This window comes from Astatotilapia calliptera, chromosome 10, assembly GCF_964374335.1.
Source record: "Astatotilapia calliptera chromosome 10, fAstCal68.1, whole genome shotgun sequence".
NCBI classification, from domain to species: Eukaryota; Metazoa; Chordata; class Actinopteri; order Cichliformes; family Cichlidae; genus Astatotilapia; species Astatotilapia calliptera.
This window is the reverse complement of record NC_137431.1, coordinates 9,951,403-10,095,581: the sequence shown is the minus strand read 5'-3', so window position 1 is coordinate 10,095,581 and position 144,179 is coordinate 9,951,403. Positions and strand designations below refer to the sequence as shown.

Sequence of the window (144,179 nt, the reverse complement as noted above, 5' to 3'; positions counted from 1 at the left end):
TGGTCTAATACCAGTGGCCATTTTATTCAGGTGTGTTTCAGCAATGACACATTTAAAAGTTTCAGGACAACAGCCCTCGAGGACTGGAGTTTGACATCCCAGAGTCACAGATTGTGAATTACCATGGGCCAGTTTTGCCACACTCCCATCTTTTACAGCAAACAAATACAAAATGATTGTCACCTGTTAGCTTGTGGTCAGAAACAGTTGCCTAACCTCAGTGGCGTGTCCAGCGGGGTGGCCTGGGGGGGCACAGGCCACCCCCCCCAACCAGACTGGCCACCCCAGGTGCCACCCCAAAGGCAAAACAATAAAATTCAATCAAATATCAAATGTCCGATTATGTTTTCACGGTGAAGCTCAGATATCCGAGTGTAAGTGAATGCAGCATTGGCTTCTGCGCTATGCGCATCACGTTAGCAAAGGTAGGAGAGCCAAGCACAAAAGACACACTGCAGGAAACAATTTTTCGGTGAAAGAAAATGAGAACAGAATAAATGTCCCGGTAAGTAATATTAAGTTTGTTGAGTTTAGTAAACTTCGGTGAAATTAGAATACCAAGGAAAAAAATAACACTTAAAGAATTATTGCAGCTGTGGAATATTTCAGACAGTATGCTACTGAGGGCAGCTAACATAAGAGTTATGAGTTATAAGCTATAATCTAAGTCGTAACATTGCTGTATGGAGCTGCAGATTTGGTTGCAGGTTAACATAGCTGGACTGGCCATCGGGCATACCGGGCACATGCCCCGTGACTTATTTTTTATTTTTTTTGTAATGGCATGAACAATGAGAGGTGGTGGATTGGCCAGATGCAGGTCGATGTGTAAAAATAACTCAGTTGTTTGGTGGTGGCTATGGCGGGGCTTCCACAGAGGCCAGCAGGTGGATGAGGGAAGGGGAGGCAGGAGGAGAGCCCCGAAGCGGCCACCAGTCCGAGTGTCAGGTGAACTGAACTTCAGGTAAGAAGTTATGACCTGCAGTCTATCTGGGTCAGATATAAACCAAGTTTAGGTGGAGTTTATTTTTGTTGTGCTGACTTTTTACTGTCAGTTACAATAACTCGTACTGCGTTCTAGCCAGCTTGACGGAGTTTTTATACAGCTGGGTGGTGCTATGATGTTACTGATAGTGAACTTCTCTCATTCTCCCCCCTCCCTCTCCTGTTGCTACTTCAATCATGAAACTGATCAATGATCAGCTGATCGGCTTTTCTCTCTTGTTTGTTTATCGCCCACTTTGCGCCAGAAAGGAAACCAGCAGATGTCGCGCTAAACAACAGCAGCACGTTTAAGCTTGATCAGCTGTTGTTAGAATTTATTTAATATTAATTTCTAGTATCAGCTGATGTTTGCTGGAGCCACAGCTGTAAAGCTGCTGGTCATGATGTCGGTTTGGATATGTGGTGAGAGGGAAACATGAAGATGAAACCAGGAGATGTCCTTACTGAATCATCAGAGCTGAACAGGTGATGGAGAAACAGGTTTACCTTTTAGGTGACATGGATGAGTTGAAGGGAAGTTATGAACTGTTTCTGAGAGACAAATAACACCAGGATCCTTTTTTATGTAGCTGACAGCTGGTAACTGTGCAGGGGCGGGTCTAGGAAAGTTTTGCCAGGGGGGCAGGTAGGGCATTAACAGGGAGAGGGGGGCACAAAGAAATACCTTTCTTTCTTATTCTCATTTAAAATGTCTAGCTTTTATTAAATAATTATCTAAATCTTACAACCAAAGTTTTTATCTGATGTAAAATGTATAGAAATCATACATATACCAACAAGACGGTGTACATATGGAAAAGATATATATAAATTTTATAAAGTTTGTATCTGTCTTGTGTGAAACTTGTATGAAAAGCATACAAGAGTAAAAACAGATATAAGATCCCTTGAAAGATTATATAATGAATCTTGTATGTTTTGGATACTAAAACAACATATGAAAGTAATAAGAAAGTGGCCACTTTCATGAGTAAATCATGTAAGTTTTTACTATTTCTTTTCCATATGGGACTGTCACAACAGCATTTGTTTTCATTCAAAGGCTTTATGGCTTTAATACCTGGTGGGCCGGTCTGTAGTCAAAATGCCCGATTTTCTGTCCCAGTCCAGCCCTGCAGGTTAATACTGGCAGTGTCACCATGCCAGCTGACTGTATTTCATCATCAGCCAGTGTTGTTCTTGATCAATATTACCAAAGTTTACCATAAGGCAGCATAGAAAGTATTTACTTGCTTTCAGGTTTCATTCAAATGTTAGTCTTTTCAGTTGTTTCCCCACTTTTTTCCTGTTTCAAAATCACCAGTTTGTGAGAAGATTATCTTCTTTTTTTAACAGGCAGATAAAGTTTTACATTGGAATTGGCTAATTTGTCAATTGTTTGTTACAAATGTTCGTATTTTAATATTCAAAAATGTTTTTGCCCAAAACATATGTGCACTATATGTCAGTAAAAATACTATGCAAATATTGCTGTCCTTGAATACTGAGTAAACACTGACAAAGCACTGATTGTATCTCTTGTACTTTATCAACACAGTATCTAAAAACTTTGCACCATAGTGGTTAAAATCTCATTTGAATAAGAGTTAAAAGCGCATTCGGTTATTAGGTTTATAGGGTTATTGAATTATGGTTAACGGTTGGTAGGTCTGTGAAGGTTCTCAGTCATCCAGGTCATCGTAGTCAAAGGAGCTTGCAAGCTCCTTTGATTAACGGTTGGTAGAATTTTTTAAACTTTATCTGCCAATTACATCTGCCACCCTTCTCCAAATCTGTGCCCCTACCTGGCCCCCCCAACCAAAATTTTCTAGACACGCCACTGCCTAACCTTACAGCTGAAAGATGGGCAGCCATCTAATCTAAATGAAGACAGAGTACCCAACCCTAGTAAGTTCTATTCTTGCTTTGGTACAAACTTATCACAAACCTTAGTTTTTGAACTAAGTTTTGAAGTTTTGAACTTTCGAGTCTGGCTGCAGACTGCTATCTTTATTTATACACACTGATTGCCTTTTGCATCCATTTGAACACAACTTGTCATTTAGCTCGTCCTCTAAACGTAACATTAAGACTGCATTCTTTCATCTCTGCAACACCTGTGTCAGAGTGATGCTGAAAAATAATCTGCGCTTCTCCCTTCTAGGCTGGAATATTGTAATTCCTTAATACTAAAGCTCCATGAGAAAAAACAAAGGTAAAAGCTTTCTTCATTTGATGGGTCTGGATCAGGTGACTGATCAGGTTACTCTGACCCATCTCCTTGTGTAAAAAACAGGGATACTCTGACCCAACTTTTTCCACCTACAGTGGCAATACTTTTGAGTCGGATATAAATCAAATTATCCCCCCTCCCCCATTTAAATTATATATCATATTAACAGTACACAAGAGGGGTGACGAGGAAAGTGCATGCAAGGTGAAGTGGAAGGAGACAAATGTCAGAAGTGATTTGTGACAAAAGGATAGCAGCAAGTGAAAGGGAAGGTTTACAAGATGGCAGTAATACCGGCTATGATGCATTCGTTTAGAGATGGTGGTACTAAAAAAAACACCGGATGCAGAGCTCGATGCTAAGAAGATGCTGGGATTTTCATTGGGCGAGACCAAAATGGACAGGATTAGAAATGTACATGGCCCCCTGCCCGTTCAGTGATGGAAATGTTGCATACAAATGAATTGAGTCAACTTTCTAGGAATCTTTTCACTTGCTTTATTGAGCATGCATTGACATTTTTGGATACACTGTACATGAAAAGAGCTAGTTGTTTGCCAGTGTATCAATACTTATTTCATACTCAGAAGGTCAGAAGAACCTTTAGACAAACTAATCTCAGTTATTTCACAAGAGAAAAAGAAAATAGACAAAGAACAAAGTGATACAGATCACGCAAATACTTAATGCAAGATACAAACACAACTCACTTAAGGTTTGCAGAATATTGAAATGTAAGTCAGACAAGAGTGTGAATGGTAGCAAGTGTAACCTTGCATTAAAAACAAATAAAGCCGCAATTTATGTGTCAAATTTCCATTTAATTTATTAAAGCAAAAATATACTATAGTAACTGCTGACTGCAGATAACTGTAGTGTGACGATAAACTTGCTAAAAAGCAAAAAAGAATTTGCATTGATGTAAAAAATGGTAGAATAATCTGTCTGAGAATTGCAACACCAAATTAATACTTTGCATATAGTATTTTTCACTGTGCTTCACTTGTTCCATTTCTCTTGTCTGATGAAACTAATACTTAACTCTTACCAAAGAGAAAACCATACACCACTCATCACTTGTTCAGTATCATCCCTACAGTGAAGCATGGGTACTACTGCTGGTGTACCTGGAGAGAACCTATACAAACAGGGGTAGAACAGATTTACACAGACCACAGTGCTAACCACCATGCCTTTCCATGCTGGCCTTTCCACTGTACAGCCATAGGGACTTTATACCATTTTGGAAAAAGGCTGCAACATGACAAAATGTGGAACAAGTGAAGTGCTGCGAATACTTTCCGGATGCACTGTAGTGGTAAATTGATTTATTGTCCACATATTCTGTACTGTGTTCAAGTTGTATTTTGAAGTTTTGATTTTAGATTGATTATAGGTATTGAATGTCGGTATTTACTGAGGTATAACTAACTGCCCAACCTAACCATGAATTACGATGTGAAATAATTATTTATATAGCCTTGACACACTGAAACACAACTCATTTCATAAATTCATCTATAAATGCACATCTCAGTAAATGGTGTTTTTAAGTCCTCATTGAGATCAACAGCAAATCCAAAACATGAGGTTTTGTGTCATGTTGAATAATGTATTTTTATTTTTTTTTTGCAAAATCTGGGCTCTCAACCCAAACAACAATGTTATGGTCCTCATGCATAAGAGTACTAGTACTAGGTATTCTGCCAGATAGTTACATAACAGAAAAGAACAGACACTAATTCATCCATGTGGGAGCAACTCATTCATCTTCTGTTGGGGTTCCATAAAATGACACACAAAAAAGTCAAATGAAACAAAGTAGTGCTAAGATATTGAAAGAATTCTTAAACGGACCAGACTAACTCTTTAATCTTAGATGGAAGGCACACACAACAGAAGGCAAATAGTAAAATTTTATTAATCATATTATTAGAAGTCTTCATGAAGTGTCATTATATAATAATAATAATAATAATAATAATAATAATAATTATAATAACAACAACAATAACCAGTTACATCACCAGTAACTTTTCCAGTAACTTTTCCACTTACCAAAGATGGTAAGTGGAAAAGTTTTGATTTAACACATTCACACATTCCAGGTCATTGCAGAAATGAAGATTAAATGAATGTGTAAAGGTGCAGGCTTAACAACACAGATATGGTCTTAAGATAATTAAGCTGAAAACCAGTTAATAATGCTGGGCCATTAGAAACTGTATTACTATGGCTACAAGTGCACTGGAATACTGGAATAAATACCAGTTATTTTAACAGCACGCTGAGTCATACTGTGTTACACACAGAATTTTGTTGACCGCGATGACCTCTTGAAGAGTTAATTGAAAAACAGAAAACGAAAAACAAGAAAGTATAAATCTGGTTGACTGCAGAAGTCAAAAAGTCAGCCTGAAAAGACCCAAAGCATGCACTGAAGCTCCACATTTAATAACTACACCTATCCCCCATGGCTTGACTTTGCTCAAGAAACACTTTTTGTTTTTCTTTTCTTTTGTTTTTTCCATTTTACTTGAGGTCTGTCAGAGTTCCCCAACAAGTTTCACTTTTTTTCTTTCTTTTTTTTAATGCATAACTTACACATTGTGTAGATATTACTTAAACATGTACAGCTATTCTCATAGTTATTTCAAGTGGTGTGCACATTCACCTAACAAGTGAGACATCCCTGGTTCATTCCTGGGAGGAGACACAAGTCCCTTTGGGGTTGTGCCAGGAAGTGTGTCCAGTGCAAAAGTCTACCAAATCAAACATGCACAGCTACTCACTGTGCTAACCCCTTGTGAATAAAGAAGCAGCCAAAAGGAGCTTCAAGTTCCTTTCATTTTCAATGTTGCAGTCTGTGTCCAAGGCAATTGATCCATAATCGGCCTAAGAATCATTTGGCAAGATCACTCAGTGATCAGTGGCTTGCTTCAACATTTATGCTTTACCCAAGTGGTTTAATAGCCCCTTAAATATGAGGAGCTTGTGGAGAGCCCTCTTTGTTATTGTACAATTGTAAAACGCACGAGTTCATCTGATATCTGCTGACTCAACTGGCATATACTGTAGATTCCTGTGAATAGTATTATGGGAGTCTACGTGCCTGAGCCATACTGTGCAATACAAGTCTCTTATTATATCTTACAGACTTTCTTACCTGACACTGTGCCCAGACACTTGCTTCTAACCAAGGCTGCAGTCTATGATATATCATATCAATGCAATTTTTTTTTTTTCAGTAAAGGGTAGCTCCCTTGGTGATAAGATTGGTGAATAGGGTCGTCAAGCCATGGCTTCAGTGAATCACACCAGCCCCCTAAGGACAGCATTAATATGATGAAAAGTTGAAATCGCAAAGGTATAAAGTTGTTAAATGTCAAACCATAATGTTTACCAATAAGGCATGTTCACCTGAGCTTATTCCCCAAATGGCTGCATACAGGAACCTTGACTCTATATGCCTATATGTCTAATATATCTATGTACTTAAGTTTTTGCCTCAAATGTATTTGAGTTTCTCCACTTTAGATACCAAGAGTATACCGAGTAAGACTGACATATTATTTGGAGCTCTCAGAACAAATGATTTGTAACCCAAATTGCCGTTTGAGTTTCTATTATAATTCACTTCATTTTTTACTGGAAAAATTAGCAGTTTTTTTGTTTACCTGATATTTATCAAGTTGAGTTTCACCCCAACCTAGGCCCTACAATCATCATAAAACCAGCAGCACTGAGGCTTTCTTCTCCATTTGCCTCTATTCGCTCCTCAAGTGTTTATACACCACCACTGCATGTCAGGTTCTTCCTTCCTAGTGTCGCCAAGTGCCTGCTCAAAGAAAACCATCTGTTGTTGGAGTTTTCTCTCTAATATCGTAGGTTCAGTAACCTTACAATACAAAGAACCTTGAGGTGACATTTACTGTGTATCAATATCAGGGTCTTGCTTTAATTGTTACTATCAGTAACACGCTCTTAAAATACACGGAAACCTAGGCTCGTGTAAGACTTTGTAAGTTGCTTTACTCAGCTTCAAACTTTCAAATATCTCAACCATATTAAATTATAAAGATCTGATAAAAAATGCTCACTGCATGTTTTAGTCACTTAGACCTCATGAAAAATTTCCCAGAGTGCAATGAAGCGAACAAATGAGGCGAGTGGATGACTTCTTCCAGGCCTGGCCACAGTTCTCACATTAGACAGCCCATCAACAGGCACATTTGCACGGAGGGAAACACTAATGGTGTGATTAGACTGGAGGTGAATCTCAAGGCCTTAGACAGCAGTTTACATCTTGGCATCCAAAGGCCATAGAAAATGTGTGTCCAACTTGCTATTATATTGGCTTTTATAATAAACATACTGGCGGCAAGTAATTATCTCATTTTGAAATAAATAAATAAATACGCGGTTACAGTACATTATACTCACAGCAACACTGGAATCTTAGGAATACTTAAAACAGAAGGATTAAATCTTAAAAGCTGAAAGAAGGGCATGTGGCAAATCTGTTAATACTTCACCAGCTGGGCTCCACCATAAACCAGGAACTAAAGCATGACTCGTACGGTGTCAGTCCATCTGGATTTGAAGATCTAGTACAGCTGGACATAGTAAATGAACTATTTCTGACTGATACTATTAGAGTAGAATGAGATTATGAAAATGATTATTCTTACCAGAAATTGCCTTAATTATTAGTATTAAACAACAAATTACTGTGATATAAATGTTTAATAAACCTATTCAGCTATTTCAGAACCATACTATAGCACCTTTTTTTTGCTGAGTATGCCAACATTACTAAATCTATATAACTCATACTGTTTCTAAGTAAACTCTTATGCTCTCTATCTGTTAAAATCACAGATATGCTTTAAATATGAATGTGCAAATGTGTTAAGGCAGGGGTGTCAAACTCTCTTTGGACAAAACACATATTAAGTGACAGAGCAAACAGAAATCTAATTGCATTCTGCATTGCAACAGTCTGAGCCTGTAGTATTACTAAAGAATGGCTCAGCGTCACCTGATCCAACCTTAAACTATTAGTTTTATCAGAGTGAAAAGTTTTATGTCTGTCTTTTCAATTTAAACTGGGAATTGGTTCCACAAAAATCATTGGTAACCTTCACTAAGTCTGTTTCTGTGCTATGGTGAACTCTAAATCTTGACTGAAATGCTTCAAATAAATCAATCTTCTGCAGTTGTTCACCCAAGCTGTTTCACAACTACTCACCTCCACCACCTTAAAAACATTTGGTGCGTAAATAATTAATTTTATAAAAGGGCCTGGTCCAGTTGAATTCCATGCAGTGCTTTGTGAACACGATTGAAGGGTTCTTCTTAGTGGAGTGAAGTCTACTTTTTATCTGAATTTGTTGGCCGCTGGTTGTTCTGGGACCATGGGATGGAATTAGAACACTTTTTCCAGTGCTTGCTTTTTCAGACTGTGGTCCAGGGCTCTGTTAGTAGAACCTTTAGTTTGGCACCCATGTGATCCATGGATCTGAAGCATGGGGCTGGGCCTGGTACAGTGGAATCAAGGTTTTCACTGGTTTAGTGGGGCCAGAAGTTACCAGAGAGCCCAGGAGTTTTTCCCCATCTTTAATCTAGTTGAGGGTAGAGCTCCTTTGCTTCAGTTCAAAACTGTTGTTAAAATCAAATTGCCCATTTTTATTTGAATGTCATTTGAAACACAATAAATTAAAACAAACGCTAAATGCATCATCTACCTATGTTAATTAAATTAATTTCTCATATGTCTAATCTGAAAAGTCTGCTGGAGTCTACACATGTTCAACTTGCCTGTTTAATAAAACCCATGGTAAGAGTTGATGTTGCCATCATCACTGTCAGGACTTTCCTAAAGTGCTAAAATAATTATTAAATGCTAGTCCACACCAGTGGTGTCAGCAGGACCCATTCACATAATGCACCTATCCTCCCCTCTCAAAGTTGACCTAATTTGCTAATATGGAGAATTTCTGCATGTAACAGAAACACTATTATTAAAACTGGACACGGAAACAATATCAACTATGTGCAGCACTCACATAAAGCAAAATGTCAGATGACAAGATAAAATGAAGTAGTTTTTCTAACCATTTGAAGTGCATTCTGTGTCTCTCCATCAAACTGCAGCAAAATGGCTTCAGCATCAATTCCAATATTTTGATAGTTGTTCATCGATGTGAGTCCACTCTTTTGCCAGTCATCCTAGAACAGGAGTACTCAGCACTGGATGAGCAGATGTCGATAACTTAAATCTCCATCATCACCTCCATCAAAATGCTAGTATCATTGCAACAGTTGGAGACTCAGCAGTGTGCTTTGTGCCTTAAAAAAAAGCCTAAAAGAAAAGTGGTTTTTGTTATTGTTTTTGTTTTGCTCATTTCTAAGCTACTTTTTTGTTCCCACATAAAATTAAGTCCAAACCTAAGTGAAGCTTAAGTACCAACAAAAGTTGACCAGGCAATTAGTTGTTTCCAGTGACATTAACAGAAATGATGAGCTTCACATCATCACTTCAGTGAGAGAATGCACTCAAAAGTGAATGTCAAATATGATATATAAATAGTATTTGTGGTTGTCGAAATTGTATTTTCAAAATTTCAAAAAAAACACAAAAAACAAACCCAAAACATTTTACAGAGATCACATTTGAAATAATGGTTGCCAGTGACAACCATTATCACACCCAAGTAAGCCATGGTCATTCTGAATCTGTATCACAATTTGTGTACAGATCCATATGTGCTTATTTAGATGAGTTCATGATTTGAACTACATTAGCACATAATCCAGTCTGAATGCGCATACTGTATTCTTTATTCACAATAATCCTAAATATGCATGCATGGATTGGAATATAAGCACAAAAAATGTGAAAAGAATAGACCCATAACATCTGCATGTGCATAGTTTCTCAAAGCTTTATCCACAATGCGCATGCACAACAGCCAAAACAGTCAGCTCCCTTCTCAGCTTATGAGGCTTCTAGCCTTTCTTAAAAAGATATAAATGCTCATGAAAATGACAGAAACAACCGTTTAAATGTCTGGTAGTCAAGCTACAATCCAGCAACCAAGCGCAGCTGCAAAATGACAGTAATTTAGAGGATGGATGCCAAGTAGTAATGGATGGATGAGTAATATTACATTGAAATTTATTTAACTGGGTAATGACAGGCCAGAAAATGAAGGCAAAAATGTAATAATATTTGCCTATAACAAACTATTCTGCAATCAATTAATAATAGTATAGCAACATATTGTTAACAATATAATAACCTGCAAGCAATAGCATTGTATTGACTGTGGACTAGAACTTTTATAACCTTATGTGGTAGTAACCTCCTAATGAGGTAATATTGGTTGATATTTTGACATATACTATTATCATATGGTATTAGTATATACTTTATGTTTCCATATTATTACCCCCCTGTTTCTACCTTATTACACCAGTACCATATTATTAACAGGCTGTATTAGCAAGTGCTACCCGGTAAGCGCTGCGAGATTATTCATAGGACGAAGCATATTCCTATAAGGAGCAAGATTGTTTTCACCTTGGTTATGTTTATTTTAAAATTTCTCTGCGTAAGAGAAATTTGCCTTGGTTGTACTGTACTGTACATTTTACATTATTATTATTTTTTCCTGGACCAATTTATTTAGTTATTAGACTTTATTTATTATTGCGTGCTAATTTTAACTGACATGCAGCAATACTTGTCTGTAGTGATGAGGAAGTAAAATCATGAGCAATCATCAGACCCAACTTTGGCACATTTTAGTGCTGTTGTAAAAGCATTTTTTTTTCATAATCCTAAATTCTTGAGTGGCGAAAGTAAATTTCAAGATACAGGGGCATCTTTATTGCACGTGATCAAGATCTTTTCTTTAGGTTTGCAGGCATCACTATTTCCATGTAGAAAAGGAAGGTAAGTTTCCCATTGTTTGAGAAGTCATGGTGCAGTGCAAAAGCTGTCGACAGCACTTTCATACAATAATAGCTGCAAGGTAGAGAAAAAATGGATGTAAGGTGCCACACATGCCTTTGTCCATTGTACTCACTTTTCACTCCCCCACGGGTCCTCAACAGTCTCTGGCATGTGGCACACAAAATCCTGGCTGGAGACAGAGACTGAGTGGAGAAGAAAACTTTGATGAGATTCCAAGTATTCCTAGAGAGGAATCACTTCTTCAATATTGTTTTCTAAGCAATTTTCATGCTGAAGTTTAATAATACTGCCGTATAGAAAAGTACAGAAACAAACTCATACATCTATGGTGCAACACTGGTCACAGTTAAAAACAAGCGTGTGCTGCAAATAAAGCTTGTACCATAGCAGCAAATATGGTCAAGAATCTGATACAGTGACCTCACTGCTGTCATCCACCATAGCGGAAATGCCCCTGAGCAGGACACTGAAGAAGACATGGAGAAACTGCAGTAGTACGTCTGCTCTGAGGGCAACAAGACAAGGCTCTTTTGTTTGTACACGGTAGCTCCCAGCTGTGAGTGCTGGTTCACATAACCTCTAACTTCTTTCCACAGCTATTGCTTTAAAAAGTCAAACATTTTTAGTAAACACTGTTAAATCAGGACTAAGAGGACTAAGAACTCTGGTTTATGATGGTACAGTCACTAAAGTTCTACAATACCTTAAAGGTGGATGCACTCCAGGCATTATATTTTTCTGTGTATGTAAGCCATAAGCACAAGTTTAGTCAGCAGTCTTGTAAATTTGCAGAATAGAGAGTGTCACCATCTCAACATCTTGTGCTCAGCAGGAAGTAACTTGGCTCCCGGGTGATGGCCTTGTTTAGTTTCCATGCTGGCATGCAAAAATAATGAATGATATGCTTGTAGTTTTCCTTATGAGCTAGTATAAATGGCAAGCATATATTTGTGCAATGAAATACTTCTTCTGAGACTATGTGGGAAGAAGAGTAAGGGGAGAAGGAGTAATTGTTTGAGAGCTTATTATATCATCACCTAGTAATAATTGCTGTAATTAGTGAGAATGTACATCTATCTTCTTCAGATCGACTCATGAAAAAGGGGATAAATTTCACAATAGGGCAAACAGATTGTTTTGTTGCAATGATTATTTAGTTTAAAATCATATCAGATGTGGGGCAATTCTCCTCTGTGTTCAAACAGCCAGTGATAAGACTCTCCGGTCTCCATAATGTTTGTCTCCAGTAATTAACTCGAGGTGAAGATTATGGGAGATTTCTTCTCTAGTGTGTACACATCATGCAGAATTCATATTCTGACCTAAGCCCAAAACAATGAGCCTCATTTACAGCTTCTACTCCAACTGACAGCGAATGGGTGTGACGGCAGTCAAAACTGCATATTAATCTCCCCAGCTGGCATTTGTTATCGATACATATTTATGGCAACTGTACTGTGCATGGCAATGCACTTTTATACCATAAGCAAGAGAACAAAGCGAGGGATTTGTATTGTCCCTGTAAGAACCACATCTACAGAAGAAGCCTATGATTGTGACTGCCAATGTTCAGGTAGTCATGGTGAGGCTGTTGTTTTGTCAGACATGTTTGGTATGCTGGCTCATCTGTAGACTTGCATGTGTTTATGAAGAATGTAGTTCACAGGTTAGTAAAATATATGTGCATTTTTAAATAGAAAAAAAAACAACATTTTATCGTCATTTGTGGAAAGGGTAATTTTGAAAAGTATATAAACAGTAATGTGTTAGCTTAATCTTTTACCTTTTTCCATAATTAAGCTGTCCATGCAGACAGTGAGGGCTGAAATTGCTAATTTTTATTTTATCACATCAGATATCACTGATCATATCATACCAGGCATTATAAATCAATTCATAAATATAATTAAATTAGTATAGAGAGTTGTAGATCATTTACAGCTCTGATTGCCACCTACATATACAGTTAGTTTTCTTTTCTTTTTCTTCTTTTGTTAAAGTTGCCACTTTATATTTAAATTATGATCAAAGCACATATTTTCAGCATGAATTTAAGGGATTAAATAGAAGCACTGCTCTGATGCTCTGAAGTAATCGAAGTATTGAGTGACAACTGATTTTAATGGCCAGGTGAGAGCTGTTCCCTTGTTATTCCATGACAAATTAAACAGATAAAAGAGAGAAGAGTGGATCCCATGTGTAATGGATTTAAAAATCCCATGAAGGTATAATATGTAATTTTGTATTCCACAAATAGCCTTATCTTGTCAAAAAGAGACTCCTGATGTTAACAGTGGTGGGCTCAGAAAGATGCACTGAATACAGGAATGCTGTAATGCATTCAGCATTGAGTGAATATGGAATATTTAAACACAGAGTGCCAAGTCCTTTTTATGATTACACATTAGCAGCTTTGAGAACAATTGCAAGTTGCATGTGCCACTTTCCAGTTAATCCATTATACATCCATCACCAATGTTACAGAAGCCACCTCTTGTGCTCTCTGAACGCTGCCCGAGCCAGCGAAAGGGTTTGACTGTGGAAGCTCCTGCTATTAACAGAATTAACTCCAGCCAGGAGCACAGCTCAGGGAGAACACACCAATTCCATTATCTCAGCTGGACGGAGGCCATTCTCCCTCTGCCACACTGCAGCCAAAGTGCTCTAAGCATGAGCCATGAGCCAAACCCATTGTAGAGAGACACAACATGCACCGACTCTCAAATGCACTCTATCAAAGCTTTTCTGCTTGAAATATTCATCTAGCTGGAAAACTACATTTGAATCTTTTTTTTTTTTTTAAAGGTACAAATATTTAATTCGTTTTCCCTTTTTACCGTGTGAGTAAAGTGAACTACAGTGAACCCAGTAATATTTGGTTTACTTTAGTTTACATCAATACCCTTTTCAAGGACATGTTTCCCATTCTTCTTGCTGTTGAATAAATTGGAAAAACACCCTAAACAGGCAATTGTTTAAGTCAGATTATACGAAACAAGAAATATTCTGGTAAATAAGTCATAGTGGGTAACCTTTTAACACAGTGATGATGTGGTAATAATGTGAGTATGATGATAAGAATAAATTGATACCTGAACGATTAATTTCTTTAATGGTCAATAATATAGTAAAATAGTTTAAAAGTAATAACAGAGAAAGCTAATTAGAGTGGAAAACACTATGTGCGGTGTTAGAATGAGTAGCAATATTGTAATGATAAAATAATAACGTCAGATTAGAATCATGTTTCCACAATATGCATTAGATTATTTCAGGATAATACCTTGAGAAAGATATTTGGCTGCCTGCCTAACACATACTGGTAACGAAAAGCTAATTTACACTTTACCTCTCCACTGCTCTGTGCCCAACCCAGTGAGCAGCTCATACTGCTAATGTGTTTCCTGTTGTTCTGCAAGAGTAAACAGGGAATCTGACTGGAGATGTGCATAGTGCATTAAAGTAGATCCATATACGTGATTTGTACTACATTGAAGATATATTACATTCTTCAAGGAGCAATAACAGAGTTTCCCAATCTCCTTTTTATATTTCAGTTTGTCAAGTTATATTAAATTAACTTTATACAATCAAAGAAACCCTTTTTTTTTTATCTTGAACCAGAGGGCAGAGCACAGATTGTTTGTACTTCACAGTCACTTAATACTGAAGACAGTGAAGAGTGCAATTATCCTGATTACTACTTTAGTATTCAAAGTAAAATGTATATCTAAGAGAGGACATCCATAATTGACTGTGTGCAGATATTCTAGTGGCTTCCTCTTTGTTGGAGGTGGTTGGGCTCATATAATTATACAAAGTAATTCTAAGCAAGACTGTGAAAATGCTTTAGTTCAGAAGAAAAAAAAAGTGAAATTTTCAAACATGTAGTTTTATAGCTAATTCAAGCTCTGAGTAAAGACAAAATATCTAGCCCTCCGTTTGTGAAGGCAGAGGCTCTTCCATTAAAAATCGAGAATTATTGGAATTAATGGATTTTGCCTTCACGGTGTGTGTGTTCTTAAAGGCCTGAGACACTTTGCCAAAAATATTTCTCAAGACTGTCAAGACTGTGTGAGTCAATTCAGTACACTAAGTTTACGTTGACTTAAATGCCTCATTTTTATGCATTTTGGTCTGTTTCTCTAAGCTGTTAGTTATACAGTTACCAGCCATTATATTAGGTACACCTTGCGAGTAGCTGGTTCAACCTAATGTTGGTCTCAGGACCGTCTTAATTCTTTGTGGCATAGATTCAAAAGAGTCCAGGAAACATTCCTCCAAGATTTTGGACTTTGTTGACACGGCAGCATCACCCCAGTTGCTGCAGATTTATTGGTTGGAGATTCATGATGTAAATCTACACCTCAACCGCATCCAAAAGGTGCTATATTGGGTTAAACTCTGTTGATTGTAGACCAGAGATGGGCAGTAAGCATGTGCAACGTTCGTGGTAACCTAACAGACAACAATGGATAATATATAGAGTGTGGGATAGAGTATGATCCTGCAGTGTTTAGAGTGAAAGCACTGATATTACTTTAACAAGTGAATAAAGTGATAATATTAATATTAAAGTGATAATATTAGCGTCTGCTGTACACTCTGCAAGGGAAGTAAACTTCTTTCTACAGCAAACCCCCCCAAACTTCTGAGCAAGTAATGTGAAATTCACAGAGAAACCCCTGGATTCACCCACTGACCTGACCACTGTGGCACCGGGCAAACCTCCGCCTGCTCCACTTCTGCTAAACTGATGAAAATAGATTTAAGCACAACAAGACTCGGTGCTGCTGATTTTATTTATTTTCTGCTGTGTTTTACTTGCATCTATTTGAAAGAGTGAGTGTAAACAGAAAAAAATATTTTATTTTTTATGCTGGAATATGCAGAAAATAGGTTTAAATGTTAAACACATTTCTTCAAGTCAAAGACAGTTGCATATAATTTTATTTTTGCTTGATGCAATGTGCATACAGTTAAAAGATTAAAACTAAGAAAACAAGTTTTAGAAAGAGACACATTCATTTGATTGCCTTTTATATGATGAATAATGGAGAAAAATAGAATTGGGCTAAAGGTCTATTACTTTATTACCTATTCAGGTTGTGTATCATGTTTTTTTTAAAGTAACTAAGCAACTAAGTAACTAATTACTTTTGAAAAAGTAATCAGTAAAATAACAGGATTACTTTTTGGAGAAGTAATCAGTAATTAGTTGCTAATTATTTTTTTCAAGTAACCAACAACAATGACCAGTCACCAACAATGCTGTGGAAACTAGAGTACAGTAAACTCATTGCCATCTTAAAGAAAACAGTTTAAGATGATTGGAGCATTCAATTGATGCTCACTTGGTACCAAAGTCCAAAGTGCGCAAATGGTGCTGGATTAGCTCAGTGGCTGAGCAGGCAACCACATGCCGCAAGGCCAAATAGAATGGCCCGGGGTCTATTCTGACCTATGGCCATTTGCTGCGTCTTTCTCTCTGTTTTCCTATCTCATCTTCAACAAAATTTGCAGGTGAGAAAAAAACCCAGAAGAATAATTTAAAGAAAATATCGCCTATATCCATGCAAGGCAAGATGGCTCCAGGCTTTCATGTTTTATGCCACATTCTGACCCTACCATCTGAATATTGCAATGCACATCATCACCCATCATTCCAGGCAACATTTTTCCAGCCTTCTATTGTTCAATTTGGGGAGCTCGTGTGAATTGTAGTCTTAGTTTTCTGTTCTTACAAGAAAGGACTGGCAACTTGTGTGGTCCTTTCTTACATGCTGTCTTTTTCGGGTCATTCTATCTGAACTCATTCTTCCTCATGCCAAGACTTGGTTTGAACTTCAGCAGGTCATCTTGAGCATGTCTGCATGCCTGAATGCACAGAGTTGATCCCATGTGATTGGGTAATTAGATAGTTGGATTACGAACGACTTAAACTGGTGCACTTAATAAAGAACCAGGTTAGTGTTATTTTATCAGTAAAAATAATGAGGAAAAAAAGCAGTCATTGTCCACAGCCATGAGGTTACATTTTTATATATTTTTTGATAAATCACCTGTTTTATCCCAGGCACGCACACAAATGTCCACTTCAAGCAAAGACAAAAAAATTATGAATTACTGAAGGCTGTATTTGTTCTCAACCTTTAAAGGGGATTTTTCTATTTGTTTTGAAACATTAATGTTTTAAAGCAACATTACTGAACATTGTCTAAACAAGAACATTTCCGTTACATGCCTCTGGCTATTTCTGTTGGGGATGCTTGAATATTTTTTTTTCCTGCATTTTATGAATATCCTTGAGTGGAAATATCACATTTATTAGTAGACTGAAACCGAATAATAAGAAAGTTTATGGACTAAGTTGTAATGTTTTACCTGTTTTTGTAATTGCTAATGGAACCCATCGCCCACCTACCTGTAAAGACAAGCTATTTATCAGCCAAATAGCTTACTTTGGCACTACATATAAACAGCCTATTGTGTCCTTGTATCTGTGCAGCAGACTATTAGCATTGTTTAATAAGTAATGTTTATGTTCAATTTTAATGTTTTACTTCATACCAAGTATGGTGTTGTTCTTGGCTGCTGTTAAAACAGAATCAGATAAAATTTGAAAGAGTTTGAAAGAATGATAGCGCCTGCAGGTAAAGCAGACAAAACATCAGAAAAGACCAGGTGAGGAATATGAATCTGAGTTATAATAATGTATTATCTCATACAGCATGGCATTGCATCTAAGGGTTGTTTTACACAAATTTGCCTCCTGGCTACACAGGCTCTGGAAAGAATATTTGTTTAGTTTTCTTCCTGAACATTAGGCATTTATTGGGGGGGGGGGGTAGAGATGCAGAAACACTGGAAAAATCTCAGTATTACTGTTGTGCTGTGACTTGTTTACAATATCCTGCAATAAGACAAAAATTTATTACCATTTGTGTTTGACATGTAGCAACTGTTGTTCTTTCCGACAGGAAGAGTCGAGTAACCATTCAGGAGCATTCTGTGAAACCCTCCCCAATCTTTCCACGCACAAAAACAGAACAAATTCAAGCCCTGGTGTCTTTCAATGCAGACATCAAAGAGAGATGCAGACATGAGAGCCAGGCAACAAGAGGAAAGAACAGCTAAGACTGCACACTGTGAACTGCATTGTTATTTCATACAGCGCACACTCCTGTGACATTTTCTGCAACATACATGGGTAATTCATAGCAAGTGAAAGATCAAAACAATACAATAAATTGCCCGGGAGTTTTATTGAGGTTGTCAATACAGAAACCCCAGGAGAACAGAAGGAAGATACAGAGAGTAAAAAAAGGAGACCAACACACAAAAATAAGTGACCAGCTCACTCATATTGTTAAATAGAACATGGCATTGGTTTTTAAACTCCCTTTTCTCTGAGTACGCCTCCAGAAAATCCATGGTGAATTACTGAAAATGTAAGACCTCTGCTGTAAGGACAAAGATTCTTACATTTCTTACAAGTCACCGAGTGTACAGATACACTGCTAATACAAACTCTAACCTTGTACAGTATATCTTATAACTTATTTCTTACTAGTGTGCGTGTTAACAATAAAGGTCTAAAGAAACTGAACACCAGTCTGCTGAATGCACTTCATTTGCTTTGTGCATTGACTGACTGGTGATGCAGACTTTTTGTTTTTGTTTTTTTGAAACACCAGTGAGTGGAATTAGAGTGGGGAGAATATTCTTTAATTCTCGTAAGCTGTCCAACTGCAGTGAATACACTCAGGGACGGTTCATTTGATTCGCGATTAATTCCTGTGAATGTGGCTGTTCAGCCACATGTTTTGGAGAGCAGCCAGCCAGAGTTGAAGTTATTCCCAAAGGTAGATAGAAAATAATTGTGTTTGCCCCGAACACTCGTTTTATGTTAGCAAACTTGTCAACACACTTTGATCAGGATAGTGTAGGCTATAGTACAACCACAGGACATTGATCTATCTGTACTTTCAGCAAAATTGAGCTGAGTCATTCATGATATTGATACTTAAAGTTGGAGCAAGTCTCATATATACTACACAACTTTTAATCAGCTGAGCTGAGTCATTCATGAGATTGATGATTGGAAATGAAATAAGAACTCTCATATATACCACATAGAATATATATATTATAGAATCTATAATTTATATCACATAGAACATAAACTTAAAAAATACGACAACATGACAAAAGTAAATGTATCCTAAGCTTCCAAACTCATATACTCCTCTTGTGACCTCAATCAAAGCAGATTTGTATTTATTTATTGGCACTGTCCAGTATTCAGGCACATACACTTATGTGTTTGTGCCTGAATACATATTATGTCCCCATCAGACACATAAGTGTATGTGCCTGATGGGGACATAATATGTCAAGGTCAAAATTTAGAACCTTGTAAATATTGTAACTTACAATCCACCAGGTTCACTTTGATGAAACCAGGACAGATGGGTCACTGAATTATTGAAATCTTTCTTTTTAAATTTCATTCTCTATCTCCTTTGTGACTATTTAGTCGCATTCTGCAACATTTTCATAACAAACATATTTCTTTCCTCACATAAAAATGTGCATTTATCTCTGAGCAATTTCTAGTTCTGTGCCCATCTTGTAATGCCCTTCATATATTTATCCTAATGTCATGTTTCTGCTCTGTATAATTTCACTAAATCAGCCTGCAAAGTCCGTATTTTGAGTCAACAGTTCTATTTCACTAAGGTTTAAAAGGATATTAATATTTTTTTCAGATTAAAAAAAGTGTTTTGTACAATATGCAATGTGGACCATGGGTTAGCGCATGGTCTTTCTTGAGGTAGTGGTTAATTTCACCATTTATGTGTTAAATATTGAGTGAGTCGTCCCTGTCACTTAAACCTGTTAGAACCGTTATTTGAACGCTGCTAAATTGGTCAGAGCTGAATATCTTTTAATTTAAAGCAAAACAAAAACGCCTGCAAATGTAAGATTGTTTATTAAAACAATGAGAAAAAGTATCACATGATTTATTACCTTACCTCTCCAGTCTACCGTGTATGTTTGTATATTTTGTTTTGTTTTGTTTTGTTTTTTTGTATTAAATTGTGTCCGTTTGTAAATTAAAATCCCATTTACCTTAAAGTGTGCAATAAAGTTGGTTATAAGGTTTATAAGGGTGTAGATAACTTTCTGTTTAACAGAAACACAGATCTGTGCCAGTAAGAGAAATTTTGAGTCTACAAACTAATCACTGGCATCTGTTATTTATACAGTAAACAGCGTATGATTCAGAGAACTGTATATTTATGATAAAATAGTTAAGCCATAATTACCTCATTTTCATTCCTCTTAAGACGTTTGTTTTAATTATTCTTAGTTTTTTAAAATTCTGGTGAAGAGAACCTAAAGTGTAATGTAAAATTGTGTAAACTCATATTCATCAAGCTCGTTAAGTCTGCTAATTAGTAATTTTGCCTTATACGGCATCTGAGTTAGTCATTTGCGAGAGCTCATGGTACACTTCAGCAAGAACAAGTTTACATCATTTTTTACACATCGCCTCTTCCTTTGTATTCAATATTTAAGAGCTATTCCCTCTGCACTGACACATGACCACATTCCTATTCTCTTAATCTGTGCCTCTGAGATGGGAAGCTGCTGTGCACAGTTTTTAGGGTGTATCTTCAGTGTATACAAGCTTTATAAATGAGCCCTCAGAGATATATGTCTGTGATCTGTGATGTCACATTGATGTACAGCCTGGAGCTGTTCTTCTACTTCAATGGATGGGAAACTGGGTGGATTTTTTAACCATTATTTATCCAGTGAAACCTGGATATGTGAACATGTCTTGGCAGTGGTTGGCTGTCTAGTATAACTGTTGCCTGACTCTATTGATCAGCCATCCTTTGTTTCTTGCTGCTTTATTATTTTGAAGGTGGAATTTGTGAATCAAATGCTTGCAAAAGAACAGATTGACTACTAAATGTCAAAAACCACAGAATTCAATCTCTTTTCAAATGACTTTAATAACGAGGAAAAACAAGTGTAGTCAAATGATTAGTTTAAATGCATACAGAGTTGATGGCCACAAAACTATAGGGGATTAAAATATTTCCAATTTTTGTGCAAACTTCTCACTTCTTATCAGTCCTTTTCTTTGCGAAATCTGTTCAAACCAGTAAGCATACCCTAGATTAGAACACTATTCTGGTTATGTCACCGTTTCCTTTTCTGTCCTTTTCCAAATCAATTATGCATCAGTGTGGCATCCTAGACTGGGGCTAAAACAAACTCCTTTCTATCTTTTTTTTTTTTTTTTGGCTACACAGGAGGAAACAGAGATGACCGTTAAGTAATGCTGAATAAATTGTCCAAGGGCGAAGGGATTGCACCTTGAAATTCACAAGTGTTCCCTTGGAATTTCCAAATTCAAATTCAGTAGCACTGAAACAGAATTTTTAATAGACTGCTGGAGTCCAATAAAGCTCTGTCGATTTACCTATAAAGCCAGAAATTATCTATCCAGAAAAAAAGGACAAATATGCAAGTTAAATGTCACAGAATGATTTTTGCTCTTATGTAGACCAAAAGGTTAAAGGCTTTTCATCCATGAGGAAAAATGCTCTTCCCATGCATTTATTTATACTCTGGCTGTTATGGCTTTTTCAAGTGTCCCTACAGGGCTGTCTGCACTTCCAGCACCTCTCCACTCTGACGCACTTCCCCTAGTGGGGCTTGACTGCACTGGTGAGCATGTAAAGCTCGTCTCAGAGCACTCTTCCTTCTGCCTGGGGAACGACACCCTCAGAAAACACCTACATGAAAATGCAATTAAAAGCCTCCTTCTCTGAAAAGTACACCCTTTTTTTGAGGGACGGTGGCAGGAAATGTAGTGTGAGAGCAACATGGTGTGGGATGGACAGAGATGGGGGAGAGTATGCCATCTGCATTCTCCATGTAACTCATCATACATTCATCATTTCAGCACTCAGCTTTAAATTAAATGTTTTTGCCTGATGAAATACATCTAAAACCACACACACATTTTATAGCAAAACACCCAATATTATAGTGAGTTGAGAAATATGATATATAACAGGACTTTCAGATTATTGTTTCTATTACTTAGACCCAGAATCTGCATTTTTAGTCATCTAAAAGCTGCACATACACTTTTTTTGTAAGTCGTACCCTTGAGAGAATCCAGTGAGTGCAGAGTGGCAAAGGAAAGATGATTATGTGAGCCAAATATTTAATTGTGCAAACATTTCTGTTAAGGATTAGTCTCTCTCTTAAGAATTCTTGGAAGAATGCTTCAACCATGTGCATTTCAAACTGTGCTGTATTTATGGATTTCAAGCAAGATCGACATTTCCTCCAGAGTGTTGGACTATAATAAAGCAGAAAAATACTGTGTATTTGTCTTGATTTTCAGTATCTGACAATCTGCTATTTTACCTCAGATTGCAAAAAAGGCAATGATTATTCTTGTTTCCCGTTGTTTCTTATATCTGTTTTGACTCTTTCATAATCTGGCTTCAACATTGTGATAGATGAAGGGAGCCCATGTAAAGGTTAACTGAAAGCAAATGCAATTTATTAAAACTAAAACTCACAGAAGCAAAGACTGCGACGTGGAGAACAGAAGTACTAAAAGATGGCAGGAGTGGATATGCATTCTGTGTGTGCTGTGGAGGTGTTGAAGGGGCAAAAGCAAAAAAGGTGATGCGGAGAGAGCACATGTGCCAGCTTTTAAAGCGTGTAAAGCCCAAGTAAACAAGACCAACTACTCTTCCATGGTAGCCAGGTTTCTGCTGAGGTCGGCCAGGACAGCATCCAATACAAAAGAGGAGGGCATCACATAAGCCCTTTGGCCATAAGAAACCAAGCAGCAATATTCTTTAGTAGTGTTTATGACTCACTAGTGTTGATAGATAGAACACCAGCAGACGCAGTATAGTGTTTAAGAAAATGTCACAGGTGAATTGATCTCTTCAGATAAGTCTTTGTGTAAAGTGGAGCTGGGTCCTTTATGTAAGCCCATTCAGAGATTTTTTTTTTTAATTGACATTGAATAAGGCACATTGGTTTGAGCCAGTGACGCTGCAGCAAATATTAAAAAGAGTTAAATATCTTAATGTGCCTCTCCATGGCTCTCAAGAGTTTGACTTCAACCTTGAGGCAATGTTGTGCAGATGAAATTTGTAGTTTCGGCGACTGCTGATTTTAGATGGCAAATGACTTCAAGCTCAGGACTCACCTAAGGTGCTGTACCAGCATTTTAACAAGGACTCAGAAGCCAGTTAAGAGAACACAGTGTTGTTGTAGCAACAGCTAGGTCATTTATCAAGTGTTATCTACTCTGTTAAAGGTAAGAGCTGGGGCTCATATATACCCATCAGTGTTATTATTATTTTTTTAAATCTGTGTTTCTATCATGTTTTGCTTGTTCTATATCAATTTTGTTTTCTTTGCTATATACTATTTGTGTCCTGCTTGATATCTAATTATAAAGAAGCAACATTAATTTAGTTTTTTGATTGTCGTCAGAGAAGCCAGGAAGAACATTATAACTATTACTGTAATCCATTATATATGTTTCTATAAGGAAACCATCAGCTTTCTGGGACCCTGATTTTAAGTCTTGCAATCATCATCACTATATAATTGTTCTATTGCAGATATGGGTAACCTTGTTACATTGTGTCCCATTTTTAGCTTCAACATTTTTCAGCATGGTGTTGCAACATAAATAGTGACATGGTGAGATTTAATTGTTGCATTTGAACGTCTGAAAGTTGGTTGCTTTTGCCTTTTCAGCTGCCTGATTGTGAGTGCGCATTACACACAGCACGCACAATTTAATATAGTCTTATTTGTAGTCTGTGTTTTGAGTGAAGGCTCGGCGCACTTTAAATCTCATTATGCTTCCAAAGCAATGTCAAAGAAAATGACTGAGTTGTTAATACACAATGAGCAATGAAATTGACTGAAAATACAAGGTTTCTTCACAACACTGTATACCATTTGCTGCATCTGCCATAGCTGGCTTTAACAGGACACCCAGGGTACAATATTGTAAAAGGCATTTGCATAAATATTATTTTTCTGTAGTGCTATTCTCCAGCACAAATTAGATTTCTGTGTTTTTTGGTTGCATATTTGCTCTCTTGTTGCAAGTATTCCACTGCACAGTATGCTTTAACCCAAGGTTCAAATACCCTGCACTGAAAATTACCATGGGCTTCTTCTCTACTATAATTGCTTGAGATGCTAATTGGGCTGTGGAAATGGCCTCCTGAGTTCATTTAGGAATCCCACAACCTGAATTCAAAAATAAGAAGCAAAAAGGTTTTCCAATTGCCACAAGACATCTGGATGGCCTTGCCCTGAAAGCATATTCATAATTAATACACGAAGTCTGGTGGAAGGTGGCTTTTTTTTTTTTTTTGATTGAAAGGTCTTTCAGTCTTACCCAAGCTAAATATGAAAAGAAGATGCAAGAATGTGACATTTGAATTAGAGCATGCAGCATTCCTCATTAAAATTGAAAAATATAGAGACCAAATGTAATTTCTCTGTGCACAGCCTTGTCAGTAGTTTTACATACGTGGTCATGAAACCTCATTACAAAAAATCTAAATGCCTGAAATCTTTGCTCAAGTATTGTGCATCTCAAGTTGCAGCTAAATCTAAACATAAAAACTGTTTAAACTGGAAGTAACCAGGCTGTTGTAGCATTTTTTTAATCTTCATCTTTTATCATACCTAAATAATAAGGGATTGCAAATAAGATCGTGCTCTCGATTTCATTATATTATGTGGAAAAAAAATGTGAAGACACTGCCTTTGTATGACAGTCATGCAGCCTCAGACATAAAGGTCATATAGTGTTTTGCTGACATTGTTACGCTTTGAAAAGTGTAGCAATCTGAAAGCAATGGCTGCCTTGGATGACTATGTTACAGAAAGGGAAAGCTGCTAATGGAGACAAGCTCATTCCATTACAACACCATCTGTTCCACTGAAACATTCTGCTGGCAGCTACACAGATGTTGGAGCTGTACCTTGAAACCAGACAGAAAGGTCCGAGTGCCCTGTGAAAACCTGACAGTTATTTTATGGCGAAGATTTTAATTAGCTCAACCTAAGAGTGAAACTCCTTTGATTCCGCTGCTTGATGCGTTTTGTGACACCACACCATGAGCTCACCTTTTCAGAAGCTCTGATGTTAATTTGATTGAATAAGGTGAAGTATCTAAGGCAGCAAACAATTACAGAATATTAATGTTTCTGTGATCATAACAATGTGTTTAACCAAAGTAAATGAATGATTTTATCTAAACTAAAGGAAGACTTGACTGAGCAAATCCAACATTTAAAAAAAAGTAAAGTAATATAAAAAATAATATAAGTAATAAGGTACATTCCACACAGTACATTTTTGTCATTGCTGCTCTATAAAATAAATGAAAGCAATAAACTGCGGCTGTTGATTTGGTCAGAGGGATTCACTGTGGAGCTATCCTTCCACATGAAACATTTATTTCTCCTAATTCTCCTTGCAGAACCTTTGAGTGGTAATAACATGTTTCTTTCCGCTTGGTCGTGCCAGACGAGCGACAGGAAGACTGTAGGCCATAATTATCCTGTTTGTTCAGAGGCCCAGTGCTTTTTATTATTTAAATCTCCTAGGGCTGTGAAAGTGCTGGGAGGCAATTCTTTCTCCCATTTTTCGCCATGCTGTGTTAGTCAGTGTTAATGCTGCTCTGTAATTTTTTGATGTTCTGTTTGCACAGTGTTCATCAAGAATGTGAAAGATGCCTTAAACAAGAAAAAGAAGTGGCATGACAGTGTAAACAAATAACTTGAACAAATTGCTTTATGCAGGCATAAGTACTGATGATAAAGGACATCAAATACCCCTATTATTATGAGGAATTAACATTGGCGCTGAATGTACAATAAACTGATTCCTTTCAGCAGTGCAAACATTTCTGCCTTACAAAGACGGCACCATTTTTCTCCCGTCCCCCAGACAGTTGTCACTCTATGCGATTGTTGCAGTACAACATTTATGAATTCTTATGACAAATACATCGGTCTTCACATGTGTGAGTATTAAAGTTTTATATGATGGCAACATGTCATCATGGCTGACTTTCCCTTTTACCAGTACTATAAGGGCTCAGGGCATTATACACCGTTTCCCCAAGAATTCCTAATGTTATGGTAAAACTTTTATCAGATTTTAGGCAAAAAATATGAAATGATAAAAAACAAAATTGTTTAATAAATAAAAGATCAAAATTGGTAAAGGTTAGAAATTTGTTAACTTTGTTACCAAGTTAAAAATACCCCAAGTGCTATAAAACAGCTTTCTGATGAGACTGTGTGTTCGAGTTTAAAGTCTCTGGCTTTTTTTTTTTTATATCTACCCTTTTTTCAGTGTTGCCCTGTATAGCATAACAATGGATATTAAATCAAACAAAAATCAAGTTGTAATTGAAGTGAGGGCATTCAGATTTAAATCAAGTGGCTTTAATATATAAGCTGTTGTCACATCATGACATTTAAGTATGATATCTATTTTATGTCATGCAACAGAAAAAATTCAATAAATTCAGTTTAAGGTTTTGCAGAGAATGCACATCACAGGTAATAACATTTACATAATAGGATTTAGTAACAGCAATACTTGTTCATCTATCTTTGTTACTGTTTATCTTTAACAATGAAAAAAGGGGGGAATTGACTTTAGTCATCACAGCCATTTTTATATACAGTGCTTAAATAACTTAGTGGTTGTGTACACAGTGCTGCGGAAGAGGAGGAGATCTGGCTGTACTCATTAATATCCTGGTTATAGGGGCAAATTAGCACAATTCCTTATATTAGCATGGTTATATACAAATATGATATAAGGAGTTTAAAAGGTTGGCACCAAGGATCATTGTCTCCAATTAAGTATCTAGCTAAATGTAATACTTTGTAACAATTCTCCTTCTTGTTCCTAAATCATGGCATTGAGTAACTGCAAGACTTCAACATCTTATCCTACTATATTTTGAGTCTTAATTAGCAAATGAATTCTTGACTTATGACGAAAAGCATTTCTCATTCAACCACCAGATTCTAATGAATAATCTAATTAGAAAATTGTCACCATAATCTAATTTACAAGTTATTCCTTGTGTACGAGGGAATGCTTGTATCAGAATCAATGAAATTTCCTGAATGTCTTCGTATGCACACGAGTGGAACGGGCATGAGGTAACATGACTTTGACCTTTAAGTCACAAATCCAATCATTTCAACATTTAATCCAAAGGGACATGTGCCAGACTTGGAAAGAATTCCCTGGATGTGAGGTCACTGTCACCATGACCTTTGACTACTGACCGCTAAAATCTAATTGGTTCCTTGTGTCTACATTAACATTTGCGCTAAATTTGAAGTGATTTCCTCCAGGCACTCAATCACGAGAACAGGTAAGCAGGCAGACAGACTCGTTTGCTTGTATTTATTTAACTCAAAGTTATCTTCGGCTCATGGATTTCAAAATGATGGATCATAAAAGAAAAGAAAAAAGAAACGGCTACTATAAAATGTTCAGCAGTGACACTGCTACCTTATGTATATTGCTATCATTTGTATTACCGACAATAACTACATAACTTGAGTAGAATGTCATGTGAGTTTTCATCCATTGGCAGTCTTATGTCCGCAGACCACATCTGTTGAGACACAAACTTTCAAGACAGTTGTTGTTCCTCTTCACATGACCTTGTTGTTGTCAATTATTAGTGACACTTAAGTGAAAATATATGTTGTCAGTGATTCTTGCAGAACGCATCGATCCTATCATCTTTCTAAGCAGTTAGTAGGAGAGTTTTTAAATATAACTCATTCCTAAATAATGCACTTATCTTTTATCCGCTAGTCTTGTACATTTTTGGAATAATACATGAAAAAAAAAAACAACTCATATTATATGCAGTAGCTGCTGCTTTGATCTCCACCCCTTTAATCATTCCATGTCATGCTACCTAAGTATTTCACTTTTTATGTCTCTATAAATTGCCATGCGTTTCTGATTAAGATTTTGCAGTGAGTAAAATATGATATGAGCTTGTAAAACACTTAAGGTCTTTTAAGATAAAACAAGTGCTTTTCACCCTTTTAGTATCACTTAATTGGAGTCATTGATTTTAAATGTTTACAATTTTTTGAACTTCTATGGGGGCTCTACTCTTAGAATGGAAATCAGGGGATGCCCATAAGCATTCAGTAAAATTATCTCCTCATCAACTATTTCTGTGCTTATGTGCTTGTGCTGTCCTGCATTTATATTAACAACATATCTTGATTATAATGTTGTTTGCAGTTATTTTGGTAATAATCAGTCAGTACCCTTACAGAGATCTATTTTTTTTCCTGTACTTGAAGAACAGAAAGCCATAATTCAATCCTACGTAAGATAAGATAAGAACATGTCACGTTTCTAATTTTAGCATTTAATTATCTCCTTGGCAAATCAGCAAATGTCCTTCTTCTTCCGCTGTGAATAAACACTTCTGTACTGACACTTCCAAGAAATGCTATCAGACACTTTTGATTTTTGAAATCTTCCCATTGTTTTAACACAACATTTAATATACACTGTTAAAATATTTCTTTTCACCATGCCAAATCCCCCACAGACTTTCTATGAGCATTTGTTTAGAGCTGATTGTGGGCAGTCGTGCTTAGCACACAAGCTCATGCCAGACAATTGTATGCAAGACAGCCGAAAGAGAAAGAACCCAGAGCATTAGAGAGCAGGGATATTTGAGCAAACCTAGAGTCTTGGTGCAGCTTATGGTGCTTGGAATGAGAACCCAGCACAGTGGTACTGTATTCTCTGTTAACTCAAGTGTGTACCAGAAAGGGAAAATGACATAAAAGGTGAACTGGTTAAGCTGTTCCCATCATTTCTAGTCATGTGTGTCTTCCTATCCCACTGAGTGCTGTTTTATTCCTCTCCAGACAACACTTTGCAAGTTTTCAACAAACTGATTTCAACACTTGTTCTGCCGTGAAAGAAATTCATGCTTTGTTGCCCCTCATTAAGGGTTATTCTTCTGTCTCTTGTCTGTATCAGAGTCAAACCAGCATCAGCATTTTAGTGCACATCAGTAAATTAGAAATGCCGAGGTACAGTCGCACAACAATAATAAAACCTGCTCATAGATACGTATTTACTGGTTCGCGTATGTGGGATAAAATGCACGCTATTTCGAGGTTGTCTGCAACACATTTTATCAACACCTTTGTTGAACAAACTGTTTTTTGTTTGTTTTTCTGTATTTAATTTTTGGTAAACTGTATTTGGTTTATTTCATTTAAATATGTAGGTGTTATGAAAAAAAAATGCTATTTTTACTTTTTTACATAAAAGCAAAACTGTTCACAAAATGGCCATCTAGTGGCTTTATACTACACGTACTGACCTTAAACTATGATTCAACATTAGGGTCTAGCTAAATATTGTGAAGTGGCTGATTATTTTTGTCTTGCATTGCTATATATTAGCACAGGATGTTTCAACTGAACTAAGATACTGATGTTAAAGGAGGTATATATATATATATATATATATATATATATATATATATATATATATATTAGTCGTAAGTAAATAAATAAAATTGTTTCTGGAATGCAAAGAAGCAGCAGTTTTAAAATCATTCCAAACATGTGGCTTGGCTCATTATGGGACATGTTGTATCCCAAGAGCCGAAATGTAGTTTTTGTACTGGCCAGCCTGTCCACAGTCCAATATAAGAGGAGGAAGAGGTAGCATTGCTAGTAATCACATACCCCCCCCCAAAATATAAATAAATAAATTCTGACTTTCTCCATTGTCCATACATCAATTGATCAGAGGGCAGATTTCATAAATCCTTGAATAAGGCCAAATTGAACAGTACTGTGCTTCAGGCTCCTCTATATGTATGCAAGATTAATGGCATTATATCAGACACATTTATGCATTGTGTTTCAGAAATATCTACTAAAGCCAGCATGCTAACCAGCATGTCCTACCCTTGCTCCTCACAACTCACACTTATACTACTCATGTCAGTTTAATTTCCAAGGTAAGAAGAATTCTAGAATCTGTGTTTGTGATTCTTTTCAATCATGTTGAAAGAAATTCTGAGAAAAAAAAACAGTAGACAGTGGTTGAATACCTTGGCAAGTAAACATTAAGGAGTAGGATTAACAGGAGAACTGAGATCTGCACTCCCACTGAAATCAGCTGAAAATGGTGATGCAGTCTACATCATGGACATGGACATTTATTACAAAAAAGGATAAGGGCACAATGGTAAAGGGGAGAACTGCATCCAGGAAAGAAACAGCTCGATTAACTGTTGCTAACACAACTTTGGTTCTTTGCAAACATCGGCACACACCACTATGCTAATGCTAAGCTAGCCAAGAACCCAGACTGAAAGCTGAACAAATGTCAACCCCAGCAGCCAGACATTTTCTAAAGCAGAATCACTTTTTGTGCTGGTTTTCATCTTTGCTTTGTGGTCAGCTTTGTATTCTACTAAGAGAAACATCTTAGTGTGTCATTATGGATTTATGGTGGTGTGGGGGGTTGCAGCCTCAGGTTTATATTGTTAAATGGTGATTATGAGGCAGTTTATTTCAGCTATTTTACAGAATAACATGAAAATAATGTAACTAGTATTATAACAAATTACGTTTTCCTGGGAGTCTGCCAATGATTGCAACAAGGAGGAGAAATATTTCAAGACACATGAAAAAAAAATTTCACCTGCAGCATGCACTTAATTTGCTTAAATCTAATTTCTTTATTGCTGCTTAGCAATGAAGGTTATTATCAAAATAGAGCCAATGAGAACCAATTGAGAATTGATTAGTGGTATCAGAAATGGAATCGGAATAGCTAAATTTTTATCAATTCCCATCCCTAGTCCCTATATTGCCACAGCCAGTACATAAGAATGCTTAATAAGTAGCAGAGCTTTGCCTACTGTTGTAACGGTGGTCTAAGGAGCTTGGAAAGAAAAGGTCTGGACTTCTTTAAGTTGCTTGAAGACGTTTCACCTCTTATCCGAGAAGCTTCTTCAGTTCTAGGGTCATATGGTGGAGAGTCCCAGATTTAAGCTCTGTGGGAGTAACCCACCGAGAGGGACAATGGACCCCCTAATGATCTTGTACTCCTCTTTCAAACCATCTGTCCTCTCTGTCCAAAATGTGAACATTGGCATCCTTGAAAGAGTGACCTTTGTCCTTTAGATGCAGATGGACCACCGAGTCTTGTCCCGCAGAGGTGGCTCTTCTATGTTGTGCCATAAATTTGTGAAGTGGCTGTTTGGTCTCTCCAATGTAGAGGTCTGGGCATTCCTCGCTGTACTGTACAGCATACATCACAATGGTGTATGCTGTTGTCGTCATCTGTTGCTGATCTACAAGAGCATCATGCTGAAAATGATAAATAAACCCTCAATGGTGTCTCTAAATATTTGACATTTTTCTTATTTCAAACCTAACAAAAGAGCAAACTTGTATCTAATTTATATGTGGTAAGTTCTGGCAAATCCTAGAAGCTACTAAGAAGTTGCTAAGGAAACATCCGAATTTTCCGCATTATTCTATCTGCCTCTTAAGTCTGACATCATTAGCTGTTTCCGGGTCCAAACTTCTCTTCACTTCCCAAAGTCAAACAAACACTATGGCATCTCTGAAAGTTTAATACTGTCTAAATTATTACAATTTTAATATAATGATCAGTGTGGCAGCTCTGCCAGGTGTAACAATAAAGTTTAGCTTTCAGGCATCTATGAAAAACTGGATATAACAAGTTTAATAGAGTTAGAAGTTAGCAGGGAGTTAGCTCGCTTAAGATGATCTACCATGTTCCGACTGAGGGATTTCTAAAAAATTAATTACTTTTTTTTTTTTTTTTTTTTTTTTTTTGCTGCCTGTCCCGTTTGGCTCTTTTGCCATCAGAATTGTTGTCTAAAGGCAAAGAAAGATGCCCAACGGATTTACTTTACCAAATTGACCATCCCAGCCTTGCTGTAATGGTCCATTTGATTCACCTTTTATTGTTCATTTTATTTTCACTTACTGAATACGGGACAGACTTGACTGGGGGAAAGAAGGGGAGAAAGAAAGAGGGAAAGAGAAACAGCTGAGAAGAGGGACGGGGGAGAAGGGCAAAAGACAAAAACCAACAGAATGAGCAGAAAAAAAAAGAAGAAAAAAAATGCATATATCAATCACCTGGATCACCTGCTGAGAAAGAAAAAAGAAAACAAGCAGAAGAGAACAAGAGTAATAGAATAAACAACATCACAATGATATATGGGAATATGACAGTAAATACTAAATATTAAACATTATTGTGCAGCACATAAGATCAACAGAACACAGTGTGCTTTGAGGTAGGAGCCAAAAAGGGTGTAGTTTGTGGGTGTGATCACCCGTGTGTACACCTGTGAGCATGGACGTGCTTGATTTTTTTTTTTTTAAAAGGTTCCTTCATGTAATGATCTGCTAGAGGGTGTGGGGGGGCCACAGCCCCGTCCTCCAGGGCATGAAGCAGGTATGGAGGAGATCAAAACTCCAGACATCCAGAGGCCCCCAGAACACAAGAGACCAAGGAAGACCAACAGAGGGGCAGCCGCACCACTGTCCCAGAAAGAGCTGAGGAGAGTCCCAGATGAGGGCTCACTCAGCAGCCGCGGAGCAGAAGCCAGGGGGAGTTGCAGTGACGCGCCCGTGAGCTCCGCCGGCAGCCAGCCGCGCCTAAATGACCGAGCCCCAGGCCGAGAGGGGGTGAGAGAAGACTCCAAACCTCCCTCCACCCGCTCATTGTAGTGTTGATGCATGTGTGTTCTAAGGTGCATTTAAAACCCAGGAGGGCATGGAGCTACCTGCCATATATATTACATTAAAATATATAGCTCTGCTATCACTTCAGACATACACAAAGACAGAAAACTAAAGAGCAGTGACTGTTTGTAGGGTTACTGAAGTTGGACTAGCTGGCATATAATTGTGGCTACGTGGTGACTAGCTACAGAGCTATGGTTAGGATAATATAAACACATAAGCACAGTGAAGCTAAAGGACAAACTGTAACCTTTTTTTTCCCTTCAATAAAAGTTAACGTGAGAGTCCTGGATGAGCAGAGACAAATGCAATCATAGGGCAGGAAAAATATGCTGAAAACCAACCTTCAGTCAAAGGAACGTGTGAGCTGATTTATCCTCAGCACTAGGTTAGTCATTAATGCATGGTTTGGATTACTCACTATGAAAACTGTCCGATCCTCATCTTGATGTACCCATTAAAGTCTTCCTTAGCCCCAAAGTGATTCTTTTCTAATCGTTAAAATATGTGGTGTCTGGCAAACCATGAGCCAGTGGGCTGTAGTTACATCATAAGGTTTAAAAAACTAAAACGTACTGCAGATGAATAGTGATATTAAAAACCCAGACAGGCTGATAGTGACCACTGACTATTTTTAGGGCCTTGTTCAGATTAAATAGAACAAGATACAAAGCATTAGAACACATTATAAGGACGATAGCCTTAATGAGCACAGTAAAACTTGGACTTGGAGTTTATATATCATCACTTAACAACCAGATTAGGCTTGTGCCCTCTTACTTCTCAAAATAAATAAACATGTGTAAGTAATTATAGCACAAAAAATATTAACAGATTTATAAAATTAATTATGTAAGGTATAAGATGGCGCCGGTGAGGTCGGCTGCCGTCACGACTGCTCCGACCACTTTTTCTTTGTCTTTGTTTTTTAAGTTAGTTTTCAGCGTTTCTAAATCGGCAAAATCATCACCATTGGGTACATTAGGTATGACAGTGACACTCTTGTTTCTATTGGTATACAATGTACTCACAATTCGAAGTTTTTAACTCTGGATCCGAGCTGTCCGAGTGAGATCTCGAGGGAGAACAAAGGGAAGCGGCGGCGGCCTAGAGGGAAGCGAGCCGGAGTCAGGAACAGGCTGAGAGCTCGTGCACACCGCACACCTCTGCCTAGCATCCTGCTCGCCAACGTCCAGTCACTGGAGAACAAGCTTGACGACCTCAGGGCCAGGATAAAGTTCCAGAGAGACATTCGGGACTGCAATCTCCTCTGCTTCACCGAGACATGGCTGAACCCAGCGGTGCCGGACCACGCCATCCAGCCGGCCGAGTTCTTCTCGGTTCACCGCATGGACAGGACACGGGACTCGGGGAAGTCAAGGGGAGGCGGCATGTGTTTAATGGTGAACAACAACTGGTGCAACAGTGCGAACGTTGTTCCTCTCACACGCTCCTGCACACCAAATCTGGAACTACTGTCCATCATGTGTCGTCCTTTTTATCTACCTCGGGAATTTACATCGGTCATTGTAAGTGCCGTTTATATTCCACCACAAGCGGACACGGTCAACGCCTTATGCGAGCTGCATGAGGCACTCACACAGCACCAGACACAACACCGGGACGCTGCGCTTATTGTGACGGGGGACTTTAACAGCGCCAACCTCAAACGCGCAGCGCCGAACTTTTATCAACACATCACCTGCCCCACCAGGGGTGAAAGGACACTGGACCACTGCTACACTACGGTCAAGGACGGCTACAAGGCACAATCCCGCCCCCCGTTTGGCAAATCTGATCACGCCGCCATCTTCCTCATGCCAAAATACAAACAAAGGCTGAAACAGGAAGTTCCGGTTCAGAGGAAGGTCGCGCGCTGGACGGATCAATCGGTGGCCGCGTTACAGGACGCACTCGATGACGCAGACTGGGGCATGTTCAGAAACAGCTCCGACGATGACGTCAACGTGTTTACGGAAGCGGTTGTGGGATTCATCGGGAAACTAGCGGATGATACCGTGGAGACAATGACTATCACAACGTTTCCCAACCAGAAGCCGTGGGTGGATAAAACCATCCGCGACGCTCTGAGATCCCGCACCGCTGCCTACAACACGGGACTCATGACGGGGGACATGGACCCGTACAAAGCCGCGTCATATAACGTGCGGAGGGCGGTGAAAGAGGCGAAGCAGCGCTACGGGAGGAAACTAGAGTCACAACTCCAACAGAGTGACTCTAGGAGCCTGTGGCGGGGACTAAGGACAATAACGGACTATAAAGCACCAACAACCGGTATGACGAACGCGGCCGTGACTCTGGCAGACGAGCTGAACACTTTCTATGCTCGCTTCGAGGCTGCAGCTAAGGTCTCCAACAATGCTAGTGTTAGCGGCGCTAACGGCTGCAGACAGGAAGATACTGCCAGCACCGGAAACGTGCTCGTCATCTCCGAGCATGAAGTAAGGAGAGCCTTCAAGAGAGTGAACACCAGGAAAGCAGCAGGACCAGACGGCATCCCAGGTCGTATCCTCAGAGACTGCGCATACCAGCTAGCTCCTGTGTTCACTGAGATATTCAACATCTCTTTATCTCAGTCGGTGATCCCCACATGCTTCAAAGAGTCCATCATTGTTCCTGTCCCGAAGAAACCCCACCCTGCTTCTCTCAATGACTATCGCCCTGTAGCCCTCACCTCAGTAGTGATGAAGTGCTTTGAACGCCTGGTCAGAGACTTCATCATTTCTTCACTACCAGACACACTGGACCCACTACAGTTCGCTTACCGTCCAAATCGTTCCACAGACGATGCCATCTCTCATCTCCTCCACACATCACTCACTCACTTGGACACTAGAAGGGGGAATTATGTTAAAATGCTCTTCATAGACTACAGCTCTGCATTTAACACCATAATTCCCTCCACACTCACCACCAAGCTGGAGCATCTGGGACTCAGCTCATCTATGTGTCAGTGGATCTCCAACTTCCTAACTGGCAGACCACAGGCAGTAAGGATGGGCGGACATGTCTCAGCCTCCACCACTCTCAGCACTGGAGCCCCCCAGGGGTGTGTTCTGAGCCCCCTGCTGTACTCTTTGTACACATATGACTGTGTGGCCACTACCAGCTCCACCACCATCATCAAGTTTGCTGACGACACCGTCGTGGTGGGCCTGATCTCTGATAACAACGAGACGGCCTACCTGAAGGAGATTAGGAATCTGGAGAACTGGTGCCAGAGGAACAACCTCCTTCTAAACGTCAGTAAGACAAAGGAGCTGATAGTGGACTTCAGCACTAAGCAGGAGAGGAACTACCAGACCCCCGTCATCAACGAGTTCCCAGTGGAGAGAGTGGACAGCTTCAAATACCTCGGAGTTCACATCACGCAGGACCTGTCATGGTCCTGTCACATCAACACCGTGGGCAAAAAGGCCCGACAGCGTCTCTACCACCTCAGACGCTTGAGAGACTTCCAACTGCCCTCCAAGGTGCTCAGGAACTTTTACTCGTGCACCATAGAGAGCATCCTGGCGGGAAACATCTTAACCTGGTTCGGGAACAGCACCATGCAGGACAGACGAGCTCTAGAGAGGGTTGTGCGGTCAGCTGAGCGCACCATCCGCTCCGAGCTCCCTGACCTGCACTCAATCTACAGCAGGCGGTGCTGGACCAAGGCCAGGAAGATCGTGAAGGACCTCAGCCATCCCAACAACAGACTGTTCTCTCTGCTGAGGTCAGGAAAGCGATTCCGCTCCCTGAAGACCAACACAGAGAGACTGAGGAGGAGCTTCTTCCCGCAGGCGATACGGTCTCTCAATCACACCACCACACAGTACTGACCCACACATATAGTTCTTACACACACACTGGACTTTCTGGACTTTGGTTTTGCACAACACTGGTCACTATATTCTTCATTTCCGGTTAATACTTGTACAGCTGCTGTTATTGTGTATATATTTATTTATATTTAGATTTCTTCATACATTCTTATATAGTTCTATATTGTGTATTTTGTTGTACAGTTATTTTATTTTCAACTTGAATTTATATATTTTATCTTATTCCTTCCCAGTTAAATTTACCCTTCATTCTAATTTGTGTTGTACAGTTATTTCATTTTTAACCTTAATTTATATTTTATTCCTTCCTAGTTAAATTTACCCTTTTTAATTTTTCATATTTATTTCCTATCTTATTCATAGCCTTTTCCTTTTTTGTTTTCTTTAGGTCACGAGCAGTTGTCCAAGCATTTCACTACATATTGTACTGTGTATGACTGTGTACGTGACAAATAAAAATTTGAATTTGAATTTGAATTTGTATGATTTATTTTTTTGTATCAGTTTAAATGTACCATCTGCTAACATAATACCTACAGCATTTTTCTGAAAAATATGACATTACAAGACGTTATTTGTTCTTGATTTTATTTTCAGACTTCAGAACCACAAGTGTTTTACACATTGCACCTTTAAAACATAAGACATTGTGTTTTTTACAGACATACCTTCGCACTAAACAGGCTAAACTGGAAATTACCTTCTAAAGAAATCCTGTCCTCCTGTCTTCTTGACCCTTTTCCTCACCCACTCTGTGTAGCTGTCTCCAAAATGTTGCAGTCTGATATTTATAACCCTTAAAAGCCATTTGACAGTTCACCATAAATTAATAAGACATATTTATCAGCAGTACCAGGCCACTCATGGCATATTAAGTAAATAATCCTAGAAAGATGGAGCCATATTTGTTCTATGTATGTGACTGAGCTTTGATGATAATAATTCCGAAAATAGTGTACCATTCATTTAAACTTATGGGGGGGGGGATAATCATTCCCATTTGAATTATGACACTGATGCAAATATCACAATAAAATAAACCTAACCTTCACAATATGAAAGCTACTGTTTGTCATAGATACACACTCCATATTTGTTTTTAGTCTTAAGACTCTAAATTACAGTATGACATTAAAGTACAAGTACCTGAGGGTAGCACTGTCCTTTGGTAAATGCTGAGGAAGCACAATAGCATCTCTTTCCCTCCGATTCTGGTTGTTTACAGTGGGCTCAGTAACAGAGTTTGGGATTTATAGGCAGTTGTGATATGGACCAGCACAAAGACATGAAAATGTCACAGTTTGTCAAATGGCTTGCGACCTGGAAAAAGGAGCACTGTTTATAAAACAGAATAAACCAATACAATGTACAATACAGCATGCATAACAGTGTCTAATTTTCAAATAATCTTCTGTAATATCCTAACATACATTATAACAAATGTTCATAAATGCAAACTTCAGTTAGTGGACCTTTTGGGTATTGTTTAAACTTGTTATAGTTTGCAATGTGCAACAAGATAAAAGAATCATCAACCATCTGCACAGGACCTTTGTTTTCAAAGCCTTTTATCCTAATAACAAATAAATATTACTTTAACTTCTACCATCAACGTTTCTTTGATGGTAGATGTAAATGTAACAGGGTGAGAGGCCATTTTTTTAACTGGTCAGGAGAAAAGCAGAGGAAGTAAAGTCTGCATAGATACAGTATATCAACAAAGATGTGGCATAAATTGTTACATGAAAATCAGTGCTGAAAATTAAAGTAAAGTAAAGATTATATAATCTAACTACTGTTATTCAGCTGAAGAACACATTCGATAACACTAATACTGCCTATTGCTGTGGACATTAAAAGTGTTTAGAGCATAAGATGACACACCAGCTTTTTGTAGTAAACACTTGAGGCCAAGATGCCACAGCCAAATGTTACATTGTCATGGTTATGTTAAGTTTGTGATCTTAAAAAGAAAAAAAAAATCAACTACATGCGGTAATCATGTGTTCAGCAGCTCACTGTAAGTCAATAACTTGATGCATGTCACCTTGATCGGGTTTGTGTTGACAGTCTGATTATGCACAGGACATTAAAAGTACCCTGTCAGGTTAATTTCCAGCTCCATATTTTATTTCTGGGGCTATGTGCAGCCCTTCAGCTCATGCACTGTCTGCAAAAAGATGTTATAGTTCCAGTTCCCATTCCTTTCAGCCAACTTTTTTTTTTCTGATTTGCTGCTTCCCATAAAAAGATGTTTTGAACTGGGTAGTTGTAGATCTGGTATGTTCAGATCTACAGTGCCTGAGGTGACCAGATCAAACATGTGACCTAAATTCTCTCACAAACACACACACACACACACACACACACACACACACACACACACACACACACACACACACACACACACACAGTGTGACAACGTGACAATGCATACATCCGTTGATATTTTCCCGGATAGTACAAGTACTCGTTATGGAAGATGCTTTGGTAATTTGTTACATAAATTGAGTGTATTTTCTATACTGCAACTTGTGTATAAATACATATATATATAATTAATATATCATGACTGCTATCTTAATATGAACACATAGTGCTTTAAGAACCTATTACCAAGAAAACTTTCATTTAACTGATACTCTCACACTGGTGTCATAAATGCTCTGGCACATTTCTTAATTTCCTTGTGGTGATCCAATATGGTTAATGAATCTTGCTGAGTGGATTGTAGAACTTAATGGGAGCTAGCTGTGCAAATCTTCAGTTTTAATAGCTGATTGTTCAGATGGTTGTTTGCCTACTTTAAAATAAACCATAATCATTTTTATCATTATTATTCTGTGATGTAAATATTCACTTAAGCCATTTCCTAAATTAGATTTAATTGAATAACAAAAAACGAACTTGGAATAAGGAATCACATCATGTTAAACTCTGGATGAACTATAACGGTGGCACGCCGCGCTAACACCTCAAGGACGAGGAATTTCACTGAAAAGAAACTATTGCACTGGAGCAGAGGTGGACCTTATTAAGTTGGATGCCAATTACCAAGATTTGTCAACAATACAGAGGCACTGCCAGATAGCACTTCAATATACGTTTTCAAAGCTAGACTAGCCAGTGGCTAAAGAAGCAAAGAGGCTAAATCATCTGTGGTCAGCCTGAAGGCAAGCTGGTCCACCTGTACGGCTTTCATGAAATATTTATGTTATTTACCTCTGTATATTACTGGTCTAACATATTTAATAGGGTAGTATTTTCAGTTGTCAGTTCCAATTGCTTTCTCCCCCTATCCCCTCGTCCTTACATCTAAACCAAATACCTTCTGCGTCCCACTTGAGTTAAAAGGCAATTAAACGTCAAAACAACAATCAACCTCCTAGTTATGAACGCTGCCCTCAAGGGAACCCCCTCCTGCATGTTTGGCTGGATTTGTGCATGGTTGTCAACAGCCCTTACCAAACTTGTCTGCTGCAGTGATGCAGCATGAAAAGATCTGAGGTAAAAGGTCAAGGCTATATAACTGAGTCTAATAAAATATATTGAAGTAGTGCACGCAGCCTGTAGGAACGGGCTTGTTTTGCACCAATGAAATAATAAAGTTTTTGATCATTTATTAGCTATTTCGTGTTCTATGTACATGTGTGAATATGCGTATATGATTGAAACTGAGTAATATGGTGTAATAAAATGAAATTATTTACCTGAACTATGTATCATACTTGCACCAAACACAGTCTTAATCCTTTTTCACATGTCATTCTTGGTCAACTGCAGCACAGTCCCACAGCATGTGTTTTGCGAGGTCAAACCAAAGGAATCCAAAATGGAAGTTCCAAATTTCAGATACGCGGGCAGCAGAAGTACAAAATCCAACTTGTATGTCGAATCTCACTGCTTCAAGGTTTGGCACAACTCTCTCTTTAAACAATGGCTCAAGCCCAGCATGTAAACACTGAAACTGTTATACGCTGCCTTCGAGCCTTATCGTTAATAGGACTTGGAATTGAGTTTTAAGTTGTGGTGTGGCGAGGGGCTTACTCTTAATTCGGATGTTCAAACACTAAACAAATCAAGTCCGTCACTGCTGCAACTACTGTTTCTCTGGTAACTAGTTTCAGCCTTTTGCACATTGTATCATTCCAGTGAATTGAGACCAATAGCAAAGTGCACCATTTTTCAAAAGTAGAGCAAATAAGTATGGATTTGGCTGCTCAATGTTGCTTAACAGAGCACATTTATGAAAGCAAAGTCAATATTGTATTAAGTGGGGCATATGTGTTATATTACCTGCAATAAGGTGATGTTACCAGGAGATGGCAGCAAAACTCATTCATGCACCAGATCAAAAATAATTTCCTATTGCTTGTTTTGACTGGTGTGTGATGAGAGAGGCGGCTCTCCATGTGTTGTTCATTTGTTGTTTTTATTGTTTTATCACAACCTAGTGTTTCATAGTTGAACACACTGCACAGTAGCGACAGTGTAAGGCTCAAATGCATGCCAAACTCTATATCTGAACATTTTCTTTCATCTGCCATATTCCAATTTAGTTCATTCCTATTCAAATACACCTCAGTAGTATGTTTTTCCTCCTTTCCTCTGCCTTCAGTGCAAGAATAATGATTTAGTCACGTGGAATGACTCCCAAAAAAATAAAAAAAAATGTTGCTTTTCACCACTTGATGGCAGTGTAACTGTGGACATTTGATTTTCTTCATTTGATTAAAACAATATATTAGATCAGATAAGGGGGAAATATGCACCCTGTTTAATTCACAGTTTAATTAAAAGACAAAACCAAAAAAAAAAACCAAAACATCGACACATGGAATAGGAATGCTGTGTCCTAGAGATGTGAAAGAGTACCTCAAGAGATCTGGATCTACTGCCTATTGGTCAATAGGCAGTAGATCCAGATCTCAAAACAGAAGAAGAACTTTTGATTTTTGAGGAGATCTCTATTTGCCTGTACTTTGCCACTTAATCTGTGTGCCACAAACATTTTAAAAGCTGCATATATACTGATATACTCTTTGTTCTTTAGTGGAATCTGTCTTGTTTAGTTGAGCAGGAAAAAGTCTGAAATGGTTAACAGCCTGTTGTGAAGCAGTCTCTGTCAGTGTTAGGAGAACTAGAGGCAGCCTGCTGGCAAAGTTTTAATGCTTTAAACAAACCACTGTGTATTGTGCTAAGATGAATATTTCATTATGAATGTCACAGCATGTAATGATGTGACCCCAGCTTTGTATATAACCATCACCATTCTGCTGCTATCCGTGCAGTGCTTCAGCAGAGATAATTAGATGGTTCTATGCCCTGAAGTTGTTGGGCTGTTCTGGGGGCAAAGTGGAGTCCACTCCACTCCCAGATGAATGTAAAGTAATTACCTTGTATGCAACCTAGCAAATGTTTTTGGCTCTTAATGCTCTTATGTAGACAACCCGTGGGCATTTTAAGGTCACCGACTTTTCATCTGTGTACTTTAGACTAAACCAGCATTTTTGGTTCTTGTCAACAATAAGTAGACTGCCTGCATCAAACAAATACAAAATTGTTTTTTTCTTGCACCTTGATGCATTGAGACCCCATATTCTGTTTTGTCAAAATTGTCAACCAATGAACTTTTCTTAAACTCCCCACGTCACCTCAAGTTAGGCGCTGCGGCTGTCATTCAGCCAGGAACACGGGGACGTTATACAAGGTGTGTCAGGGAGATACAGCACAGATTCAAAAGCCCGGGGCACAATGTGTATTAAGGTTAATTTGAACTGATTAGATTAAGAAGAGAGGGGGGGATGTTGCTGTTGGGAACAAATGCATTGTGGTGTGTCCTGCTGTGGAAGCTGCACAGAGTGCTTTTTCCTTTGCTTCGTAGTGAGTGACACTTAATGCTGAGGGAGAGCCTCAGCACAAAGTTCAGCTCTTAAAATACCCAGCACCTGGTCATGCTTGAAGAGAGAGTCAAATTGGCAGCATCTGCAACAAGGAAGGCACTCTGAATGAGGCGGGTTTTTAATAGTATAGCTCTCCTCACTACTTTCCTATTATTGTCGTCCTTGATGTCCATTAAATTGAGTTGTGTTTACTTTTCTCTGTATAGTGTCTTCATATTATGTGGTCTGCCCCAGGAGAGTTCAACTGATTTCCCCTGTTTTCTTCCATTTCTTATTTGTTGGTCCCTGTCCTGCCACCTGAGACCGAGACTGAAGTTACCACTTTTTTATCTACGTGTATGTTACATCCACCATCTGTTTGTCTTTTCCTCTCTGTTATTGCTCCTCATTGTAAGCCTCAAAATATATATATTTTTTCCCAGTCCTTGCTGTGTTGTTGTGCTGGGTTCTTTGGAAGCCTAATTTACTCACTGTATATAGCTTTTGCACTTTTAAAACACTTTGCATGATGAGCACTATAAACCCGAAACACACCACAAAAACTGGTCATTTGGGCTTAACAGCTTGCAAAAACTGATAATTAAGTGTCCAGAGCAATGCTAGGAACTCTATGAAGCTGTATTTGTCCATAACATTGCTTAAAATTCACAATACGACAGTAGTGACACACTTGCTTAGCAGCTAAAGTCATTACTAATTCATCTTGTAGGTAACTCAAGATTAAAAGGACTAATCATGAAACTGGGAAAGGAATGAATATTTTTGTTTGTTTGATTGATTTGGTTTTTTTAAGTTAAAATTGCAAAAAAAAAAAAAAAAACAATTCAGAAAATAAAATTTGCAGGAAATTAAGGAGAGTATTGTGTGAGCATAAAGAAAATTATATGTGATTTTTACTAAGATATGCTAAGAGAAAAATGGTGAGTGAGTCAGTTAAATGTTCCGAACCTGCATGGGGCTTAGGCATGCAGAGTTATTGCTTAGTAGGATATGAGAATGTGACTTTGTCCATTTTAGTGGGTTCATTTGATTAAAAGATGCCCTATATTGTTACATTTCCTATATAACCACTATGCAGAAATATAACACCCCAATGACTCATTAACCACAGAGCTTGCAAATGAAGGCAACGTCACTGAAATATTCATGCCCTCTGCAAGCCAAACTTTACCACTTGAAAAAAAATAAAACTATGTAAGAACTGCGTCTATCACATAACTTCATATCCTCCTTTAAGCATTGCATTTCTGCTGGTAGATCGCTCATCATAATGCATACGAAAAATGCACATTGCTCTGTGCCAACTTCTGTCAAATATATATCACTTGAGGAAAATTAAATCACAAGGAGACACGGCTGGATATGGATGGTTCACTTGCATCAGTGTTACTATTGTGTAAAATTACATCAGCCAGGAATGAAAGTGTCTGCATCTCCTTTCCAATTAAGCTCCCTTTACGACATATTAAGAGCTCAACTTAAGCTGTGGGCAGCAGAGGATGCATTTCAGCAGATCTGGATTTCCCTTCATTCCGTCTGGCATAGTGTATATGTGAAGAAATTACTAAGCCCCACAAGATTTTAGTTTTTGGAATAGAAAAAATACTGCAGCCAATTTGAGACTCTTCATCTGTAAGCTGTTTTAAGCCTCACTAAGAGCTTAGCTTTTCCTTATTAGTGCTTGCTGCTATATTCAACAGATATTCCTTTTACCTCTCTTTGCCACCCATCTATTTACCTCAGATGCAGTATTATGTGCTGATGACTTGAAGCAGACACCTTAAGCTCACTCCTGTCACAGAGCTGCATGTTAAATTCAGGGCATAGTGGTGATAACACTACAGGAGGTAGAGCTTACTGACTGTTGGTTCAGCATGCAATGTACTGTATGTTCTTCAGCTACAGCTTTCAGTCTCAGAGTTTGCCTGAGAGTCCAATGAAGGAGAATGTGCTTTATTTTAAGGAGTCCGTTCAAGGATGGATATTTTTTGTTTTGTTTTTAACATTTAAGGTGACATTACTCCGCATGAATATTACTTGCTCCTGAAGACAGCACCATATTTTATGTATATGAAAGGAACTTTTTTTCCCTCCCTCTAAGAATCTAAGAATAGGCTGATTTTCAAACTAGATGTGCAGTGCGCAGCACCTCTCCAGGGAATGAATGCAAATCTGTTGGATATATTCCTTTGTAACTCTGCTGTCTTGAGAGTGCCATCTATAGTATATTATGTATACGCTTTTCTTCCATTTATTCTGTCTGTTTGACACTCAAAACAATAGCACTGAATAACAAGTGTCTAGAGGCTGCTAGAGACACTGACGGTCTCTCTCATTTTTACTTTTGTACATTTTTTAGAATAGAATAGACTTCTTTTTTCTGAACATGGGAAGTTATTTGAATATTTTAAAAAGTGCAAACAAAAATGCATAAACATTTTTTCAACTTAGTGAGCAGTGGGTGTTGGAGTGGCAGCAAATGTGCAGTTTTGTAGAAACAGATGTCTTTGCAACATAGTGTATTAAAAAAAGAGCGCATTGAATACCTCCTAGAAGGTTTATTTACCACAGCCCATAAGTAGGGGGCAGTAGTGCAATACAAACAATTGGTAATTGCAGCAAAGGCAATAATCAAAACAACTGCAGAGGCAGACAAAGCTGTGGTAGAGGTTGGATAAACATAGTGTGTGCTTCTGTGCAGCTCAAAATTGTAAATACCTGTAAATACCTCTTAAATGTGCAGGCAAACAAGACTGACTGTGATAGTGTGATATTCAGAGCTGGCCTATGGAGGAAATGTTGTGCTTTGATTATAAATATACACCGGCAGCAAAGCAGGAAATATGATTTGTCTGAAGGAAAAGGAAAAAAGAACACTAAGCTGACGGTTGCCACAAATATTTCAATATTTTTTAGTACTTCAACAGCTGCTTAGCACTCTGCCACAATCTCTTTGATTGCTTCCACTGTACTCAGTGTGTTACATAAACATACTAAAAATAAAAAATTTAAAAACATAAGATGTTAAAAAATTCTTTCCAGACATAAGTCTAAGCAACTCGGTAGGCTCAGTTCAGGATCCCGTCCAGCTCACTGGGTGGTTTTGTGAGATGGTTTATTATAAAGGGATTACAACATACAGGTATATATTAATTGTTCATTGTTGTTCCACATTATGTGGCATTTCTGATCTAGTGGTCTTCATCCATCCATTCATCCAACTTCAGACTTCCAAGGACAGTTCCACAGTTTCATGATGTCCCGGATCTTCCAGTGCAGAAGCAAAATTAAGGAGAACGCTAACAAGAGCGTGTTAAATAGTCACAAACAGCAAAGTTATGCAGTAAAATAGCTATAAAATAGAATTAAACTTGTCACAACAATTAATACCTTTAACATACAGTGTCACTCCCTCTTTGTTCACGTCTGCATAGCCTTGGGCGGTTCAAAATCATCTTAATCCACGCTGTCAGCTCTCCACTGACACCAAGGGAAACTTTCCCCCATTATTCAAGCTGACATGACTGATATCTTTGCAAACTTTTGGATCTCCACTTGAATTTAAAATAAAGTTGCATGGGTTTTAGAAACAGAACACACTGTGTTTGTGGCAGAGGTCTTGTCTAACATAAAGAGAAAGCCACTATATTTTCTTATGTCATTCAAACATATGGAACTGAACAAAGTCTCAGACCAGCTTGTAGGATGAAAAACTGTTTGGAACAAAAGAAGCTACAGAAGCTCGTCTACTCAACCTGCTACAAAGTCATCAAAAAGGCTCCTTATGCTCAGCAGCAGAGAATGGCCTCTTACTCTGACTGCCATGGTGACTGCAGCAAGTCACAATACTGGTGTCAGAGAGAGTGGTTTTAAATTTCTTGTCTTGCTTTTTGAAAAACATAAATTACAACTCGATCATTTGGGGGAAAATGTGAGGCAATCTCCAGTGACAGATATATGACACACAAGCAACAGAGGTCACAAAACAATTTTCACAACAGTTCAAGAGCGATCTCTACAGTTGGTTATGTTTTTTCTAGACCTAAAAAAATGGCACATAGATCTGTGTGTGTAGCTTTTAGGTCTTAAGAGTACCAGCTGTCACCATAAATCTGCATAAGGCCTATTTCCAATGCATGCAAATGTTCTTCAAAACACTGGAATTTAGCCCAGAATCCCAGCACCTGGAAAGTGGTATGATTGCAGCTGGGATGCATACTTTCTTCCCTTCTATTCACACTGTTGATATGAGTATTCAGTGCAGGGTTACAGTGACCAAAGGGTATTTAGGGCCACAGGAATGAACATTCTTGGGTACAATTTTGGTATGAGCTGTCTTTACACTAAAACATGTCATTATGCCATATTCTTATTATTAATTGGTTCCTTTGTAGACATGAATATCAGAGAAATATCATAATCCATACCATCTATATGAATAAAATGAGTTTGTAGTATTTAGATATAAACCATAATGTATTGTAAACTGCCTAAAGATTTAAATCAGAAGTGTAGAATAAAAAGCTATGCAGTCCTATCTGTCTTTCAGTAATGGAGATATTGCTACTCGCTATTTCCCATCATTGTTTCTTGCTAAAACAATATTGAAAAATACAATTTTCCAACATAAATGTCCAATTTCATTTCATTTTTTCAAATATTTACACAAAGTAAACTAATTTCTCTCAAGCCTTTAGGTCATTGCTTTGTTTTCAGGTTGCTGTGGATTACCAGAATTTAACACAGCAATAGCGCATTAGGCCTTATTACAGCTACAGAAATAATCCACCTGCCTGCTCATATTAGCGTCATCTCTCACAGGAATATTCGAACAAAAATATCTCTCGTCCGACAAATCAGCAAAGTTGTATTACAAGAAATGCACAGAAGCGCATACTTATTACAAGAATTCACCCAGCCAGTATGAAGATTTGTGTACAGTGTTAGAGACTGCAGCATGTAATATTAACAATACTTGACAGTGATCTCTAAACACGTAGCCAACAGTTACCGCCGCCGTTCACTGTAGGAATATCACTATAGCTAGGTCTTCAGGTAGAGTTGACAAATGAAGCTATAACAAGTTCAAGAGCAACGACTACTTTGGCAAATTAAAATTCCTTTACCAGCATCTCCTCATCAAATGTCTCACTTCTGTTTTCAGGCAGACAGCTTCTCAAGCCTGTGTTCTTCTATACCTAATCACTCTCCATTCAATCTGAGTGTATTACCTGATTTAGCCACAAATAATGAGCTTCTCCTTGGACATTGATCCATTTAATGAAGATCTACCAAGACCAGTCTAATCCCTGCTGGCTGTTCACAATCCGCAGTCTGTACTACTTTAGCGATCAGACTTGTCTATATCCCCCTAACCAAAAAAGGGGGACATGATTGAAAGACATAGCCCAATTTGATGCCTTTGTTTCTCCAATAAAAACCCAACTATTTTACAAAATATGCCCTATATGCAGTGTACAGTGGCACTGCTGTAGAAGCTACATATCTGAGAATTCCTCTTCCTGATTTCCAAGAAATCAAAGGCCATTCTCTAACATATACTGAAATTTAAAAAAAGAGAAATATATATAACACAGAAAGGTAATTCTAAGTAGCTTGCTTGGCCAATCATTACCAGCTTCATATTACTGAGAAGCTAATACACAGTATAGCTGTTTTCATTTGAGTATAAATCTGATATTTCTCTCATATACAACAGCCTTGACCCTCTCAGCTGTGTATTGCATATTTCTTAAGGATTAGAAGTATTTTAATACTATGTGAGTAATATAAGACTATAATATGTATGCAGCAAAATTCGAGCAAGCTGCTGTATCCCATTTCCTTCAAGGTTCAATGTGGTGTGTGTTCAGAAAAACTGCATACCTTGATTGTAACAAGTGGTTATTTGAGTTACCGTTGCTTTCATATCAGCTTCAAGCACTCTGACCATTCTCCTCTGGCCTCTAGAATCAACAAGGCATTTTCACCCAAAGATCTGTCACTCGCACAATATTTTCTTTTCTTTTTCGGACCATTCTCGGTAAACCCCAGACGTGATCGTGCTGGAAAATCCTTGTAGATCTGCAGTTTCTAAAATACTCAGACCAGCTTATCCGGCAGCATTAAACACATTTAAACCACCTTTCTTCCCCATTCTGATGCTCAGTTTAAAATTCAGCAGTTTGTCTTGACCATGTCCACATTCCTAAATGCAATTTAGGGATGTAGACATGAGTCAATATTTCATCCAATTTATATTCATATAACACTATAACAATTTCTTATAGAATTCTTCTTATTGGACCTGTTGAATGACTTGCAGTACCATCACAGCTAAAATGTAAAAACAGCAGTTTTTGTCTCGTTTATGTTATTTTAAAGTTGTTATTTTAAAAGCTGTATTTTTTAAATTATTTAGTAGTGGGTGGGGGGCAAGGACCATATAACATGGCAGTTTTAAGGTTATGGTTTCCTATTTTTTTCAAAGGCATAAGAGTGGCATCAATTTTGTCAGCTAATGCTTCGTAAGAAGGCATAAAATATTTCATAAGATTTTGAACCTTTTCTGTAACAAAATAGGTTTCATAATAACAAACTTCACGAAGAGGTTTTTTTTTTTTACATTCATGAATAAATGCTTTTAGTACATTTTCTATTAAACTTGGCAAAGGCTCCAGAGAGAAGCCTGAACAACCTCCTGCCAATGTGAGGGAGCAACAACAATATCAAAGTCTTTTTGGATCACTAAATCCCTTACCCAGTCACGCAAAGTCAAGCCTTAAACCCTCAGTCACTTATATCCACTGGCTCATTCTTTCGGTCACTGCCCAGAAGCCTTATGACCACAGGTCAGTGGCAAAGAGAAGACTGATCAGAAAACAGAGTTTCATTTGATGCACAAAACCAGCAAACTCACTGTTCCTCTTACTCCTGCTTCCTGACAAACCCGCACTGCTGTGCATGGATCATATCACCCCATTAATCGAGCGGCCTGCCATTTATCTAGGAGAGAACTTTTCCCTCAGAAGTAGAGGAGCTGTGTAAACTCGATAGAGTAAAATGAATGCATTATTTTACTCAAAGAAATGCAAATTTATGCAGGAAAGTCATCCAAAATCTAATAAGATCATCTAGTATGGAGGAGTGCATGACAGATTTCAAGAGGAGACCTGTGGCGTAAGTACAATTTAGGTATTAGCTTTCTGGCATGCATTGTTCTTGGGTTATTATGTTTCTCAAGACTGTGCCTACACACAAGCATGTCACAATGATGCATAATGTCCCACACCTATTGCACTGTAACAAGACACAGTACGCAGCAGTCCTCACATTATTAATACACATCTATCATCTGTACTTCTTATGAATTGGAATCCTTGGGCTACATTTGTTAATAAAACTTTGCGCTGTTAGGATCTCAGTGCAAACACAAACTTTAAATGGTTTAATGTACTAATAACAATTTACAAACTGTCATCACTCACTTCAGTTAATATCACATAAACTTTTCCACATGTGAAAATATATAACCATGAATTGTTTAAAAAAAACTGCTATGTTCACAACATAATTGTTCATAAACAATAATGATGGGAATGATATGAATCCAGTCACAGGAAGAGATGGTGCAGATTCATTTTGTCATTGGAAGCATGTGTAAACCTAACATGAAATTTCTTGTTTAATCTCCTATATTAAATTGGTTTCATACAGGAAGTTACAAGAAACAACAGAAAACATGTTTGGGAGGTGGGGGGAGTATTTCAGCTGTGACATATGGCCAATAACCTGTCACGTCCATCAGCAAAACATATATTAAAAGAAATTATATCTTTGTCATTAACAGAAACATAATTTTTAAATCAGATTTCAAATTACAAATACTGACACAAGCTTTCTGTCTCTCAATGTTTAAAAAACAAACAAAACAAAAAAAAAACACAGAACCAGTGCTATTTTTAAAAACATCTAACAAGATTAAGAGGTGAGTGCCACATAACTCTCTCACCCATGACTAGCCGTTTGAAACACAGAAAGAGGCCATTTCTATGGAAATCCAATGTTTACACGCATGGGAGAAGTCTATTATCTGCCATTTTGAAAATGTGCACAGTGCTTCCTGGGGTTTCTACCTCATATTGCTCTCAGCATTTTCTTCCTTGTTTTCTTCTTTCTCCCCTGTGCTCATCCAGAGGAAAAACAAATGGTTTAAATGTCCTTTTGCCTGATTAAGCAAAAACCCTTTCTGCTTCTTCTACATCTATATATTGCCAGAGAAGTTTCCCACTAGTGTCCCCAAAGTACCTCTTTCAGAAGCTGAATGGGGTCTTTTTCACCTTGAAAGCATTTAAATGGAGTTGCTAGGATTGGACTCTTCTCTCCCCACTCTTGCAAGGTATGTCAGGAGTTCAATGGTGTCTTGTGAAGCGTGAAGTTATACAGGGGAAGCAATGTGACTACGGCAAGAGAATAAAGTGACAGTAATGCATTGACAACACCACTCATCTCCCAGAAAGTAAAATACATCTCTTGAAAAGAGACATCTTGCGATGTTTAGCTTTGATTTTTTAAGAGTCCTACAAAAGTATCCCAAGAGGTATGGTACACTTTGAAATTTAAAGAACAGGTTTGATCCAGAAAAGCACAGCAACACGGGAACTCAAAGGAACCTCAGTGGAGACAGTTATTCCCATGGTTTTTGATTTGCATTGCATACTTACTTTATTCACAGCCTGCTGGGTCTGGAGGATAAAATCTGCCTTCTCAAACTCAAGGAGACAAAGGGCAACGTTTCAGAGTGAGGAGCCAATACTCTTTGCCCTTAAACAGGTGGGATGGCATACAGTGATGTCCCTGCGCATGTGTTAGATGACGGCCTTTTCTAAGCAGCATCTACTCTACTTTATGTACTGTAGTTGTTCTACAGCCTAATTCGGTGTAATTATCCCCACTTTGTTGTGTAAACTCAAATTTACAACTGGTAAATTCAGTAATCATGATGCCAATACCAATCGCGTTGCCCTAGCCTTAAAGAATCCAGGTCAGAAAGGAACACAGAGGTTTCCCCCAGCAGAACCTCATTCTTTTTCCTGTGAAGCTGTTTTTCTCAGACTTCAGACTCTTACTGTAATAGACCCAAGTACAGTAGTCCACCAGTTAACAGACATTCCTTGTGACTGTGCCTGCTGTGTTGTTGTGTTGTTACAAAAGAGATCCCAAAGAGTGATTTGATCCCTCATAAGTCAGTCAGACCTTCACAATTTTAGATTTCCATTCTAGTTTTTTTTTATAAGCTTCCAACTACATCGTGTTGTATTTGGAAGGAAGGTCATTTTTCTATGACATGTATAAAAAAAACCACACCCACACATGATCCTTATAATTCATGATGTTCAACCACATTTGAAAATAGGGGGAGGAGATGAAGGAAGAAACTTACTACCACAACAAAATACTTTTTTCATTGCAACTGAAGCATTGCACTGTTTTGGAATACATTGATCCTTGAGATAGCAATGCAATGGACTTGGAACCTGTCCAGGGTATATTCTGCCTTTTGACCACCCCCCCTCTGGGATATGCTACGGCACTATCCCAGAGGGTGCCCACTACCACCCTGTATCCTAGCTGAATGAGCAGTTAACAGAATGGAAGGATGGATGAATCAATACAGCTTCATGTATCTTGTGGAATAAACAAAGAAACAAAATGATTCAGTGATCTCCATTAACTAGTCTGGTTTGTTAACCTAGTATTATCAGTCCTAGAACTAATTGCTTTTAATGTTTAAGTGATCTGTATTACTTAATTAAGTAAGACCATGTGGATATTATTCTATTGACTTGTAATTGACATTTTTGTTTGTTTGTTATCTGGAAAGTATTTGGCTTTTATATTGTAGAAAAAAACAGTAAGTATAATATAATACTTACTTTTAATAGTATAAAAGCAAGAAAAGTTAAAAAAAATGCTCTTTAGAAATTGAAAATGGAAAATACACACACACACACACACACACACACACATATATATACAGTGGGGCAAAAAAGTATTTAGTCAGCCACCGATTGTGCAAGTTCCCCCACCTAAAATGATGACAGAGGTCAGTAATTTGCACCAGAGGTACACTTCAACTGTGAGAGACAGAATGTGAAAAAAAAATCCATGAATTCACATGGTAGGATTTGTAAAGAATTTATTCGTAAATCAGGGTGGAAAATAAGTATTTGGTCAATAACAAAAATACAACTCAATACTTTGTAACATAACCTTTGTTGGCAATAACAGAGGTCAAACGTTTACTATAGGTCTTTACCAGGTTTGCACACACAGTAGCTGGTATTTTGGCCCATTCCTCCATGCAGATCTTCTCGAGAGCAGTGATGTTTTGGGGCTGTCGCCGAGTAACACGGACTTTCAACTCCCGCCACAGATTTTCTATGGGGTTGAGGTCTGGAGACTGGCTAGGCCACTCCAGGACTTTCAAATGCTTCTTACGGAGCCACTCCTTTGTTGCCCGGGCGGTGTGTTTTGGATCATTGTCATGTTGGAAGACCCAGCCTCGTTTCATCTTCAAAGTTCTCACTGATGGAAGGAGGTTTTGGCTCAAAATCTCACGATACATGGCCCCATTCATTCTGTCCTTAACACGGATCAGTCGTCCTGTCCCCTTGGCAGAAAAACAGCCCCATAGCATGATGTTTCCACCCCCATGCTTCACAGTAGGTATGGTGTTCTTGGGATGTAACTCAGTATTCTTCTTCCTCCAAACACGACGAGTTGAGTTTATACCAAAAAGTTCTACTTTGGTTTCATCTGACCACATGACATTCTCCCAATCCTCTGCTGTATCATCCATGTGCTCTCTGGCAAACTTCAGACGGGCCTGGACATGCACTGGCTTCAGCAGCGGAACACGTCTGGCACTGCGGGATTTGATTCCCTGCCGTTGTAGTGTGTTACTGATGGTGACCTTTGTTACTTTGGTCCCAGCTCTCTGCAGGTCATTCACCAGGTCCCCCCGTGTGGTTCTGGGATCTTTGCTCACCGTTCTCATGATCATTTTGACCCCACGGGATGAGATCTTGCGTGGAGCCCCAGATCGAGGGAGATTATCAGTGGTCTTGTATGTCTTCCATTTTCTGCTGATTGCTCCCACAGTTGATTTTTTCACACCAAGCTGCTTGCCTATTGTAGATTCACTCTTCCCAGTCTGGTGCAGGTCTACAATACTTTTCCTGGTGTCCTTCGAAAGCTCTTTGGTCTTGGCCATGGCAGAGTTTGGAGTCTGACTGTTTGAGGCTGTGGACAGGTGTCTTTTATACAGATGATGAGTTCAAACAGGTGCCATTCATACAGGTAACGAGTGGGGGACAGAAAAGCTTCTTACAGAAGACGTTACAGGTCTGTGAGAGCCAGAGATTTTCCTTGTTTGAGGTGACCAAATACTTATTTTCCACCCTAATTTACGAATAAATTCTTTACAAATCCTACCATGTGGATTCATGGATTTTTTTTTCACATTCTGTCTCTCACAGTTGAAGTGTACCTCTGGTGCAAATTACTGACCTCTGTCATCATTTTAGGTGGGGGAACTTGCACAATCGGTGGCTGACTAAATACTTTTTTGCCCCACTGTATATATATATATATATATATATAACACCCAGCACGCCCCTGCAGGCGGTTTATCCTTCAAGCTCGGGTCCTCTACCAGAGGCCTGGGAGCTTGAGGGTCCTGCGCAGTATCTTAACTGTTCCCAGGACTGCGCTCTTCTGGACAGAGATCTCCGATGTTATTCCCGGGATCTGCTGGAGCCACTCGCCTAGCTTGGGAGTCACCGCACTTAGTGCTCCGATACTATATATATATATATATATATATATATATATATATATATATATATATAGATTATTAAGGTGCTGAGTGCAGTGGCAATGCCTTGAAAATCCAAAAAAGTCACTGATCTGAGCAATTTTTATAATAGTTTTATTATATCAATTACTCGGATCACTAGTTTGATTTTCAAGGCATTGCCACTGCACTCAGCACCCTGAGCGGTTAGACAGAGGTTTGACACTTGTATGCAGGTTTGGACTTTGTGGTCAGGACACATGTCTACTCTGTCTACTCTCAGTAAGGCTGAGCGTGAGCGTGTTGAACACACTGTCACACACACCATCTGTTACCTCCAACACTTCTGGCTTGGACAAACACAGCTATGAGCAGGTAATGGTGCAGACAAAACTTCTGACCTTGACACTGTCTCCTATGTGTGATCAGCGCGGGGAGAGAGGTAGATTGATGAGAGTCTTTTTGATTTTGGTTTGTGTGAGAAAGGCAGCAGAATCCCACGTTGCCTGGAAACCTGTCTATCTTGTAGTGTGTGATGAAAGATGGGGTCTTTCTCTGCCTTCCTTATCTTATTCAACTTCAAGATAAACATCAAATCACCACACTCAATAAATGTATTTCTTTTTTTTTAACCTTATGCAAGATCTCACATGCCAGTACACAAATACTTATGCAACATAACCTTTTTCAGGTGCATTCATTAATCTATTTTAATTGAGGGATACTTAAAAATACTTTTACTTAATAAGTAACTTAATTAATAACATTTGGGATTTTAAAATAAAGCACAGAAAAAGCACCATAGAATATGTGTTAGCATGTGCTATTCATCAGTGTTAATGATGAATAGCAGCATTATGTATCAAGTTATTTGCCACAATTACACTCACCGTGTTCTTGAAGATTCCTCTACTTGTCATTAAAGTTCACCTTGATGGATTTTGTGAGGTTTTTAATTTCTTGAAAAGCCTATTTATTATCTCCTCTTTGTACTTCTGAGAGGCAGGGCTCGCTGTGGGCTAAGGTCACTTTGAACATCAAATTTTGAAAAACTTGGTGCCAGGTCACTTAAAGCGACCATTCCTTTGTGGTTTGGCAGGAATGGTAATGCAGTACTTTATTCCTCCCAGATGACACTTAATGACAGTAATCTAGTTTTGGTAAAGGCTTGCCCTTTTAAGGCAAAGAGTTATAGACATAAAAGATGTCTCCACAACACCAAGAACAAGGCTGCTGCCATAGGAAAAAAAATATTTTGAAAACACAATTGTGTGATAAATGAGATCTATCCAGTGTAAATAATTCTGTTCACTTTACACCCCTTTCATACAGACTAATTTTAGTCATTGTCCACAATTATTATTCGATCTACTGCTGTGAACACAGCACTAAAAAAATGCTTTAATTTCACTCGCCAGATCAATAGCACCTGATACAGCCTCATCTCATTCTCATCTAACAGTGAGGCACTGCGTTTATAATGCTATTGACAATATTGAGCAGTATTGACGAAAAAACTGGATAAGAGCCTCAGGCAGCGGGCAGGAATGAAGTGCCATTTCTTCACAGCTGTACACCTTTGTAATAGCTCTCTCAACCATGAACATGAATATAAAATGCCAGCTACTAAAAATCAGACAGCTTTGTTTCAATCGTTTTACTCAACCGTTCGTGTCTTTTGGCGGGGTGACGCTGGGTCGAGTTCAGGAGGAGACAAATGATAACAGAAATGATGCATCAGCTCTGCGAGAGCACATCTGCAAGATAAAGGAGGAATGTTTGTGTGCTGGATAAACAAAATGGCTCTAGTATATCTAGTTGCAGGTGCAATGTTGGGAATGGGAATAATGTGTTGGGGGATCTAACACCGAGTCTCTAAAAGTATAAACCGAGCAAGTGTATGTTACGCATTCTGATGTTTTAATTCATTCAAACGGAGATGAACTAGCTAAATATATATTTATACATGTATAATAACATTTTGAAATAACAGTTAGGTATAATAAGGCGTGCTTTAAGATCTTATCAGTCCAAGTACATACAAATTGAATGAAAGGAAATAAAATCTAATAGAAGCCAGCCAAAACAGCGCGCTTTCATTTACGCGACACTCATCATGTTGCTGACTATGCCTATGAGTATATCAGCTGTCTGTGATCTCCTTGAAAAACAGAAAGAAAGAAAACGACTCCTGACCATAGCTGTACCAGTTCAGATCTAAACTGCTGCTGAGTTTTAATGCTCAGATTTATTGTGCTTGTTACATTCGCGCGGCTTTTTCTCCCAGGGCAAGAGAGAGGAGAGGAGGGGCTGAGCTGTGCTGTGCTGCACCGTTCAGCTGCTCACCTCTCACTGAATCCCGTCTCCACCTTTCATCCCTCAACTTGTCCCACGTAGGGATGGATGAGTTCCACCGCCGTCGGACCTTGTAAAGTATCAGACCAATGCGTCTGAACTGGGGGACCGACAGTCACTGGAGGGTCTTTGGGCGTCGGTGATGTTTGCAATTGGTGACTGCAGAAACTGCCAACGTGTCGGCGAGTCGACAGACCACAGCTTACTTGTGCGCTCTTGGAGTGGGAGAATGGACATGTGAATGAGAACGATTTCCCTCGGCGGCTACAATAACTGTTTTGGTTCTTTTAGTTCACAAATCGTCACAAAGTCTCACAAGTGAAAACAGGATTGATGAGATTCTTTTTCTTTTTTTCTTTTTTTGTTTCTGCTTGAGGAGGAATTCATGCGCCGATAGCTCACGAGGCCAATATGCCAGAATGGGTCCTCTACAGTATTTATTTCTCTGTGGACTTCTGCACACCCAGACCTATGGTAAGTTCATACAGTGCATGCATCTCTTACTTAGCGTCGTGGTTAAAAGGATGTCTCGTCCCACGTCATGCTATAGAAAGAATAGTCAACTGTGACCCGATGCGTATTCGACCACAGTGATTCCAGCTTAAGTCCACCAAGAAGATACTGAGTATGGTACGCGATTAACAGCTGGCACCCTTCAATTCTTGGTCATCATATTATATACTTTCTTCTCTTTCTTTTTAGTTTAGCCCCTGTATAAGATTTTGTTCCAGACCAACTATTTAATGGTTAGGTAGACAAAGTGATTATTTATTTATACGGGGTACCCTTAGCTGAATAGATTTCTTACTTGAATTAAATGGTTGACAGCTTATCAATATTGAGTAATCTGACAAAAAAAAAAAAAAAAAGTCCAGGCAGCCAAACTTTTCCCCCCTATATTATCTGAAAAAATAATATTTTCTGCTCCTTCAGTGTCATGTTCTACTCATGTCGAAACCTATAATGGCTCCTGCTGGACCCACATATTGCTTTAATTCTCTTTATCTTGCGTCAGATACGTGGCCTCACGTTCAGGTTGATCAGTTAACTTAATGGACCTTCTGCTGTCTCAAATTTGAAATGTCTAGTCTGACGTGGAGGCAGTGTACCTTCACATAGTCTTAAAATCTGTCCCAAGCTGTGCATGTGTTCAGTACAATGGACCTTTTAACATAAACACTGTATGCACAAAAATTCATTTGCACCTTTACATTTCAAGAATCTTGCGTTGTTCAATCTCCTGAAGTGTTTTGTGCTACTTTGTCCCATATAGCACAAATCTGTGTCAGTAGAGTAAATGTGTGCAGGTGTAAGCACTACACAGCACATAAAGTGGCTTTTGAAACGGGTGTTTCCTGTACACTGGAAATGCTGAGTTTATATGGTACAGTGTGTCAATGCAGCACACAAGAGCAGCAATCATCTCATCTTTATGAAACCTGTAGTCGGGGGGCGGGTGTTGATTGAACGCTGAGGTCATCATAGGAGTTGAAGTTTGTATTGGACTCCTGCTGACAGGTGTTTCCTGTGATTGGCACACCACATTTTTCTATACATTTACTGGGTTGAATCAGCACATTCTGACAGTTACATCATAAGCCATTGTTAATGCATGGCTGTTGCATTGGTTTTAATGGGTTTCTGTGGATATATATGTATTAATATGGAGATATATGTTAATACACATCCAGCATACCCATTCTTATGTTTTCAGTTAAAGGAATCTTCCAAGTTATAAGCTGAAGCTTGTACTGGTAAAACACTGTCAGCGTAACCTGGTTTTTATCAAAGTGTCCACTGCATGTAAGCTCCCAAATAACTACTTATTTTCTGCAAGGCTTTGAGTGTGGGCTTCAGCACCATGGATAGTTCTCACTAAATGGACATATTTGGGAAGAAAAATGAGCCTCAAAGGCTGGACCTGGACAAAATATTTTAAAAATATTTTAACTGTTCTAAATGTATCTAAATATAACTCTTTACTTTCAGACTCCATTAAAATTATATCTGCCTTTTTAACCCCCATTTTAAGGAGTTACATTTAAAAAAAAAAAATCCAAATCTTTCCCTTCTTTTTTCACTCATTTACATTCAGGGTCATAGTGTCCATGGAGCCTGCCCCGAGTAAGAAATAGACAACCCCCTCCTGATGAGATGCCAGTCTATCACAGGGCCAACAGACTGACAGGACCCCACAGGACCTTCTTGCTGTTAGATGACAGTACCAACCACTGAGCCAATGTGCCACCCACAACTTAAATCATCTAATTTAAATTCTGTTGTCTGACAGAACAAGCCTCAAACTCTGCATTAGCTACTGTGGAGACCGGGTAATGGGAAGACCAATTAAACAAAGCCAGTATTTCACAAAATATGTGTTTGTGTGACTTTGCAGAGCCACACAAATGTTATAGATTATAGAGTTTTAAAAGCATTTTTAATACGCAGTGTATCTCCCTGCTTTGGCATGCTGGTGCCAGCTAATGGAACGCTTTTTGTCAACAAACCTCTTAACATTATAGACCATCACATCAATTTTTATTCACTTTTATGACTTTATTTCAGTTGCTGTAGAGCAGTCAATGATCACGGCTGCCTCTGCAGTTTGTATGATTTGTCCCCCTCACAGTTAAAAAGACAAGAGAAGCCAAACATCACTTTCATTTATTTATTATATATCTTATTTATTTTCTCCGTAAGACAGTCGAAAACGTAAGTTCTAGCGACTTAAACACTACACACTTGACTTGTTTGTATGCACACGACAGAGAAGACCTTTTAACTCAGATATTTTAATGTGCTCATACACCATGGAACAGATGAAAGTTGTGAGATTGTCATGTCGGTAAACAAACACAGTGCCACTACATTCGGGTCATTACTCTGTGACATTTAGAGGTGGAATATATGAAACACCACTGAATTGGTCAATAAATGGAAAAAAAAAAAATCAGGCATTCCCGTGACATTTGATGGAGATCAGCTATCAAATACTGGGGGTTAAAACGTAAATATTATTTATGGCGAAATATAGCTGTTGATTTGAAAAGTACATAGTGAACTTTTCACATCCTTAGTGTTAAAGTACAAATCAAAAAATCCATTGTAGCAGCTGCTGTTATACACCCACTGTGACAACATGTTTGATGATGTCAGTGTTTGATGGAACGTGTTAATGAAAAAGTTAATGAGATGTAATGACTCCTCAGCTCCTGTCTGTGAAAGTAAATATGGAAGCTTCAGTTTAGAAACACAGTATATTGTAGAGCAAATAAAAACCTGACACTAATCAGCTTTCTTTTTTTTTCCAGGTACTGTAATCACATTATATTTTGTGTGTTCCACCAATCATATTTACAAATTGATGCAGAGGCATAATTTACAGTTTAAATTGCAGTGGAAATTATTATTTTAGTGACAGACGAAAACCATTACTTATTTTCCAACATAATTCCCCAAGATTTCTCTCTGTCATCAGCTGTCATTATTTTAATCAAAAGAAGTATGATAATCAACAATTCCCTGTTTTTCTCTTTTTTTATTTTAGAGAAACTGTGATAAGCCAGTATTGCTTTACTGCTGTTGTATGACACAGTGCCTATTAACTTTTAAAGGTTGCTCATTTGTAGTTGATATTGCTGTTTTTGGTAACTCAGGGGTTACCAACCTTTATCCCAAACATACTGTTGGTTAAAAAAGAAATATATGTGTATATGAAATAAACATTATCATCATTCCTTTCCTTTAGGGTCTCGTCTTCGCCAGGAAGACTTCCCTCCCCGCATTGTGGAACACCCTTCTGACCTCATTGTGTCCAAGGGGGAGCCAGCCACTCTCAACTGTAAGGCAGAGGGTCGTCCACCGCCTACGGTGGAATGGTACAAAGACGGGGAGCGTGTTGAGACAAACAGGGAAAATCCCCGTTCCCACCGTATGCTGCTTCCCAGTGGGTCCCTCTTCTTCCTGCGCATCGTTCATGGACGACGGAGCAAGCCAGACGATGGCATCTATGTTTGCGTGGCCCGAAACTATCTGGGGGAGGCCAAAAGCCGGAACGCGTCTCTAGAAGTAGCACGTAAGTTTGACTTTTCATTGTGCCCCTCTAGGCACAAAGGTAATAACATGGTCAAAGAAATCTCAATGTCGCATGAAAAAAAAAGGGAAATAAATGAATATGGAGCATGGATGAGGGTGGTAACCTTTTGTGGGGTATATGAAAATATGAAAATGTGCTAATATTGCATAAAAAAGTAGAGGTTAAATTAAGCAAACAATGTGGAGCTGTTGTGCTACCGTATATGTCATCTGATGTCATCTGTCACGGTGCACGCAAGATCACATAACCTTTCCGCTGAACCTACAAGTGTGTGTTAATTTACCCAGCCGTGTGCATAACGTGTGTGCGCATATGTGTGTGAATATGTTTCCTGACTGCTAGTGAGACCTGTTTGGATGACCTGTTTGAGTAATGTATGGGCAAAGCTGTGAATCGCTCCAGGGAGGGAGAGCAAAAGGAGGCAGGATTTTAACCCAGCGAACTCCCTTTCAGTGTTTGGATTTGGAAAGACGCAGCCAGCTCCCAGCCAGTTCTCTCCCTGTGTGGGAGAAAGGCGCTCTGGGCTATTCACATTTCCATTATGTGCTAAACTGAGCTGATTTCTTGCCATGAACAAGATGCACACACGCTCGGACGCACATGCATGCACACAAAAACACCCACACCGTCTCCCCTGCTCTGTGTTTATCATTAGCACAGATGGGGAATTCCATGCAAACAATATATTGCAATTTGGTTTTAAAATAATAATTAAAAAAAATATTCACCCACCCATGGCATTCTGTTATATTTGCTTTTTAATTCCAAAATAGGTGAATATAAGACATGAACCTAATGACTTGACTATGATGTACTACAATTACATTACTACAGTTAAAACAAGAACATGTCAGAGTCAGAATTATGGCACTGTTGTGGCTTCAGCTGATTTGTCACCCTTGGCTTTATGGGCAAGTCACAGAAAAGGAAGGGAAAAAAACTGAGATAAGAACCATGAAGCTAATTGTAGCTCAAGACATTATCTGAAATCTCTGTGCCTTCTTTTTGTGCACCACATGATCTCTTTGCCTTATTGCTGTATTCAGTCCCTGTTGTCTTGTGTTTCTGTTGTCTTCTTTTACTGATGATACCTCGTCTTTGTTTCAAGGCAGTGAACTGTCCTGGAAGTGCTGAGGCTTACGCAGATGCTGGCAATGTAATAGGACATACAAATCGAGCCATAAGAACGAGTGTGTGTCTGTGTGTCTGTGTGTATGTGTGCGTCAGAGGATACAACATTGGCTTCCCCATACAAAACGAGACATTGTGGTGTCGGGTATTATAGCTGGTATTATCTAGCATCCCTGTCTCACTGTAATCGGAATTTACACTGCACTTTGTATCACATTTACACTGCACTTCTTGAGCTGTACAGTTGTCTTTGAAGATAGTGAATAATTCTTTCTCATAAAGAAACCAGAGACCCAAAACTGTCGTTATAATGTCAAGAGACACATCTTCTGGCGGCTTCACTGATTCCCTTGACTGAATAGATGCCTACTTTATGAGCACAGTGACTGTGTCAGAGTGATTTTGTGGGGATTTTCTGGTTCTCCCTAAACACAATAAAGCTCATTTGTATGTTGTAGCTCAAACCGGCATTCTGAATTCATTTTCTGAGTTAATTCTCACATTCTTTGTCACTGTTAAAGCTGCAGCTACTTATAAATTGTTTCTTGGTTTTTTTTTTCGTGAGAAACCTATGTTATGTGTAGCAACCATACATATGTTGTAAATGTGACTTACCCAAAATAGAGTAGCAACACCTAAATATTAGAAAATATAGAAATGTCTTCCTCAGCATGGCTCAGCAAAGCTTTAATATTCTTTGAAAGGCATGTTTTGTTGCACATCATAGGATACATTCTTGAATCCACACCAATCGGTTTATATTTTTTGTATTCAAAGCACCATCGTAATCATTTTGAGGACATTTTGAAGGATCAGTGTTGGCTCTGAGGAGTACACCTCATGAGTACACTTCGTATTTCTAGATAGAGCCATACATATTTGGAGAATGACACTTTTTTGTGTGTATTTTTCTTTCTACACCACCTTAGTTAATTTAAATCACACAAGCGAGATGTGATTTGAGTATAAACTTATGGCAGTAATTCAATGGATTTACCAAAAGTAAATGAAATGACTGCCTGAATTCTACAACCCATGGACATCACGAAATGTTGTTTCTGCTCTCTAAGTCCTTCACTGCCACCACCTTTAGTTCCTGTTTTTTGTGGGCCTTTCTGCCTTCAATTTATTTTTCTTTAATAAAAGAAAAGTAACAAGGCCATTGAAGAGTTTCCCATTCCGTTGCCTTGAGAAACTCTTAGGTTGCTTTTGCTGCGCTCTGATTAATTATATATTTGCACTGTGAAGTCCTGTCTGATCAGTTTTGCAGCATTTGGCTGAGTCTGAGCAGAGAAGTAGCACTAGCATAGCCTGCTAGTGCTGCTGCTTTAAGCAGTCACATCATCAATAACCACTCGGTTCCACAGGCAGCCATACATGCCATAACATTACTTCAACCATGTTTGACAGATGATGTGGTATGCTTTGGATCACAAACTGTTTCTCTCCTTCGCCATACTTTTCACTCCTCATAATTGTCGAACAAGTCAAGCTTGGTTTCATATGTCCAAAGATTTTTTCTTTTTTTTTTTTTCAAAATGTTCCACATTTTTTCTGGCAACGTCAATTGACCAATATTTACATTTATGTAGACGACTTTGACAGTGATGCACCTACCCCCACAAGATGACTTGACTTGGTTAGATGCTACTTTTTGGTGTTGCTGTTCTTGTCAGTGCATTTGTTCTTTTTTAGCAGTGTATCAGATGTTCAATTTCCCAATTCTAACTTTATTATTTTGATTTCCACCCTAATAATTGCCTTCACATGAATCAATCTTCATTGATGTCCACTGCAGTGGTGTACAGAAGCAAAACTAAAAACAAAAAATAAATGGTCCAAATACTCATTAATCTATTTGTACAGCTCAGTATATCTTGTCTATTATAAGGAAGCCCAGGATAGGATCCACATATTTTCAGTATGTATTATATTTATAGTAACTGCCTTGTGTACATAGTGTTAAGGGATCATTTTTGTTTTCCACAGCCTTTCTTACATAAAGGACAGTACATGCCGGGCAGATTTTAGTCTTCTCTGTGTAATTCAGAATATCATGGTTACAGGGATGCATAATCACATGACTCCTCCAGGGACTGCAGGTTCCTGCCAGTATTGCTGCAGCCAAAGTTGTCATGCAATGCTCCGGGTGGGAGCAAACGGGTATACGAAAGTGCTGTGGGGATGATCTGACAGTGAGTCTAGCTCTAGAATGGTCTTTAGGAGTCCACACACATCCTCAGATTTTCTAATGGGCTGTAGCATTGTATCTTAACCAGTGGCTCAGAAAATGTAGCTAACTAGAGGGGTGCTGCTCCCTTGGGTACATTTGTGCTATACAAGCTCAATTTTGGTGGTTCGTCATGCATTTTGTGAGCTTGAGTCTGAGTGAAATTTGAAGAGACATTATTCATTCCGTGTGATGCAAAACACTTCAGCTGTTTAAGATGGCAGCAAAGCTTAAAATATGTAAATTATGCAGATATGCCAGACAAACGTACAGCTGACAGCCTGGCATCAACAAATGATGTACCTCACAACATTTGTTTGTCATATAAATTAGCCAGTCCATACTAAAACATCTATTTGCACACATATTTTCTTTCTCCCCTTATGCCTTAACAGGGCTCATGTTAAAGAATTAATAGTAACAGTGCAAATTTAAACCACAGGTTTTTTTGTTGTTGTTGAGAATCATCTAAAAGGACAGACAAAATGTTAGTTTTTCTTGAAATCTGAAGAAATTATTGTGCATAACTCACCATTTCTTTATTTCCTCCATTATTTGATTTGTTATTCACTTAACACATTGGCATATTTTAAAGTCTTTGCCTTTAACTTGCTTCTTGTGCCTAATCATCTAGCTTCAGGCTGACTTCAATACAACTGTGATGTCTAGAGGGACAGTATTAACATATTTTCATACCATCTGCATGGTTATTCCTTCCTTGTTAAATCTTTTAGCGCACTGTGGATATTTTCCAGCACCGTGGTTTTTCAGAGGAAATGTTTTACATTTACATTGACTCTTAGCTGAGCGAGACTGAACTAACCCTGAATAAGTAGAAGTGGAAAAAAATGAAGGCTAGAAAGCATAAATTTTATCCTGTGGACAATGGGAGCATATTTATTTTCTAAGCTGATGGACTATAGCAAGGCACGAAACAGAAGAATTTTCAGCCTTCTCGAGATTCTATTTCCTGACCGTCTTATTTGGTGTATATATGACACAAATGATAACATCAGCTATTTCAAAGGGAAAAAAATACCTGTTTATTATTAGAATGTCATGTATTTTTTTCTTGATAAACAAGACCCATTGTGTTTTTGCTACTGTTGCAACATGTCACCTGGATCTCACATCCAAGTATGTAATTTTAATAATCGACAGGCACCTGCTGTCAGTGTGTACAATCACACTTGGCCAACCACTGAGGCAGCTTTTTTACATATTCACTCTGTTAAGTCAGACATTACAGCTGAGCGCTACTTCTGAGCAACGTGAACAAACAACTGTGCAACCTCCAGGCCACCAGTGGACTGGCACTAATCATCAGAGTGAGTGGCTGTTGATGGAATTAGAACAGCTTCCTCAAACTATTAAGAGAAGGGACAGAAAGACATGAACGGTGATGTTTTGAAGGGAGTTGTGGGCGGAGAGGCGGCAGATGCGAGGGTATTCATTAGCACCAAACTCAAGAACAAGACGAGTCCCCTTCTGTTCAACTGTGCTAGGAGAATTAGATGTATAGTCACTCAGCCAGACAATCATCAATTAAATCCTCACAGTCCCAGACAACTAGTGAACTAAGCAGAAACAATGCTAGATAAATCTAGTGCTAGATTTTTATTTTTTATTTTTTTTTACCATAGATCCCTATGGTAATCGTTTTTGCTGAAATATTGAACACAAAATTTTGGAATTTTAGTATAATAGAAGAGTAAATTCATTTACTGACAGTTTGATTTCAGACTGAAATCTGCGAGGTGGGACATGTGAAAAAGTCTTGAGCTGCCCATAACGTCTTTAAATTTTGCCTGGAAAATGGGAAAATAGGTGCAGTGATTCATTGAAACATGTTCAAACATAAATGGAAATAAAGTATATAAGTTAAAAGTTAAAAGTTTGTACAATTCTTGAAAGTCAGTATTTGGTAAGACTTTCTTTGTTCTTTAGCACTATCTGAATTCTTTTTGATTGTTGGATTTCTTGCAATTTCTTCAAGTAGTTTTCAGGAATCGTTCATCAGGCATCTTTTATCTAAAGCTTTTTTTTTGTTTGCTTTTGTTCTGTTCTCCACCATAGAACCAAGTTCGCCAGAGCTTCTCTTTACATGTTGTACTGCCATTTTTGGGAGCATTACAAGTTGCTGTATGTCAATACAACCGTTCTATCCCAAATGTAATAATATGTATGCATTAAGTCCATAGTAAGTACATAAATTGCAAAAAAGGGCAATAAACTACAAAAAAAGGAAATAGTTTTTGCTTTTTAAACATATTTCTAGTTAGAGAAATTTCAGAGGCATATACTTAAAAACTGTAAATACAAAAAAAGTTGCAGAAAATAGTTTCCAACCACAGGAAAATAATTTTGAATGTCTTCATAGTTTTATTTTTTAGATACACCAATTTTTGTATACTGCAGGAAAAACGGAAATAAATATTATATTGCAAATTTGCAAAAAAACAAAAAAACAGCATGTGCATCAAAATAAACTATTTCCAACAGTGCAATTTGAGTTCTAAGTGTCCCAGAAACTATACAGAAAAGCATAAACTCAAACATGACAGACATGGCAGACATGTTTGTTCATGCTGAAGTCTATGCCAACGTACGAAGTGCTATGAACAGCTGATCGGATCGGCAAAAGCATGTTTCTGGAATATTTTTGTTGCTGCAAGTGCTCTTTGTGCAATTTTTGCAAAACCATATGTGGAAGGAAACCGAGGACAAGCTGAATGCATAAGATGTAAGTACAACTCCTCCGGTTTCCTATGCAAAATACATTTTTGCGGTAACTTATATGGTTGCAATTCTACTGGGATTTAAAAATAGTTCAGCAAAGCGGGGAGTTCTGCTCCAATAGGCCTTAAAGGGTTGAGATGGTCCCACTCTGCTTCAATATTGTTGACATTTGGCCAATGGGGAGGCCAAGCTATGACTGATAATGTTCCACTGTGTGATTTTCTTTCTAGGTGTGCTTTTTGGAAGTGTGTTTGGAATCATTGCCAAGCTGAAAAATAAAGCAGTTGACAATCGATTTACAGGTGATATACATGCAGCCCCAAATCATGACAGAGCCTCCTCCGGGTTTAACGGGTTTCCTGACCTTCTCTGCACATTTGGATGAGGCTTTGGACCAGAATTTGATTCCTTCAGTCTCCTTCTTGTTTATTTGGCATACCATAGACTTTTCTCAGTGAACAGTAGATAGATCAGAATAAATATCAGATCCATCTCGTGGGTCCTATGTCAGGTCTTTGATGGAGTTATTCAATTCATTAAAAAAAAATGAATAAATACTGTGCACCATGCCAAGACAGGCCAAGTTTTCAAATAATAGCTCTTTAGGAATCATCCTGTTGGTGCAAAAATATTATTTTCTACCCATTCTCTAAAATTATTGCACACCACATGTTAAGTGGTCTTTTATGTGTTGACAGAACATTCCTCTGAATATGGTCTAGTACAAGAACTGTATAAAAAAATGTCCAAAAGAAGCCCAGAAAATATTACCTATTGCTTTAGTCCAATTTAAATAATTAAATAAATAAAATAAATAAAAAATGTGTTGCTCCTTGGAAACCATATATAAAGAAGAGCACTAAAAAAAAGTTCAGCAACCAATTATGTTCAACATGTACAGTATGGGCAATATATTCAGTTTGCAGCCATATAGCTGTGCTGTGATCTATATCATCACTCACTGCTTTCTTGTCATTGTCTTCTCCTCAGTGATGCGCATTACCCTGAGCAACATGGGCTACTGGTTGGTATAATGTACTGTGAGAGTCAAAGCAATGCTTTCTCCAGGCATGAAAATATCTTCTTTCACAAAGTTCATCTCATAGAAGGCATAATTTATCTACATCACCATATTTATGCTTTACATTTGGTATATATCATATGGGGAGGTTTTCTTCAGAAAGCTGTTTGGGTTTAGAGTTTTGCTGTGAACAGTCATTACTATTTTAAGGTACTTACCTGTAGTTAGGACTGATGGTGTGAGTCTGAAAACGTAGTAAATCACTCAAGGTTTAGTAGCCGTTCTATTAGGAGACATTTTGTGGTGCTTCAAAAAGTGGCAACTTGCCATTAATCATGCATTTCACTGTTTTGAAAACACCCAGGGTTAGTGTCTGCCTGCCAGCCCTGTGTGTTTCTAGGCAGACTGTCAATGTTTTGTATGAGTAGATAGGTTGGCCACATTGTACAATCTGTTTCCAGTTCACCAGCCCTTGTGTATCTTTCCTCTGTTTACCCTGCTTTTGTTAAGCCAGTATAGGGTTTTGAACCCAGCTGATAAGAAGTGAGCTTTCTCAGGTTTTCACCAAATTGAATCATTAGCATTATTAATACATGCCGTCATACTTTAGCAGGTTACATTTGTCGTGCACATTTGGGCCAAATCGATGCAGCATTGCAGTATTATGTGTGGTTATTCAACATTTTTTTCACAATTAAGTTGGTTGTATCTAATGCGAGCAGATGTAAAAAAATAATTCAAAACTGTGCAAGCGTATATTTCTTTAATACCTCTTAGAGGTGATTGCACAAAAAAAGGGATGCTTCTCCACGTGCATTTATGATCCCAATCACACTGATTCTTTTTTTTCTCTCCATAGGGCCATTTTGGTGTTGCTAAGCAGCCTGTAATCAGCCATCAGTTTCTTGTATGTCAGTGAGCTACATACAGTATAATTTACAGTAGCTATATTAGTATTAGTAGTATAGCATCAAAAACAGAAACCTTGAAGTGAAAGAGAGAAACAAGCCCCCAAATAGCCCTAAATGAAATCATATAATTTCCAAATGAAAAACGAACAAAGACCATGGTGCATTGTTAACACAGCTGAATCACAGCTGGTATATTCTGATTTTCCACCTGTTAGGTAGTTAGGCTTTTTTCTAAAATAATGAGATTATAGTTATTCACATTACAAACTGTTCCAAACATGTACTCACTTTAGACAATAAGCTACAGAGGGAGCCTACCATGTCGTCTGTTGGTGTTTAACTATCCAGTCTTTTCCACAGCACTTAAAATGTGGCTTACATTTGTAGATCATTGTGAAGCTCAGACAGGGAAAATGGTATCAAGACTCCACATGCAAATATAACCTGATCACACTCATGTGGGCATTAGTATGCATGGGAAGCTTTTTGAATGTGATAATTATCAAATCCTTGAAGATGATGTGAATAATATGTATTCGAGTAGCTTTCAGGTTATGGTACGTGGATTCGTAAGGTGGCTTTATTTCTATTCAAGTTGTTTAGTATGTGTGTGGAGATCTTTTTTTTGTTTTGTTTGCTGTTGTTTTTAATCATGTAAAATGATGCCATCATTTTATGACAAATGTTCCTCTAGGCATGGTGCATGCTCTTATATTTGATTTTTTTCTGTTCATCAAAAATGGATACTACACATGTCTATAAGTTTTCAGTAATCTTAGTTATTTTTTCTTCATTTCTGCTGTTGAACTTGCATTTGGAAAGGTCAAGCTCTTGGATTGTCAAAGTATAGAAAAGCTGAAAGGCTCAGCATTGAACTTTTTCCTATCGGAGGTCACTTATTGAAAACATATCATATATACACAAAAATAGCTAAATAACTTTTTTAAAAATTATTAAAGAAATTCATTCTATCCAGTGCTTCAAAACTATATTTACTTCTGAATGAGAGTCTAGTCACATTTTATGGAATAGGTGTTGAATTCAAAGAAGACTGAATTAATCTGTACTGTATATATAGTCATATCTCCTATGACTGTAGAATCCCAAATGAACGTGTTAGAATCTGTTGGATATGTTTCTCGATTTGTTTTGGGGTCTTAATAGTAGTGTAGGAGAATACTTTTGTTTCTTCCAGGTAATAAAAATACAAACCACATATTTATTTTCCTGTCTTTTCAGGCAGTTTTATGTTAAAAGTATTTATAAACTGCAGATATAGAGGTGGCCAGGGCAAGGAAGTAGAACTAATTTATGGATTTTTTTTAAAATTTTTTTTTTTTGGCTGAAGACAGTGAGTGAAGGGGCTAGCATCTGGTGCTAACTGGACCATGTTCACTCCTTGGAGGTCTGTGCATTATGAGGTTCGGTAAGTTAGCTAAGGGCTAGCATCTGGTGTTAATTGGACCATGCAAACACCTTTAAGAGCTCTGGTGCACTTTCTTACAGTTGGTTGGAAGAAACATATGCCTGGCGTGAAGAAGCACACTAGCTTGATTTGCTGTGTTCAAGCTTGTTTCAACTTTCTAATTTATGATGAGAATCATTTGTATGTAAGTGGAAATTCAAGATATAACATCTTACATTCCCCTCTCCATGTCTCTGTCTTAATTATACATCAAAATTTGTTTCCCCATATACATCCTGTCTTTTTACCTTATTTTATATATTTTACCCGAGTGTCATATTTAAAATGCTTGTAAGTGGTTATGTTTTTCCTTTAATATAATGACAACATTTAATAAGAATGGAAATGTACTTAAATATCTCACTGAATTTCACTGAATAAATGTTTATTTAAATAAGCACTATTTTATTTTACTTACAATAACACACTAACTTGCTAATACAACTGTTCCCCCTTCACAAAGCACTTTTAATGTTATCCAGCAAAACGATGACTAAAGTTTGTTTGTTTGTTTGTTTTAGAAAGAATTCTGAGTTACATAAGTCAGTGATAAACAAGGTTGCTTGTCAAACAGATGCTAACTATTAAATTATGAAATCTGGTTACTTTTCATGGTCAGTTGATCTTTACCCTCTTGGGATTTTATCATCCTGCATTTACGGATGCGTCATCACGTTTGGGACTATTTTTCACATTCTTTCAGAAGGAAAACAACACTAACTCTGTCTGATAAAAACAAGCACTCTAAAAGACTCCAGGGAGTAGTGCTTGGCAAAGGCATTTAATATTCTAATAGTAGAAAATATCATCAATAGTTACAAGTCTGACAGATTATAAACAGACTTATTTTATTCACAAGTTGAAAGTGTCTGGATTTATAATGTCCCAGTAACTATAGAATTCATCCTAATGAAAGCAGCAGTCAGTGTCATCCTTTCATTTAAGCGATTGTGTTTACTGAGTCAGTGGCTAGGTCATATTGGGTCAAGCTACTCACATGCACCTGTCACAACCTGTGACTGGGGATTGTTGTTATGAATAAACCAAATATTGCTATCTACCTGAGGAGTCCTGCACACATATTGAAAATCTTCTTTCAAAATTGTGCTGAGGGTTGCAGCTTCCAGCTACAGATTTCTCATCCAGCGAGGAAAGATATGTGTTTACTATCAAAGTACCCTTCAACTTTAATGCCTAAGTTGAGGACTGTGTGGTAAGAATTATTATTTATTTATTTTTAGACCATTAAATAACATACATGTAACAGTATTTGTCAGAAGAATTCAGCCATGCATACATTTTATATTCAACACGTTTGTGTTGAGCTTGCAAAGACCAGCTACAAAATCCATTTTCAATATGACGGATCACAAAATGATTCATTACATACCACCGTCTACTTTTCAAGGTATTATATTGTGATGCCAAACACAGTACATTACTGGCTATAATTTAATGCAGTCGTGTTCCAACATTTGAATTTGAAATATGGCTATACATCTCCTTTTAGATGAGTTGGCGCTGGCTTGAGCTACTCCATTAGCAGACCTTGAATGGGGCCTTCACACTATTACAGATATAGCTGTAACTTATTGCCTCTGTCATCTGTAGAAGCTGCTGCTGGGTGTAGCCTTCTGTTTTCAGAAAGCGACATCCAGCCTTGTTTTATGACAAATATATAAAGCGGCATGACGCTATTAGGACGGGTAATGGATTATATTCAGAAATTAAATTAAGAATTTAATTTTCTTTTTAAAGTAAAAAGAAATCAGTAATTTAAAGTGACCCCTAGCATGATAATGTGTTCACACTGTATTTGTGTGTTTGCGTGTGGGATTGGGTGTCTTTACTCATGTGTGATTGTGTGTGCATCTGAGTGTGACAAAGCAAAGGCGTGTGTCTCTCAGCAAAATGATAATGCTTCATAATTGTTGCACTGCAGTTATTGATGTACAATATATGCATGTTCTCGATGTGGGTTAGAGGGCATATTTAGGCAGATTGCCCTAATGCAAAAAAGAAAAAAAATCCCCCGTGGACTATAACACATGCAGTTTTATTAAAACGTATTATCATCATTCTTTTCGTGGTATATTAACCATCGCTGGAAGCCAGTGAATGTGTTGAAATATCTGCTGTTTCACTGTGTAATACTGCTAACTTAAGTGTGCCTATCCACTCCCTTCTTCAGTCTGGCTGGGGTGATGAGAGTGAGGAACATCACCAACCAGCCAGAGGGTCTCTGTAGTTGGTTTATTATTCATGTTGTCTACCCAACATTCTACCCAATCTAGGCCAAAGCGCTATTATAACTGCTAAGTGTCACATGCAAGACTTCCGTTTGCCCATTCATTCACTCCCATTGCATCAGTCTATGCTGAAGTCCATCCACCCAATACTCTGATTCACAAAATGTTGAGAGTGCTAGGACCAGAGCAGCAATAAAATGACATCAGGCTTTCACAGTACACACCTGAATGAGTAAAGAGGAATGGGAATATCCGGAAGCTTCATTAATTCATGAAACCTGCTGGATGTAGTATTTTTCTTTTATCTAACCCTGAAACTCACGAGCATCTGTCTGCTCGTGCTTTTACCTGGCTAAGGTGATTTCATAAATAAATGCTTTCTACAAGACAAAGTGGGCTGACAGAATGTTTCCTGTCACTACCTTTTATATCAGCAAATCCATAAAGTGCTGCACCCCTGTGTGTCTTAATTTATTCTCAACTGCTGTAAAGGGTGTAATTGCAACAAGGCACCAAATAACATTACATCCCATCTGACATGTGTCTGTTTGTGTAACGTAAGTGATACTTACACTTGGTGTGGTAAGATGGTAGACTCAGGACTAGTGTTTCAGGGGTCTAAGTAGGGATGGGTACCGGTGTCCGGTGCCATGATGGCACCGGTTCTGACATAAACGGTAGTAACCAGACCGAAAAGCAGCCACATTTCGGTGCTTTATTTCGGTGCTTTTTTTTCCTGAGCTGTGATACACTTTAGATTCTAGCCAATCATTTTACGTTTCCGAGGATAGTAGGCGGGGCCAGGTACGTACGTTCTGTTAGAGCAGAGCTACAGATTAAAAATGTCCAAGGCGAAGCGGTCAAAAGTCTGGCTGTACTTCACAGCAAAATATGCAAACTCAGCAGCCTGCAACAAGTGCTTTAAGCTGATACTGTGATACTGTCAAAGGAGGTAACACCTCAAATCCGATGAAACACCTGGCGATGCATAGCGTTTTTTTTAAAAGCCGAGAAATGCGCCGTATTTGATAGCTTGCTGCGAGACCTCACACCGAGCACATCTACTGCGGGTGGGTTGCCTGTTATGCAACATCCCCCAAAAACACGAAGAGGAGAGTCCTGGCCCCTAGCCCTGCCAGTGTAGCAGAAATGATGACGGATGATGGTGGCAGCAGCAGCCGTTCTTCTCTGCGTGAGTAGCTAATTTACGTTGAGTAGGCTAACCACGTTATTACATTAATGCATGTAAGGTGAACTAGCAAACACCATCATAGCTACATGCGGCTGTCTTCTTGTTTGATGGCAGATACTCCCTTCACCCTGGCTAAAAAGGCTAAAATGACCAAAGAAAAAGTGGAAAACAGTTAAACATGAGAGGTTTTTGGACAAAGTTTGTGTTTTTTTCCCATTGTTTAAGCACTGCTTCCAGCCAAGAGTGATACCATATATGCCCCATAGCTGCAGAAAAGGCTAACATTGTTATCTTTTTACAAAAAACAGCTGAACATGAGAGGTTTTTGGACCAATTTTGTGTTCTCCATTCTTTAAGCACCGGTTTGAGCACCGTTTGAGCACCGGCACCGTTTCAAAAGTACCGATTTGGCACCGGTATCGGATAAAACCTAAACGATACCCATCCCTAGGTCTAAGTGGGATTTCTGATAATCAAGACGGCTACTAACCGTCTCATACCGTGTTGTTGGTTTATACTTTACAGATTTTTATTTCCTTTAAACCAAATGCTCTATTTAGTTCTTCATTCAGTTACATAACCCTGCTTTTTCTGATTTCATATTCTCTTCAACCTTGAAAGCTCACTTATCATTCCACTCTCTTTTATTACTTTCTCCTCTCCAGCGCCCAACACACACGTTTCCTATGTTGTTCTTTATTTGTATATGCCAGAGACCAGGTATACTATGATCCTTCAGATTCTTGATTATTCTTTTTATGTTGCATGTACAAAACAGATTTTCTAGGTTGTTGGATGAGTCAGGTACCTTTTACTTCATGGATTTGTCAATGCAGCTACTATATCTAAGGACTTTTAAGCCCTCTACTGCAGCTGTAAAAATCCCTTATCAGAGTGAAAAGTGATGGGAAACATGTCGTGAGCTACAGAGTCTTAATTCCATACTTAAAGTAGTTCACAATGAGGGATGCCACGCCGTGAAATTTCATTTTTGTAGAAGCGAAAGATTTCATTACCAAAGAGTCCTCAGAAAAACATTGTTCTTCTTCACTGTTTTTCCTGTTTGTCTCCCTCGACACTGGCTTGGCAGAAAAAAAATGCTTATGTGTACAATAGTAGTATTTTCATGGAAAGCACAACAATTTATTTCTTCTCGCTACGTTATCCTTGTCGTAACCATTTTTACGCCTCAGATAACTAATGGGAAAGAGCAAAATGTCACATGATAAATCTTATATTTAGAACAAATTCAAATATGCAATATGAGGGAGCTACAATGAGAATCACGAGTCATTACAAAATTAACATTTTGGTTAAGAGACAATAGGACTGTAGCACTGCAGAAGGCTGTTTTATAAAGTGTTCCTCTGTAAAGGATGTTGTTCCCATGGTTAGTTGGTTTGCTTGGTCTCTCATGCTCCAGTAGTTAATGTGTACTAGTCCATTGCTGCAGATGCTGTCCGCATGGGGACTGGAGCTGAGGAGTGACCAACAGAGCTCAACGTGGGGAGGGACGGACAGTGTGTTCCAGAACAGATGTTTCCAGCCTTTGTGCATTTGTCATTTCAGCTTTAATCTGGTCAGTGAAGGGCATAGATGCTGCATGGATGGGGACCCCAGCTGTCAGCACTCTTGAGAAGTCACCCACCCCTCCACCCCTCACCACAAATCCTAAATTCATTCGAACATTCAAGGTCCTCCTATTCAAATCCATACTCATGTACGCACGCAAAAGCAAACACCACACTTTGTAATTGGCTCAGAATTAGGGCACACGGACTATTGTTGAACCTGTGGAGATTATACATCATGCCTGAATCTGTGGAGATTATGCAGTGCTGGGATATTATGCCTCCATTTTCTCTGATTGCCTCTTTGTATTATTTCCCTTGGTTGTGCCGTAGTGAATCTTCTACTTATTTCATCCCTTTTTCTTCCCTAATATTGTACCACATTCTGTTTTTGGTTTTCACTCAGTTTTCCTCTGTTGTACACAGTCTATTCCCCTGCTTTCTACCATTCTCCTCTATTCACCCCTTACCCCTACACACACACACACACACACACACACACACAACCACCACCATCAACCATCAACACCACCACTCTCCACCCCCTTGCCTTACCCTCCTCCTCCGTGCCTCTCCTCCTTAGGGCCTCTGGCTGTCTCCCCACAAGTGATGTTCTCCTGGCCAGATGATGCATGCATACCTCTTGTGTCTTCTTGATGCTAACTCACGTAGACATTTGCACGGCATTGTGGGATTCTGCTCTCGGTCATATTTCATGTAATGATGAAAATGATGATGGTGATGAGGAATCAGGGAGAGGCGGGGATGGGGTTGGAGAGGGGGTGTGCTTCTATTTTTTGCCCTTGTCTTTTCTTCAGTATCAATCAGTGCATTGAGATTAGACAGTAGATAAATGGTGGTCACACAGAGTGAAGCATGGGTAATAAGTTTTGGTTTGAGTTTGGACGAGTTCCTTTTCACTTTCCATGCGATCATGAACAGCACTCAGTATTATACACAAAAAAGTAGGCTTCATCGCTGCTTGTGTTTAGCATCAGTTTAGAATTATAAACTCCGACTTTCATGGTTGCTAATCTCTGGGTCAGTCACTCTTCTGTTTTTTTGTTTGTTTGTTTGTTTGTTTTGTTCACTTCAAGGGCACCCATGATTGCTTGAACAGTGTGTTCTGAGAAAGAGACAGGAAGTGAAAATTATCCCTAATAGAATAACATTTTCCTTGCAAGTGTGCTAACGAACGGAAATGTGTTCTGAGCAAAAACTGAGTAAGAGGGAAACAGGGAGGATAAACATATTCAGTGAAGAGAGAGGGGAGGGAGGTGTCATTATTGGATGAGTCTGGGCCATGGCAGACTTTTGGCCCTCCTACAGTGTCTCATCTATGTGTATGTGCAGCACATTTGTGTGTGTTATAGAGTTAAAAAGATATGCTGGTGCTTGTGTGCACATTTTAGGGACTTGCTGCTATGCAAAGCTTTGTCAGTGGATATAGCATCTATGGAAGAGAGATTTCTTCACAGTCTACGCTACACCCTAATTAATCTGCTTAAACCTGCTAGGCCTGTCTCCAGCACTCTTACACATCAGAAAAGCCAGCTCTGAATCCAACCAGGATTTTCTCCATGGATGCCAGTGGAAAATCATTCCAGCTTCACCGCTGACAGCTTTCTGTCAGAATGTGCAGAAATGCATATAGAGTGGAGACAAACATACACATCATCATTTCCTATCATGAATATTGAATAGGGAAGCAGTTATCAAGAGGGGTCATGAAGTCCCTTAAAAGGTCTAGTTGTTGGTTTATATTGCCTACCTACAGCCAGTGCCTTTCAGATGACAAGCACTTCCATATCCAACAGATAAACCATTGTAAGGTCAGTGCTGTTCTATTGGGTTTGCCATAGGGTATAGCTGTGATCTGGATATGACAAAAACACCAATGACCAAATGGTGACAGTCTTTTTTATTTATTGCTGGAATAACTCCCCTGTAACATCTAATGAAATAAATTCAGATGGTACAGCCAAATGTTTTTTGGGTGTTTTTTTGCAAGCTGTTGTGACAAACTACTTCAATCCAACTTAGGTACCTAACTTCATTCATTTCTAATGAACAACACGCTTTTAAAGAGTGACACACTGAATATTGAATTGAAGTTAGAGATAAAGTTTCAGGCTTTTGGTAGCACTTAAGCAGATTATAGTGTGATGACTGCAGAATGAAGAAATCATCACAGCAAGCAAAAATGAAATGTTCAATATTTTCTTGGCAGTACCAACAAAATATAGACTAATGCTGGAGCGCGTGTGAGCCACAATGTTCCAAAAAATAGTAATGTCAAAGTATCTTACTGTATATTTTACAGTTTTGTACTGTCTTTCTAGAATATCATGAAATTTACATAAGTAGACTGTGATTTTACATGTCAAAGGTAGAGCTGGGCGATATGAGATTTTTTCATATCACGATATGTTTTTTTCATTTCAGGCGATAACGATATCTATCACGATATAAGCCAAATAACTATATTTGTAAGATTTAAATGTGCCGTTGCTCACAAGTAAAATGTGAAATAATCAGCAGCTTGTTTTGATTTAAATATTTATTTCCCATAATAAGTTCAACAGGGTAGATGTACTTAAGGAACATGAGACTTTTTCAGATAAATAAAGGCAAATATTGCAAACTACACAAAAGGCAGCCGCTAAAGCGTTTAAGTTTCAAAATAGAACAAACGAAACAGACTAAATTGTCAATTCCACTTAGAAACAAAATATTAATTCTAAAAATAAATCTTAGTTTGTTTTACAGAAGAACAGACAAAACTGACTAACTTTTGTCAATATCAAATAAACTGAGAACTAAAAGGAAATTCTCGATCTCTCCTTGTTGTATAGCTTAGCTTTTCAAACAGTTTTAACAGTTACTTTAGTCTGACAAAAGCCGAATGACGAATTAGCGCTTCCAGTCAGAGACTGAGGCTACGTCCACACGTACACGGGTATTTTTGAAAACGGAGATTTTCCGTTTTCGTTTTAAAAAATAATCCCGTCCACACATAAAGGCAGAAATGAAGGAAAACGCTGCTATGAACATGCCAAAGCAGCAGGTGGCGCTAGATTCCTAACCGTGCAGAAATGTTGGCCAATCAGAAGTCTAGAAGCCTCGGTGGGAAAAAGTAAACAAAGCTGCGGCATAGAAGCAGAACCGAGTCGTCTGTGTGGAGGGACAGTAACTGTGTGTATATGTAAGCATTTAAACACTGCAGAGAGTAGAATTAACAGTATTGTAGAAATTCATTTCACCGAAACAATAACGTGGCGCACAGTGTGACGCATGCACCAGTTTATTGTATTTCCAGACTTGCTTTCGGCACAATTTACAGTGCACGCTACTCTGTTTTTTGTCAGACTTGAAATAGCCGAAATACCTTCACACTACGGAACTTCTTTGGCTCTTCTGTTCGACAATCTCTCCGGCATTGGAACCATCATCTGTTTTCTCTTTGGTCACGCTCGGTTGATTTTTCTAGTCGGCACACTCATTTCCTCCATTACGCGCTGGCTCCATTACCCGCTGGCTGCTTCCCAAACAAACACACGTGCGGCTTGGCACTTGTGCTGTACATAACAAGTCACGCGACGTGACGCTGCGGCTGTGATTGGTTCGGCTCTGCGCTACCTAATTTGGATTGGCTGACCTTTTTTTTTTTTATTTTAAGAGGACAAGAGCGGCGAGGTCTATCGCGATAGCTTAATTTCTCTATCGAGTGAAAGTTATATCGCGATACATATCGTTATCGTTCTATCGCCCAGCTCTAGTCAAAGGTAAAATAACATAACATCACTGTAAATATAGTAAAACACAATTTACTTGTTTTTTAAATATATATTTTTTTGTACATGTGCATATCTAGATTGTTAAAATACATTCACAAATGTATCATGATTTCACAAATATCTGTCCGTTATTTGAAAGATCGAACTGTTGAATTCAAATGTAATGCTATGGAAAAGTATATAACATGATTCCTATAAGCTTGTGTTACATCACATAAGTATTATTATCATTGCTATTTAGGGCGATTGTGGCTGAGGAGTTGGCAGTTCGCCTTGTGATCAGAAGGTTGCTGGTTCGAGCCTAAGCTCGGACACTCTCGGTATTGTGTCCGTGGTCAAGACTCTTCACCTACCACCTACTAGTGATGGCCAGAGGGGCCGATGGTGTGATATGGCAGCCTCGCCTCTGTCCCAGGGCATGCAATCCATTATTATTTAAACCAACTGTTAACTGTATATTTCTGTACATTTGCGTATTATGATTCATATTGCCACATTTATTGATCTTGTTTATAGCTAATTTCATTGTTTGATCACATTAAAATGTTCCTAATTTAATGTCTAAAAGTACTTGGAAAAGGCAGAATCCCATGTACTGAAAATGACTGTATTTTCATGAGAAAGTTATTTTCTGTTATTTTACGGTCGTATTTTGCGCCCCAGCTGCTGGAATATTACCGTTTTTTTTATTTGTTTTTTTCCCTATTTATATGTAATTTCATTGTTTAATCACATTAACATGTTCCTAATTTAATGTTTAAAATCACTTGAAAAGGCAAGATCCCATGTAAAATTAGCGCAACAAACTGTATTGTCATTATTGGAAATAATCGTATTTTTATGAGGGAGTTATTTTCTGTTATTTTACGGTAGTATTTTGGCACCCCAGCTGCCGGAATATTACCATTTTTTTAAAGATGTTTTTTGTAACAGTGCAGAGCTTTAGCAGGCACAATATTTTGCTGAATATGTAACCTGGCTAGACAGATACTAGACCTAGCATGGTGCTGATATCATACTGAGTGTGTATATTTTCTTGTGGCTTGCCAGCTTATTATTTAGTTTGGGTGTCTAATGACTGGAAAGGCGTATGCATTGATGGTTTGGATCTTATTCCTTTGTATAGTGCCAAACACTACAGTATCCATGAGTGGTGCGTTGAGTCACAGGGATTCTTATTGTCAGCTCAGTTCTACCTTGTCTTAGAGTCCTGATGTGTTGCTCTGTCAACCAGGAGGTGATTTGGGGCCCAGTGGTGTTATTTCCAATTTTTTCGACTCATTTGCCTACTCATCCTGGGTGCTACCATGTCTGAGAGGAGCTTCCATGTTGTGGAGTGGAGGTAATTGGTAGTTTGAGACTATCATGCCCATTATATGATATATCATGATATATGTGGCAGTCTTTAAAAATTGCTCTGCCCTGTGTCAATCAGTCCTGGTGCATACCTGCTGTTAGCAGTCACTTTGCTGTGAGGTGATCATTGAGAGTTTAGCTGCTATTGAGAGATTACTCTGAATGGATCTTTGGAAAACTGATTCTACAGTCTAATTCTTCAGCCATGTAACCACAGCTGTGAGCCTTTAGTTGACAGTTTCTAGAACCTCAGTTATCTTGTTGTACCTCTTTTTCATCCAGAATGTGTCTCTTATGATTCCCTTCTGCAACTCAATCAATTAACATCCTCCAACTTTTTGGTTTCCCTGATTTTGTCTTTTCCTCTACCTGCATCTTGGATCTATATCTGTGATTTTAATTTATAAGTGATTTTAAGATTACTGTGGCAATGGTATGTATATATGACCTCAATGGTTTCAGTGATACTGGTAGTACAGATGATGCATTGACCAGTATTCGTATTCACAGACATTTTCTTAAATGGGCAATCAGTGTGCCATATTTTTCTATGGTTGGCTACCTTGAGTTTTGCCACAATATTCATCTTCACCACAGTACTGTAGATGCAATTGTCATTGCAGGTAGCTGGGAACCATCAAGTTTAGTTACACTGCTCGTCTACTTTGTGTACACTGTTTTTTCCTAGCATGTTTGGCTTATTATTTCCACACTGCTGACTATTGTTCCTGTGGTGTTACACGGGGAAAAGAAGGTTGGAAATAGCTGCGGTGAAGATGTTTTTCAAGATGAGGGCAGACCATAGGGTGGCATATAAGAGTAGAGGAAGGTGCACACAGGTGGACTGTATCCTGTGTAGACAGTGCAATCTAAAAAAGATGCAAGGGAGTGTCAGGGGAGAATGTAGCTAGGTACCATCAGATGGTAGTCAGTAGGATGAATTTGGAAATCAAGAAGAGGAAGGGAGGGAAGGGAGAGTCAAGGGTTAACTAGTGGAAGCTGAAGAAGGAAGAATATTGCACAGACTTCAGGAAGGCATTGAGACAGGCTTTGGGTAGTGGGGCAGAGTAGAGCTCTGATTTGACGAGAGAAACTGGCAAGAAGGTATTTCCTGTGTCTTTTGAAGAAAGAAAAGAGGATGAGAGAACTTAGTAGTGGAATGAGGCAATATAAGAGGAAGAGGTTAATAAAAAAAAAAGTACAATATGGGGAGGTGAGATACAGCAAAGAGAGAGGTGGCAAAGATGATAAAGATAGATTATAAAATGACTGGAAAGGGTGTGCAGCAGGTTAGCGTGATTAAGGATAGCAATAGAAATGTACCAAAAAGACAGTGCTGAGAGGGTGGAAGAAGAACTTTGAGAAAATGAATGAAGAAAATGAGAGTGAAAGGGTGATGGATGGATGAATGAATGGAGAAGTAAATCTAGAAGTGCAGTAAACTGGTAAGGAGGAAGTGAGGTCAGCTATGAAGAGGATGAAGAGTGGAAAGTTGATTATGACATACTTCTTGAGGTATGAAGATGCCAGTGAGACAGTGGACTTGGATTTTATCCAGACTGTTTAACACAGTCGTGGAGAATGTTGATGGAGAAGTATAGCAATGGTCAGAAAAAGTTGCACTGTCTTTATGGATCTAGAGATAACCCATGGAAGGGTGGCAAGTGAGGAACAGCTCTGAGCCCCTTCTTGTTTGCAATGGGATCATAGAGAAGATTAAGCAGGAGTTTCTGTGGACTACGATGTTCACAGACAATATTGTGATATGCAGTGAAAGTTGGGAATGAGTGGAAGAGTGCCTGGAGAGCTGGAGGTATGCTGTGGAGAGAAGAGGAATCAAATTCAGTCGAAGCAAGACAGAATATGTCATGAATGAGAGCGAGACAGGTGTAATGCTGGAGATGTATGGAGGAGAAGTGAAGACGGATGAGTTTAAATACCTTGAGTCAGTTGTTGAAAGGGGGTGCAGACATGGTGGACCAGATGGAGACAACTGTCAGGGGTGATTTATCAAAGAAGGATAGCAGTAAGAGTGAATGAGAAGGTGTACATGAAGGTAGTGGGACCTACTACCATGTACGGTTTTGAGACCATGGCACCAACAAAAAGACAGCAGGCTGAGGTGGAGGGGAGCAGAGCTGATGTTAAGACTTTCATAGACCGAAATGAGTACATCAGAGGGACAGCTCAAGTTTTTTAGAGTCAATGTTTAAGAGACAAGGTTGATTTTGTTTTGACATCCTCAAAGATTTATAGTGGGTTGTACGTTTATTCCACAGCTGCTCTAAATTACCAAAATCCTCTTTAATGGTTTTTGTAATAATTCATCCATTACTATGCCCAGATTGCATTCCTGAACAAAGAAAACCGTTTTTGTGGTTGGTGGTTCAGTGTTATGGTTGATTAATTTCTAGCTTCTCAGAAAAGTCCAGTATGCTGTTTTAAATTTGGCTACAAAAATGAAAACTAAATAATTTTCAGTTAATAAAAATAATGTTGTAGTTCTTAAGACATAGAGAGAGTAAGAGAGATAGGAATCGAAAGCAATCCTTGTATTCAAACCTAGGGTAGTTTGTCCAACTACTTTTGAGCCTCTGAAAATGGATGACTATGTGTAGTTTTCTTATGCATGGTTTTAGGAATGATGATGATAATTAAAAAGTTATGATATAAATAGTATGTTTACCTTCCATACAACAAAAAGTTGCAAGAGGAACAAACACTGCTTGTTTTGGTCTATATAGACACAAAAGCATTCATGAAATTAGGACTCTTTTTCACTTAAAAAAGGCACAAATGTTGGTAGGTGCAGTGGCAGATGCCTCATGACTATTGTTTTTAATAAGAGCCTGAAAAAAAGGATCCATGGGATTAAAATTGCTAATTTAAATTCCTTTGTCTGCTGGTTAATGCCGCTCACAGACAACTTGCCAGTTCCTCAGTTTGACTACTTCTGTCCAAACTGTAGATGATGCCAATGTAAGTCATGACACAAATTAGCAGAATTTATTTTCTTTTGAAGCAGAAAAAAATAGTCTACAGTTGAATTGACTGAAAAACAAAGCAAAAATCCTTTTAGTGGTGCAACTAAACACTGGTTTCACATTTGTGTCCACGTTTAAAGAGGCCATTCCTTTCCTCTGACAGCCTCAGTAAGTTTCAGATAACCTCAGATAACCAGCTTCTGTGCACAAGTTATTCCTTGAGCAGTCAAGCATAAGTATTTTTCAACATCAAATATGATTTTTCTTGTCTGTTTTGCATATTTCATTGAATTATTTTATATTGTATTAAGTATTTACAACATTAGATTTTTTTAGAAGACTGTTAATCACATTTTCCTTCCTTTCTTTCTTTTTAGTCACAGAACTACATAACTACAACTACTAGCTGACATTTTGGAATATTTGTGATCACTTTAGTTTTTTTCTCTTGAGCAAACATGACTCAGTGCAGTGAAAATCAAGAAAAGATAATCTTGTGAAAATGTCTTGACCTCGATAAACAACATTTGGCAAAATACTATCATCCACCTTTTAGTTTTCTGAAGATTTCTGTAGTATTGCACACATTGTAATAGTTATGATCTCAAGTTTGAATTTTATCACTTCTATGGAAGTGCAGATGTTCACACCAGGATCTTTATGCAGTGCAACTGCACACACAACACATTGTGAAGTTGTAGTGAGCAGTTAGGCAGTCATTTAAATGATTTTTTAATTGGACATAGGACAAATGCTGAAGTAGAACAATTCCAAAGCCACCCTTCTCCTTCTCCTTCTGTGTTAGCTCAATTAATCCCTGATTGGAGCTAATTACTTGTGTAACGTCTATTTGAAATAAGGCTGGATATAAAGTAGGCTGAAGACACTTGGCGATTTCTTCTTCACTCTTTAATGCAGTCTTCCTGCCAAACAAACCAAATATTTGATGACAGAGTGTCTAATTGCCTGCTTTCTATCTCACTCACTCTCTGCCTGTGATTAACAAGCATGGGCAGGTGTGTACTGTGCTGAAGTGTGCATGATTTAGATTTACATTCCCACACTATAGATTATACATTAACACTTTGATAGTCGTTCTCGATCACTAAATCATACTTGCTGTTTTCCAGCCATTAAAACGCTCTGGTCTGGCTTTACTTAGGCTATTAGAAGCTGTTAAGCGGGGTAAATAAACTGTGAGCTAATGACGAGAATGCATCTGCAACATCTGAACTCCACAGCACCACATTTAGCAGCACTTAATTAATCTTAATGGTTTCTGAAATAAGCCAGCCAAACAAATATCTTATCCATAAATTACTTTTCTCTGTGCCGTAACACATGTTACCACAAAGCACCCACTGGGGATGCTTATAAATTAATATATATGTGTGCAGCATATGTGCGCAGCCTGAAACCCTTACAGTGCAAACTGAGACACGTGTAGTCTTTCCTAGTAAAGAGTTGTTTACCACAATATTAGCTGCCTAAATCAACCTCGCTCCCATTTCCCCTTTCTCATCATTTTCATTCCCCTCTTAAATGTTTCTCTTCTCACACCATAATTCTCTGTCTGTCTTCTTACGAGGGACCAGAAAAGAGTTGGAGCCCGCACAAGTGCAGGCTCAGTTATTTGAAGGGATGCCATTTAAATTAGTGTTGAAGTTGAAGGAACAGTTTCAGTAAGTGGTGTTTGCAGGAGTATTTTTTTATTTATTTATTTGTTTGCATGTTTGTGTGTGTGTGCCGGGGTGTTTGTGTGTAGTGCCTGTCACAATGTTCTTATCACCTCCTCACACACCTGCTTCCATCGAAGACTGAGCCTCCCCTCTTCTCAAGCCTTCTCATCAAAGCCAGATCCAACCACAGTTGTCGCTTCCCTTTCCCTGCACGTGTTCCCCTCCCCCGTCTAGCTGGTTTGGCTTGTGTTCAGCAGCAGCCACTCCCCTTGTATTACTGCGTTGTCTAGGCAGTCAGACCTTGCTGGTATCATGCAATCCCCAAGAGGAAAATTCATGTGGCTCGGCGGATGCACGTACAGGTGCTGTAACTCTTGGAACGGCTATTTGGGATTAGGGAGGATGATAAACTGCTAAAAGCACAAAGCCTCAAGTTGCTGGCATTGGGAGTAGAGAGAGGACATTTTTTTTGCAAACTACAGGTGCAAATCAGATGCTTTAGCTAACAAAGTCACTGTCAATTTATGTGCAATACCATCTATAAATAATCAAATTGATAGAAACTTGTGTGTAAATGAATGTAAGGCAAAGAATGATCCAAGTGCAATGCACATATGCAATTTATTTCCACAGACACAATAGAAACAGTCGCATGATTCAGTTCTGTCTAATTAAAAGCAGTGTGTGTAGGTGGCAAAAAAATCAATTTGGTTTCCATACAACCTTTGTTTGTTCACAGTTTTAAACAAAGCCCCTTGAAAACAGCAGCACACTTAAGAGGTGCTGCCTTGTTTAAATCGTTACACAAACATAGAGCTACAAAAAATAAAGCATATAAAACTGGAAATAGTCCAAATAGTGTATTTCCAAGGCTTTTGTAAGTAAATGTGTTTTTTTTCAAATCACGTAGACTAATTCTGGATGTCAGTGTTATAGGAGCATGTGCTCTAGTGCAAAACCTTCAAGCAGAGATAGAATTTAAGGCTATTAATTCTCATAGTTTTCATAGAGGATGCTTTCACAAAATGCCCCCTGGATGCTATGCAGAGACAGAATTATCACTTCCGTAACACGGCAACATTTCTTTCTGATTCTCTATTGACACCTTACCTCTGTCTTTCACAGGACTGACAGCTAATCTCTACTTGCCTTCCCGTAAAGGCATTACAGTACATTGACGAGCACTTTTATCTATATTTTTTTGCTCTTCCCGTGCTCTTATGTTTATCTACTGTACCTTGCAATAGTTGTGCAAATTTTGCTCTTTCTTAATTAACTCTGCCAAAATAAAGACTGTCTTTTGGTTCCTAATTAAGAGATGCTGAGGTTGTAGTATATTGGAAATGTAAAATGAGAATCTCATTTTCTTTGACTTCCTTGAGGCTGGGATTTTAGGAGCAGTCCTTCCTATCACTAATCAAGCATTTGGTGTTTGGTGTGGTTATTGTATCCAGATACAACATTTTGATGATTAGTTTGATAATTGTGTGTGTATGTATGTGTGTGTGCGTGGGCTTCTCTATTTAATGAGAGATGGATATTTATCCAACTCCTACTTAATGGAAGTGCAAACCTTATCTATGTATACAATCTCAAGAACCCTACCTCCAGACAGAACTTTATAGTAACATCTGTATGTGCGGTGTGCATACACCCACCCCCCACCCCGTCCGTCGCTGTCTGCTTTGTCCTCCCTTGAGAGCCGCAGCATTAATAACTGTAAGTGGATAATGCCCTCGTTCGAATTCCGATCAAGGTTTAATAAGAGCATGATTCAGTCGGCTACTGGCAGCAGAAGGCACTTTGTGCGTGTGCGTGTGTGTATGTTCTTTAAGGTAAAGTAAAGTGCATTGCTGGGGTGCATTCAAAGGTTTTGGTGGTCAATTTCCGACCTTTCTCCTCACATTGACACAAATCAAAAGCCTAAAAGTGAGGTGCATGACTATATCACTGTCACACTGGTGGTATGAGTCCTTAATAATGTAATCAAAGTGGCAGTAACAGATTAATGCTTATGCACTTGTTCTCTGTCTGCTTGCAAACCAATGCAGGACCTCTCATATACATTCTGGACTTGTGTATGAGTAAATGTCTTTAGAACTAGTTGTCATAAACGGTTATTGCACTGGCCTACGCTTGCAGCTATAAGGGGAGAATCTCTTCAATATAGGTAAATATCATATAGTCCTAGATTCTTTACAGGCATCCTGTCAACAGCCAGTCGTCTAATACAAGCAGACTGGTAGGAACTGCAATGCTTAATAACGTAAAACATTACAGCAAGAAGGACAGGGAAGTAAAAATGTACTGCAGCGTCACATGGAAACACTTAAGAATTATTAATGTTTCTATGTATTATGTAATATTAAGTTCCTCATGGAAGCCATGGGACAATACAGAGGGAGCATTATTCATGTTGAGAAGACGTGTGTTATGCTGAGAGTCAGAGCCATTAAACAAGCTATCTGTTCATTGCCATTAGCTCCAAATGCTCCGAGAGAAAAACCCGACTTTGACATCTAATCCTCTTACTCGGAAGCGAACTAATGCACGCAGAGCATGTAGTACATCTCACAAACAGATCCATTTTTTTAATGCACATACCTCCGATGGCACAGTATCGATGAGAAGTCTGGTTTTTTTTGTCTCCCCAAACGTCTTTAGACTTCCCCACTCTGGTCCTGTCTCCCCTCTCCCCTCCCTCTACCCAACCAGATGGCCTCCCTCTAACAGAGCATTGACACCAGATGTGCAGTTCCAGTGTCGACTCAGGGACCAGCTGGGTTGAGTGTGCCAGTGGTTCTGTTAATGAAAATGGCTATGCTGTGTGTGTGCGTGTGTGTTTGTATTTACTGTGGTTCAGTGGCATGTGACAGTTGGGGAACTCTCTGTGGGTGAGGGTTTTTTTAGAGTGAGCCACAGTGAGATGCAGTGCAGATCAACTCAGGCATGTAGTGCTCAACAGCTCACCCACCAAGGTTGGAACTATACAGCTACCCATCCAGAATTAACAAACTCTTCTCTTTTTTTCCTTTTTTTTATATCTGTAGAACTGTCAGTCACAACCTCCATCTTCCCTCATACATAATTATATATTCTTTCCTCTAACCTATTTAGCAGCAAGGGGATCACTGAGCTTATTACTAATTCATGCATACTCCTCAAACAAAGAAAAGTACACACGGTCTAAGGTAGAATTTGTTCAGCTAGAACTGCTTACAATGGAATGTCTTCTTTTTGTTAAATATTGCTCTAAGATGGATTGGTCATAGATAGGATCGTGAATGCAAGGTAACACTACGATGAGCATTTCATTTTGATAAAACCTCAAGCACCGGCTAATGAAGTTGTTACTACATGCTGCGCTCTGCCATTTATGAATTTGCTCAGAAACAATTCATTATTACAGATCGTTCCGCTGATCAATTAAATGATAAGGAAACAAAGAAAACTGTTTGCTTCGCAATAATTCTGACTGCTTGCATAGGATGAAGACAAATCAGCTAATGGAAAATGCTATAGTGAAGAAAGCCTTCCTTAAAATTGAAAGATATTGAAGCCTACCCTTATGTGATAGCCTAGCTCATTATGCTTGGCCCCTATCTCCTTGCACCCAGAATATGAAGGGATAGTTTAATACCTACATCAAATGGCTGACAAGGTGGATAAGACTCCTCAAGGTCTTGCATGCGCCAAAGAAAGATTCTTGTGCTTACTGGATAAATCGTAGCCTTTTGAATTTCGTTTTCGAAGGGAATGTAGAGTCTACTCACCTTCATGCGGTAATATTTTTGGCTTTTGTTGAGCCAGAAGTGGTGTAGAGCAGTAACATAGGAGCGAAGGTTCCCATAGGATTCAGTCCATTAAGCCGATGGGGGCAGAGATGTGATTCCAGATATTGGAAACTCAACAGTAATCTATCTGACTGCACCTCACACATCCATGAATAGTTTTCAGCAGACTTTTACTGATGAAATTTGTCAATTTTCACAGGCCTTATCCTTTTCAAAAGGAGTGGCACTTATCACACTGACACACAATCAGTTAAAGCATGTGATATTAATGTGGCTGTCAAATCACCAGCCACAGCTGTGAAACAGGTCACATGAGTACAAATACACATTATGTGTATTTGCCACCTGATGTTCATTTTCCCATATATATTTAGACATTATAACTAAACATGCTGCTGCAGTCTATTTGTTAAATGATGGAAGACAGGCTTTGATAAACCTGGCATTTAATACAGTTCAAAACACTAACCCCAAATACCATAACAGTTTCCTTAGTATGCTCTCAAACTCTCTGTTACAAGTAAATAGAAACTTCACCTAGAGGCACATGAAGGGGAGTTGCATAAACATTTGACCTGCCCAAAGTTTGGTTCACCCTGAGTGGAGCATGGATATCTCAGAATTAAACCCCAACAAATCAAGCTTTTGAAATATTTGATTGGTGAACTTATAAACAGTTGTTAGTCCTTAGCTGTCACTGCTTGCATGATAAACCTAACAAAAAAGGGACTTTCAGCATTATGGTTTAATTTTTAAGATTATTCGCACCTTATTACCTGACTAGAGCACTTTGCTTTCAGGGTGGTGGCTTGTGGTTCTCAGGGTATTTCAAAAGCATAATAGGAGGCAGAGTCTTTTCAACTTTAAGGCCCCTCCTCAGTGGAACCTGTCTACTTTCAAGATTAGGCTTAAAACTTAAATTTTATTTTGATAAAGCTTATAATTAGGTCTTGATTAGGTGATCCTGAATCCGCCCTTAGTTACCCTGAAATAAGCCTAGGATGCTGGAGGCTTCATATGATACACTAAGCTCTTCACCTCTGTATATACACATTTAATCATTAGTTATTATTAAACTCTGGCTCTTTTCCACAGTGTGTCTTTTGTCCCATCTACCTCCCCTTACCCCCATCTGGTTGAAGGAGATGGCTCCCCTTTCTGAGCCTGATCCCTGCTGTTAAAAGGGAGTTTTTCCTTCCCATTGTCACATATGGACCACAAATACTTTCCCACCTACAAGCAATTCATAATTTTCAAGTCACCTAACGTGCACGTCATTGGAATGTAGAGGGAGGTATATAACCCAAAGGGAAAACATGCAAACTCACTTCAGGCCTGAGGCCTCCTTGCTGTTTGGTGACAGTGTTTACCACTTACTGCTTGCGCTTTTTAGCAAAGGACACTTTTTACACATTGCTCACCCTGTGGATTTCATTCAGAGATGCAGAAATAATTTATTTACACATAGCCTCTAATATAAAGAATTTAGGGGGGGGGGGAGCGCATTATTAATGTGTGGATGTTCAAGGCTCATGGTGTCAGTCTGAAAGCCGATTCTCATGCTGCTGTGTGGATTAGACTGTCTATTGAGCACACTTTGAATGCAGCTCTGTTTATGCACATCACTGCTTCCCGGAGATGTGTGATGCTAAAATGCACAAACATTAATCTTGACTCCAAATATGGCAATAATTACAATGAACATTAAGCGCAATTAAACATTTGTACACAAAAAGAAATTAAAAAAAGGTTTGATTTTATGGTAGCAGATGTTATATAGTCACAGTATTATATATGTTTGATATCTATGAGTCAAAGTATGTAATGATAAGGAGATATATAAGAAATGACAACTAGGTAGACGCCGCACATACTGTAAGCCAAGTAATAATTTGCTGAGGGACTGGATGCTCCAGTGGGTGTGTTGTTCCACAGCGTCTCATCAATTACATTCCCTGAGAGAAAACACCCGGCTGTTTTCTGTTTCTTCGGATGCTGGGTTTAATGGTGCTTTTCTCAAATGCCTTTGCCAGCCAGTAATTGGTGCAACTTAACAATAATAAGTGCAGTCTTTGTAGTGCAGGGAGCACAGGCTGAATACTACTTTATTAACTATAAAAAGCCAACTTACGTGTCATGATTGACAACTTTGTTTCTTCTCTTTTGACATCCACTGCCCTCATAGTTTTGCGCCGTAAATGAATGAAAAAACACCACAAATCATAACAGGGTGGCGTTGTTATGAAAAGATAATATTTGATCACTTTCTACTGTTTTTGAAAATTTCATTTCAAAGCATCTGAGCGCTTACCTAGAAGATTAGAAGATTTACTAATTGGCAGTTAAAGGAAACCTGTTCATTGGTTTTGGCATATAAAACCTGCAGTATCTTTTAATAGCCAATTACAGAGCTGATTTAAATCTTTGTTGTCATTTTCCTACCTGGGCTTTCTGACTAAGATTGTACAGGCTCACCAATGGGTTAATAAACCAGTTTCACAATTGCAGTTTACATCTAAAATACATTTGGTGTAATATCTGCCCAGTGATTTTAAAAAATATATTTAGGATGCCATAATTTTAGTGAATTCTGTCTTTTAACGGTTTCTCTCTAGATTCCAGCTGTGCAATGAAGAAGCTGTACATAACAGGGTACAGTTTGTTTGCATTGCCTGTGTGTATGCCGCAAGGGTGTTGGTTGTTTTTCCTAATCCAGAAGATTGAGACAGGATTGTCAGTTTCCTTACGCCGTGTACCTAGAGAATTTGAGTTGGCATCCATGTCTGTGCTTCCATCTGTCAGTCATTTATTGCATGTCTTACACTTATGACCTTTATTCTTACAGATACGTGGCACAGATGCTGCCGTGTCTCTTTCTCTCGCTTCTTCTCCTGACCACAGACAATCGGGTCTGGCACATGGCGTCGTATGCAGATCAGACTGTAAAGTCAGTGCAACTGGCTCCAGCATGTCAGCAACAGAGAAGTGCAGCACTTGCACAGTCAGCCTCTCAAAGCAGTCATTTTCACAGAGATTTAAAGGGTTATTATGATGCTTGAAGGAAAAGAACCATCCCTCTGTTGTGCACAGTATTTCATCAGAGGGAGCACTCACCAGTGAGTGATAGTGTGTCAGTTAGAAGCCGTGATTGACAGATTATGAAAGCATGAACAAATATGATTTGATAAAATCAGAGGAAACATTGGACTAGAAAATCAAATAGGTATTATCCTTCTTTATATGAAGAGCATCTGAGCTAACTGTACTGATGCACGTCATATGTAGCGTGTGTTTACTTTTTCCCTTTACTGCCAGGCTTAAAAGGATTTACTTAGTATTCACACTATAATTAGAGGAAGAAAGAGTGGAAGGAAAGCAACTGATGAATCAACAATAGATGGTTCAGAGAGCAAGTGCCGCTCAGATTTGTTTGTCGCTTTATTCAGTCATAGTTAGAGACAGGTTTGCAGGACATTCAAAGAGAATTCCCTTTAGATGTTCCTGTTATAATACTACAAAAACATTACACTAATTTCAGAAGAAAGCTAAAGCTGAGCAGAGCATTAGCTGTCATTGTTTTTGTTATTAGCATAGTGCCACTCCATAGCTTACAGCATCTTTTTTTAAAAATTGGTATCACCTACATAGTTTTAATTCAACCAGACACATTAGTGCTGTTTACACTGAAATTATTTGTCTTTTAATAATTTAATATTAACAAATGAAAAAATAATAATACCAGGTAAATAAAAATTGTGCACCACTCCTGTCATGCACCCCTGTTTTTGTTCAGAAGTAGGATTTCTGTCAGCACAGATGTATGTAACAGGCATGATCAAAGGTAAGAAAAAAAAATACATTGCAGTGATCTGGTGTTAGATTGCAGCATGGCCAGTGATATTTAGTCAAAGGCTGTATGATGCACCACAAAGACTGCTTTTAGAGCCCCGCTCCAGGGCTCACGGATTCCCGGCTTATCATGTCGAAAAGTGAGCGTCAGGCCAGTCTGCTGCCTTTAGCCTACTTGGCAGCCTGGTGGCTGTTGCTCATCTGTCCCCAAGCCAGTGTGAGCACATCACCGATCTGGACCAGGATTAAAGGACCTAATACTAACAGCTGTGTTGAGATTAGCCGTGTCAGTATTTACAGTTATTTTGTCAAGCAGTGCACCACACGCTCTGCTCAAATAACGAACTGTGATTTTTGATTTTCCTGGTCTGTTTTGTTTTACATTTTTGCCGCTGGATTCATCGTGAAAAATGACATGTGCTTTTTTGTGTTTAGGGAGGGATATGCGGAGGGATTCAGGGAGCATGGTTTGATGGAGATAGACGGGTTAGATTGCTGTGAAACAGAATAATGCCTGGTTACGTGGATAAACAGAACTTTCTGAAGAGTTGAAAGACGCCAACTCCTTTGTTTTGTTTTGCAAAAATGTACCACAGATGGAGAATGTGAGGGGAAAAATAGAAGACAGAGGATGAAGAGAGACATGAAATTGAAATGTGGATGTCAGCAGCAAGAATGTGTTGATGAACGGAGCAGATTTGTCTTATGTGTGTGTGAGAGAAAGATAGAGGAGTTAGGTGTGATTGTGTTTGCACATGTACCTCCCTGTGTGTGGATGAATATGCTTGTGTGTGTTCATGCAGGAAAGGACGCCCTCGCTCAGCTGAGACCGATCACCCCATGATGAGCTATCACTGGAAGATTGGTCTGATTCTCCATACCTATCTCTCTATGGAAATGTCATATATGAAAAATTGATGCCATTTTCTGAAGTGGCACCAAAGTCTTTTGTCTCATAGATAGTGCTTTTTAATCTGCTTTATGTGATGGAGGACATACAGAGGGATCATAGGAAGGTACTGCAGGTAGCAGGTATGGATCAGCCACCAACACTTGCTCCCTTCCAGTTGCTGTGTACATACAGAGTATGTAACTGGTGACCTGGGGCTTACCAGAAGGTGTACATAGATGTGATTAACTGCAGTTTGTGGTGAATAATCTCCTAAACTGCTCAAGGGAGTATTTGTATCGAGGCTAGTTGGCTGTGGGAGAAGCTTAAGAATTACTAGGAGATATAACTGGACTCTTATCCTTCCTTGTGCATTTGGGATTTTCACTTTGAAATGCTAAATGAGGTTTTGACTAATACATCAACATTGTGGGCAGCCAGTTTTAGCTCATCAGCTCTATTAAATCAGTGTAAATGTTAGATGTTACACAGCAAAATCTCCAGTGTTAAATTAACACTAGAGAGTGTCTATATGTGTCCACTCCTTTGAGTGTTAAATATAACACTGTTGAGTGTTAAATGAACACTTTTGACAGTGTTGTATTTTTAAAAGTAACCTAGTCAGTTTTCAAGATTTACAATGACTAACACTAAGCAGTGCTGATTTTCTAACACTGGAATATTTCTAACATTTTGAGTTATTTTCCAGTGTTAGAAAATCAGTTAACACTGGAGATTTTGCTGTGTAGGTGTGATTGTGTTTGTACCAAGGAATGTTCCTTGGTACAAACTGTTCAGTTGATTTTTTTAAATTGATGATTTGTTAAATAGCTTATCTATATTCTAGTCAAAACTCTTAGCTGCGAAGAAATAAGTTTAGGCTTGCTGATGGTGATCTATTTTTATGAGAAATTATTTTTCAATTATTATTTTTTACTTTGATTTTTATTATTATTATAATTTTTAATGAGGGCACAGAATCGATAATACGGTCCTGTGCCTTGTTGAAAACTTGAAGCCCGTAGAAGAGGGTCTATATAGCATTGATAACTCACCTATTGCAAGTTAAAGAGCTTAGCTGCTAGCTTTCTGCTAAGTTTCCCTTGGCTAATTTGAGACACAGAATTCATCTTCTGCCCCATGTTTGTGGTGTTTTGGGAGAATCTCTAATATAGAAGTGTAGTGCACATTTTTGGTTCTAACTAGCAGATATCTGTGTCCGTATATTGCATCCATTCAGTCTGTGGTTACAGTTTGCTAACCAAGCTAAGTCACGTTAGCTTATAACTTGGCATTTTACTCTCTCGTCCAAATCTGACTCCAAAATTTCAAAATGGCCATAGCCAAAACATTAAAATTTACGTATTCAGATTCAGAGATGAGACCTGAATGAGAAATGGTACATTTTTTACAGGCTATCAGTTTATATTCTGATAGACTGTTATATATCCAGCCTTCATATATATTTGATTAATTCAGTTAATTTTCTCATTTAGAGATCAAAGGTCAAATCCGTGCAATCAAAGTAACAAAACCTCCCATATATCATCAGTTAATGTGTTTGACTGAGATTATCATATTAATTAGTTTTCTTTTTTGTGTTGAATGACAGCTGTAGTTGAGGAGCTGTGCCCTACATAGTTGTTCCAATAATTTATTCAAATTCAATCATATAGTTCTATATATAGGCTACTACTACTATCTCTGGTGGACATCATTGTGCAGGTGCTTAGATCATGGCATCTCAGTTGGATTTTTCTGTTTCTGATATTCTCTGACTTTTTTTTTTTAGTTCAGTTTTTCCCACATAACTCAAGACAGCTTGGAAATTGCATATATTCTACTGGTATAAACAGAAGACAGTGACCATTCCCAAAGCTGGGACAAGGTTGTAGTGAACAGAAAAGTGAAGAGAAAAAAGTGGTTGCTAGAAAAGATCAAGCCATTTTAACTTTTAAAAGTCTGCAATAGCTTTTCTTTTTACCCTGTGCAGTACTGTGATGATAATAACAATGATGAATATAAAACACAGCAGGGTGCATAAATTCAGTTAGATATAACTAGTGTCTGCAAGTAAGGTTTCTTCCCCTTGGTGACCACTGCTTTAGTGAAACAAGGCGAATCAAATGTGAGATTCTGATCCCTGACTCATTTTTCCGCTCATGTTGTACTTCTTCAAAATATTGCTCTAAGGGTCTATGACACCCATGGTTTTTGAGAAAAAAATATTGTGATTGACCTTTTATATATCTTGCTTTCTTCCATTTTTTTCTCTCCTTTTCTTCTTTCTCCAATAACTAACAGTGAAGTATCAAGGCAGGTTTCTTTATCTTTAGATACCAACTAGAAAGATAGAACACTGGGAAGAATGGGTAGGAATTAAGTCTCGATAAATGCAAATTCACAAACTAAGTCCACACAAAAATATTTGAACACTGCTGTACAAACAACAGTGCATCTGGATTTAGCGGTTTATATAGATGAGATTGAAACTGTGACTCTGGAGAGAAGGGAGAAGCAGATTTACATAGGTTACTCTTAGAGATAAAGGAATGTGTTCTTGCGAAGAAATTCATGCAGACAGGAGTAATTAATTATAGATGTGGAAATGTGGTCCGAGGGAATGCTGTTACAGTAACTAGAGGCAAAGCAAGTGAGAGATGAGGGAGTGGGTAATGGGAGGAGGGGTGATTCCTCCTATACCATCCACAACTTCAATTTACTTTACACGACAAGAGAACGGAGGTTAATTAAACATGACAATGGTATCGGGCATTTATTCTTAACCCTTCACGGTGGCTGACTGGTTCCTAACTCAAAGGCCAAAGATTTCATAATGACTGTTTTTATAGCGTGAGGTGTAAACTCTCACTCAAACGTTCCATGGAAAGAAAGGTTACGAGTAAAGATATGGGTAAAATGTGCCCTGTGTTAGTGTGTGTCACATATCTGGTTGAAAAGAGGGGAAAAGTAAAATGTCCTTTTATGGTTAATAATGAAGCTAAGGAGGAGCGTTTAAACAAACAGCAATTCAAAATAGCATTCACTAAATTCTGCCTGTGCTAGCTAAAGTCAAAGTAAAAACTAAATTGCATCTAAAACTCTGCTAAATTTTTGTGTTGCCACAGGCGTACACAGATTTCACCGTTCATCTATTTTCAGCTCTCGTATTGACACTAATTGGTGTTGACACTAATGATGCCAAAAAAGCAAAGCAAAGCGGTGCTAGGGCTGTCTGAACATACTTTTGAAGGCTGCTGACCTCAGTTACTATGTACCTCCTGGTCTTCCCCCTCTATATTTCATGTTGCAAGAATGGAAATAAAATTGGGTCATAATTGGACTTAATAGTAATGTGCACTAATAAGTATAGCTGAATTAAATAAAGATTTTCACATATATATATTTAAGGAGCTGTCAGGAATACAAATTATACTTGGAAAGTGTGTAGAGACACCAATAAGGCTTCAAGCCAATGCAGTCTATTGTTTTCTGCTACATTTGATGTCATCGATACTCTTATACCTTGCAATTATGGCAGAAATTCAAGTGTATATAGTTCTATATTCAGGCTACCGTGTTGTTTATATAAAGAAGGGGGGCTTAATTTACTCATATTGTGTCTTCCTGTTGGGAAGCCAGAACTATAATAGGTAATGCACGTTTGTACTGGGCTGTTAGCCTCAGGGGACATTGTGTAAATGTTCCTCATCTCCCTGCTGATCTTAGTCCTGACTGATTACTGATGACTTTTTTAGGGCACAGACATGCTAAGTTGTTTATTTATTCAAAAAAAAAAATGCCCAATGCAAATAGCCTTCTTGACTCCATGTTCCCTGTCCCTGTTCCATGAGTGCGTGTCGGCATAACTGTCTTGGTTTCTGTTTCTATCTCTTGAACAGTGATGATGTGTTATGGTCATCAGCACAGTTTGTGATATAGGAACAGGCCAGCTGTTTTTCTGTTTGTTTATGTGTATATGTGCGTGTATGTCAGTGTAGATATTATGCATGTGACAGATATGGGACATCCTTGACTGCTGCTGAGAACATGACATGTCCCTACAGGCTATCTTGTTCAAAAAAAAAAAACAACCTCAAGCAAACTTGAAAAAGAAAACAAAAATGTAGTAGACCTCTGTCACAAGAAATGGCACGACTGTAGTTTGTTCGTGGACACTGGATCATTGACTGCAAAAGGCTGTACAATAGCAGGATTTTCCTTATACTCAAATACAATGTAATCACAGAAATAGAGCTGCTATAACAATTTCTATAAATAAAGGCTGATATGCTGTTTAAACCTGAATGTATAATATGTTGACTGTATGTGTCAAGCTTTGTCTACATGAAGCACCTCATTTCTTCACCGCATCTGTGAGTCCCAAATGGAAATCCAGCCATCTGTTACACACAACAACTCAGATGTTACTATCTTCATCTTTCCTCACTAGTCATATACTTTGTGCACATATTTCTTTCCATTTTGGCTCCTGAGGTATAGCGCTGCTATACCTCAAGCAGTTTATATAACATTGACTCATAAAGGCACTCTAAACACTATATGTTAGGAAATGAGACACAGAATTCTTCCTGTGTTAATTTGCTTGTAATTTAAATATACACAGTCACCATCTGTCACTGTGTATATTGTACAAATGCCTTTTATGATTAATTACTGCTCTGAAATGACTCGACTAGCAGGTCCACAATGATTTTTAAAAAATGTAATCTGCATTTTCTTACATTGACCTGAAAGATTTTTCTCCGATATTTTAAATACGCAGAATAAACCTCCCAATTTACATATCTACATCATTACCTCACCTATCTAGCTATCTAATTGAGCTGCTCTGGGCTAACTTTTTCTAAATCAATTTTTATTCGTTATGGATTCATGACTAATAAAGGCTAAATGCATTTCTAAACAGCTTTAAGTGCAGCTGCTGTTTCTAAATTGTATATTTGAACTCATCTAGTGGTCTGGTATTGTGGGTATAGTAGGTATTTACCTTACAATATGAAGCACTTTGAGGTGTCTGTTGTGATTTGGCACTATATTAATAAAATTGAATTTAACTGATTTTTGCACCATGAAAAAAGTTATCTGCACTAAATTCTACTGCATCTTCTCGAGGAATTTAAAAGAGAACATTCAGCCACCTAAGGTTAATTGACAGCTACTCCCATTAGTCAGACCTGTCTGTGTGAACATTACTTTGTGGGTTTCAAGTGAACATTATCAACCTTACCTATATCAGAGACATTATAAGGACTTTGGCTAAATATAGAATGGCTGCACTGCAATCCTTTTAGTATCCCGGCACGCCTTTTAATTTATTAGCATGCTATGTGAGCCCTGAAATGAGCAAAATATCTCAGTAGTTTTATAGATGGGTGTAGCTAAAATACAAATATCAACATTGCATTTTTTTTTCAGAAGCGATGCATTATGACTAATATTAAGCTGATGTGCATTGTTGGAGATAGACTCTGCAGTAAATGTATGCATGCCTAATGGGTACATGAGACAGCAGTTATACCAGATAATACAGCGTCTAATAAATGCCCTGTCTGTATAGAGCAAGGCATGTTTTGAAACATCACCTGCTGTAAGTTAATAAATACTGCTTTAAATCCATGTACTTGTGACAAAATGGAGATGATTTTCTATTTCTGAGTCATCTGGGCAGCTTGCAAACTGAGCAACATGCATCCAGTACTCAAGTGGGATCTTCACAGATTTGATGTGCTGGATAAATGCTGTAATGAAATTCAGTTGTAGAGTGAGCCTGTAGAGAGTCTCAAGAAATCAAAACAGTGAGATGGAATATCTCAGAATTTACAACTGCCACATTACAACCCTTTTTCTATTAATCATAGAATGAGCCTCTGTATAGTTATTTGTATTCAGACACTTCTACCTTGTCACATATTTTTACCACCCATTGTGCCAGAAATGAAGCCCATTTACAAGTCACTCTCCTTCTGATTTGATAAATGTAACTGGCAAATGAGTGAGTCCTCTGAATGCCTTGTTTGAATAATTGAGCAGTACTCAATCAGACAACATTAGGCAGTGGTGGCAGCCCACCATCTCAAAATAATTACCATCTGACAACAGCTTACACATGGATGCTGCCTCCACAGGGGTTCCACATTTAAGATCAACAGATTAACATCACCTTAACCTTATTCCTCGCATAAGTTTGAGTTTAGCACTCACAGAAACCTGCCTAGACCTCTCAGTGGGTGTCACTAATATCTGTGTAGAAATGTTCTTTCCTTGCACAGAGAATAAGTGAGCATGGAAAATTCAGGAAACATACAGAAAGAACAATTTTCTTCTTTCTGCCTCGTGTAAGTTAGTGAATCAAAATAATTTGAAATAGACAGGACGAGTCTGTGTACTGTGACAATCTTATCTCTCCTGTATAAGAAAACAGATTTACTTCAGTGTATCAGAGAGAAAGCAGCAGTCAGACTGCTGGGCTTTATTATTTTTGCTTTATGTATAGTCTGATAATGTTCACAGAATGCCATTTACATAGCACTTCTCTGGTTTTACTCATACACTTTAAGTATCTCACGTCACAAAGTTTAGTATCAACAATTAACCTAACTTAGATATCTTTGGACTGTGTGAAGGAGCCAGAGTAACTGGACACCGACAGGTGATTGAACCAAGAACTTGCTTTACAATGCAGCAGCAGTGCAAACCCCTGCACTACTACGCTGCGCCTTAAAGTGTATAATTTGTAACTGTGCAGCCTTTGTTAATGAGACCAAATTTCAAGTTTGCAGTAGCCCATCATCAAGAAATTGTAAGTTACTCTCTTCCAAAACTATTTAGATAAAACCGATTGTGTGCACCATTCATGGCAAACCAAAGTAAATCAAGAGATAAATTGTTATTTTAAATCATGTGTGGCATCACAAGTAAAAATAGCCCAGAGACAATAGGTACAGTGTATCAGAATGTAACTGCTAGTTATATTCAGTTACCACAGAACATTGCTATTAATAATGGGAGTAATTGATACACAGATATTTGCTGCCCAGCTACTAGCACACAAGCACTACAATGTAATCCATCCATTATACAAATTTACCTCTGCCTCTTCCACAGTCTCGATATGTTCAAGCAGAAGCCTAGGCCCAGTAGAGTCTTTTATTATTTCCTGGAGAGTATTATCAAGTGTGTATTAGTTAGAAGGGTGTTTAGTGTTACTGTTTAGATGTATTAATATATTTATTTGAATGATATTTACTTGCATTTGGGGAATTGTCAATATAGATAGACGTTGTAAATTGCTTTGGAAGTGCTTTTTATGTGGATATTGAGCATTTTTGTGTGTGTGCAAGAAACTCTTTCTTTATCTGGTATGCACCAGATAGGATTAAAGTAGAGTAGAGATTATGTTAGTTGCATTTTGAATTGGTGTCTGGCTAGAGGGTTTGGCTAGAAATATGTTTTCTTGTGTTTTTTGGAAGAAGAAATAAATGTGCTTCATATTTCAAAACTCCTCTTGGACTTGTGACCTCCACATTTCGGCTCTTGGCTGCTCGACCAAGCTCACACTGAGACAGGGAGAATTTGGTACTTTAGATTTAGATACTGTATAGCTGCAAGTGGCTGATAATGGATTAGTATCTGACACCAGACATCATGCCTAGAATATGTTTCTTTTTTATGGTATTGCCAGCATAGTGTGACAGTTATAAACTCCACCATTACATTAAACCAGCAACCTTTGTTTAAGACAGACTGCCTTTTCCCCTGACTTACTTCTTGTAATTGGGTTTTCACTTCATCTTCAACTAACTGGTTTTCCAGTTATTCCTGTGTGTTTCACGGTCTCTTGGGACAAGCTGTTAGAGAAGCATCTCTGATGTGACAACACAAAAACAGGAAAGCAGTTGTGTGACTGGATGAGTGCAGTGTTGCCTTCATGGAATGGGTCAGTAAGCGTATAGTACAACGTGACAGCCAGCTAGGCATATGTCTGTGCCAAAGTAGTGTCTGCGACTGAGGCTCGTTTACGCTAGCTACTGGATGTGATTGACAGTTAGGCCAAAGGGCTGTTGGCTCCTTCCTGATTTGCTTTTTCACTAGAGGTGTCCTCTGGGACTTGGAATTCATGTTACAGTATATCAGCAGAATAGCTTATGGCAGTAATGTGGATGAAAAGCAAACACAGGCTATCATCTAGTGTGGGATATGATAAAGTGCTCTAGTTTTTCATTAATTCATCTCACTGAAAATTAGAAACAGCAGAATTTTATTAAACAACAGACAGTTATTTAATTTGAAAACTTCCCTTTATTCATTTATTTATTTTTAATTTTGTAAATCATCATTGTTGCCATACAGCACACTTTGTAATTTAAAACAGGCCTAGAGCAAGACTTGTTAAAAAAATAAATAAATAAAAGACGTCAAAAGCTGTTAATGTAAAGAGGCAACAGCTCATTGCATGAACCAGATCATGATATCTATTTTTAACTGTTATTTCAGTGATGGCTTACAGTACAGTCAATCCTGTGGTTAGTTAAAAAAAACAACTAGTTTTAAAAATGATATGTGGAAAACAACTGTGACAGAAGTGGGGAGTTTTTGAAGCATTAACCTTTAACTTAGCAGCGGCTATCACATACATCTGTTCAAAATGCATGGTTTTTACAGGGACTGCTTGACAATCCTTGATGTTTCGGATCCTTTGAACACACAAAATCAAGAGCAGATATCCCTGCCGTGGGTAAATTAAAATGTTGACAAGAAAGGAAGAAAGGAGAATGTGCTCATGAATGGCATTCTAATGAACTACAGCTCCCTAGACAGAAAATTAGAATAAACAAGGCATATTTTTTTAACCACCATACTTCATCCAGGTGTCATAGCATATCATGTCAGTGTATAACTTCAGGTATAACGTGAGCAACTCTGTTAAAGATGTTGTTTTGAAACAAATTTTTATCCTTAGTTCTAAATCTGGCCTTGTTCCTGCTCCTGTGTTTTTTCATAGACATCCACCAACAGAGTCTGATCTAATTGGTATCCCCACTCACTATTTGCACTACCTCTCCTAACTCCTATATGCAGTGTTTCAACTTCTTTTTAATAAACCAAAGTTTGACCCTGTGTCTGCTGAAAAATTCAGGCCCATTACCAACCGTTGTTGTCATCCAAGGTCTCAGAAAGAGAAAAAATAAATAAATATTTTATGTCAAGAAATATTACAGGAAATGAATGTATGAATGTAATGAATTTCATAAAACATTGAAAATCATCGATTTTGTATAAGAAAATGTTCAATAACTGTTTGAATTATTTAAGAGTCCGCTGTGCAGCCTTTGATGCAGCTCGGTAGTGTTTTAAAGTAAACACAATAATGAATTGGAGAGTGACTATTTTCAATCATCTCAAGGTGCCTGATTTCACCATAGCCATAACACACCGACGCCTAATATCATTTTGAACCATAGTATCCATTTTCATGAACTTTCATTAGCAAGTGAGTAAATAGTAAGTTCTGGCTATTAAACTTATGAAGAGAGTTATTCATGTTTTTACTGGGCTGCTTTTGGAGTATTCAAAATTCACAGAATATGAATTTTAATGAATTAGGGACCCAGTGAATTTCAGGCCAGTGTGTACTTTACTATCAAAGTTTTCTAGAAAAATTAGTAGTTTTAAAGTGCTGGGATAATTCATGGTACCCTGAGATTGAACCTGCTGAGTGTGTTTAGTTCGAGGAGGATACTGTGGTGTCCAGCACTAGCCCATTAGCTGTGGAGCCTTGCATCCCGTAGGCTGTAGGTGACCTCATGGAATCAGGGTTGTTTTGTGTAGATTCTACTCAAAGGATAACATTGCATTGTAGCAAGATGATCAAAGTTTTTCACCTCACCCAATCAGGTATTTCAATGTTGACCTGATCATTGCTAGTATAGAGTCACATAGGCTGATGTCTATGTCCGTATGCCAATGTCTTTTGTGCACTTACCAGAGTGTAGCTCACTTGCTTTTATCAGGTACTTTTACACTGAGTGATTCAGCCTCAAGTAGTCAGACTTATTACAGTTTAAATTTTTAATGCATGATCATTTACTTTACTTCTTATCTAGACTTGCCTGTTTGTGTGTCTTTAATAGTTGTGCTTTGCTTTCATGTCTCTTTCTGTGTTTTGGTGTGTCTTTCCTTTGCACATTGTACCGCTAACCCCACCTAGATATATACATGGTGTTGCATTTATCTGCAGAGCCCATACATTCAGTATGCCCTCAGAGTGATGACTGTATTATCGGAGACAGATGGGCGATTGTCTCCTGCGACAGTCTACTTGACAGAATTATCTTTGAACTCTTAAATTACAAAAAAAAAGTCATAGAGTTCTGTTAGCCTGTGGCAGCTCAATCTTAAAGGTAATTTTTGGTTCACATAATGGAACAGCTGAACTTGAATGAAAATTTAAACTAGTGACCTGAAGTAGATTTTCTTAAAGAAATGGTAACGACCCTTGCTCTCTTTTTTTATATTTCTAAGTGTTGCGTGATGACTTCAGGCAGAATCCACAGGACGTGGTTGTGGCAGTTGGAGAGACTGCCAGTTTTGAGTGTCAGCCGCCACGTGGGCATCCGGAACCAACCACCTTCTGGAGGAAAGATAAAACTCGTCTTGACCTCAAGGACGACAGGATCACAGTAGGTTAATTCCCTTAGGGAGGGGACTCCTTTGCTGCTTCAGGACCTATACACTAAATCACATACTCAGCTACTCACATTAACCCGGAACTGTCACGGGGGTAAAGGACTTTGTATTGAACCGGTTCATTCTAGTTACAGGTGCCTTTTCTTCCTCAGGTCCGTGGAGGAAAGCTGACCATCTCAAATACCAAGAAGAGTGATTCAGGGATTTATGTCTGCGTGGCAGCCAACATGGTTGGGGAGAGAGATAGTGAAAAAGCTCAGCTCTCAGTTTTTGGTAAGAAGTCTGACACGCACATATGCTCGGTTCAGAAAATAATAGATCATAGCTTTTTTTTTTTTTTTTTGCCACCTACATCATTTAACCAGTATATCAAAAGTAAATTTCGCCTCTGTATTATCTTTCCTGCCGACATCCAGAAAGACCAGTGTTTGTGCAACGGCCAGTGAACCAGGTGGTCTTAGTTGACGAGAGCGTAGAGTTCAGGTGTCAAGTCCATGGTGACCCGCCGCCTGTGCTGCGATGGAAAAAAGAGGATGTGGATATTACTCGTGGCAGGTGAGGACTGTGACTGAATGTGTTTAGTGCACGTCTGTGTGCCATGTGCGCGTTCGTGTTTGTGTGAATGTGTACCGATGCTAAAATGATAATAGATAAATGTTTGAGGAGAGCTAATGAGTCCCATCAGGAAAAGAAGTTTTAACATACTGTATTACTCATGGGAGACTTTAATTAGTCTGTCAAAAAATTATTTATTAGCTGCAGAGAATCTCATTTTTTTGCTGTTTGAACTCCTCGGCCAAAAAGCACATGAATGTCTGTCCTTTTGTTCTTTTTACTAATGCCAGCTTTGTACAATTCAATTGTGGCACAAAAGGCACTAAAAGAGATGGAAACACAATAGGATCCTATATACTGTCTATAGTATAAAGGAAAAAAACTACAATAGCCTAGTAACTGGATATTCAGCTGTAATGGTGTTTATTTAATCATGTCATGTTTTAATCCAGTTTATGGTAATTTTGCAATGGATTGCATTATAATATGTAGTGTTCCTGCGATTTGTTCCACACATTTAGATCACATCATATGCATATGCGTGTATCACATAGGAGTATTCATTTTAAAAAGTTATTATTAGCCTATCATTGTTTGTCTTGTGCTTTATATGCTTTAAATATATGATCTCTGTATAGAAACAGTGTGATTCAGTCACTACATTTCTCTAACTGAAGTTTGAAGTCTGAAGACTGATAAATTGTCATTGTCTGAAGTATGTAACTTACATCAGCTCGTCATTTCAGGCATTTTTCAAGGACTTTACAAGATGTGATATGAATCAGATTTTTATCACAAACTGTAACAGACAATTACATTTAATTAAATTTAAAAAAAAAACAACCATGGCAAGCATTCTGTCTAAACTATTTCATTATAAATATTATCAGCCTATCAGCGAGTACAGCTCTAGGTACACTGCAATTATGCTAATTGCAACAGCAGTCTATAGTTATGACTGTTTAACTAGTTTATTTGTTTCTCTGAACTGCTTCTGAGATTCAATTTTGCAGTTGTAATGCAAAAATAATTATAGGTTTTGTTCTTGGAGATGTTTTCAATTACTTTTGGAGCTGCTTCGAAATTAATCAGCTATATTAGTTAATTAAAGCATTGAAGGGTATGTTTTCCTTAGCTGAAACATAGTAGTTCATCTTTTTTATACAAAAATGTGATTATTCATGTCGAAATGAATGCTGTTTAATGGCTTTATTTTTAAAAAGAAATAAACATGGTGTAAGCCATTAACACGCTATAAAGTGCCTCTGTGTTAGATTATATTTTGAGTTAGACTATAACAACTGATTGCCGCCCTATGTCTGGCAGTCTGTCTGCTTACCTATGTTATGCCCTGTACCTCAGTACCCCCTGACTCCAGAAACATGTCCTACTTTCAGGCCTACCTCGCCTCACTTCCCTCCTTCAACTTCTTTCATTCTTTTCCGAAACCCACCAGCCTCTTGGGAAGTCTGTATCTGGGTCAGGGATGTGCTGTGAATGGAGTCCTCACCAGACTCTGGACAGACCCCACAACTCCCATCGATATTCCGCCCACACCCTTTGGAAGAGCTATTTCTGATGTGACTTTTTCTCACCCCTTGTGCCATTTCTCTGCTCGACTTGTCTCCCATCTTTGAATCAGTATGGCTGGCTAGACAATTTCACAGGATCGCTCACGCCAAAAGGGACCCGAGAGAGGGAGAGCCCGACTCCTTGCTCCTTTACTCATTCTGTCTGTAGCCCCTATGAGGCACTTATCTAAACTCTGGTAGCTTAGATGTTTCTCTCACTCTAACTTCAGTGATGCTGACTTACAGTATGCTGCACTGGTGGATACACACTGATGCATGGAACATCTCTATGAATTAGTCATTTCTTACTGCTCAGCTCATTCATCATACTCTGTTTGTCAGACTATGCCACTCCCTTATTCTCAGACTGTTTGTCTATCTCTTCCTCTCTCTCTCTCTCTCTCTCTCTCTCCCTCTGCCTTTCTGTCTTTTTTCGTTGCTCTCTTCCACACTCATACACTTAGACACACACACACGTAAGTATACTGCACAGCCCACACCACAGTGGGTGGTTCGTCATTATAAATATTGAAAAAGTGGAACAGTCAGGGTTCCAGCTGAAAGCACCTTTCATTTTGCCATGCATTCATCGCAATATAATTACTTCCCTTTTTCTAGCACTGTAGAAATTGCCTTAGAAAGTCTGCCTGTAATGTATCAAAAAAAAGGACACAACCCTTTTAAAGCTTCCATCTAAAACATCACACGGTAGTTTATACAACAGCAATTTGATATCATTGTTTGTTTGTTGTTTTTACACTACACTTTAAACGTGAGATTTTTAATTTGCATATAACCGTTATCATGCTTCCAGCTTTATTAAATCAGCTGGGAATGTTACTTGACTTGCTGTCACTGTTCCTCTCTGTCACCAGGTATGACATTAGATATGAAAAAGACGACTTCCTTTTGAGGATAAAGAAAGCATCAGTGATTGATCAGGGAACCTTCACGTGCCTCGCAGAGAACCGTGTGGGTAAAGCGGAGGCCTCCGCCTATCTGACTATCAGAGGTGGGTAACTGGTTGTGGACTCACACTTGGCAAAGCTCATAACCCATCCCTAATATTTTTTTTTTTGTATCTCCCAAAGCAGGCCACAGGACAATCAGTCCTTTATTGCCCACTTTATGAGCATTATTGCCCCCCTGCTGAAAGGCTAGGCCTGGCCTCAGCTTTTCTTTCATACAGTGGGCTGATGTAGTTGATTGCTCTAGATCTCCAGCTAGGCGCCAGATATGAACAATCTTACCAGCTTTAAGTGAACTTTTATGACCTCTCCTGGGGGGCTAATTCTCCATCCAGCCACTCACTCCATATTTACACCTTATCAGTGGGAAGAAGCTGTTTCATCTTTGAAAAGCTCAAGCAAAAATTAAGCCAAATTCAGACCAATAACATTATCTCCGTTTTTCGTTTTTCTCTTTCCTTCTTTTTTTATGCATGAAAAAACATTGTTGACAGAGCTAAAAGGGGATACTCATTTGCATACACTCCACATATTTGTTCCTGGACTCTACTGATGTAGCTTCACGTGACTCAAACATCAAAATAATCCTTATTTTTCTTGTACTTGTCCTTGGTGTATTTTCTCCGCTGCCTAAAATGAGTTGGTTTAGCTCTCCTTCCTTCACTTTAAGCCAACTTTCTTTTTTTTTTTTTTGTGTGTCCCGTTTGGATCTTTAGCCATCAGAATTGTTGTCTTAAGGCCAAGAAAGATGCCAAGCGGATTTATTTTACCAAGTGGATCATCATGGCCTTGCCATATTGGTCCATTTGATTGACCTTTATTATAATTATGAATTTATTTTATTTTCAGTTGCTACAAACGGGACAGACATGACTGGGGGATAGGACAGGGAGAAAGAATGAAAGAAAGAGAGGGAGAGAAAGAAAACCAAAGGGGAGAAGAGACGGTGAGAAGGGGGGGAAGAAAGAAAAAAGAAAAAAAAAGAAAAACAAAACACCTGGATCACCTGTATGGAGAAAAAAAACAGAAGAGAAAGCAAACAACAAAGAGCAACATAATAAAAAAAACGGCACCATCACAATAAACTAGCTAGCAGTAGATAACAGTAGATACTAAATAATAAACGATATTGTGCAGCACGCAAGATAGACAGCGCACAATGTGCTTTGAGGCAGCAGCCAAGAAAGCTGTAGTCCGCGTCTGTGAATACCTGTGTGTACACCTGTGTGCATACCTGTGTGGATCAGCATGCTTGCTTTCCAAAGGTTTCTCCATGTAACGATCTGCTAGGGAGTGTGGGGAGCCACAGCCCCTTCCTCCAGGGTATGAAGCAGGTATGGAGGAGATCAAAACTCCAGACATTCAGAGGCCCCCAGAACACAAGAGACCAAGGAAGACCAACAGAGGGGCAGCCGCGCCACTGTCCCAGTAAGAGCTGAGGAGAGTCCCAGATGAGGGCTCACTCAGCAGCCATGGAGCAGAAGCCAGGGGAGTTGCAGTGATGCGCCCGTGAGCTCCGCCGGCAGCCAGCTGTGCCTGAGTGACCGAGCCCCAGGCCGAGAGGCCGGGGCACCCCACCTCCGAAGTGGCCCGAGCGAGCCCCAGGCTCCAGGCCCCGATAAGCGGCCGCCAAGGAGTGAGCCGGTGTGTACCCGGACGCCCACCCCCAGACACAAAGAACCACCAACGCACCGACACCTGAGGGAGTCCGCCACTGGCAGGGGAAGTGGTGGTGGGTGGAGATAGGCCTCCAAACCTTGGAGGGCCTGAGATGTCCCCAGAGAGGTGGCGCCTGACACCCAACCTGACATATAGACACAGACATACAGGCACACACAGATACAAACATCCATTCCCACCCTCATGCTCTCATATGCACTTACTCCACACTCAACCAACATGAAGACAGACATAAAGAGACGCTGTACACACGATCACACTCCCCAAGCGTACTCTACGAACCGGGTCTAGGTACCCTTGCCCCTGGAGGGGAGAACTGCACCCAGACCCAGGTGGTGTTACCCTTTTCCCTGCGGTGGGGGGAGGCAGACCGCCCCGACTCCGCAGCAGCAGGGAGGCCCCACACTCCGGACCGCAGTCGGACGGCCAACTCCTCCTAGCCCCCCCGCTCCAGCAGGTCGCAGAGAATGGGGGTGAGGGAAGACTCCAAACCTCCCTCCACCCGCTCATTGTAGTGTTGATGCATGTGTGTTCTAAGGTGCATTTAAAACCCAGGAGGGCATGGAGCTACCTGCCAGAGAGCAGCAGGTAAGCGCATAGTCCCTCCTGCTAGCCCTCAATGTCTACGTGTATTTAACATTGAGGGGTGGGCAACGACGCCAGGGGTGAGGTGTACACCCTGATGGTAATTTGGACTCCGTGTATCGTGCCCACCCCCAAGATCCTATGTGTATGTGTAATGAGAGTGTGAGTAATGTGAAGGTCTAAGTTGTGGGATAAAATTGAGGCAGAGGCAGCCAGAAGGGGACAGAGGGGGGGGGGGGTAGCCTCCTCTGCACCCCTACTCCAAGGCCCTGCATGTGTGGGTGGTTGTGGTGGAGCGGGAAAAGGGAGGCAGCTGGAGATGGGGAGGGAAGGAAGGGAGGGGCAGGTGACCCCTCCCTGGGGCCAGCTCCCCCGCTGACCCCAGTAGGCACCCCCATACTCCGCAACCCGTCAGGGAAAGGGGGCCCAGGCCCATCCAGATCGGGGTCCAGCGCAGCAGCGCCCCCCGGCCCCACAGCCAACTTTCTTAACGAAACATAACCAAAAAGGTTTGAATGGAAGGCGGATGCTGTGTCCACAACCAGACCTGTGTGTCTGAATTAACCATATTAAGATTATCTGCGCTAAATGACATCACACAAAAAAAGCCTAAAAACAAACAGTTATGGAGGTCTAAAGTCTGAATTATGGATTCAAAAGGATTACATTACCTCAGCACATATTCTGACCTTCTTATTTTAAACTTTGGACATGTTAAATGTCAGCTGACACTTTGATGATAGAACAGACTGTATGTATGACAGAAGAAAGGAAACCAAGTGCAGCTTATTTTGAATCACCTAAAATTATCTTCTTAATTATCTTAACTTCTTAACAACAAATGCATAGAAAACACAGCATAATGTACACAACATATCTCATCTTTAATCAGCCCGCTCTCATCAATGATCCATTTCATTTACATGACTTTTAATCTACCAACAGATCTATTAAGTTTGCAAGTCTGTTAGTCTTAAAGCTGATAAATCATTAGCGATATAACTGTTCAGCAGTTTTTTGCCATCAGTTTCTTATCTCACAAACACCAACAAGGTACTATTTCCTTAAGGTCCACGTCATCACCTGCTTTGGTGACTGATTTTTACCCTCCCTGTCCCTGAGTTTCATGGATGGAAACCCAACTCCATCTCATTCATCTCTGATTTTCATTAATTTCTTTTTTTTTTCTGTCCCTCTGTTCTACTCCTCTGCTTTCCTTCTCTCTGTGTTGTGTGTAAATCTCACTCACACCATTGTTGTGTCATCAGCTCGCCCCGTTGGTAAGTAAGAGCTGATCCCATTGTGCATGCGCTGCTCTTTGTTTTTAATCACACACCTGTTCAGTATGCATGTACCGTTGTGGCATTCCACAAACGCAACCATCAAACTAATTTTAGACATGCATATATAGGTTGTTTTAGTCAACCACTGATTTATTCCCGCAGTCCTTAAATTTACCACGTCACTTTAAAAAGAAATAAAAGGAGTTACAGATATGTGAGATGTGCCTTATTTAGAAAAAAATGAAGATATATGGGCACTCTAATGAGTTATTATTAAATATTCTGATACTTTGGCAGCTGGATTTAGCTCATTTTAGCTGTATAGCTTTTCAGTGAGTAAAACCCAGTGCATGAATCCCTTCAATTAGCAGCTGGACATTCAGTTTATGGATTTTACTTTGAAAGTTTAACTGGAGTCCTGTTAAAAACACAATCAGAATTCTGTAAAATTGCTTTGCAGTTGTTTTATGTTTTCTTTTGCCTTTAAACTCAGAGGCACCTCAGTTTGTGGTGCGTCCCCGTGACCAAATAGTCGCTCAAGGACGAACAGCAACCTTTCCCTGTGAGACCAGAGGAAAACCTCAACCCACAGTCTTCTGGCAAAGAGAAGGGAGCCAGGTAAGGATAAAGACTGTGATTTGAACGATATGTACTTATTTTTATTTTTTAGTAGGGTGGTGTGCGTGTCTCTTTTAGGCTTGCATTCCTATACAGGCATCGATTCCACAGCTATCATAATAATTTTTCAAAAAATGGTCAAAATCTGACTACATGGAACAAGCCAATGGAAAGCAGTGCGGTTCTGTTCCACACGCATATAATGAAGTGGTCATTTATCATCAATCTACACTGGTCTGACTAGCCAATTCACTTAGCAAGAGACAATGTCATGTACTGCATTAGAGTCATTAGACATAATGAAAGCAGGCTAATGTCCTTTCCTGCCCATCAGCTTGTCTGCCTAGGGTGCAGAAATGGACAACGCTGATGCCTCAGTTTTATGACCATGACTTCAGGTTATCACAGTAGAATTAGCACTCTTGTGGTAAACAGCTATTCAGACCTTGTAGGAAAGAGACATTGACCCACTTTTCTAACCGAATTGTACACAGGGGAGTGAATATTCAAGTATATTGAAAGCATGTGTTGATGTTGTTTTGGTCTGAAGAATCATTTTGAAATAATTAATAATAACTATAACTATCAGGAATAGTGCGTATCATCATATTCGACCACTGGGGAGCTAAACACATGACCCGAGCATTGTCAGAACACTCACTCAGTCCACTTAATTACATGAACATGATTAGCTGCTCTTTAACACAGATATCTAATCTAATCATGTCAACAACTCAATGCATTTAGCCTTGTAGACATGGTCAAGATGACCTGCTGAAGTTCAAGCCAGGCTTAAGAATGGGGAAGAAATTAGATTTAAGTGACTTTGGCATGGTTCTTGGTGCCAGACAGGCTGGAATAGCAACAACACCCTGATCTATTGGGATTTTCTTACACAACTGTCTCTAGGATTTACAGAGAATGATCCAAAAATATCCAAAGAGTGGCAGTTCTTTGAGAAAAAAATGCCTTGTTGATGTTAGAGGTCAGAGTAGAATAGCCAGACCTCTCCCAGCTGACAAGGAAGGCAACAGTTAGTCAGATAAGGTTGTTTTGTTACAATTGTTGCAATTATACAGAAGAGCATCACTGAATGCACAACATTTTGAATCTTGAAGCAGGGTATAGCAGCAGAAGACCACATCAGAGAAATGCAAAACTGAGGCTACAATTTTCACGGGCTCAACATAGTACAATTTTGGATAACACTGGAATTCCATTGTCTGGTCTAATGAGTGTGAATTTCTGCCTGGACAGCTAGCTTGTATGGTCAGAATTTGGCATAAAAAACATAAAAGCAGGATCCATCCTGCCTTGGCTAAGTAACTCAGGCTGCAGGTGTAATGGTGTGTGAGGTATGCTCTTGACAAACACCGGGGCACTAAGTACCAATTGAACATTGTTTAAATGTCACAGCCTACCTGAGTCTGCTCGCTGACCATGTCGACCCTTTATGACCACAGTATACCCATCTTCTGATAGCTGCCTCCAGCAGGATGCTGGAACATTAAACATAGTTCACTGTACTCAAATGGCATCCACAGTAACAAGATCTCAATCCAACAGAGCTCTTTTGCAGTGTGGTTTAACAGGAGATTTGTGTCATGGATGTGGAGCTGACAAATCTACATCAACTGTGTGATGCTATCGTGTTAATATGAACCAAACCTTTGTGCTACTAAACAAGTACATCATCTAGTGTATTTACATTTCTCCCCACTGTCCCTCCCAATAGGATCTTCTTTTCCCCAGTCAGCAAGCACAAGGAGACAGCCGAGTGTCTGTGTCTGTGAATGGAGAGTTGACCATCTCTCCTGTACAGCGCTCAGATGCGGGGTACTACATCTGCCAAGCCCTCACTGTGGCCGGAAGCATCATGGCCAAGGCCCAGCTTGAAGTAGCAGACGGTAAGACGAGAGTAGATATAGCAGACACCATCCTCACAGAGAGAGAAAATGTTTACCTATGAAGGAAAATACCACTTATCGAGTTATGCAATTTATATATACACAGTTCAGCTGGATTAAAGAGCAAATAGGATAAAAGAAAGATGAGAGATGTTAAAGAAAACTTTGCTTCCTGAAGTTACAGTGATTTTGCAATGTTGTGCAAAGTATATCAGCATAATAACATTGTGCATAACTTAAGAGTCTCATCAATGTTTATTATTTTGATGGGGCACATATAGCTTATAACATTACTCAAACACTGAACACCACTGTATCAAAGATAATTTATCTGCCCACATTTACTGGCAAAGATACATCTGTATCTTCTAAAAGCCAGCCACTGATAATGAACCTTTCCATTTGCACCTTACTTTTTTAAAGACTGAAAACATGTAAAATAAAACGATCTACTTCATGGAGAGATGCAATGCTTCTTTTTCTTTTGACAAAGCTTTAATGTCAGCATTAAGTGCTGAGCTGCTGCCAGCTGGGAGCTGTTTATGCCCTTCTCCCCATTTGTTTCTTGGCTTTTTCTCCCACACATTATTAAATTAGCATCTGTTGAAGTGTTTTTTTGGAGAGCAAATGACTTCTGTTCTGTCACTCAGAGGAGATGGATAAATATCAAAATGTAAGGTGTAGAGCGCAAGGGATAGGATAAATTCCTTTGACTTATGGCTGAAAACAAAGATGGATAGAGTTGGCGTGACGCCTGGGATGTTTGGAAGCTTGAATTGTATCGTTTCGTAGCATGCACTAAGCTTGTAAGATCAGCTGCCATACTGTATGTGTCCACTAGATTAGGATTTTCTGAAGTGCTGGTTTCTCTAATATGCCATAAATGTGTGAGTGTAAAAGTACTTTATAACTATGTAAGTATAGCTATAACTTTAGCTATTTTTTAGCTGTGATGTTTGATTGAAGAGTACCAACCTGGACCAGCAGTGTAGAAATTGATATTCTTATGCATAATCAGTAATTAGTGTTTTGATACAGTTCAATAAGTAGCAGCAGGGACTAATACTGGAGAGTGTTCTCTTGCATCCCTGTAACAACCTTGGAAAGCAGTATTGTAATTTTTACTTTTGTCACCAAGGTTTGTGAGTATGATTGCATTTTTCACAGAGCACACTAAATCAGGAACAGCAATATCATATTTTTGTTTATACCGTAATCACTTGGGATAATGAGAGCGTGCTCTACAGCAAATGTAATATTAGAAAAAGCTTGCTAGAGCATCTTTTGTTAGATAATACATAAACTAATTTTGTGTTGAACTAGAAAAAGTAATAATGGCATCTTCCCATTTATTTAATGTTCACATTTACATCTAAGTTAAACCTTAATATATACTTTTCAACAACACAACGTGATAATATTGCCATATATGTGCAAACAATTTAGCTCTCTGAAAATCACATGCGGTTCTGCTTACTGTACACTATGCTGCGCCTAGTTGTACCTGATTTTTCTGTTATTCTGCTTGAGTTGCTGTATTGCTCATTGTCCTGAAGGAGGTGTGATGAAAGATAAGGCAGGGAGAGCCTGCTGTAAACACTTGTGTGAATGGAGACAGCCCTGATAACAGTGGAGAGCAGCAGTGAGGAAATTGGAAGCGAGGGATAGTTACAAGGCCTAGAGAGATTCAACACTACCGAAATTACTGTTTGAGAGTGCAGAGGCTGTTTTCTGGATGATATAACATGCTCTAAAAAGCTTTAAAATAGTTGTATTGTTGTTCTGCTTGGCATGCTAATTCTGAGTTTGGTTCATGTGTGTTTGTGGGGGACTTGCCAAAAGGGTGGAGATAGAGCCATGAGTCACAGTGGAAAGAGAGAGGACAGGCATGAATGTGCTGAAAGGTGTTATAAAGAAGGTATGGTAATTAGCACCACGGGTGAAGCATCGTTAATCCTCACCTAGTAATTAAAACTCAAAGGTGTGATGCAGTGCCATGAACACTCCGCCCTACTGTGGAAAAGCCTCACAAAACAGTCAGTTCCTCTCACAACAAATCCACCAGATTGAACCCTAACATCTCGGGCATGCAACCACAAATATAATTATTGCAATCACAAATTAACACCTTGTGATAAGGTCATGTATTTTTTCCCACAAATCTGATAACTCCAAGAAAACAGTTGCATGTTTCTTGCCAAGACTATGACATTCAAATTACAATGTTAGGAAAGCATTCAAATAATAACACCGGATTCTTGATTGTTATACTCAGCCCTGAAGGACCGCCCACCACCGATCATCCGGCAGGGCCCATCCAACCAAACTCAGGCTTTGGGAGGCATGTCCCTACTCAGGTGTCAGGCGTCTGGGGACCCAGAGCCTACAATCACTTGGCGGAAGAATGGAGCCAACCTGCTTGGAAAGGACACAAGGTTTTCCCTTCTGGAACATGGCAGCCTTCAGATCCAGAGTACCAGGGTGGGTTATGTTGAAGTAGCGAGCGATACCTTGTATCTGTAATATGTACTGTAGTTTCTTCTGGGGACAGTGGCCTACTAACCACCAAAGAATAGCTCTAATTGCTAATTTAATTGTTTTCCCCATAACTTTGCTTTAAAAAATGATTGAAGTCCAGTTGGAAGAAGTTGATGGGTTAACCATAGATCACTGGTTTCTGGACTCTTATTTTAAAGGCATTTTCTCTTATATTATTGGAAAGAGTAGCAACTGATCTGCCACAAAATAGTGGTGAATCATGCTCAACTTAAGTGTTCGTTGAACTCTAAATGAAATTTGTGATTCAGAAGTAAGACATACTTGCTGAGTGAAAAGTTGTATTTTTTCTTTTTCTAGACTTCTAGATAATTAATCTTGTTTCTAACAAATTACGTTTCTCCATGCCTGTCATTAGAAAGAATTGAGTTTTAGGAGACTCTTCACTGACATCACTTTCCAGTTACATCTAACTTTTCTGCTCAGTCTGTAGATGTTTAAAGCATATAGAGTAGTGTTTCTTTTTTCTGTTTCTTTTTTGGTTTTTAAGTGCTGGCTGGGCTCCTGGCATTCAATCCATCTTTGTTGCCAGTCAGCTGTTTTCCTAGGTTTTAGTTGTTCACTTGGTTTAGTCTAATTAATTTTTTTAAAAGAGATAAACAAATTACCAAATATATGAAATGATAAACCACAATTGCAGCAAACATTCTGCCAGTTAGCATTACGTACGACCTTTATATTTCCTCATGCCAGATGTGGCAGACGGAATTGAAGTGTCCTTTGCAATAGTTCAATCAGGTCCTCAGGACTAATTAATCAAAATAAAGGACAGTTAATTAATCTTGGAGACAGTGTTTTACCACCAAAATTAAAATGCCCTTGTTATCTTCTCAGCAGGATATCAGTTGAATCTCCTGTTGATTATTGTGCCTTCAATTAATCCCACTGCACATATTTCACATTCCTCTGACCTGTAAATTATTCGTATATTTTGCAGTGAAATCTTTCTCTTTTGGTGAGAAGGACATTGAAGTGAATGTGAATGCAGTTCATAAACACATCAAAGGAAAACAACATATTTAGTCTATGGGGCTTTTGTTTGTTTTTGCATGTGTAGCTTTCACACCCTGCATTGCGTGTGAAAGAATAAAGAGGAATCTACGTACCTGATAAATGATGTCAGCTTTAATGCATTACAGATGAACAGGTACAGTCAGGTTGCTGTTAAATGATGAATAGTGAGTATAGATTTTTGTTAGTTTTTGAAGTCTTTTATATAGTCTGAATTCAGAAGTGTGAAGGGGGTAATAAAATGGAGAATCTCCAATATACGCTGTACTGTCACAATGTCAAAGTGCTCCTACTTTGCTACTTTCTCTCGAGAGATAACATAGTTGTCAGTCTCTCCTAAAGCATTGCCAATATGAAATTGGTTGTCATATCTACTATTTCCTGTGTCAGCACTAGTGATGATAATGTCGATGGCTTTTGGAATGGCGGGTGACCATTACTGGAGCAAATCAATTAAGAAAATTAATGTAAGCTTTCACTGGGATCTCTCTTTTTTTTTTTCTTTTTTTTTTTTTTTCCATTGGCCAGCATTAAAGTTCCCTCTCATCCACTCTCCGGCTTTTCTCGAGCCAAATGCAGGCCAGTGGAGGTTAATGCATTTTTACTGTACTAGTAGGTGCAAAGCCCAGAGTGACGTAAGAGCTTCTGGAAACCATCTGGGATCAGAGTTGGATTCAGCTGTACAAAGCAACAGAGTACACTCGAAAAGCTGTATTATGATGCAGATGAGCAGAAAATGTTTGTTAGTTTAATAGACACAGTGTCTGCAATCATTATTATTATTTTTTATCATTAGTTACTGTTTTTTAGTGAAAAAAACCCAAAAGAATTTGGTTTCTGTTGCAGTTTTGAAATCTGCCCAGTTCTTGTAGAGTTCAGATGAAATGGGAGCTTGAATTAACTTGAAATTTAAATTGTGTTTTTCTTAGCTGTCTGACTCAGGGCTGTATACCTGCGTTGCTACCAGCTCCAGTGGAGAAACATCGTGGAGTGCCTACTTGGATGTCAGAGGTCTGCTTCAGTAGAAATGATTCACATGTTTTATGCATATCACTTATAACATGGCTTGCATTTGTTTTGTTTTTGTGTGGGTTTTTTGCTTTAATTGTGTCTGTCTTGTTTCCTTAGACGCTACTGACCTCGTTGACTTCATATCTCACAATTCGACCGCCCTCCCAGGGCCTCCCTCCAAACCCGAGGTTACTAATGTTACCAAGAGCAGTATCTCGTTGTCATGGAAACCGGGACCAGAGGGGGGCTCCCCAGTGTCCTCCTATGTCATTGAGGCTTTTGGGTATGTCTGCGACCTATGGCCTCGAGCAACATTTAGTGACCCCGAACTTTCATGGCAGTAACAGATGTGGGTGTTTCTGTGGGCAGTCAAGCAAGCCTGGGCAGTTTGAAGGAGAACATTCATGAGTAGCTCTATATATATATATAGCAGAATATGATTAGCACACTTTTTGTGTGTATGTGTGTGTGTCTTGTGTTTGTTGGACTGACTATTCTTTCACCAAACAAAATGTTTTTCAAAGCCTTTCAATAGTTATTCTGGCGTTTCATTACTATGTGGCACATCATTTGAGCTCCCACTCTCAGCAGTACATCTAGTTATCTCAAATGAATTGTCTGGATTTCTTACATTTGAAGTTGTTCACTGCTTATTTAATTTATTCTTTTTACAGTCAGTCAGTGAGTAACAGCTGGCAGACCGTGGCAGATCATGTGAAAACCACAGAGTTCACAGTCAAAGATCTACGACCCAATACCGTCTACTTGTTCATCATCAGGGCAGTCAATGCTCAAGGGCTCGGGGATCCGAGCCCAATGTCTGAGCCCGTTCGCACTCAAGGTACAGAAATGAGAATGGATTCTAATAAATTTTTAGCGATAAGAATTCCTGTTCCCACTTACATTGCTTGTGTTTTGGTTTTTTTCTCTGTCACAGACATTAGTCCTACAGCACAGGGAGTGGACCACCGTCGTGTGCAGAAAGAGTTGGGGGATGTTGTAGTCAACATGCACAATCCTGTTGTCCTCAGCTCCACTTCAGTGCAGGTCACCTGGACTGTGAGTACCCACAACCCTTAAAAGATTTGTAAAAGTATAGCCGAAGTACCGACTGTTACCTTTGGAGCAATATAAGAAAAACAAATCTGGTCTAAGCTTGTTTGAGAACTTTATACCTGGCACGTCACTTTGTTTTGGATTAGCTGGCACACACACAGAATAAATATGAGGGGATGGATACACATTTGTAGAATGAACAGCTGCTGCTGCATCAATTTTGATTGGTGTGAAGCGATGCAGGAATCAAGACTAATGTTTCTATTCAGGACAAATACATCACCATTAGGCACTACATGTGTCACTTCTGGAAGCAGTTTGCAGTGCTTTATCTGGGAAATGTTATTTCTGTCTGTTGGCAAGGTGTCCCAGTGCCTGCTGCTGTAGGTTAATAACACACCTTGGATACATTTACTGCAGTCTGCTATTTCATGCTTGTCAGCATGACAACCGTGTACTGTCACACAGCTTTTAGACTGAGACAACTGTGTTTGTGGTGGATCTGAATAGGTTCACAGGCGTTATTTGACCTGGCTCCATTTAACAGAAGTTTTTTCAGTACCCAAACTTTATGTATTAAACAGTTGCAGCAGAATCTTTCTTAATTGTTGTATTTTGCATGTTATTTGGGAAAAACAGCATTTCCCATTTTGTTTTTTGGATTTTACTCAACTTTAATTTCAGTACTTTGTTGCTCAGAACATAAAGTTGTCAGTCACCTTTGTCTGTGTGGTAGATGAGAACTTCATTGCATACTTCTATATGCACAGCTTGTGCAGGATTACATCAGACATTACATTTACTAGAAACAGTTCCACTAAGACATCAAAAATCACAAAGCAAATTTTTCCTGCCTTATGAAAAATCACATTTCTGTAAAGATAAGGGTTTGGTAGTAATGAGATTTGAGAACGTAAGAACCGGCGTGCACAAACTTCCACAAATTTAGATCAATTGTATTACTTTTTTCTATCTTTTGAAGAAAATAGGAATTTGTGTTTATTTTTTATTCACACTCCCAATAACAGTAATTCCTTTTTTAAACATAGGCAAAAAAGGAAAAAGAGATGGCTTATGGGACATTTAGATGCACAAATCATTTTGTTAAGAACATACAAGCTGAGACAACAGAGAGACAGCGAAAGAAAAGAAATAAGCCAGAAAAGAGCCACTCTTGCACTGTTTTGGTGATAATCCAGTGTGTTATTTTCCTTGTAAAAGCTTTTTCTTGCTTCTCCCCCTGTCAAGAAGTACCTGTCCTGAAAAGAACCTGGGAAAATTAAAAAAAAACAAGAGGAAAAACATATTCTGTGCAGATATGGCAAATGCACTACTACTGTTTTTGTACGGTTTCTTGCTTCTCTTCTGCTAATTGAACTGTGTGATTAAATAAGCGGATGTTGAGTCATAGCAGTTTTTATGACACCTTCCGCACAATTACAATGCAGCGTGTCTCTCTCTTTCTCCTTCTCCTCTCTTTTCAGGTGGAGAATCCATCCAAGTTTATCCAAGGCTACCGTGTTTTGTACCGGCAAACTTCAGGGCTGCCCTCCCCAGGGCCGTGGCAGATACAGGACTTGAAGGTTGCCTCAGAGAGGGACATAACTCTCTCTGGTCTGAAGAAAGGCATTGTATATGAGATTAAAGTGCGGCCGTATTTCAATGAATTTCAGGGCGCCGACAGTGAATCCATGACAGCACGCACCATGGAAGAAGGTGAGCCACAAATTAATTCGCATTTCTGATAAAAATTAATTTCTCTGCTGACTTAATGTTCGAAAGAAGTAAGATATAGTTACTAATGCATGAGCAGGAGCTCTTGTGTAAATGTTTCTACCTACTTTCATATTTAGTTGCTCCTACTAATGGCTTCTTGGCTAGATAGGAATGGATAATGGCATTTCAAGTACACCCTCCCACATACGCACACTGCTGCAGTGCTATGTCCCCTGTGTGTGAAAGCAGGTCTCCCAGACAGCGCAGTAGGGCTCTATGACAACCCCGAGCCTCTGTGGGTTGGTGGGCAAAGAGGGCGAGCAGTAAAGCTCAACTCTCTCTCACCTCGTCTGTGCCTGCTGCCATGTCTCTGTCTAAATGTACATGATATGACCTCCCACCTCACTTACACTCACACACCAATGAGCTCTTTGTGTAATTACACTTCCTGATTTCGTCTTTCTCCTCGTGTTATTCATCGGCTATTTGAAATGTTATTAATATCAGACTTCTCTATTCATTCTCAATTCTTTGCAAACAGGAAATGATAAGAATTATCTTTGCATGCTAATGCTATAATAGAAATTATTTAATGCTGCCAATGCAAACATCACAAGAGATGAACCCCAACTTTTATGTTGGGTTTTCTGTGATCGGAGATGAAAAAGCAGATTGAAGTGAAAGAGACCACAGTGCACAAAGCCCAAAGGTAGAGAATCAGGTCATGGCTGCGACTTCATTTGCTGCATCACTCTCGTTGTGTTTTCTCATTGAATGGGCTCTTCACCCCTGGACTCAACCTGTCAGTACAGAGCTTAACTATAAGAATTCTAAGGAGCATTTGAACATTTGGTGGAAACTATCTCAGCTGTGGTGTCAAAAACACTGGCTTTAAGATGCACCAACTCAGCTGTGGAGTGAAAGGTCTTAGGCAGGTGGAGTGCTGACTAAGGAGACAACTTTGAAAGAACTACAAAATTTCAATTATGCATATGAATCTTACAGGTGGAGTCACTGAATCAGTGCTACTCATTCAGGTTAAAGGATTCATGCTCTCATTGATTCTCATTAACTTTCTCTATACCTTCCAGTCAAATCACCCAATATTTATTATTTAAAGCCCCTGATGTGAAAATCCACTTTAACCTTGAATATGGTTGTGTGACAATCCCAACTAAACATCCACTCACTAGCTTTTCTTTTCACCGAAATTGCAAGCCGTTACCGGCTCATCTGAAAATGTGCTAAAAGCAATGAGAGTTACTGTCCTCTCTTTGCAAAAGATCTCCATAACAACTGAGCAAACATGATCGGGTGATACAGGCTATGGCATTAAGGTTAACACTGTTTTCAAATTTAATCAATTCCCCTGAAGGTGAGACTGCATTTTGGACTTCAAGAGTAAAAAAAAGTGAATGCACTGTATCATCATTCATTTACAGCGGCTACATATGTTGCCTGTGGGTGAACAAGACAATATCTTCACTTACTTCATTGCATCATTCAGGTGTTGCATCATTTGAATGGTGTGGAACTTGGCTTGCGCTGAAAAACAAGTCATGACAAGGCCATTAATGTCAGAGAAAATATTAGCCCAAAGCATCTGTGTTTGATGATGAGTGGATCACAGGGCTGCATCTTCCCCCCAGTAGGAGAACAGGGCTAGCTTAGTCTAGGGGATAAAGCTGGTGGAAAAAAGAGAGACTCACCTCACTGGAGCCCAATTAAAACGGCCACACAGGATCACAGAGGTCTTTGCAGATGGGGGCATATGGTCTGCTCAGGGATACCTAGAAACAAGGCATTGTGGTAGAGGGGAAAAAAATTGCCTTGCTCAACCTATTCTTTACTGCACAGAAATGCAATTCTTGCAAAAATTGCAAGAAAATCACTTGTTATCCATCAAAGGTAGATTGGAAATGAAGTTCCCTACTGCACAAGGGAGAATTTGTATACTAATGCACCTCACAACCTTTCAGTGAGTTTAAAGAGGAGTGTAGGCTTTCAGCCAGTATTCACAGCAAGTCAAATGAACCCATGAGTCAAGGTTCTATGCTTGTATAGTTGTTAAAATGAGAACCTCTGATCTGACCTGGTCTCATATGGACATTAGTGAGGCTAAAAGCTGAAATTCTCATATGAAACAGAGCTCCCTTCTCTTGCTAGATAGAGTTTATTACTGTTTTTTTGTTTTTGTTTTTGTTTTTTGGGGGCGGGGGCAGATGTGTTGTAGAGTAATGTTCACCAGTTCATGAATTAATTAGCTTAAATTATGCATCCATTTGCATAACAGGTTATGTTTACTACTTCATATCCTGCATAGCAGAACATTAAGCAGCTTTAGTAGCTTTTGTTTAATTGCACAGCTGTGGGTAAAAAAAAACCCTGAAATGTTTACTTAGACATTGGAAGCATTAATTGCTTGAAATTACTCTCTAGCTACAGTTCACATCAGTCCTAATATAAGTATTAGTCACATTAGTAAGAACATAATCTTTGACCTTTTCTTGGTTTTGCAGCCATTTATAGTAATATTATCCTGAGTCATTACTGGTATTCTAGCTATTATTCATCCAAGGGGATTGTTGTGGTACATATGGAAATTGTAGAACTACACTTAATGGTTCCTGTCTTCTCCTAATGCAGACCTTTGACTGACTGGAAAGGCACTGTTTGCTAAAAGAGCACCTCTGAAATGACATCTGGAAAGCTGAAAGTTACTTGGATAATTGTGACCTGATATTACCCTACTTGGAGCACTGAAGGCATTTAGTGGTCACTGCCCTCCTGCAGTTTTTTTTTATTGGTCACTCTACTACTGCTCTAAGCTTGCTCTAAGCTTACTAGGTGCCTTGTGGAAAGTGTATGAAGCAGCATTATTATAAAATATACAGACAGTGGTAGTATTTCCAGAATAACGTGCAATGACAAAAGGAATGAATACTTTTGAAATAAAATGTTAAACGTGGTATAATCAGAAATTATGATCATTTCATTTATTTAAAAAAATGTGGAACCGTATACATGCCCATTATTCTGTGTACTTTCTGACATATAGCATACCTTCTGATTTTATCTGTATATGTGTATTTTCCTTTTTTCAGAAAATCAAAACTGAAAAGATAAACAAACAAAACTGACAAATAAACTGTTCCTGGCTGAGGTTTTGAAAGCCCCCCCAAAATCCTCAAACAGTTGTAGAGGTCTGTGTTTTATGGAATGCTTTGTTTGTTTGTTTTTTGCTCCATCAGATTAGTTATTATGATTAGATTTTTGTCTTCAGAGACAAAAGGATTGCCTCAAATATTATGAGCCCGAAGATGAATATTAGGAGCCTTCTTTGTTCAGACTGTTGATGACTTAGAAAGTTGAATTCCTTCACCTGTAATCAGATTGGAATTACTTGTAAATGTTTACTTGAATGAAAGGAGTAAAGATTTGTGGCAGGATGATATGGTATAATATAATATCCTGTATTTTATATTTGACTCTTCCTTCATTGCGTGTGTATTTTTTCCTTCCTTCTGAACAATAGTCATCTCAATACTGGGACAGTAATTTGTGTGAGTCTGTTTAACGGTAATTGCTTTGGAAAGTCAATACTGCCTAAATGTCTGAATATAGATATCCTCAAACTGAGCTCAGTTAATTTGTTAAATGTAATAAAAATAAACCGCATCTCCTATGGCTGATTTAATTCCTTTGTCCTGCCAGCCTGTCAAGTACTTTGCAGACACAGCCATATCTGTTCATAGCCGCTCTTTTAAGCACAAGCTACATTATACAGGGAGATTTGTTTCATCTGGCAACAAAAGAAATCTATTGTTTTGTCATCTTTTTGCTATGTAAATTACCTGAGGCTGATGTTGAGCTTTGCAGATGTCAAATAACTGGCAGAGGTCAGGATCAAATCTTGCACAAATGCTCTGTCATACACTTCTAATATGCTGTTGTGTCATTAGTTCATATGCGCTAATACATGGCTTGGTGCTTTTGACTTTGAGAGTACAGACACCATGTCCATTTTGAGAATTTGACTCACAACGCCCATTTCCACCTTTACTTCTCAGTACAGTAAGACAGTGCCTTCCATATATTGAAACACTGTGATTAGTATTGTTATTTTAAGCCTCCTTAATCGGGCTCAAACTAGCTGTTTCATCCATTCAGTCAGAACGTAATGATGATTTTATTAGGAATCGAGAGAGACTATGTGCCCAGGGATTGCCTGATTTGCACAGTTCCATAGATATGATCTTTTTGCCTCCTGCTGCCTATAGTTTCTTTAAATTTTACATCTATCTATGGAGGGTGCCACAATCTCTAATTTTAAAAAAGAACTGTTAAAGTTTGTTTTTTATGCCCTTAGTCTCCACATACACACCAAGAAATCACCTCAAACTTATTATCAGACATGGGTACTGACCAATTTTATTCAAACAGACATGCTAAATTGAGTGCATCTACACTGGAAGCATTTGCATGTGGCCAATATGGTGTAGTGCGCGTAGGACATGATGAAAGTGATTTACTTACTGGGTTCAGCAACACAATAAGAATCTCACTATTAAGATAAGAAACTGAGATGAAGTACTCCCAGCAGCCATCTGCCAGGCTGGCTTAGGAAATAGAAAAACCCATGTTGTTTGGCTTGCTGAATTAATATGAATTGAGGTAGCGAGTGAGACAAATCCCTCTTTGACATATGAAAAAAGAAATAAATAAAACAAGACACACTCGTTTTTCAGAATAAACTATGTGTAGTGATTTCATTCTTTCTTTCTTTTTTACCTTTTCTTTCTTTAATCTTTTTACCCCCTCCCGGTGTGACCCATCAGCACCAAGTGCGCCTCCACAGCAAGTGACAGTGCTGACAGTGGGAAACCACAACAGCACATCCATCAGTGTATCCTGGGACCCTCCTCCTTCTGACCAACAGAATGGCATCATACAAGAGTACAAGGTGAGCCCAGGCTTCTCCAGACTGAATAGTTTAGTGATTTAGTGATGTACAACCACACAATGAAATCTGTCTGGTGTGTCTGTCTTTGTCAGATCTGGTGTTTGGCCAACGAAACTCGCTTTCATGTCAATAAGTCTGTGGACGCGACCATCCGTTCAGTGGTAGTTGGGGGTCTGCAGACTGGAGTGCAGTACCGTGTAGAGGTGGCTGCAGGCACCAGCGCAGGGGTGGGGGTCAAGAGCATACCCCAGCTCATCACTTTGGGTAATCCACTCTCTCTCTCTCTCACAAACACACACACACACGCCAAACCTCGAGTCAAATAAAATGACCCCAAGATAGGAGACCTAGGTCTCTATCACAGATTGGGGGTCTGGGAAAATGATTTATCAATTTATCGCACTTGAAGAAAGAAAATTGCGCTTTACAACGCCAGATGTCTATAGAGAAATCAATAGCAGTTCATTAAGTGTAGTGCCTGGTAACACTGTGCCAAGTACTGTTAGCCATATCAATAATCCTCTCCAATATGTGTGCAGCTGGCGCTAACAAAGTAGACAGTGTTTTTGTAGGAGCTTATCAGCCTATCACATCTTATGAAATCACTAAAGGATGCCCAGCGTATATAAGCCCAGAATCAATATGGGAGCTCAGGCCAGATGCTCTTCATCTGTGACTTTTGACTGATATATAATAACACCCCTAACGCCCAGAGAAAGGGAAACAGGCCTGTGGAATGAAGCTTAATGATGGGGGGGTGGTTCCTGCTGGAGACTGTGAATCTAATTTCACAGCACAGTAGCCGCAACAGAAAATCAAACTCTGTCAGAGCTGCTCTGTCAATCTTGTGTCTTGCAGCTCAAGTTGATAAGTGCACTGCTGAATTGATTAACGCTATATTGGATGCACTGATGCTGTTTTTTTTTTTTTTATCTCTTTGTGTTTGTATTTTTTCACGGGCTCATCTTTCGGTGGTCTCTGTAGTCCATGTGTCCTGGTTTGATACATAGTGTGTTCCACACTTCTTTGATTTGCTTAAACTTGTACATTTTCACCATATTTATTTATCTCTATGTCAAACATTGTGATGATATTGAATAAAATTTTGTTGCAATTTAATTTCTCTGAACTGCATTTTTTCCTGCTCAATATTTTTTTTAATCCCATTCAGTCACTCATACTGAAATTAAAATTCTAAATTCTTTCCCTTTTCTCCCTGTGTGGGTGTGTGGTGCCTCCAGGTGCAGAACTGAGGGACGTAATGACAGGATCGGACAGCAACAACAGCATCTCAGATGTGGTGAAGCAGCCGGCCTTCATCGCTGCTTTGGGAGGGGCTTGCTGGATTGTCCTCATGGGCTTCAGTGCCTGGTTGTACTGGAGGAGAAAAAAGAGGAAAGGACTTAGCAACTATGCAGGTAAAAAAAAAAAAATCAATTTACATGGTTCTGCATCAAAACTGGCTCACAAAGCAAAGTAGGTCTCTCTCCAGCGGAAGCTGATGCCATCACAGATGTGACTCCATTTGAGCTGGCTGAAACGCAGAACAAAGAAAATGTATTCAGCGCCGATGGAAATAGGCCCTATTTACTTTAATTCACTGTGCACTGATGTGCATCGACTGTGCTGCGTTCCATCAGCAGCACACCTCAACACTCTAATACATTCATGCGAGATAAGTAATTTAACATCCCCTTCCATTATCAGACCATGCCTGGTGTTGTTTGCACATTAACATGAGGTACATCTAGGTTTATGTATGGAATATTCTTTTATTCCACTGCGAGTCGAGCATGAAGCTGTGTGCAAATTTCATAATGTGTATTGCAGCTTTTATTTAGTGACTTGGGGAGAGAGCAGTGCGATTTCCTAATTCAGCAGGGATTTATGTGATTGAGGGCTGGTTTTCTGATCCCTTTATTCAAAAACTGCAGGAGTTTAAGTCCAAAATTTCATATTTCCATTTGGAAAACAATGGATTCTTTTTTTTTTTTTTTCTATAAGAGCCATTGACTTAAAAAATTCATTGATTTCTTCATTTTTAAATAATTTATAGCAGTAGTTTAAAAATGCTATTGCATCAGTAATTGTCTTTCTTGTTGCACACGTATTGTTTCAAGATGTATTTTGGAAGGATTTCATAAAAAAATTGAATTATGATGAGAGTGCAGATCACCTGAGGCGAGCAAAAATAAAAAATAAAAGGTTAAAAATGTCACCTTCATTTAAACTTCTCCCTCAGGGCAGTCAGTGTAAATCAGAAAATGCTGGAATGTTAGCTGCGTTATTGCCCAAGCTTCATCAAAATATGATCACAGTGCTGACATATCAGTGATGGATGAACAAACAAAGCAAAAATGAAAGCACACAATCCATATCTTTTGAACACGAGAGCATTTTGAATCATTTTAATATTTCTAAGCACTCTTTATGCCACTTGATATGCCCTCTGATACGCACACTCTTTATGTCTCTTTAAATTGCAGTTCAGTCCTTCACCTTCACTCGAGCAGGTATGTCTTTACATTGTGCCATTGTATATACAATATCCCGGCAATTTAGGTGCCTTCATTCTTGACAGCAGTAATGTATCAGCCATTCAAATCTACAGTCATGCTGTTGATTACTTGACAGTTTAATTGTTTCTCTCTCCTCCCTCTTTTCCCTCCAAGTGACATTCCAAAGAGACAGAGGCCTGATTCGCAATGGAAGGTGAGAATTTCTCCACTAAAAACCTTCAGAAACCCTACTGCTAAAGCTTCCAAGCTGACATTTCGGTGTCACATGGTGAACTTTTTAATGACACCATGCTATCGTAAAACTTAATATGAAGAGTTCTCTCCTGATGAATGGAATTTGCATTTATGCCCCCCCTTCACCCACCCCCGCCTATTCATATTGTATCAGTGCACGATTTCCACTGTTGTTCACTGTGATGAAATCATTAATCACTCCTTTGAACTAAGAGCTACCAATTAATGCAGGTGTTTTAGTCACCGGCGCGCTTCTCAGTTCATCTGAGTGAGCCAGAGGTCAATAAAGGAGGGGAGAGGTGATGAATGTGCTGTTTAAAAAGCTTGGCCTAGAGTAAGTAGAGTCATGGGTTTTATGTGGAGACAGAAGAACAATGCGTCGGACCTTGAGACTCCTCTCAGTGGCCGATAGAATTTCCAGACTGCTCAAAATGCCCAAAGCAAAGACAGCGTGTCCACAGAATATCAAAGTATTCCTGAAAACAACAGGGGGAAAGAGGTGAATTTGCTCTGTGGACAGTGGTTTGCTCTACATATTTGTTACACCTAAGCAAGCAGATAAGCCCAAAGCCAGAACAAATGTTGCAAGTAATAGACTAAAAATAAACGCTTTCTTGTAAAACCCTTTTGCATGAGTGCCTTTCTCCACACTGAAGGTGCACAGACTGCTTGCGCTACTGTGCATAGCTTTGCCCTGTTCTTCCAAGGAAATATATGTAAATATATGTATTATGCTTGTGTAGTTTAAAATGGAAATTATTGACGTAATTGTTTGAACACCTTTGAGCCATCACCAAGTCAGCTGTGAACAACTCCCCTGGCACTTGGTAAATCAGGCTCAGTGGAAAACTCACTGTAAAGCTGCACATTAAGTAAACATATGCAGACACACGGTATGTTTACTTAATGTGCAGGCATGTGAATGTTTTGCCATTTTTACAGCAGCTGATATAGAGGGGGTGTAAATTGTCTTTTTCTATTTTTTGTTCCTCCCTGAATTGCTGCCCACAACTTTCCTACCTTGAAGCGAACGCCTTTATTCGTGGACGTTGTACTTCACAAAGACAAAATGACATGGTAGCGTTCCTAAACCACCTAATGGGCTTTTGCTGTCTCTGTTGCTATGGAGACTGAGCAGCAGTGTAGCTGATCTGCCAGAGGCTGTCCATGATTCTCAATTTAAAATGTAAATTTCTGTTGTGCTAAGGCTCTAAAGTGGATTTAGTGTGTATTTAGGCCTGCCTTGCTTCTCCAGGGAGAGTTAGGGGTGGTAGAGTCGAGGGGAGGCAGAAGTCTGATTTATAGACTTGCCATTTTATGTCTCTCTGTTGTTTATTGTTGCCTGCGTGCTCGGCTGCTCCACGGGCGAGAATATGCTGAATGAGTTTTCGCATCAATTTGTTGTTGATGCAGCAGGAAGAAAATAAGCAGGGCAGGCTGAATATTTAACAATGTCACTGGTTCTCTGGTGTCCTTTCCACCTCTCATCCACCTTTGTCTGACTTTAAACATTCTCTCACAGCCGTCCAGGGTTGTTAAAAGCAGGTGATCCAGGCCTCCCCTGGTTAGCTGACTCCTGGCCTTCCACAAGTCTCCCAGCTAACGGGGGCTTAGGGAGTCCAAAAGGCGGCAGCAACTTTGGCCGAGGAGGTAAGAAACATAAACAAGCCGGAGCGATGAAGAATACGGTTTAGCGATGCCTAGTTGGACAGTTTTGATGTTGATCCCTTGGGAAGCATGCTGACAGGATGTCACACTTAAGCACATATACACAAATAGGTTAACACACACACACAAATTAAAACAGCCTTCAAGGGCTCTGTTTTACTAATTTGATGTGACAAGCCTGATATCTGGCTTAAATTTGCACTGTTTAGATATTGTTTTCCCCATCATTCTTTGTCATGCTCTGCCATTGTCCGTTTTTCGAGGTTGCGCACAGTGGTTGAAGTATATTGGTTTCCATTATGTGTTTGTATGCCTACATGTTCTCAAAGTTCAATGGAACCCTGGTGAGCTTCAGGCTTTATTCGTGCAAGACTGTTGAGCTGAAGGTTAGCACTGTTTGAGCATCCCTCTTGTGAGCACTCCACCCGGCTCCCACAGAGCATTGCATGCTAATTATGGTTGTTGATAATCACTTTCATTTATATCAAGTCCATTTGAGAAATGTATTTAACTAATACAGAGTGCTGGAGCAGCAGGGAGTGTTAATGACCTTAAAGATCGTTAACTTCATGTCAACTTATCTCTCCATGATGCCTTTTCCATTTCCCTCCCCTCTCTGTGTTCATCCTCTTTTTTGCCTCAGATGTTTTACCGTCTGCAGCGGTGGAGAAAACTGGTACCATGCTGTCTGATGGTGCCATCTACAGCAGTATCGACTTCATGGGGAAGGCAGGCTACAGCAGCCCAGCACGAGGCACTCAGCCCACCCCCTATGCCACCACTCAAATACTTCAGTCCAATAGTTTCCACGAGCTGGCGGTGGATAGGCCAGATCCCCGCTGGAAGGCTTCTCTTCAAGCCCAGCAGGAAATAGCAAACCTGGGCTACTCGCTAACTGACAGACGCCCTGGCAGTGGTATGAGCCACGATGAAATGATCAAGATCTTTGTTTATTTGATTGTTTTTGGTTTTGTTTTGGGTTTTTTTCATTTTATGATAAACTCCTTGGGTCTCTGTGAACTAAGTGTAGCATCTTTGCAGCAAAATCACAAGCACTTTTTTCCCTATCATTTAAATTACTGGGAGCTAAACCAAGGAAAGACCAAACTAGGAAGGAGAGAATTTGTTTACATATTCACTAAAAATAAACCCTTAGGATAATGTCCTTAATTACTCTTCTGTCTTCATCACAATTCTACCCTGGGAGCTTATCTTGCCTAGAAATGTCACGCAATCATGACACATTTCTTTTGGGTTAATTTGATTAGATGGAAGAAGAAAATCCCTCAGTGTTTGGAGCTATTTATGTAGCTTATATACATTTAGTAAAGTCGTGGAGGCTTTTCTGTGTGTTCTTTTTTTTTTTTTTTTTTTTTTGCACTATAGGCCGTGTGCTCAGTTAAATGTCAAGCTAACCACAGATAAAGAGAACAAGTGGAGAAGCAACTTAAAGTGGTTTGCCGCAGGTTTTGATGCCTATTTAAGAAATGTCAACATTTAGAAAATGTTGTAATGTGCTGTCAGCACACAGGAGAGACGAATAATGAAAACTGGGTAGAAGACAGGTTGGGTAAAAGTTCACAGAGAGAAGCAGCAGAGAAAAATAGAAGGTACCTTTTTCCAAGCAAAACCGAATGTGTGTGGACTGAGAGTAGAATAATACTCTTGCGTATTTTGTATAGAGGAAGCTAAACCTCTCTTTGCCTACCCCCAGGTGCAAAGGCTGGGAAGAAAAAGAAGCTAAAAAGTGGAACAAAAACCTCTAAATCAAATGGGACATGTTGGGCTAACATGCCTCTGCCACCACCACCCATGAACCCCCTGCCTGGGACTGAGGTTGACCTTGACTGTTACCCCCAGGAAAATCATGGAGGAGGGTAATGTACATTCATATGTCATCAGTCTCTGTACTAAAATACATAAAAACAGAAAAGAAACACATGCAAACACAGAGCCTGCACTTGGGGCCCAAGCAGAGTGTATGCATGGGTGGCTTTGTGTTATTATCAGAATTTGGATATAAGCTGCCTGTTTAATTTACCTTGTGAAAGAAAAAAGAATTAGCTGTATTAGCCTGTTAAACGCTAGTACCCTAGTTAGCTGAGTGACTGCTGGCCTACATTTAGCCCTTTTGGCTAAGACTAAGCTAAAGTCTTTGTTATGAAAAATGGATGTGGTCGCCATGCTGCCCCACACTAATTTCTGAACTCTGCAATGTGAAGCCTTTTTGTTTGTTTTTTGTCTATGCCATGTTTTTTCGAGTTAGAAGTGACTATATTTAAACCACATGATGAAGCGCTAACAGTGTGAGCTTAGTTAGCAAGCTATATCCTTAACATAGCTGCTAATAAGTGCTAATTAACATATAAACAAAACATTATAATTTAACTCAACAAAATTAAAAAGTTCTTGGAGTGAATTCCTTTTTTTTTGTTATTTATCTAGCACCATTTCTACAGTTGTGAAACCACTGGGTGTGTTTGAACCCAACCACTAGCTGGGGATCTTTCTGTGCCTATGTGGGTTCACACCAAAGATATCCATATTAGGTGCTTGTCTTTGGATTATGATAAATCCAAACAGGGAGCTGGTTTAACGGGGGCGGAGCCTCACAGCTGAAGGCTCTGTCTCCCCCACTGTATTGTTGGAAGCTCTAGGAACCACAAGTAAGCCTGCACTTAGAGAGCAAAGTGCTCTTTTGGGATAATATGATATGATGATGAGATATGACAGATTCTGATTTTTCTGAATGGTGGCTAAAGTGCTACTCTCTGTGTGGTAAATCTTCTAGAGCAGATGTCTTCAGGACCACATTTTGCCATCCTGAATTGCACAGTCACACTTGCATTGTAAAGCCTAAACATATTGTGGCTGCTATTTTCTGATCATTTAAAAGTGTTGAGAACACTTTTGTTAGTGGAATATTTACAGGTATTTTCTGTCTTTGGCATACATCTCTAATCAGTTATTTAGGAAAGTCAATGTGGTGATTAACATGAAAACATTTTGTCCACATGCCAGATATGACAACGGAAGCTGGGCACCACCAATGTCTGTCCAGACCTACCGCCATCAGAATTTGGAAAATGAAGTAGAGGAAGAGAGAGGTCCCACTCCTCCCCTGAGAGGAAGGTCCTCCTCCCCAGCAGCAGCTACTTTTAGTCAGCCTTCATCGTCCTCTCTCAGTTCTGCCCACCATGAAGAAATGCAGTCCATCTTGCAGGCTCACTTGGATGAGCTGACTAGAGCCTACCAGTATGAAGTGGCCAAGCAGGCATGGTAAGATTCCCTTGTAAAGCTAGGTTTTATAAAAATTTATTTATATAGCCCTTTTCAATATACAGTAAGCATCACAAAATGCTTCACAACCAAAATGCTAGAACACCAAACAAGGAAAAGCAAAGATGGCTTTTTAAGACCACCTTTCATATTCTTGTTTTTGGTAATAATGTGAAAGTGTGAAAGCTTTGCATGGTAACGCAGATCCATTCAACTATGTTTGCTTTGCTCTGTTAGAGAGATGCATGTAATTTTATTCATTTTATTCTGGTGAAAGTTTGGATTTTGCATATCAATGGAAAATGTCTGAGTGCCTTTCAATGCTGGTATTTACATGTGTCAGCTCAGACCTGCGGCCCGTGTGTCTTGCAAGCGATAAAAACATCTCTCCATTGATTACACCTTTGATGGAGCATTGGAAAACTTGACAAGTCAGTGGCGACATGGAGGGTAATGACTGGGTTTAGTCTTACATGCTGTTCTGACATCAGTAAATAGAGTTAGTAATTATGCATGCATCTCCTCTATGGTGGGATGCGAGCCATCATGGAGGACAGCTGTGCGGGAGATAACAGGCATGTTGGTGACAGCCCTGCCCATCCAGATATCCTTAATCCAGTCCAATTACAACTCCATTGTGTTAGCACAACACACACCAGCACTGAGAAAGTAATCAGTAAAATCACTGCAGGCATTCATAGTGTATGCACATTGCATCTCCACCCTCCTGAATATCTACTGATTCTGAATTTGTAATGCTTGTTTTGCAGCATTTTTCACGCCCATTATCTGTCTTCTGTTGCTTTAAAAACATTTTATTAATACACACTGTTTCCCCACATTTAAATAGGCATATGAAAACCAGTCCAAACGTGTCCAACTCCCCAATCGACTTCATGTCTAGTACACTGGGTTCTGATTTGGGAACCACTCTCCTTTCTGAAGACGAGGAGGAAGAGGAGGAGGAGGATGAAAGATATGCTGTGGTGTCAAAGAATTTGTGTGGCTTTGAATACACTCCTGGTCACAGCATGGATAACCTTGAGGGCTCAGGTAAAAATGTTTTAAAAATTAATTGCTGTCTTCATTTTTAAGTGAATAGACCACTGAGTCATTGACACTATGAGGTCATGCTCACATGGAAATATGGGTAAATAATAATGCATAGGTGCTGAAAATATGACAGATATTAACATGCATGCTCTAATTATATTTTTATATGCCTACACCAAGTTCACCGATAGCACTTTCATTAGGAATATGGATGATTTGTGAAACTGAGGTATGATTATTACTTATTTATGGAGCCCATTTTTAATTCATAGCTTTCACTTGATGTGTTCTCACTGAAGGCATGCCACTTTTAAGAATAATATCATTCCCATGTGAGAATGTAGCTAGTAGAAGTTTTTCATCTTCAGTGTAGTCGATGAAAAGCATAATGATGAAAAGAAAGAAAGTACAACCTCTCTCAATTTCCAAATTTTACGTTGGAGGACATAACTAAAAAAACATTTTTTTAAAAATACAACCTGAGATGAACAACAATGCATTGCATATTACACCATGTAGCAAAAAATAAGCCAAAATGCTGAAGCAGTGTGTGAAAAACTAAGCCATGATTCAGTAGCTTATACAATTACCTTTAGCACCAAGTTTTAGCTGTTGGACAAATGGCCTCACATTTGACTCTAGAATACTTTGGAACACAGATGAGTCCATATTCGACTCAGTGATTGCAAGGTTCCTGGTTCCCATGGCAAACTACAAGCCCAAACTATCCCCCTTCCATTACTGTGCTTGACAACTGGTATGATGTGTTGGTGGTAATATACTGTCTTGGGCTTTTGTCAGATGTGGTGCTGGGCTGTATGGCCAAACATCTCCACTCGGAAGTCTTCAGATTATCCAGATTATCCAACTTTACAAACCTAAACCTTGCTGCCGTGTTCTTTTCATGAGACGAGACTTTCTCCTGGCAACCTGTTTCCAAACAAACCATACATATTCAGTCTTTTTCTAATTAAACTGTCACAAACTTTAACTTTTCACATACTGACTGAGGCCTGTAGCATCTGAGATGTAGATTTTTTTCTTTTCTTTTTTTCAGTTTCTTTGAGGTGAGTTTACTGCAGAGTCCACTCCTGGGAAAATTAGCAACTGTCTTGAATGTTTTTCACTAATGAATAATTTTCTCACAGTGGAATGATGAACTTCAGATTGTTTGGAAATGGCCTCATAATGCTTTCCAGATTGATTGGCAGCAGTAACTGCTTCTCTAGGATCACTGTGGATGGTTTTCCTCCTTGGTATCGTGTTAGCACACACCTGAATTTTCCAGACTAAAACTGCTAAAAGTAGTTGCTGTTAATGCATTTGATTAGTAACCTAGTTGAGGCTATAAGTGAGGCTGTATTTAGACTTTCACACATCATTTCAACATTTTTCCTTAATTTTTGTCAAATAAATAATGGCACTATCTAATATCCCATGCATTGTTGTTCATATGAGGTTGTATTTAAATAATTTTAAGACATGCTAAGGAACAGATGATTATTTGTTATGTCCTGATACGGAAAAAGTTAGAATTGAAAGAGGGTGTGCTTTCTTTTCACCATGACTGCATATGAATGGGAGACATGTGGATATAGTTATGATTCACTGAAAGGAAACATGTGTTTTGCTGTCATCACTACTGAAAAACCACAAAAGTGTAGATTTAAAACATATAACAATACAGATGTCAAAATGCAACAAAAGGAAATCTGTCTCTTATCAGAGATTTTGAATGGGGTACTTAAGAAAAGGACGATATCAAAGAGGAGACAATTCTGCTTTTCTTGTTCATACATTCAGCCAATCTGAGAAACTGCATTCATGTCAGATAGTTTCTGAAATACATTCTTTAACTCGCAACAAGAAGAAGTGCCTTTTATGGTGGGTGACAACCAATATTGTCTTTTTAACAATATCCACTATCACACGTAAATAATGTAAAAACAGCAGTGAATAATCAAGAAAATCAGCTTTCTAACTATCCAAGGCATTGCAGATTTCTTCAATATCAACACTATCTGCCAATGTGGTTGGGCCACTGAAGCTTGAAGTGAAAATGTTTTGCAGTGTGTAGCCTTGCTAATCAATTATGGGTCGGCAACACAAACACAAAAGCATAAAATGGATCATTTAATCACATGCATGCAAGCCCCCCGTACACTGTTCTGGTCTTTTAGGACATTGATTGGTCGTTTGGACCGCGATTTGCGCGCAATGTGATGCAGACAATACATTTGGGCAAATGTAAAACAGTTTCATCATCTCAAGGATATTCAGATAGTTTAGGGTTAACCATTAATACCTCTTTATTCTTTTTCAAAGAAATATTAAGACAGTCTGTTAAAAGCTGCTTGAAGTCCTCCGTGGATAGATGTCAAAGCAATAATATATGATATTTCAACATCTTTAGTAGGGCTCTACTGAAAAGAAACACATCTTGCATTTAAGATTTGATGCATTTATAAATAGGTTTACTGTGTGAAAATGTTTCTTTAAAGAGAAACTTGATGGCTTCTCCCACAGGGACAGGATTGTACCATTTTTAGACTCCATTGTTTGAAAGGTTAAAATTGAAATGTGAATTGAGAATATGTGTTTTTTAAGCCCTTTTATTAACCCATTGCAGGGCAAAATGCAGATCAGTGTGACTAAAAATATTTACCAACATTAGCAATGCAAACATTTTATGAACTCATATTTAGCTGTCAAGAGTTCTTCCTATTTTAGAAGTGCATTCAGTCACAGCGAGGGAATTATTTCAGTCCAGTGAATCAAAACATGAATAAGGTTTTTTTGTGGTGGCAGTATTTCCACAGCGGCTGCCATATTGCATTTGTGGAGTACTTCTTTAAATAGTTTATTTATTTTCAAATGCTTGTCTGGTTTTAGAGCTTGATTTTATTGTCACTCAAACAAAGAAAAACAGTTCTGTACTCTGATTCTGGCATTCAGTAGCAATATGCTCTCATACCTTCTGTTTCGACATCACATATAGGCTAGGATGTAGAACAGACAGTTTTTGAAATTTCTAGTATTTGTTGATTTCAATCGCAGCTTTGAGTTCCGCTATCGTTCCAACTGACACGTTTGGCTTGTTAATAGATCTGCTGATCCTCTATGGGTTTTCCAAATACTTGGTTTTGAATTCATACCCAAACCTTAATATTCAATAACTGTCTCATTTCGGTCCATTATAGGTAAGGCCTCTGAGCAGTGTCTCTCAGACAGCTTTGGCACAGCAGACCATGGTACACAAGGCTCGCATAGCCTTGGACACAAGAGGGCGCCACTCACTGCTAACAAGCCTCAGACAGACAAGGTTGGAACTCTTCCCAGACGAAGAGACGCTAACACAGACGGTGAGTCTGGACTTTAATACCCCCAGCTATTACTTTTTATTTATTTTAAGTCTTTTTAGTACATTTAATGAGAATGCCCATATCGTGACGTCTGATTCGTATCCTTTGCCAAACACCCTGATCTACCATCCACTCAATAGCCCACACACCAGCCATGAAGTCCCTGCACGGCATGGGTTCCCACATGCACAGTTCGTGGGCAGCTGCTCCCTCAGACCCCTCTGAGGAGTGCATGGTGAGTGTGTCCACGCTGGAGCGGCAGCATATGGCATCCTGGAGTGGCACGACATCATCCAGCAGGGCCACCCTGAGTAGGGGTTCAAACAAGAGAGCTGGCATAGAACCCTCCCACAACGGGCATCCTTCCACAAACGGCACAGAGAAAAGGGAACACTGTGAGTGTTCATCCTCAAAAGGATCTACTGTATTTGTGTGTGTGTGTGTGTGTGTGTGTGTGTGTGTGTGTGTGTGTGTGTACACATGTGTGCACATTACAAATATTGGATATCTCTTGTAAAGCAAACACAAGCAAGAAAGTAATAACATGCAAGTTTTCATGAATTCTGATGCATTTAATAATTTTCACTCTGCAAAGATTAACATTAGACAGGTTCAGTTATATACTATATATATACTACATACACTGATCAGACACAACATTAAAACCACTTCCGTAATACCGTTTAACCTCTAAATATGACTAGTAGCATGTAAAGGTAAGGCTCCCATAGATTGGACTTTTTCCAGGACATCCTTCAGATGCTCAGTTGAGTTGAGATCTGGAAAATTTGGAGGACAGTTAGAAAACTTTAACCCTAGTCTTGAATGAAATTTACGGTATGAAGGAATCATCAGTCAAATTAAAGGGGACATGAAGGGGTGTAGATAGTCTGTAAGAATGTTTAGGCAGTTGATAAATGTTAAAGGATCAACTACATGAGTGCATTGGCCAGAGCATCACTCTTCCAATGTATAATAGCTTCCTGTTATGCACCAGTGTCTTTCCTGCATAACAGGGAAACACACCTCACTGAAAATGTGATGTATAAGATCAGGCCACCAAGCATATAGATCCATTGTGTTTTCACCTTTCTCTCATAAGCAGCCTTAAGGCTTTCAGCAGTGGATGCTACAGGTTAGAATTCACTCTTCATGCAACCAGTTCAAACTTATCTTTTGTTGTATTTTTTGTATGTAATGTTCAAAACGTAGCATCTCAGTCATGTGGGATCAACTGACAGGACTGAGATGCTCTGACCAGTAGTGTAGCCATACCATTTTGGCTATTGGCAATGTTCCTGACACTCTTATGCTTGCCAGTTTTTCCTAAATCTAACAAACACTAAGTGTTCTCTGGAACAGTATACCACATTCAAGGGTTTGCAATATTAGCAGTGATGTTATATTCTACTAACAGTGAACCCCAAAGTTAAAAAGGCTGTTCCTATGAATGGTAAAATTCAGTTAAAAGAAATCTGGTAGAATCTGGTGGAAGGGGAATAATAAAATAAAGTCAGATCACCTGGGATTTTTTTTATTATTAAATTCTATACATAACCTAGAAAAAACAAAAACAAATACAGTTTTGGTATAGATTGAACAAAATCTTTTGTCTTGTCACCTCAGACACATCCTGAGAGTGGCAGCTGAAAATCCAGATTGTGAGAGTAAAGTTTTTTATATCATCCAGACTTTACATTGTTTCCTTTGTGTCTGTCTGTCTTTCTTTCAGAGTTTATGTGAAGCATCATTCCCCGCAGTTGCTGCCTGTCCCAGGACACCTTGTTTATAAGCGCTATGAGATTTTTCTCTGCGAGTGACACTGTATGATGTTTGGAAAATGGAGACAGAATAAAGACAAAGAAGCAAAATTGTGCAGGATAAAATGCAGAGCTGTAAATGTCATGTACAGACACAGACACCACTCTCACAGTGTTATTTTCATCCCCCTCTTCAAAAGAGTAAACAGTGCGTTATGTGTCCGCTTCTATTTTCTGTCACATGGTGTACAACAATTCACACAGTGGAGATGAGGAAGAAAACACACAACTAACAAAATGACTAATGATTCAAATGAAAAAGGACTTGCATAATTTGTAAATAGATTTTTTAATGTTTTTCTCTTTCTTTTGCTTTGCTATGCAAGCCAAACCCAATGTTGTCTTTTTTTGTGATTTATTACCATGAGTCCTTTTTTTCATTAATGCTCAAACTGTTAGCTTGTTTTGATGAAGCTACTGTATCATTGTATTTTTGCACAGAGCATTTTGGTGAAAATAAGCACAAACCCATTGTCAGCTAAGCTGAGGAGGAGAATCATAATGGCAAAGAGGGGAATCGAGAACATAAACAAAAAGACATGTATACTTGGCTGTGCTGTATTTTTTGTTTTTTTGAGAAATGTTCATCTATTGAGAATTATGAGGCAAAAAACACAGGCGAAAACTAATATGCCAAAATAACTGTGTTTCATACTTCTTTTGCTGGGAAACCTATTATGCATTATACTAAAAATGTTTCTCAACAAATGGTTAATAGAAGATTTTGTATGGTAACCAAGTAACACATCAGCTGTGATATCCAAAGCAAACACAAATGGAAATATACTTCTCTGCCATTCCCAGCATTAATCTCTTAATACATATTTATATATATATCTGTTCCTTTTACAGTTACATCCAGTGACATGATGATAGTGCAATATTTAAAAATACAATATGACAGTTTGTGAAATGAGAAGATGACAGGAATTTGGAGCAGGTCACCTATAATGCATTGGATAGATTAATTAAAAATGTCCAATGTCACTTGTAGAGAAATAGGATGTTTTAATGACATGTGTTTATGATGTTAAACATCAAAGAAATGATACTGTTCAAATTTGTTGTTATGAACGACAGAGCAGAATGGTTATGGATTTCCACTATCATCAACATGTATAGACTTGAATGACTGCCAAATTGAAAGATGTTTTGTAAAGTTTTAAAAAAATACAGCCAATTATCATTTTCTGCCAGTGAGATTGGGAATGTGATGTCTTTACATTTGTTTGGATGGTTATGTTCTGACCGTTGTTCTGGTAATGGCTCTCCCTATGAAGAATCTTTATGCCAGATTGGTTTGCCCTCAGGAATACACAGCCACATACAGTAGGGCCATTTTTTTTTTCCAATCCTATGATGCAAAATAAAATGTGTATGTGAAAATTAACAAATTCTCTTCTCACAATTGCCTGAGTTTGAAATATGATTTGTTTTTAACAAGAAATGCCCATTTTGGATTTTTCTGAAACAATTAACCTATTTTTACATTACAAATGGTTTTAAAATATACTCCACAGTTACAGTTTAAACTAAAGAAATGTCATTCTCTCTCTCTCTCTCTCTCTCTCTCTCTCTCTCTCTCTCTCTCTATATGTATATATATATATATATATATATATATATATATATATATATATATATATATATTAGGGGTGCAACGATACACAAAATTCTCGGTTCGGTTCGATACTTTGGTGTCACGGTTCGATATTTTTTCGATACAAAAAAATGTTCATGCCTTTTTAATTTGTCATTTATTAAAATTATAAATATATATTTTAACTCAAAAGTACAGTTTTTAAATTTAACCCTAACCCTTGTGCGTGTTTTTTATTTTGACAGCGAATGCGCACCTGCGGACCACTTATGTGCAGCCCTGGTTATTTAGCTCGTCATATTGCAGCCACAGAAATTCTTTTGTCCATGAAACCATAAAGCTGCACTTTCTTTTTGCCTTATAGTCTGATTTGTCATAACTTCTCCGTTTTGTGGTAAGCTTTTCTTTGGCTGTCACTTCTTCACCCCGAGCTGTCTTATTTGGCTCAGCAGAACTAAAATATATATACTGCTACTTTTACACACGGACTCACATAAGCTGAGCGATTCTCTGCGCAATCAACCTCTCACATGTTTAAGCTGCGGGAGATTTCACTTGTCATGTTTGCATAGTAAGCTAACGATTAATAAGACGATGTCAGAGGAATTGGTGCACAAATTATCATCACTCACAGATCAGTGCTGTCGCTCTCTATACTAATATATATATTAGTATAGGATTGTTGTTCTGACTGAACCTGCGAGCTTTCCTCAAATTCAAACCAAAGCATCTGGTGGTGGCTAACCAACCGGACATAGTGGTGGTAGACAAACAGAAGAAGACGGCCGTAGTGATCGATGTAGCGGTTCCCAATGACAGCAATATCAGGAAGAAGGAACACGAGAAGCTGGAGAAATACCAAGGGCTCAGAGAAGAGCTCGAGAGGATGTGGAGGGTGAAGGTAACGGTGGTCCCCGTGGTAATCGGAGCACTAGGTGCGGTGACTCCCAAGCTAGGCGAGTGGCTCCAGCAGATCCCGGGAAAAACATCGGAGATCTCTGTCCAGAAGAGCGCAGTCCTGGGAACAGCTAAGATACTGCGCAGGACCCTCAAGCTCCCAGGCCTCTGGTAGAGGACCCGAGCTTGAAGGATAAACCGCCCGCAGGGGCGTGCTGGGTGTTTTTATATATATATATATATATATATATTATAGGGGTCCAACGATACTCGTATCGATATTGAACCGTTCGATACAGTGCTTTCGGTTCGGTACGCATATGTATCGAACAATACAAAATTTTTAATTTATTTTATCAACTTTCCTTCTGACGATGCTGTCTGTGTTGAGCGCTCAGTGGATCTGCGTTCGACTACTCCGCCTAGGTTGCACTGTCGAGCGCAGATTCACTGAGCGCAGCACAAGCTAGCAAGACAGAAGCTAAGCTCGTTGCAACATGGCAAATTGAACCTCCCCCACCCTCATTCAGATCTGGCGTTTGGAACTATTTTGGTTTTCATGTGAAGTATGACACTGAAGGTAAGCGCGTCATGGACAAAAGTAAAACAGTATGTCGGATGTGCCACGCAATGCTCAATTACATGGGTGGGAACTAGTGCGTTAGAGCAGTTTGCTCGTTAACGTGTTGACGCCATCCAGCCCCACGCACGGGCGATCCGCTGTAGCTTGTTAACGGAGATTTGCCGTGTTGTGGCGTTAACGTCATTTCAGATTAACGCTGACAGCACTAGTGGGAATACAATGAATATGACTGCACATTTACGCCGACATCATCCTAGTGCAAAGACAAGTGGAAGCAGACAAAAACAACAAGCATGCATGCTACAAACTTTACCCGAGTCATTTAGACAGCCGTTAGCACATGATTCTCCTTATGGGGACCTGATATGTTTAATATGCTGCTGAGAATATAGCCCAGAAGAAGCGTATAGTATAGCTTTTATTTTGGAAAGAGCCATTTCTCTGTAATAAACTCTCGTTTCCAAAAATGAGTGATTTCTCGATCAGATAGATTTATTTTTTTATTACTTTGTTGTTTCAGCAACATCAGAATTTAAAAAAGGTACTTTTGAGTTAAAATATATATTTATAATTTTAATAAATGACAAATTAAAAAAGCATGAACATTTTTTTGTATCTCAAAAAATATCAAACCGTGACACCAAAGTATCGAACCGAACCGTGAATTTTGTGTATCGTTGCACCCCTAATATATATATATATATATATATATATATATATATATATATATATATATATATATATATATATATATATATATATATATATATATATATATAAAGCTATGGTAAATTGTTTAAATTATCCAGGGAATCTTAAAACAAACTTTAGAAACCACGCCAATTGTTCTTCAGCAATAATTCAAAAATAAGCTGCACACCAGTGCATAAATGTAAAAAAAAAAGATGTATTATAAACAGTGTAACATCAATGTATCTACTT

The 144,179-nt window shown here is 38.8% G+C and overlaps 1 protein-coding gene across 2 annotated transcripts; it reads left to right on the top strand.

Moving 5' to 3' along the window:
* The first annotated feature begins 57,000 nt into the window (after nucleotides 1-57,000).
* LOC113030223 (roundabout homolog 2-like) lies at nucleotides 57,001-141,551 on the top strand. Of its 2 annotated transcripts, XM_026181437.2 has the most exons (28): nucleotides 57,001-57,553; nucleotides 60,828-61,154; nucleotides 104,578-104,735; nucleotides 104,895-105,015; nucleotides 105,159-105,297; nucleotides 107,744-107,880; nucleotides 111,370-111,381; nucleotides 111,878-112,002; nucleotides 113,738-113,909; nucleotides 116,185-116,390; nucleotides 118,406-118,487; nucleotides 118,605-118,770; nucleotides 119,162-119,328; nucleotides 119,425-119,546; nucleotides 121,028-121,259; nucleotides 126,098-126,222; nucleotides 126,315-126,486; nucleotides 127,464-127,640; nucleotides 128,709-128,735; nucleotides 128,895-128,934; nucleotides 130,498-130,625; nucleotides 131,287-131,559; nucleotides 132,358-132,520; nucleotides 133,665-133,922; nucleotides 134,773-134,975; nucleotides 138,176-138,337; nucleotides 138,478-138,732; nucleotides 140,070-141,551. In XM_026181437.2, coding segments are annotated over exons 1-28 (4,206 nt in total). In that variant the 5' UTR covers nucleotides 57,001-57,498; the 3' UTR covers nucleotides 140,072-141,551. The 2 variants fall into 2 exon arrangements, with proteins under 2 accessions (XP_026037222.1, XP_026037221.1); XM_026181436.2 differs by lacking the exon at nucleotides 111,370-111,381.
* The last annotated feature ends 2,628 nt before the right edge of the window (nucleotides 141,552-144,179 follow it).

Coding starts and splice junctions, on each gene's coding strand:
- LOC113030223 (XM_026181437.2), top strand. CDS start 57,499: ATGGGTCCTCTACAGTATTTATTTCTCTGTGGACTTCTGCACACCCAG. Junction 116,391..118,405: donor TTCAGATCCAGAGTACCAGG/GTGGGTTATGTT, acceptor TGTTTTTCTTAG/CTGTCTGACTCAGGGCTGTA. Junction 128,736..128,894: donor CTTCACCTTCACTCGAGCAG/GTATGTCTTTAC, acceptor TTTCCCTCCAAG/TGACATTCCAAAGAGACAGA.